The sequence below is a fragment of the Mustela putorius genome, unplaced genomic scaffold (genome assembly GCF_011764305.1).
Source record: "Mustela putorius furo isolate JIRA1106 unplaced genomic scaffold, ASM1176430v1.1 tig00003845_pilon_pilon_pilon, whole genome shotgun sequence".
Lineage (NCBI taxonomy): Eukaryota > Metazoa > Chordata > Mammalia > Carnivora > Mustelidae > Mustela > Mustela putorius.
This window is the reverse complement of record NW_025421998.1, coordinates 47,978,962-48,123,140: the sequence shown is the minus strand read 5'-3', so window position 1 is coordinate 48,123,140 and position 144,179 is coordinate 47,978,962. Positions and strand designations below refer to the sequence as shown.

Here is a 144,179-nt window from a genome sequence, read left to right as displayed (position 1 = left end):
AATGACTATTTGTAGAACAAAGAGAGGAATAAAAAATATAACTTTCCAAAAAAGCTACTACTGCTAATCTATCTTATAAAACTGGTTGTCTGGTTATGTTAAATATAGTGTGAATCTTTTATAAGACATACGTCTCAGTGAATCATTCCTGTAATTTTAAAAAAATTAAAAATCTAAATGGATAGTTATTATTCCAATCTTGTATCCGAATATGCATGCCCAACCAAATGGCTCAGTTTAAAAATAAAAAAAAAATTAAACAGAAAGCACTATTTTGCCATTGGAGATGTAAGAAACACTATATATATAATATATATAAACATGTGTATAACACTATATAACATATATATTATACATATATTCTGTGTGCGTGTGTGTGTGTGTGTGAATTGGGAAATTCTTCATATTGAATTTTCTGGTATATTGTATAATAATACATCATTTTAGATTAAAAAGTTATCTCTGGATGATGAATTATTTTCTTTTTTTTTTTTTTTTTAATTTTTTATTTTTTATAAACATATATTTTTATCCCCAGGTTGCCGGGGGCAGGGGGTTTGGGAGAAGGGGGTGGGATGATGAATTATTTTCTTAAAGAACATGGTCCCCGTGAAGATCAATTATAGATTTTAAGTGTCTAAATCTTGTTCTTTTTTAAGAATTATCTAATGTCATGTGATAAAAGACTTAATTAAGCATTAGGGCACGTGTCCCCACCCCATTCTCTCTCTCACTTGTATGAGGAAATAGGAAATGACAAAGAACACAAAGGATTTCCCTATCATTCTTTCAAACCAAGTTTCCTTAACTTACCATGCCAGTGTGTATTTTGGAAGTTCCTAGAAAGCCCTGTCTCCCATATTCCTTTCAATCTCCAGAATGTGATGTATTTATTTCAAACACTGTGGGAAGATATTCCCTAATGATAACAATATAGATTTGTTAGTCTTTTTTATTAACAAAGACAATATTAACAAAGACAATATTTTTTATTATCAAAGACACTGTTAGAAAAGGATATAATGTTTTTTTAATTCACAATTAAGTTATGTAACTGAGAGCAAAGCGAAAAAGGTCTTAGCAGAAGTCTACAATTCAATTTCTGTTTCTTTTTTTCCAGTAGGTCTAATAAAAGAAAATAATCCAGCGGCTTAACAAAAATTCACATATTTAAATAATGAAATGACATTGTTCTGAATATATGGTATCTTTACTAAGATAAAAGACAAGGTTATGTCTTTCCAGCTATCCAAACAATTCACAAGTGCTCAGTTTTGTTATCCTGTGTTAGCTTCATAACTAAAAGAATTTTTGAAATCTGCTTTCTGAGATTAGCAGTGCCCTCTCCCCTAATTTGAACAAAAATAATTGGAAAGGCACATGTACCAGCTTCCAGTTTATACAAGTTCATTTATTTGAAATCCCCTGAGCTCCTCCAATTAAAAAACAAGTTTTTGAGTTAATATCCTTCAATTGTTAAAAACTTGCGTCACTGTGAGAGCACAGTGAAACGTAAAGGTCCCAGCACGCTGGCAGTTGATTGTGAGGGGATGTGATTGTTCCACATTTAGACTGGAAAGGGTTAGGAACCCTGCTTCCCAATGTGGTTAATGAATGAAAGGAAAATTGGACCCCTGAGCCAGAGTAAATGACCTAAGGGAGTGAAAAATGTTCACAGGTTAACAAGGGCAACTGTTCCTTGCCATAATTCCCAGAGGAGGCAAACGACAAAGGGCCAATGAACTTCTGTCTTTGTATTATTTATTAATCCATTTTCTTCCTAGGAAAAATAACTCCGTGTAACTCTGGAAAGACACTAGCTAGCATTGAACATCTTAAACTCTGTGCTTCTTTCTCCTTGCTCTGACTCACTGGTTAATATATTTTGTCTTAATAATTTATTTTGACATATTCAATTCAAATGTACTAAGAGATTAGTCCATCATTCTACACAATTTTTAATACCGAGGATATGATATGCCTTAACATAACAGGCTATGTTGGAATCAAAGCTACTAACTTGATAGCGACATAGTAACAAATTCTTAGTTATCTAATTGGTAAAGTGGCTGTGGAGATTTTTTTCCCCAAAAAGTGGGAATTACTTCAAAAAGTTTTTAAAAATATTGTTTTCACTGAACTGAAGGGAGTTTTTGTAACCATAGCCAAGCCACCACCCCTAGTCATGTTCACAGATACAAAACCCCTGATTGGCTGTTGATGAGTCATTCCTGGTGAGGAATCTTATCTTAACACCTGCCTTATCTTTAACATCCTTTTCAACTTCTTCTAGAAAAACAATAACCAAAAAGGAAAAAAATATCTGGGACCAGTCCAGTTTTGAAACACCTGCCTTAGAGATAAAGACTGCAATTTTAGGCATTTGTAATGTCTTTACTTTCAGCCTGGAATTTGTCCTGCCTGTGGGGTGCATCCGCTGACTTTCTCAAACATGTGCTTTGCCTGGGAATTACTTCAGTCTAGTAAATTATAAAATGACAAGATCATCTCTGTTACCATGGAAAATTTGCAGATCAGAAAATCTCTGAAGCTCTGGCTTCATAATAAATGCATTTTACGAGTTGAAGAAACATTACAACACCGGCTCTAATGAATCAGCCAGTAATGTTTTATGACATAATTCCAGTCTGATATTGATAATCTTTAACTTGCAGTTAAAAAGGATATCCCAGGTTTATGTGACCACTGTGAACCAAAATAGAACCATTAAAAAAAAAAAGTTACAGACAGGAACTACACAGCTGGAAACCAGAAGCACAGGTTTCACTTGAGCTGTTAAGAAAATTCACAGTTAACTAAATAAAAAATATTTATTCTACCTCATTTATTTTCCCCTTGGTATTCAGATGTGCCCCATATCGGTGCCTGCGAAGAGGTTATTATAAGGGCATAAATTTGTTTTAAAACCATGAGTTAATTTGCTACATAAACAGCATGAATTACTGAGCAATTACATAATTTATGCTGTTATGTTAATTAGTTATATTGATTTTTAAAGAATGTACTTTTCTCCTCATGCATAAATGATCTGACATTAGACAGTCCTTACCTAAGGCTCACTTAGCTAAATTCTCGGCAGCCAGAAACTACCTGGAAGGAAACAGTAAGGAGAGTGTCTCAGCCAAAATTAACCAGCTTCAGAGAGCTTGCCTTGCAAAACCAAGTTAACCAAGTGATGGCAAATGTCATAAAAAAATTTTTTTTAATAAATAACCCTAAATAACTTCACAAGATTCCTTTTATATTTTGCTTTCAGGGAGTCGGCTGACACTACCTTGATGGGAAGGAACGATAGAGAAACGCAAACAAGTCAGAAAAGAGCAGAGGAAAGAATGTGAGAGGCTGTGGCTGGAACTATGATGGTAGCAAGTGTGCTCAAGAGTTCCTTTATAACAACAAACCTCAAGCACTAATGAGCATTGCTGAAGATGTGAGGAAATTGAATCCCTCATTCATCTCTAATGATCTAACATAGTTTAGCCATTTAAATTTTTATTTTATTATTATTATTATTTTTGTTGCTGCAGAAAGATTTACTGTTTCCACTTGGTCCACGGCTTGGAATAGGGCTCCAGGGTGGTTAAGATGCTGCCTTGTGGCTGAAGGGAGAAGCTGAAGCAGAAGCCCTACCACCAGGGGAGACCAAGGAGACCCTCAAAGGCTGCCAGGCTCCAGAGGCTCCTAGTCATGCTCGAAGGTGAGCTTTTCAAAGCAATACTCACCCAGCCTGGGGGCTGCCAGCCTCCAGAGTTAGTCAGGTGGTTACCATCAACTTGTTAGTGGTTCTGTTCATCTAGTTAGTGGTTCTCCAGGAAGTTGCAGAGATGGGCATCTGCCTGGGCAGAACCCAGGGCACGCAGATCCTCAAGGGCCCTGGTCAGGTTCTTCCTCAGGATATGGTGACTTTCACAACATCCCAGGTTTTACCCCATGCATCTTGGGAGGGCTTCTGCACATCCTGGAAGAAGGCACAGCCATGGCTCTGGTTTTACATCTTTAAGAGATGCTTTGCTCTTTCTTGCTTTTCCTTAATTACCTTGGGAAGACGTGACCCATGCCCTCCAGAGACACATGATCATGGTCAAACTAGAAGTGCAGAGAAAGGTAGGTGTAGGAGATGCATGTTGACCAGGTGGTTGACAGTGACTTTCACCTCAGTGGAATAATTCTGATGAGTCTGGGAGGTCATGTTAAATCCAAAATATGGTGTTGGCTGGTCCCAGAGACAAAGGATGACTGAGAAGATGGTTCTGACAAGACAGTTGTTGGAGGTTAGAAGAAGGAACATCTCCTGGTCTATTTCATCCCAACACTGTTAAAGCAAAGACAGATCTCCAGGATCTGTCTAAATGCTAGTTTAGCCATTTTGGAAAAGACTGACAGTTTCTCAAAGGTTTAAAGACAGAATTACCAGAAGACCCATCAATTTCCCCTCTAGGTATATACCTGTTATGAACTGAACAGAAATGAATTTATTGCCACCACAGGCCCAGAAGGGATAGTCCTGAGGAATAAGACTGTGTCCTTCTCAGTTACAGAAAGTGAGGCCAACCTCCTTGGTTTCAGCAGGTTGGATTGTTTCTGACCGAAGTTTTAAGGAGAGGGCCCTTGCCCATGGCTGAGAGGGCATGGTCACCACCTAGAACCAAAGGGATAGGTATGCTTTACTGTGGACTATGACAGTGTGGCCTCACTAGTGGGCCTAGAAGGAGTGACCACCCTGGCAGGCACACAGGACAGAACATCTAGCCAGAGAGGATTATTCTGGAGTCATAACATCTAATGGAATTTGCCTTGTTAGGTTTTAGACTTGTTTGTGGTCTCTCACCTCTTTCGTCTTTATAATGTCTCCCTTTTGGAATAGGAGTATCTAGCCTCCACCTGTCCCTCCTCTGTATTTGGGAAGCATGTAACTTATCTGGTTTTATAGGTTCACAGATAGAGAGGAATTTTGCCTCAGGACTATACCTTGACTTTACTTATACTTGAGTTAGATGATATTTAGATGAGACTTCGGACTTGGTGTTGATGCTGGAGTAGGCTAAGATTTGGGGGGCTGAAGAAATGAGTTAAATGCATTTTGAATGTAAAAAAGGTATGAATTTGGTGGGAGGCTGGCAGAAGCTGGAACGTTATGGACAGAATTGTGCCCCTTCCAACTACATATATTGAAGCCCTAATCCCCAATGTGACTCTATTTGGAGACAAGGACTTTAATAAAGTAATTAGGATTAAATAAGTTCATAAAAATGAACCCCTAAACCAATTAACTGGTGTTTTTATAAAAAAGAGTAATAGACAATAGGAGTGTACGTGCACAAAAGGAAGGCCGTGTGAGGACGGATGAAGAGGCAGCTTTCTCCAAGCCAGGAGAGATGTCGCTGGAAACCAGTCCTGCCAGCCCCTTGATTTTACAATTCTTGCCTCTAGAAATGAGAAAATATGTTGCTGGCCGTTTTAGTGACCCAGTCTGTGGTGTTACGGCATGGCAGCTTGAGAGACTAAATATAGTGCTCAGAGAGTGAAAAAGATACGTCCACACAAAAATTTGCACTTGAATTATATAGAAACATTATTCATAGTAGTCAAAATGTGAAAACAACCAAAATCTCCGTTGACTGCTAAATAGATAAACAAAATGTGGTGTATTCCTACAATGGAATATTGCTTGGCAATAAAAAGAAATGATGCATACTATGGTATAGATGAGCCTGGTAAACACTGAGCTAAACAAAAGTAACTAGTCACAAGACACCACATTTTGTATGGTCCCATTTATATGAAAATCTGGAAAAGGGAAATAGATTAGTTTAGGTGTAGATGTAGTTGCCTACGTCTGGGTGATGAACAAAATGAGTGACTGACTAATGAGTACAGAGATTCTTTTTTAGGATGATGAAATTAATCTAAACTTGGATTGTGATGGTCTCACAAAGTCTGTGAGTATACTGAACATTATCGACTTGTTCGTTTAAACTTGGTGAGATTTAAAAAAATAAAAATAAAAAAAAATTGGTGAGATTTTAAAAATAAAATAAAAATAAAATTGGTGAAATTTTATGTTATGTGAATTTTATTCAATACAGGGTTTTCTTTTAATTTTAATTGATATCCTCCAGGGTCACACTAATTAAGGTTCTGATAGGTCTGGTTCACAGATAGTGTATCTAATAACACTGTTTATTCAGGTATGAATCTGTCTGAAATGGGAACAGCACCTCTGAGTCTTCCTTCTAGTCCTAAAATGTTATGACAAAACTTCTTTTTTTTTTTTTGGTTAGTTCCACTCTTCCCTCTCCACTTTGCCTTCTTTTTGCTTTACCTCTCTTATTGGATAATTTATTCTTAAAAGCACTGGGCGAGGCAGAACAAAGTGAGTGTCTATGTCGTGGGAGACATGAGTCTCATAGAGGAGTGTCAGAGGCCAAGTGAACTAAGGAGTGTGCCTGCACAGCAGGATGTGTTGGAAAGATTGTCCAGTTTCTCCTTCGTTAGCAATTTTTCCATGGTCAGCCTTGTATGAGGTCTAAACAGGGTGAGTGGTCATCCCTATAGAAGGGCTACCCCACACAGAATGTCAGAGTCTGAGGAGGATGAGGAGGAATGCACACAGAGCGACTTTTGATGTGAGGATTCAGAGAAAGAGCCAAGTGAAACATGTGTTCTTGAGGAAGACAGCTTGGTGTGAGGTATCAGAGGCTGAGAAGGGCAAGAAGGATATCCAGGTTAAGTGGGACATTCTATTGTGAACAATTAGATTCCAGAAGGTTAAGGAGGGTGTTTATGGAAAAGGACAGCCAAGCCTGAGTTGTTGGAGCACAAGTAGATTAAACAGGGTCTATGCAAAAAGGTGGGTGGCCCCGAGTGGAGAGTCAGAGCCTGAGCAAGCTAAGTAAGGTGTTAAATGGAAGGGCTGTAAAATGTGGGGTTTTGAAGCCTAAGAAAGTTGACAGGAACATCTATGTGGAGGATGGTGGTAGAGGCATTGGGAGTCAAAAAATCAAAGGTGAGGAGGTGTCTACAAGGATGAAACATTGTTTATATCCAAGGAAAATGATCAAATAAATATATACATTAAAGATAATGGGAGCCGTGTTCTTCAATGTATGAGAAAGGATTTACAAATACTGAAAGGAGAAAAACCAGCATAAACTCTGTTCTGTTACATAGGAATTGGAAGTTTGGGTGTGAACTTATGTTTTTATCTGTATATGGTATGGGTATAATAAAGGGTATGCAAGCATATATACAGATTATTTTGCTTCTTAAATTTTAATGTGCTTAAGAATCAACTGGCATGATTTTTAAAATGAGGTTCTCAGGCATCATTCCTGGAAATTCAGAGAACAGATCATAATCAAATAGATTTTCCTCAGAAATGCAAGGTTGGTTTAACGTTTGAAAATTAACATATTTTCTACATAGAAATAAAGACAAAAAGACTGTGATTATCTTGGTAGACACATAACAAGCATGGAACTGATAAAAATCAATTTCTTTCATAATTAAAAGCAAATAAAATAAAAAGCATTATCACTAACCTGAGTAATGATATTTATAATCACCCTACATTTAGCCTGGCTACAACTTTCTTAGAACTGTACAGCAGCTTGATATTTTTCTTCAGAAATCATCCTTCCTTCCTCTTTTCCTTCAAAGTATCAGATTTGCGTTGCAGTCTGAAAGCTATTCCATCTTCTCTGATTCTTCTCTTTCTTTAGTCACTTCCACCAATAAATCTTTTGCACACCTCATCTCATCTTTATGTTTGATTTTCAGAGGATCTTGATTAGGAGCATTTAATTCCACAAAAACACTGCTTATGAACGTTCATGACCACTGTATTCATGATAGGCTCCTAATGAAAACAACCCTGATTCCTATCAATAGGAGGACAGGCTTTAAGAAAGGTTACATGTATTTACGAATGTGAGGCGCTTAGTGTAATTCTTAGATTTGGTCATTCCAATAGGGTCATACAAATTACCAATTATCATTATGAGTATCATTATTCAGTATTTTTGGCTATTAAAATTTTTAAGTTAATTTTCCTTGAAAGACATGTTCATAACTTTCCTTCATGCTTAAAAACTTAGATAGACTTCAGATTTTGATCATGTCAGATTTGAGCTCCTCATTCTTCTGTTACTGAGAATTTATTTGTAGTCAGAAAGCATATTTTTATGATTTTGATCCTTTTAAATTTGTTGAAAAATTGTAAGATCCTAATATACTATCTATCCTGGAGAATGTTTCACATGCACCAGAAAACAATGTGTACTTTGCTGTTGTTAGTCTGTCAGTAGGTAGCTTTTAAGGTTAGTTGGCTTATATTGTGGTTCATCTTTTTAAAAAATATTCTTTGTAGTTATTCTACCCATTATTAAAAGTAGGTTATTGAAGTATCAAATATTACTGTTGAATTATTTGTCTCTCCCTTTATTTCTGTTAGTTTTTGTTTCATTTATTTAGGGACTTTGTTCTTTTTTTTAATTAAAGATTTTATTTATTTATTTGACATACAGAGATCATAAGTAGGCATAGAGAGAGGCAGAGAGAGAGGAGGAAGCAGGCTCCTGCTGAGCGGAGAGCACAATGCGGGGCTCAATCCCAGGACCCTGGGATCATGACCTGAGCCAAAAGCAGAGACTTTAACCCACTGAGCCACCCAGGTGCCCTGGGACTTTGTTCTTAAGTGGATATATGTTCATAACTGTTTTACCATCTTGGTGAATTGGCTCTTTTCTCAATATAAAATGTTCTTGTCTTTCGTGAAAATTTTTGTCTTAAATATGTTTTGTATAATTGTAGTACAACCACTCAAGCTGCCTATGGTTACTGTTTGAACAGTAAGTAATTTTCCACCATTCTACTTCCAACTACTTCTTTAAATTTAATATATGTATCTTTATACAGCATATAGTTGGATTTTTAAAATCCATTCTGCCAGGAACTGTTTTTTTTTATTGGAGAGTTTAGCCTATTTACATATAAGACAGGTACCAATAAATGTATTTGCACCTGCCATTTTCTTATTTGTTTTCTACATGTCTCATGTTGTTATTTATTTTTTGTTGCTGTTATATCTCTATTCCTCCATATGTGTTCTCTTTTGTGTTATATGTTTTCTAATATACTATCTTAAAAATTTTGTTATTATTATTTTACTATTTTTTATTTATTCTCTGAGTGACTGCTTTAGGGATTACAATTAACAACTATAACAAACTACTTCAGATATATATCTATTTAATTTTAATATTACAAAAGCCTTACTCCAATACAGCTTCATACTTCCCCCAGCACACTACTATGCACTACTATGATCCTATAAATCACCTCTTTATACATTTTGATTCATCAACATAGACTTACACATTTGTCATTTATACTAAATTGAAGAAAAGATTTACAAACAAAATGTGTATATTATAATTCTTTTAAATTTGTGAAATTATACCCATGCGTTTATTTCTTCATATTGAAGTAAGTTATGATCTAGTGCCCTTTCATTTCAGCCTGAAGGACTCTCCTTAATATTTCTTGTAGGGGAGGTTTGATGAAGTCTTAGTTTTAGTATTGAGAATGAATTAATTTCTGTTTCATTTTGGGCATGATTTTGTAAGATATGGCATCTTGGTTAAGTCTTTTTCAGCACTTTGAGAATGCCATCCCATTGCTTTCTGGTCTCCATGTTTTCTGGTGAAAAGTCAGTCATTAATATTATTGAGATTTGCCAAGAGTTGTACTTGAAGTTTGTGGTTTTTTCCCTTGGCACACAGATTCAGGCCAGGTTTCTGCACTTGCTCACTAGTCCTCTACCAAAACTCGCTCTCTCCACCATAAGGAGCATGCACGAGGAAGTGCCACAGGGTGTATGGGTGAGGTGCACAGAACCCTAGAGGTACCCCCAGTCACTTGGGGTGATCTGCAGGTGAGGCGTCCCCAGTGCTTCAAGGGAAGCTTCTCGATGAAGTCCACAATGTAGTTATTAGGATCCACATCCCTTTAATACCTTCCAAGAGTCCTATCTGCCACTCTCTCCGCCTCGTTGCCTTCTCAACAGCCAAGACCAAGGTCTATGTGTCTGTTACTTGACGACAGGTGAGCAAAACTCTTCTCAGATTCCTTGGAATATGCTGTCAGATTCCACAGCTGCAAGAGAGGTACTTATGACTGTGGGTGGATGCCAAATTGTTGTTGTCAAGGTGGGGATACATTGAGTAACATCTTAATCAGACATTTTGCTGACATCATCCCACATCATCCATTTTTCTCTTAAATAAATGCTCCTACTACTGTTGTGTGACTTTGGTCAATTTCCAGAGATCTGAAAAATTTGATTTAGACTATTTCTATTTTTGATGTTTCTAAGAAAGCAAGGATTTTCAGAAGTCCTTCCCTCATGATTCCCAAAGTGCTTCTTCTGTTTTATTATTAATATCATTTATGGTCATCCATCGTCTACACTTCAAAATTTAAAACTTAAAATATTTTTGCAGAAGATCTACGCCAATAAGATAAATAAATTTTAGAAATGTAAACTTGATATAGGTATCCCTTATTACTTAAGCTCTTCACATTTTCAGGTCAGATCTTCTGAATAGAGAACAAAGATCTTATGACATCTAGCTCTAAATTCACTATTTTCATGTCTTTTCATACCTCCATTGTACACCTACATTGTATGCAATGCTTTTTAAACCACTATATACATAGTATGTGATAATTGTTTGCCATCTTTTCCCCCACCACTTTGATGGCTGAGATTACAGAATTCTATGTTTGGAAAAATGCCTGCCCCATAGCATGAACTACTTGAATACATACTTGATGAATACTTGGATGAGAGAGTTAAGAATCATAGACAAGGAAGTTTGGAGAAGGAAGATATTAATAGGGAGATCATGGTTCTAGCTGTTTTTAATCAGAAAAAAAAAAAAACATATTTGGATGGTTTTCCTTTCTTCCTTCTCCAGCAAATGATAAATGGCTTTTTTTTTTTTTCCTTTTTCTTCCTTGGTAAGGAAAATCCCCTTAGCTTAGTAATGTCTCCAAGTGCACTAAGAGTTAATGGTTCAGAGCTCAAAGGAAAAGTCTTGGCATGGGCAGGGATGGGAGGAGAATTATGCAGCCAAAATATTTCTCTTCATTTTTTCCTCCAACTCTGGAAAAGGAGAAAACATAAAACTGAGTATTATATTAAGCATTAAAAGAATAATATTCTCACTCTATGATTAAAAGATAATGGTGATATTGTGATGATGTCAATTATGATAAAATAAGTAAATTATGAGAAGTAATCCTGTTTGTAGGAAGTTATACTGGTTGACATGTCATATCTTTTCCATTTGTAGTTTCCCTACGTTTCTGATTTGTTTCCAACAAAAATCAGTGTTGGTAAGATGAATAAAAACCTAAGCATGGGAAGAAGTTGATGGATAGCTTTGTGTGGCGTGCATGGAAAAATCCTTTTCAGGAAAGAATCCAAATTACTAACTGGAAAAGGGTGGGAAGAATAACTCATGTCAGTAAAAAAAAATTTATGAAAAATCAAAAGGTCAGAACTTTGGATATTTGTAAGTTAAGGTGTATTTTGACTTATCCTGGGGAGATTCAAAAATTACAACTGAACTGAATTACTTCCAGTGAAATTACTTGGCTCGAATAATTTCCTATTTCATTACCTTGCTTGCCATGAGGACAAATGAAATAGACCAGTGCAACTAGTGAGCCAAATTACACAATATTTTTTGGGAGACCTTGAATCATTACAGTGTAAACTATATTGTGTCCATATTTCTCTTTGTGTACAATTATTATAATCAACAATTAACTATTCAAAGTAACCAAAACTTATCTTAAACTCTTTTATACTTTTTCTTTTATATTTAGAAATGTAGTATAATTTGTCATACAAGGAGAGATATTTATGTGTGTCAGAGCAATTCATTAGTTTAAGATCCAGAACTTAAAAAAAAGAAAACTACAGATAATAAAAGCTGGCTTTTCTATCACTTTATTTGTAATACTTATAATTGATTAAAATAATTAATATAATATGCTGGGTAAGTTTTTATCTACCAGTTAGCTTGTATTTAGGAAAACACATGTGTTGAAAACATAAATCTGAAATGTATTACATCCTTTTCTTTTGATATCCCAGTTATTATAAATATAATATATAATTATTATATATGATATGATATATTCTTTTTAGTTCAGTTTATTTACTTTGAATGTCATATACATACAAATATATACATACATACCTTTTCAATTTGCAACTGTAATATATATTATTAAACATAAATGCTCAATGAAGAATGTATGAAGATGCTGAAACATGGGGTAATTATTGGTAGCTCTCTTTTTTTTTAAGATTTTAATTATTTATTTGACACAGAGAGAGAGATCACAAGTAGGCAGAGAGGCAGGCAGAGAGAGAGGGGGAAGCAGGCTCCCTGCTGAGCAAAGAGCCCAATGCAGGGCTTGATGCCCAGACCCTGGGATCATAACCTGAGCCAAAGGCAGAGGCTTTAACCCACTGAGCCACCCAGGTGCCCTTGGTAGCTCTTTAACAAAAATATGCTTTTATTCTTTTTTCTTTGTGTAGATTATCATGCCAAAATAATTTTATACAAACTCCTTATAACCTTTTATTAACTTAAAGTATTAATAACATTTTTCTAAGTCACTAAATTTTTTATATTACTTTTTTGTATTTTAATAATTATACTATTTTTATATTATTCTTTTTTGTTCCAGTACTTAAAATATTCTACGTTGTCCCCAGAGGCAAAATTGCTAACCCTTCTCCATATATATATGAAAAGTATTACTAGTCCCCCTTTATAGTGAGGAAAGTGAGTTACACAGCCCTTAATTTATTTCCAGGTTCGCATAGCTAGCAAGAAGTTAAGCTGAACTTAGAACACAAGAATGTTTGACTTCATGTTCAGCCCACCTCTTTACTTCCCCTTCCTCCACATATTTTTGATCAGGGGTTTAACAATGAGAAGATCCCTTCCCACAAGAAAAGGAAATGACTGTCTCTGACCCCTTAGAGCTTAATGCCTATTGGTCTTCTAATCAAACAATGTACCGTGGTTGACTGAAAATGGAGTTATATTTCTCCTAACACTATATAGAAACATAAAGACAAGGACTGTCAGAAAAGGAAATAGCTGTCTTAGGGAGAATCTTGGCCTGGGGACAGGGCAGGGGGTGACAGCTGTCAACTAAGTTATGGAGCAGAAGAACTCCCCTAGAGAAAGGCTATGGATTTAAAATAAACAAGCAAATCATCATAGAAGGCAAGTAGTGGTGGAAACAGCAGTCAGCATCAGGACATTGTGGCCAGATGTAAGCTAGGAAATGAACTCAAAATTAGATTTAGAAAGACCGTTTTCCTAAGACAGATTAATGTTTGGAATAGGTGGGCGTTTAAATCCTTAGGTTACAAGTAGATTAAAAAGGTACTACTCCAGTTGGTTTTAGTTTTAGAAAGGGGAGCAATCAAAGAAAAGACATATTACTGCCCTAGATGGTGGCTACAGTAGTGGCTAAATTTATAAAAACAACATTAAGACATAGGGGCACGTACCTAGGGTATTGTTAGAATGCAAGCAGAGAGAAGCCCCAAGGTACAGCAGGACTGAGTTAACTTCTCTGGTTTATGTCTCCTTATATCATTACTGACCAACCTCAGAATTGGTTCTGTACCCAGGAAATGCCTGAACATACAGATGTCCCCTGAGTCAGCTATATGAAGGGAAGATGATGTATCCAAATATCAGATAGATCACTACAATAAACAGGAACAACAGAAAAAATAAAAAAGAAAATTAAGATTTTGAGAAACACCCATGGGGCCTTTCTTCCTTTCTTAAATTTCTGAATGACTAATTTGTCCCTGGACACCACGAACATCAATTACTCATTCCAAAACTGCCTAGAACATTTTTTTGAGTTTCTTAAAAACATTTTTCAATCATTAGTCCCAGTTTATATAAGCAGATTTTAGATATAGCTCCTCTGAGCTTTCTTATTTTATGATATACAGGATGCTACATTTTTCAATTGGGTAAATTCCCATTTGCTCTCTATTCAGGCCTTCCAGGATCTTGTTCTGTAACGATGAAGAAAAGCAATCTGACTCCGTAGAGGCTTCATGTACGTTATGGTAAATTACGGCATTCTCATAAATGTTGACTTGGGCTACCCTAGACAAGAAGCAAAAAGAGATATCCCACAGAATGTCAGCAACTGCGGATACAAAATCTCCAGTTAGATCCAAGAGGGAGAGAGTGGCATGTACTACAGCAAAGTGATTTCACTATAGCTGTCATATTCTATAGTATATTATTGCGGTCAAGAGCATAGACTCTCAAAGGTAGGATAACCGAATTTCAACCTCGGCTCTACTATTTACTAGCTGTGTGAGATCTAGCAAAGTTCCTTAACTTCTCTGCATCTCTGCTTATTTATTAGAAAAATGAATATATAACTGAAGGACCTATTTCAAAAGCTATAATGACACTTAAAGGAATGAACATATGTAAAGTGCTTTGAACAGAACATTGCAATAATTATTATTATAATTGTACACTGTATTATATGTTATAAGTATTATGTTATTATTGTTGTTGTTACTTGTGGTTGGTGACATACTACACAGGTTTTGGCAGTAAGTAATCGTAGCATGGCCAAACCAGAAGTGTGCCCATTTTCTGCTCCTGTATCTAGAATTTTACAGAAACTCAACTGAGACTCCTTAAACTCACTGACTAGTTTGTACTGAAAATTACTTACAGGTAGAACTGACATTTTGATTAACCTAATACCAGTTTGATTAATATCAGTCTTGAACAAGAGGGCTCTTACTCTGCCTTCTATAATGTAAATGTTCTCCTAACATACCCTCCTTTGCCACATTATGCGAAGTACGGAGTACATATGCAAAGATATCTCTCATCAAGTTTGATTTAATCAGGGTCAGAATTAGCTTTTGGCTCTTCTCCAGAAATCATATTTGACATCAGTTTTTCTCCTAGTTGTATCATCCTTCCACTCATATTGTTTGAATTTAGGGTGAACCAAACCCCTATGCTGCCCCATTATTTTGTAAGTTTTTGAGTTGATAGACAAGATGAACACCACTTCTTTGCTTCTCTTACTTAGTGAACTACCTATTTTACTTGTATTGCTTCCAGTTAAAAAGTGACCTCATGCTTGCTGACACATGTTCAGTGATTGTACAAGAAATGTTGATATTTTGTCTTTCGTGCATTGTTGGTTTCCTTTTCTCACTCTTTCCCACTTCCACCCTCCAATGTCTTTGAAGCCACTGTCCATTTGACATGAAAAATGTACTTATAGTCTTGTGGCTAATTATTTCAAGGAGAGGTGAAAAAAAATCTTGAATATGGCATGATGAACTCCATCTGCTTCAGCTAAAGCAATTGCACTCTTCAGAATTTCTTTGCAATGACAACTTTTCAGCATTTTCTTTTGCTAAACATTGTATTCTCTTCCTCCAGTGCTGGACTGATCTTTGTCTATCTCTTCAGAGAATTAACCCTATCCCACAGCACATTTTTAAAAATCATAAACTTTTCCTGTGGAATTTTATGGAACTGAAGGTTTTTGCTTGTTTTACCAAATTATTACTACCTGTAACATCATTATTCTCGTCTTTGGCTTCTGGCTGTCTCACTCTCCTTCACAAAGTGGAGTGGTTGACTGTCTCATTCAAGAGTTGAGGTGAAGAGCTATAGCTGGGGCTTGAGGCCAGACTGAGAAGAACTACCTCATATCATTGGTATATATATGATTATTATCTCTGCTACCCTGCTTCATATCAGGAATGTTTCTCCTCTTGCAATCAGACAGGAATATTTGCAGTAAAACTCTTAAAGAGTTTTGCAACTAACCCCAAGGCTCGGACTGGATCCTACATGTGCTACCTGGTATTTATATAATCTTAGATAAGTTATTTAGACTCCTTATCCTCAGATTTCTCATGTTAATGAGGATAATTAATATCAGATTATTCCTGGTATAGTTGTTATAAGGATTGATTGAGATAATTTAGTGTTCCATATAATGCCTGACACATAGAAATATCAATAAACAATAATAATTATTAATTTTGAAAATAAGCCCTCTTCAAAAGTCTTTGTGAAACTAGTAATTTAGATTAAATTTTCTCATATTAGGATATAAATAGAGAACTAGAATTAGTTGATGTCTAGAAGTAAATAGAACTTTAAGAATAAATATATGACTTTCCAACCTTTTTTGCTTACACCCTAAAGTTAAAGCACCTGAGGAAAAAAAGACAAAATAGCAATAATATTATTTAATTTTTACGAGGTCTAAGAATTAAAAATATGTCAACTGCCCAGGTCAGAATGCATTCACTTCTTGGTGATCTGTCCCACTACATTATCATTGCATTTTCTGAATTTTTATACATATTCTATACCTAATAAGTTAGTAGTAAAGTATTATACTCTTGAGTTTTTAAAATAATTGTTCCACATGTTATTTTTACCTGTGTTAGGTAATATAGCCCCAATGGGAGCCTTTGGAAGACAGATGTGTATCTTAAGCTTTAAAACAAGACACCCTTACCTCCTCATCTGGTTTAACTCTAGTGGGACCTAAACACGATATGTGGAGATTATGTAAACTACTATGGCTCATTCTGGTCATTCTTTAGTCTGAGAATATTGATTACATGGTGGACCTGGATCTCTCTTCAGTGGAAGGCTTGTTGCCAGTGTAACTGGGAATGCTATTGGTGAACAGTGTTTAATTGTCAGCCATTGTAGGGATGCCTCAAATATAGAGAATTGCCTTGCCCAAGGTCATGATCCTTGTTAGAGTGGCCTCCCTTCTCTTTGAGGCATCCCTGACCACCCTAACTAAAATTGCAACTTTGTTTCCTGTTTCTTTCTCTCTATAGCATTGCTACATGACATCCTTGATATTTTATTTGTGTGTTGTCTTTCCCCTTTAGTGTGGCAGCTCAAAGAAGGCAACATTCATAGATTATTTTGTATCCCAAGTTCTCAGAAAAGTACGTGGAACATAATACTTGTTCAATAATTGTTTATTAAATAGTTATGAGCTCTAGAGTTAATATGCTACCCTCTGTTGAGAGAGAAGGGTAAAATAGACAATATTCAATAAAATAAACAAAAGTTGTGCTTTTATTTTGAATTTTCTCCAAGTTCAGATTCGGTAATAAATGATGCTTGACTGTAATAATGAAGCTCTAATTTGTTTTCCCCTTGGTTATTGATCCATGAATGTTTACTTAGTCAAAATCCAGGAGAAGAGAAAATATGTGTGGGAGTTATTATAGCTCCTTTTTTATATGGAGCTGTCCAAGACCACTCAGCTATCTCTATCATTTAAAAAAATGTGTCTGCTTTCTGCTTCCTAAATTAGGCTTCAAATCTTTTTATACATATTTAACTCTTCATCATCTCACAATGTGACTTCACACTCAGAACTCCCTTTTTAAATAAAGACCAATTTTTTCAATAGGTTTTTCATTCAAATCCTCCCAAGACGTAGCTTTATAAATTCCCCTCCTTTGTCCCTGCTCTGACTATCAGGCATAGCAAATTATGAGCACATGAGACTCTGCCTCTCTGTGCAATCAGGCTTCTAGGTCATTGATCGCAGAATGTGCCCAGCAAAATGTTCCTTGACTTCAGGGAGTGGGAGTTAGTTTAAAATATTCTTGTAAAAAAATTTTGGGGGGGGTATATTTTACATATAAAATACATCCATTTCAAGTATATGGTGTAATTATTACTAATGTTACTGAGGTGTGTAACCTTCAACAAAAATCCATTTTAGAAGGATTTGTAGTCCTCCAATAAGATCGCTTTTTCCCATTTGTGGTTAATCCCCTTCTTATTTCTAGCTTCAGGCAACCATTTCTGTAAACATTTCTCTAAAATATTTGTCTTTTTCTAGATACTTCCTGAAAATAGAATATACCATCTGTGGTGTCTTGTGTCTGGCTTCTTTCACTCAACATAATGTCTTAAAGTGTATTCATGACATCATATATGTCAATAATTTCTATTACTGAATAATATTTCATTGTATGTATATGCCACATTTTGTCTATCCACCTATTTTGTCTATCCAATGGACGGGCAGTTTTCAACTTTCAGATATGATGAATAAGATAAATATGACCATGTCCTTTTCGGGATATATGTTCTTAGTTCTCTTGTGCAGATATTTAGGAGAGAATTGCTCAATCATATGATAGTTTTATATTTAACTTCTTGAGAAACTGCCAGACACTGTCCAAAGTGTGCCAGTTCCATTCTCACAGTGTGCTTCTCCACATTCCCTCAACATTTGTTATTGTCTTTCTTATTTATTGTAGTCATCCTTGTAGATGTGAAATGATACCTTATTGTGCATTTAATTTGCATTGTTGTAGACGGGGAGATGGGAATAAGCCAAGTTAAACATCAAAGACTCCGCTATTTTTACTGATGTTCAGTATTTTTTTCTAGAATAATCACTATTCAGGTTGTGAGAAGCACTTCGTTAATTTCTAGAGTTCTTAAAGCATTGATTTTGTTGATAATGTGTTGTTTTTGTGGAGATTTACAAAGTTCTTACTCCACGAAACCACAAGACCTGTCTCAAGTCTAAAATACTGTGATGAGTTTTAACCTTATAAAATCTATTGTTATTTAGAGATTTCTTATTTCTCCCCATACATTTTCCTCTTTTCTATTAAACTTCTCAAAATTTAAATTTCTCTTCATTAGAAATTTATTTTTTTAAGATTTTATTTATTTGACAGACAGAGATCACAAGTAGGCAGAGAGGCAGGCAGAGAGAGAGGGGGAAGCAGGCTCCCTGCTGAGCAGAGAGCCTGATAAAGGGCTTGATCCCAGGACCCTGAGATCATGACCTGAGCAGAAGGCAGAGGCTTAACCCACTGAGGCACTCAGGCACCCCCAGAAATTTATTTAATAAAAGTGTTTCCTAGCCAATTGTCTAGCCACTATGTGTTAAATAATGGTTATCTTCTCCACATCCTTACCATCACTTGTTACCAATATTTTTTATGATATAAGTATTTTTCAAGTTTATATTTTTGTTAAAAATGACACATTTATTTAAACATTTTTTTTAAACACAGTAAAGTTAGAAGAGCAAATAATAGCCCACTGAAATGTTGAAATGCCACTCAAGTACTGTTATCTGCATACTGCATGACTTATCTATTTCTCTATTTGCTTGTGTTTCTAAAATTTCATGTGGGTGTAATTTTTACATGATCCCACTGGCCAGTGAACACAGAGGCATTCAATAATCACATGCAAACCTTTTCAACTTTTTTTATGGGGAAAATGCCATGATGATAATGATAATAGTAATAGAAATAGTAACAAAGATTTACACTGTTTCTATATGTAGCAGGTTCTGTCCTAAATATATATTGACTTATTTAATCTTTATATTCACTCTCTGAGGTAGGAACTACCATGATCTCCATTTTGTAGGCAAAGAAACTGAGGTACAGAAGGGTTAAATAACTTGTCTGTTTCACTCAACTAGAAAATACCAGAGCAGGAGTTTTAGCTCCAGAATCTTTATTGTCTAATGCTATTGATTCCTTGATTGCACGAGTTAACTAGGACACAGAGGGGTTGAAAGAGTTGTTCAACCAGTTACTGGTAAAACTGAGAGTTTGGTTCACTCAGATTCTAGAGGTGACAGGGTAACTATTGGTCAACCCACATACCTGAGGGTTTAAGATAGTTCTTACTAGGAAGAGACTATCTGGACTTAAGCTGTGTTCCAGAGATTTTTTTCCCTGCCTACTTGCCTATAGGGGAGGGTGATAGTCAGTTCATATATACCCAGCCAGAAGAACATTGCTGTAGCAACAGGAGTTTCAATTCCAAGATGAGGTATCAAAACATCTCACCTCAGTCGCAATCTGCCTGTGGCAACATCCTAGGCATAGAGGCAGGACCACACCAAGCATACAGAGAGATGCTGGAAAAAGTATCCCTATCAACCACATGCGTGGGCATCTGTGCCTTTCTGAATAAACTGGCAGTCCACTGTGACTGGTATGATACCCTAGAGTCTAGAGACATAGATGGCTCTTGCATCCTACCAAGTCTATGCATGATGGCAGCATACACACTGATTATGTCACTCACAACTATTGGCCGGTTCAGATATACAGAGCTTTCTAGATTACCCTAAGTGACCACCCCAGACAAAACATCCCCTTTCCCTCCTCAAAACTCAAGAAGCCTTCTGGCCATCCTACCAAGTCAGCATACAGAGCTGAAAGAGGCCCAGTTGAGATCTCTCCAAATTTTCTCTTTTATTATTATTCATCTGCATAAAACTTGTATGTCCATTTCTCCATACTATGTCTGGCATAGTTTTTATGTGATCACATTATATATTACCGTTTCAAGAGTTTTATCATTGAGTTTATTTAGTGATAACTATGGAATAAATGTTCTATTTTATTTACCATAATATGCATGACTAAGCAGATTAGACATAATTGACACATGCTTGATAATATCACTATTAGAATGATATATTTTATATATGAGCTAAGTTTGAGGAGACATAAGTGACATTATTTTTTACCCAGTTATATTTCACTGGACTTCCGAATCTGGTAGCAAACTTTACCGGGGGACTTGGTAACAGCAACAGAGTTAAGGAAGTTGTTTCCCTTGGCTCTTCACCCAAAGCACTCTGTAATTGGTACTACCCTACACATCCATGTAGTTCAGTGATGTGGCCATTCCTTCCTCTACACCTGTCTGCAGTGACAATTCTTGACAGACCCTTTATGATGAATTGCATTTTGCCTTCTTGATTATATAGGAGAATCCAATAGAACATAGTTTCGAGTCTTCTGTTGTGATTCCCATCCAGTAACATAATCAAGTCAGATTTTTAGAAAGGATATAGGCCATGTTTTTCTTTATCTGTTGCAAGAACATTAAATAGATCTTCCCAAATATGTCTTCTGTCTTCTATAGATTATTATAATAAATCATTTTGAGATATTTAATTTCCTAAATCTACAAAAATATTATCTCCCTGTGTTACAGAATTGTTAATACACCTTGTGTATTTGGATTTCCTCATCCATGACTGGGGAGATTCCTATCCCAGAGTGAAGATTTACCAACAGATAACTGAGAGAGAAAAAATGATGAATAAATGGGTATCTATTATAGGTGTTTGCTTTTGTGGTTGTTTTAAGATGTAAGAGAAGTGGCAGATGGCAATTCAACGTTAAAGAAGAAGATGTTATAAAAAAGGACAGAAACATTTAAAAATCATAGTGGTCTAAGTTCATTTAAAGCAATGTTTTCCCAAGTGTGGTCTTCAGAACAGCAGTACCATTCAAAAAATTGTTTCATTTCACCTAAGTTATCAAATTTGCAGGCTTAGAATTATTTATAATATTCTTTTATAACCCCTTTAGTATCTGATGGAACTGGTAGTAATGGCCCCTGTTTCGTTTCATATACTAGTAATTTGTATCTTTTGTCTGTCTGTCTCTCTCTCTCTCTCTCTCTCTCTCTCTCGTGTGTGTGTGTGTGTGTGTGTGTGTGTGTGTGTGTGTGGCTGGCTATGTCTATGTATTTTATTGATCTTTTAAAAGAACCAGTTTTTGGCTTCACTGGTTTTATCTAATTTTTTCCTGCTTTTAATTTAATTTGTTTCTGCTCTTGTTTTTCTTATTTCTTATTTTTTGTTTACATGGATTTAATTTGCCCTTTTCTTCTAGTTTCCTAATGTGGAATCTCATGTTTCTGAATTTAAAGCTTTTTTTTTCTTTTTTTAGAGATGTGTAGCTTTATTTATTTATTTTTAATTTTTTATTTCTTATAACATATATTTTTATCCCCAGGGGTACAGGTTTTGATACATGCATTCAATGCCATAAATTTCTTTGTGAATATTGTCATCTCTGGATTGTACAAATTTTGATGTGCTGTATTTTTATTTTTACTTAGTTCAAAATATATTTTAATTTCTCTTGAGATTTCTTATTTGGGTAATGTATTATTTAGTAGTTGTCTAATCTCCAAATATTGGGGGGAATTTCCAGCTATATTCTGTTGTTTATCTTTACTTTCATTCCATTGTGGACTAAGAGCATACTTTCTTTGAATTCTCTTCCTTTAAATTTGTTACGGTGTGTTACCTGGCCAAGAACATGATCTATATGAGTGAATATTCTTTATGAGCTTGAAAAGAATATGCATTCTGATGCTGTTGGATGAAATATTTTATAAGTGTCGATTAGATCCAATTGATTGGTGGTGCTGTTCAGTTCAACTATATGCTTGCTGATTTTCTGCATGCTGGAGCGGTCAGTTTCCAGTAGAGGGTTGTTGAAGTTTATAACAAGTAGTAGATATATCTATTTCTCTGTGATGTTCAGTCAGCTTTTGTCTTGAGTATTTTGACATTCTGTTCTCAGGTGCATAAACTTTAAAGATTGTTATGCCTTCCTGGAAAGTTGATCCTTTTATGCTTACATAATGTCTCCTTTATCCCTGATGATTTTCCTTACTCTAAAGTATGCTTTATGTGGACTAAATATCATTACTCTTTCTTTTGATTAGTACTAGCATGGCATATTTTTCAAAAGCCCCTTGTTTTTAACCTATTTAAAGCTTAAATTCTATGATATTTGTAACCATTTTCTTCCATGGGTCTTGTTCTGATTTTGTTTTGTTTTATCCCTTACTGGTTTTTAACCCTTTTCTGGTTTAGTGCAGCATTTAATATGACTCCATTTTCTCATTTCTCTTAGCATATTGATTGTATTCCTTGAAAAAAAATTTTTAGAGGATGTAGAATGTCAACACACATTTATAAGTAATCAAAGCCCATTTTTGCATTGTGCTATAATGTTCATGGGTGGTGTAGTTTCCTTGTAATAGCACCACCAATTCATCCCTCTCATCTCTAGCAATATCACTGTCATTCATTTCACTTATCCATAAACTACAATCCACAAATATATTGTTGCTATTATTATTTTAAATAAACTGATGTCTGTTAAAGTAATTAAGAATAATTAAAAATAAATGTATTCTGTGGGTATCTGGGTGGCTCAAACAGTTAATTGTCTGACTCTCAATTTTGGCTCAGGTCATGATCTCAAGGTCATGAGATTGAGCTTAAGATTCTCTCCCTTTCTCCCTCTATCCCTCCAACTGAAAAAAAAAATGTGTGTGCGTGTACACGTGTACACGCACACACACACACACATAATCTCCTTATTTTGTTCTCTCCTGCTCTTCTCTTTGTTTGGATCTGAGTTTCTGATCTATACTATTTGTTGTATCTCTGAAGAACTTTTAACATGTCTTACAAAACAGGTCTACTGGCAACAAATTCCCCCAATTTTTATTTGTCTCAGAAAGTTTTTATTTCTTCTTCACTTGTGAATGACAATATTGCTGGTGAAGTAGTTTGCTTTGAGGTCAGACCTTTCTTATAAGGGACTGAATACTATAAGCATATTTCCAGTTGGTTATTCCGACCTCCCTCCGCCCTCCACAACACCCTGCCAGAAACGTGACAGAATTTTCCTCTGATTTTCACCTTGAGAAACTTGTGGACTCCTAGAGATAAAACACAGACTGTATGGCAGCCCCTTTCAGGCTGAGCTCAGGAGTTTTTAATCTCTCAAGGTTGTTCAGGATCTATTCCTGGCCAGCGTTTTCTCATTTGGCATAGTGTAGATTACAGAAATCTGTGAACTGCTATGACACTTTTTCCCCTTCCCTCTATTCAGAGTCAGAAAAGCAAGAATGATACTTTATTCTTCCTTTTGTAAAAATTTAAATTTAATTAATTAACATATAATATGTTACTGGTTTCAGAGGTAGAGGTCAGTGGTTCATCAGTCTTATATAATACCCAGTGCTCATTGCATCACATCCCCTCCTTAATGCCCATCACCCAGTTACTCTGTCCCCCTACCCCCCTCCCTTCCAGCAACCCTCAGTTTGTTTCCTGTAGATTAAGAGTCTCTTGTGGTTTGTCTCCCTCTCTGGTTTTGTCTTGTTTTATTTTTTCTTCTCTTCCTCTATGATCCTCTCTTAACTGAAGTCACTCGGAATTTTAGTCTAACCATTTGAAAACCTAATATATATGCTCTGAAGTGAGAGAAGGACATACAAGTGCCTAAGGAATCTCTGAGAGAGAGAGAGAGAGAGAGAGAGAGAGAGATGACATAGCCATCACTGTGTCCTGCAATAATAAGTGAATATGATCTGTAATCTACACTATGCCAAATGAAAAAGCACTGGCCAGGAATAGATTTAAAATGGACCACTTGCATGTTTGGTATTACCCCAACCGAATGAGTACACTTTCAGAAATCCAAGGATGAAGGAGGAGCCCGAGTTGGGAGGAGGCAAAGGACAAACAAAAACCGCTATCATCAAAGTAACCGAAAGTACAATAGAACATTCCAAGAGAGAACAGTCAAATTTAAACATTTGCTAAGGCAAGATCATAACAGTACTAGGTAAGTAAAAACATTCCTCCCCCCTTCCTCCCTTTTCTTCCTAAAATTTTTACCCTGAATAAGATAGAAATGTGAGTTAGCAAACTGAGGGTGGGGGATAGAGAAGAAAAGAAACCATGGTTGGAAAATAGGAAAAATAAAGCCCATTCCCCTTTTCACTGCAGGCTCCGTACCTGAACAGGTGCAACAAGGGAGAGGTAGAGAGAGCACTGATTCTAAATGAAATTGGGCTTTGGCAATTATATCGGTCTGGACATGTTAAATACTGAAAACACTAGATAAAAACATGAGAACTCTCTTTTCAAGTTACTATTATGAATAAAGCTGCTGTGAATATTTGTGTACAGTTTTTAATATGGACATCTGCTTTTTTCCTTTTGGATAAATGCCTAGTTGTTAAATGGCTGGATCATAACACAAGTGTGTGTTTAACATTCTAAGAAATTTCCACACAGCTTTTTCAAGTGGCTGTACAACTTTTGTATTCCTACCTGCCATGCATGAGAGTCCTTCACTTTCTTACCAATATTTGTTGTTATCTGACCTTTTAATTTTACCCATTCTATAAGTATATAGAGGTATCTCAATGTAGTGTTTTTTTCCTTAATGACTCATGATATCGGGCATCTTTTCATATGCTTATCTGCTATCAGTTAGAATTACAGGTAATAACCCCCCAAAATATAGAATGGAATCATAAAAATACCAACCTGAGGGGCACCTGGATGGCTCAGCAGTTACACATCTGAGTTGGCTCAGGTCATGATCTCAGGGTCCTGGGATCAAACTCTGCCTCAGGCTCCATACTCAGCAGGGAGTTTGCTTGTCCCTCTGCCCCTATCCCTAATTGTTCTCTCTCTCTCCCTCTCTTCCACTGTCTCTCTCTCTCTCAAATAAATAATTAAAATCTTTTTAAAAAAATACTAAACCGGAAAGAAGAAAAAAAAAGGCAAAACAAATAGCAAGGAAGTCATTTAATTAATAATATCAATAATCACATTCAATATAAATGATCTAAACACTCCAATTAAAAGACAGAGATTGTTAGGTTGGATAAATACCAACCATCATGACCTAAAAGAAACCCACTTTAAATATAAAGCCATTAATGGGTAAAAATTAGTGAGAAAGGAGAAGACACCACATTAACATTAGTGAAAAGAATGCTAAACTGGCTATAATAATTTCAGACATAATGGATTTCAAAACTAAATATTAAAAGGGATAAAGATGGTCATTTCATAATGATAAAGGGAATCATTTTGTCCAGCCCTATGATACTAAATGTATATGTGCAAAGTAGCAGAGCTTCAAAAAACATGGGTAATGAACTGATGGTGCTACAAGAAAAAATACAGAGAAACCCACACATGTAGGGTCAGATTGCATCCTTCTCTCAATGACTGATAAAACAAATATGTTGTCCTTAAGGATACTAAAAACATGAACAAAGCTACTAATCAACATGAACTAACTGATAATTATGGAACTCTCCATTTACCACAATTCATTTCACGGACATGCTGCTGCCCCTCGGAATAATTTGTTACTTAAACTGTAACCCCTGGAGGATTTTACTAGTTGCCAAGCACATTTAGATATGGCCTTAAGAAAAACGTATACTGGCAACAGGTCTTTGGGGAGAAGGATGATATACGAATGTGAAGCTGGGCAGCTGGGGATGCCCGAACACCACCCCTTCACAGAAGCTGGGCAGCGGGGATACCTGGCTCGCTCAGGACGGAATCCGCCCCTTCATAGAAGCCAGGCAGCCAGGAACGCCGGATCAGCTCAGGGTGGAATGAAAACCACCTGCTTCCCTTTTATGTTACCGCTCCTTTCTCTTCCCAGAAGCACCCCTTGTTAGTTAGATGAGTCCTTTGAATGTGCTTGTTTAACTATAAACTTTATCCTCCTCATTGCTTGCCTGCAAGACGTGACTAACGTTTGACCTTCATCAATCCTTCTGTTGGCTATTGTTTTCTATCCAATAAAAGTGAGACTGTGGAGTTGCTTGTGGCAGCAGTCCTTTTCGACTGTTGTCCCCTACTCCCAGTCTCCTGCAGCTGACTTGTTTGTGCCTAATTCTTCTCCCGTTGCCGACTGGAAGTGGCACGTACACATTTCTTTTTAATGATATATATATATATATATATATATATATATATATATATATATATTAAGAGGGGGAGAAAGAATGTGCATGTGTGCACAGGAGTTTGGGGAGGGGCAGAGGGAGAAAATCTTTAAGCAGACTCCCTGCTGAGCGTGGAGCCTGATGCAGGGTTCAATCCCACAACCCATGAGATCATACCAAGAATTAGTCACTCAACCAACTGAGCTACCCAAGTGCTCCTCAAGTACACATTTCAAGTACATAATAGCATTACCAAGAAAGGCTATATTCTGAGCCTTTTGGCTCAGGAGAAAAGAAGTCTTAAATTAAAAGTTCTCAAATTAAACAAAGGGTGTTCTTTGACCAAAATGGAATTAAATTAGCAACCAATAACAATGAGATACTGGGAATATCCCTAAGTATTTGGAAAATATAAGACAAATTTTTAAATAATCGATGGGTCAAAGAACACAGGAAAAAATAAATTAGAAAGTATTCTGTACTGAATAAAAATGAAACACAACATATCAAATTTTTTAGGATGTAGTTAAAACTGTACTTAGAAACAAAATTATAAAAAGAAAATTATCAAATTAATACTTTAATTTTCTATGTTAAGAAACACAAAGTCCTAAGAAATGAATCCCAAAAGAGACAGAAGAACTGACATAATAAATGTGAGAGGTCGAAATAAATGGAAATAGAAAAACAATATGAAAAAATAAAAGTGAAAAGTGTTTCCTTGAGAATACCAATAAAACTGATAAACTTCCAACCTGATTGATAAGCAAAATAGACAAAGTTAGGAATGTTATCCCTCTGAACGTCATTCACATTCAAAGGGTAATAAGGAAGGGGCACCTGGATGGCTGGGTTAATCAAGTTTTCGACTCAAATCATAATCTCAGGATCCTGAAATTGAGCCTTACATCAGACTCTGTGCTGGGCATGGAGTCTGCTTAAAATTATCTCTCTCTTGGGTGCCTGGGTGGCTCAGTGGGTTAAAGCCTCTGCCTTCTGCTCAGGTCATGATCCCAGGGTCCAGGGATCAAGTCCCGTATAGGGCTCTCTGCTCAGCAGGGAGCCTGCTTCCCTTCCTCTCTTTCTGCCTGCCTCTCTGCCTACCTGTGATCTCTGTCAAATAAATAAATAAAAAATTTTAAAAATTCTCTCTCTCTGGGGCGCCTGGGTGGGCTCAGTGGGTTAAGCCTCTGCCTTTGGCTCAGATCACCAGGGTCCTGGGATCAAGCCCTACATTAGGCTCTCTGCTCAGCAGGGAGCCTGCTTCCCCACCCCAACCCCCTCTCTGCCTACCTCTCTGCCTACTTGTGATCTCTGTCAAATAAATAAGATCTTAAAAAAAAAAAAAGAAAGAAAAAGATCATCTCTCTTTGTCTCCCTCTACCCCTCTACCTCCAACTCATGCTCTTTCCCAAAAAAAATTTTTTTTAATTTTTTATTTTTTATAAACATATATTTTTATCCCCAGGGGTACAGGTCTGTGAATCACCAGGTTTACACACTTCACAGCACTCATCAAAGCACATACCCTACCCAATGTCCATAACCCCACCCCCCTTCTCCCAACCCCCTCCCCCCAGCAACCCTCAGTTTGTTTTGTGAGATTAAGAGTCACTTATGGTTTGTCTCCCTCCCAATCCCATCTTGTTTCATTTAGATATTGAATTATTAGTTAAAGCCTTCCCCTAAAGAAAAATCCAAGATGAGATAGCTTCACTAGAAAATTCTACAGAACATTAAAGGAGAGAATAATACCAATTCTACCGAAGTCTTCAAGAAATTTGAGGAGAAAGGAATTCCTCCCAACTCTAAGCTCATTATGATCCTGATGCCAAAACCAGATCAAAACATTATAAGAAAACTAAAGATGAATATCCTTTATGAACAAAGATGTAAAAGTTCCTAATAAAACTTTAGCAAATCAAATCTGAAAATAAACCAAATAGGGTTTATCTTGGGGATGCCTGCTCAGTTTAAGATTTGAAAATTAACCAACGTAATTCTCCTTATTCACAGCTTAAAAAGGCAAAACCACATGATCTAAATTAGTGCAGAAAAATTGTTTAGCAAAATACATCATCCATTTCTGATTAAAAAAAAAAAAAAAAAGCTTTCAGCAATCTAAGAATAGAAGTGAACTTCCAATGAGATAATGAGTTGGTTTACTACTAGGGATACCTGAATGTCTGGTTTGTGACTTTCAGACCATATTAAGGCATCAGAGAATATTGCATGTTGTTGTTTTTAAGGTCTGAAACTCTCCTGAAGACCGTAATGGTCAGTTGCTTTAGGGATGTTTGCAACTGGCATAACCACTTTGACAAGACTGCTTGACCAGTTAAGTGGTCAACAAAAGATTCCCAGGGAACTGTCTTGAAGCCAAAATTCCTTGCACAATCAGCTTGTTCAAGATGGAGACATAGGATGGTACATGTGTGGTATATGAATAATGGCCCTGGGGAACTCCCTTGTGGAATGTGCTTCAGACACCTGCTGCTTGCCTGTGGTCTCTTTTTGCTTTTATACCTTATTCTTTGCCTCTAAGTAATAGTTTCATATCCATGTTCTCTGTGAAGTCTAGTTGAATGCTTTCAAATATCCAGAATGGGAAAAATCTCTGAAACCTGGCAAAGGACATTTATGAAAGACTAGTAGCTTATACTTAATAGTGAAAGACTAAATGCTTTACCTTTAAGATTAGGAACAAAGCAAGGTGGCACATTCTCATTATTTCCATCCAACATTAAACTGGATATTCTAGCCTCTGTACTCAGTAGAAAAAGAAATAAAAGGCAATCATATTTGTAGAAAACCCTACAAAATCTACAAAGAGAACTATCAGAACAAGTAAATGAATTTAACAAAAATGCAAGGATACAAGATCAATTTATAAAATTAATTATATTTTTATTAGTGAACAATCGGAAATTAAAATTATGAAAATAATGCCACTTATAATAATGTAAAATAAATGGAATATTTAGGTAGAATTTTGACAGAAGAGATGTGAGTTCTATACACTGAAAATTATAAAACCCACCTGGGATAAGATATCTGAGAAATGGAGAAATATCATACATTCATAATTTGGATAACTCAGCATTGTTCAGACACTGATTCTCTGCAAAGTCTTATTTAGATTCAATGTAATCCCAATCCAAATCTCAGTAGACTTTATTTTTGAAATTAATAATTTGTTTCTAAAATTTATTTAAAATTATAAAACATTTGATTTTCTAAAGATACTTATAAAAACAAATGCAAGAAAAGGCCGGGGGAAGTATTTGCAAGTCCTATACCTAAAAAACAAATTTTTTCTTGACTATATAAAGAATTAATCTAATTCAATAATTAGAAGCTAATGCAGTTTAAACAGGGGTAAAAGATTTTGACAGACTTTCTTGCTTGATTTTTATCTTTTAATGTGGGTGAACCCTGAGTATCCTACATTTCTTTGAGCAACCAGCACTAATCTTAGTTAGCAAGATGTTTTACATATGTCTAAATCTATTGAGAACAATTTAAATGAAATCTGCTGCCGTAAAATTTGAAATTTTTTCTAGTCTTTATGAAAATTATCAATGGAGTAAACTTATGTGAATATTCAGACTACTGAATAACAGCAGTTAAGAAATATTGTAACATTCTTCCTGTTCAATTTTGGTGCCTTTTTTGTTTGATAGTCTAGACATAGCCTGTGTTTCTTAGACATGTTTATAAATGGATTGGAAAGGTGGTCTAAATAAAGGCATTACTGAAATACAAAGCATCTTTTTGTTATACATTGTTGTTATTAAGAAAAGATTCCAAAAGAGGGCTTCTGGCAATGAGTCATATATTCTGACAGATGTTTTCTACAGATGAGAGTTCAGCTCCACCTTTCCCAAAAATGTAAGTTTTAGGAGAGGTCTTTCTTGCAGAGCCCTTGGGAAATAAGTTGTAGTGTGGACTGTGTTTCCTAAAACAACTCCTATCATGTTTGAAATATAATGGCAAAGGTTTTTTCTGGTAAATAAATGATTTTGAAACTTTAAAACTTCCAACATATTTTGCTCCTTGATTTTAAACTACAGCCTTACAAGAGAACTTAAAAATAAAGGAATGAGGGAACACTAAGAAAGCTAATTTTACTTTATGAATATGAAACTGAGTGTGAAGACAAAGATTCTTTGTGTCTTAAAAAATGGAAGAGGCTTAAGAAATTTCCTGATTAAATCTCCTTTTTTTTTTTTTTTTTTTATAGGTAAGGAAACTGAAGCCTGGAGAGGGTAGGTAGGAGTGGAAACCAAGCCATAATGCTACTTCTAACTCAGTGTTCTTCCCATTATACTTTTTGGAATAACAGAAGGAAATAATCTCTGACAACATAATTAAGAGGTCAAATAAATTGCGCAAGGTTATAGAGCTAGTAAGTGGCAACACTGGGATAAGAATCTAGCTATCTGAGAACCCAAAGCCCATTATTTATACCATACAATTATATTCTTTATATATTGTTATAAAACAAATTGAAATGTGTTTTTGTTAAAATATATTTGAGTTTCATGAGAGAAACTTTCTTGTTTGGCTCATCATTGTATTTGGCATATTATATGTGTTCAGTAAATACTGGATATTCATTCATCAATTCACATATATTGATTCTAATGTACATAATGCTTAACCTGATTGCATACAAACTATTCACTTAGAAGACAGTGAACATTTGTGTTGGCTATAATTTTCTGACACCAAGAATTATCTCCTCTGACACTCTCTTAGAGATACCTTCTTTATGAACAAAAATTATGACTGGTGAAAGAAGTATCTAGCTGATCTAATTTACACATAGAAAAAAAAATAAAAGAATGGTATAGAGTCCTATTCATATATGCACAGAGACCTATTCAACTCTATTTACTGATTTCATTGTCCTAGAGGAATGAAGAGAGACTGGGCTGAAAGAAAGATGAGAAAATGAATGAAGGAAATTTTCCCTGTATAAACACATTTACCTTGATTCACTTAGTAATTCAGGATTTGATCCTTAAGCATCTGTCTCCAACTATACTTCTCATTTCCTACTTATTTTTTTAATTCCTCAGTTCTCATTTTTAACAACATGTTCACTGCCATCTGATTATTGCCTATAAACCTAGTCCTAAGCTCCCATTATAATAACTATTATATTTATAATCAATATAAAGTCCTGAAACAATATATTGTAGGGAGAGAGCATAGTGGATATACTTGTTTATACATGTCCCATAAATATGCTAAAAATCAGCTGTGCCTTAAAAATATAACATGTGAAGAACTGTATAAAACAATATGTCTGGCAAGTATAATCTCAATTTTTAAATCTAAACTTCAATTATGTCTGCTAAGTACTTTAAAAATTTCCTTTAACATACTGCAGTGATTAAGAGCAGACAGCATGGCTGACATATTTTTACATGTTTTTAAAGTCTAGCATGTGTGTGTTGTGAGTTTGTTGTAATATGCACATTTGGGTAAATGAAATCTAATTTTCTATGTTTCTTTGCTTAATTATAATCCAAAAAAGAAATCAACTGTGGCTGCTTTAATATATTTTTAATCACTCCAAGAACAATTACTTAAGACATAAAGTTCAAAATATATTCAAACAGAAGAATAAATTTAATCTTAATAAATTATACCAAAGTAAAGATGTCAGCAACTTACTAATAAAGAATAGCTCTTAAATATAATATTTAATAAAAATCTGTGACATAAAACTTAGTAAACAATTTCCAAAATAATTTAGTACAATTAAGCAAATAAAATGACAAAGGAAATGAAGTTGAAAACTAATGTAATAAAGGTAAATAGCCATCAAAAATAAAAAGACCCTCATCTTCATTAATTTAATATAATTAAACTTTTTAAACAAGGCCATTTAATTACACTGAAAAGTTAGTAATGTTCAGTGCTGGCCAGGGTGTGGTAAAAGGGCACTAATAAATATTTGGTGTGAGTAGATGTGGGTTTTGAAGGGTAATCCAGGAATATGTATTGAATTTTTAAAGTAGCCTATTCTTTGCACCAATAATTCAACGCCTAAGAGTTTATACTTCAGTTATACTAATGATAGCACAGATACATACAAATATACACTCCCTGACACTCTGATGCGGAGCAATATTTGTTGCAAACATTACTCGCAGTTTTAGTGTCAGTAAACAATAAAACGAGGGGGAAAAATCATGGTACCTCCATTCAAAGTTTAGTAAAACTATCAAAGAGAATGAGGTATTGACCTTTAAATCCACACATTATAATTTTTAAGTGGGTAAAAAAGTCCTAAACCAATGTGTGCAGTGTGATTCCAATTTGTAAACTAAGAAACCAATCAATGAATATACTAAATGTATCAAAGTGAATATTGTGCCTATGTATAAATACATGGAAGCCAGAAAAACATATTTAGCAAATTCAGTAGTGGTTACTTATGAGGGATGGATTTGACCAAGTCAAATATGAGAGTGACTTTCTTATGTTTAGGAAGAAAAATTGTGAGGTTATTGGTGAAATCCCTTTTTCTGACTCCCAGTTTAAAAAGTAAGAGAAAGGAAAGATGATGGTATACTGGCTATTAATGTACAGATTTATAGCAGTAAATTTCATCTGTTCTATTAAATAAAATCAAGAAATTCTGTATATGTGGGGGAACTAAAGAAAATATACAGCTGGACTACAGCCCAGGTAGAATTAGCCCTACTGGAAACTGCTAGTCTCTGGAAATTAGTTAGATATCTAATGATGATATTTCAACAAGACAGGTTATCAGAGTATAACCTAGTAATTGAAATAAGAGTAAGGGATGAGAAGACACAGTCCCAAAGAACAAGACCAAGGTAAAGTATATATTTGATGTTGAGATTCTGAGCTACATACTCAGAAGGCCAGCCTAGAACAGAGCAGGTAGATAATGCACTTGAATAAGATCAATCTTATATCTTTCCTCACAATTTGATTTTACCTCCAATAATATATGAATTATTTTCTGTCATCAAAAAATGGACACTTCCATTTTCCTGTTGTTCCCACTGGCACCATAATTTTTTAGTCCACTAGTCTTAAAATTTAGAGTAGCCTATAACCTTTTCTCCTCTACCAACTTCTACAAATATTGAAACCATAACTGAAGTCCAATCTTTATTTCATTCTAATTACTAAAAGAGTCTTCTCATCTATCTTTTTTTAAAAAGATTTTATTTACTTATTTGAGAAATCACAGAGAAATCACAAGTAGGCAGAGAGGCAGACAGAGAGAGGAGGAAGCAGGCTCCCTGCTGAGCAGAGCCTGATGTGGGATTCGATTCCAGGACCCTGAGATCATGACCTAAGCTGAAGGCAGAGGCTTAACCTACTGAACCAGCCAGGTGCCCTATCTTTTTTTTTTTTGATCAACCCTCCACAGAAGTCAAGAAAATCTTTTTCACGTTAAATTTTTGTTACAGTCTCTATTAGGCTTCCCAAGAACACCAGCTATGATGAAATGTTTCTCAGAAAGCCACACTCCTTGACTCTCTTTTCTCAGATGGCTTGCATTGCCACAGTCTGAATAATTTTCTACTTCTTTAATTCCAGAAATCGAGACAAGTTTTCCTCTAAGTATAACAAAACCGAGTGGTTAAAATCATCTACCACATTTCACCTATAAGACTTTAGACTTGCGATTTAATCAAGTAAGCCTACATTAACTTATCCATATGATAAGCATGATAATATTTTATGAAATTTTTATAATTCATTATCTTCCATATAATATTTGTTATTGCATTGACACATAAACATTAACAATCATCATTATCATAATTCCTTAAAATGACAACATTTCTTTCTTTTCTTCTTAACCAGTGTATACATGAAGCCTTTTAAAAGTACCCAGAATATATTTTTGTTCAGGGGAAGAATATTCTGATCTATACCATATAAAAAGAAATAACTGACATGAAGTATCAGTAACTTTTAAAATGCCTTCCTGGCCTTTAAGTTCTTCTCGCTTTTCCTGCATCACATATACCTGTGGTTCTTTCCAGAGTCTGGTCTCTTCGGTGAAAATCCTTCCTTGGAAACTTGTCCATCCAAGCGTACACCTCTTTTTAACCAAAAGAAAATCAAAGGACATAGATATGTATCTGTATTTTGGAACTCTATTATTCTTCCTCATTAAGGACAGTGTTATTTTAGTGAACCCAAACTATGTTTCAAATAGATATTGGAGAATCTCCCCCAACTAATTCGAACGGAATGTAGCAAGGACTCCCGGGGCCCAGAGTGTCACCAGGATCTGCCCACAGGTTGCTCCTTCAACTCCAGGCCGTGGAGGCTGTGCTCATCCTACTGAACGTCTTCAAGTGCCAAGGGTTCCGGTGGGGGCTGCAGTGGGCAGCTCCGCAGATGCCTCTGCTTGGTGAGGTTCCTAGGACCCCGATTTACCAACAGTCTGGGCCTGAAGGCTATCCCATCTCCTCAAGGGTGGGTAAGCCCGGCCCTCGCTTCTGCATAGCGTGGTTGGCGCAGGAAGAGTGGGCTTCAGCACCTAATGTGTCGGCCGGCTCACTTCACCCGTTCTGCGGCCTGCGAGCCACGGTAATACTTCTTGTGGGCGATGGAGGTGGACAGACAGCAGCCCCTGCGGTCCCCTTGTTGGGGGGTCTGGACACCTTTGTCTGAATGGAAAGGGGGCGTGGTCAGCAAGGACAGCAGCAGGTTCGGACGCTGGTGAGATGCTGTGGGCTGAGACGGTGCCGGCTGACAGGGGAGTAGACAGGACATGGGCTGCCCTCCGCCAGGCCCAGGGGCCATTCCTTCAGTGCTTTCCTTTGAGGCCATCCCAGGGGCCGCCAAGCCCTGCCCACGACGGTGAGCCGCCCAGGCCAGCTTCCGGCGGGGGGATTCTCCTCCCCCCGCCACCAACCCAGCAGGCAGCGCGCCAGGCGGAAGTGCCCCCTGAGGTGTCCCGGGAGCGTGCCAATCCCGGGGCCGTAGGAGCACTCCACAGCAGCCGAGATGTGGGTGAAGGCGTGCAGAAGCTGCGGCGGGGAGGACCGTGAGAACTTCTTGGGCGCCAGGTAGGCCTCTGGGCTGCTGATGCAGTCGTGGTCGTCGGCCGGGGCAAGCGGGCCGCGTGCGGTCACGGAAGCGAGGCAGGCGCCCCGCGGCGACCTGCCCCCCACGGATTAGCCCGCTTCCGCCTTCCGGCCGGCCGCAAGGACCGGAATCACGCTGGTCATTTTCTCTTCTCTCTTAGTCGCACATTCTAGCCTATGCTCGCTCATTAAGCCAAACCCTTAGTACATTTAATTTGCAACCAGACTCCTCTTTTAACTATCGGTTCACTCATTGCTGAAATTGGCCACCAGCCCTCGGAATACATAGGTTTCAGTGGCCAGCACCCTCTGAATATCACTGGCTCGTTAGCAGCAATCTCCTTTCCCTTAATCGCCGCTAACCCCCAAATTCATGTCTCAAGCGTCACTAACTAGGCAGTCATCAAAAGGCACTAAAGTTCTGTCTCTGGTTATTATTAGTGAAATGCTATGATCTCTTCTATTGTTAGGCGAAGTGTAGCTCCTTCTCTTTTGTTAATACGAAGCAGTACCTTTTTAACATTTAGCATGGATGCAGGACCTATTTCAGAGCAGAGAGTTTAGAGCAATGGGAATTTAGTAAGAACATAACGGGAATTAAAGAAAAATTAGGGGAATCGGTTACCTGTTCTCTACTCATTTTCTTGGACCACGTGCCTCAGCCTCCTGGAGTGGAGAGAGGGTTTTTCAGAATCAGGGCTGAATAGGATTCCAGTATATTCTTTTCAAGACAGAGTCACGCATTGTTGGTAAAGTATACAATGATTTCTTCTCTTCCAGTTGGTCCTCAAAACATAATTGTCTAGCCGCATTTCCAAACTAAAACAGAAGGAAAGAATAGTATTTTCAAATGCATCGTTCTTCCCCCATCTGACAGGTCAGTATGTATTGAGCATGCAGCGTCCCCTGCCCTGGAAGTTGTGTGCAGAAAAGATGTGCAGATCAAATAAAAGGTCAGGCCATTCTGGTATTTCACTTGAAAAAGTGAAAAGTAGAGATGGTCAGATCTAGCCACACATTAGAATCAGATGGGAGGTTTATAACCCTCTGTTGACCAAGATCCACCCCTGACCAATTTAATCAGAATCTTTGGTTATGGGTTCACACATTGGTGGGTTTTTGTTTTTTTTTTTTTTTTTTTTTTTTTAAGTTACCCTGGTGATTCTCATGTGTAGCCAGGTTTGAGAAGCATAGGCTAGTCCTTAGGGAAATAAAAGTTATTAAGAACACATGGGAAGCAGATTCTAGCCAGCTGGCTGTACTTCTCCAACCTTAAAAAAAAAAAAAAAAATTCAGGAAAAACCAAGTATTTTAGAAATCATGGAAAAGAGGGCTAAGTGGGCAGCCTGGTTACTTCATAGGTAGGGCTGTCACTCAGTTGTAGTCCCCAAAGCTGTGTTCTTTACCTCAGGCATGGGGCAGAAGCTACTAAATTCAAACTTCACTGTTCTAGATTACACACTTTGTTTAGATAAAAAGAAAAAAAAAAGAGCATTTTATTCTTACCAGGCTATTTTATGTAGTTAAGTTTTAGTCATAAACTAATGTTATTGATAGTAAGAATTTTTAGGAACTGCTATCAAGATAAGGGGAAGGAACACTGATAATTGTTCTCAGTTATAATGCTGCTTTGCTTTGTTTTGTTTTCGAAGAGTGGACTTAGGTCTCTTAAACTCTCAGTTTCCTTGTTTCTAAAGTTGCTGAGTTGATTTTTTTTTAAATTTTTTCATTCATTCAATTCACTTAGTGAACTTATATTGATCAGCAGTCTCTAGTCCAGTGCTAGGGTAGATAAATGGATTAGGTATGCATTCTGATAGAGGGGTTCAAGAGGTCAGGAAAGATTTCTCTTAAGAGTGTCACTTTAGTATGTACTAAAAAATGAGTGAGGACGTCTAAACCTATGAGTCTGAGGGATAGTGGTGTGTGGGGGAGAGAACAAGAGAGCAAGGAGAGAGAGTGCAAGTGACCTCAAGATCTTTAAAATACCTGTCATCTCTTCAGTGTAGTTGAATTTCAGGTTTGAGATAGAGAAGTAGGGATATGAAGTCTTGTCATGAGGGAGTATTGTTGAGGACCAGTGTGTATTTTTATGCAGTGATGGAGAGGTAAACCCCTTAGAAAGATCAATCTGATAACTGTGGGAAGGATGTATTGAAGAATAGTGAGACTGAGGTTAGGGAGATAGTTAGGGAGGGGAGCCTTACCCAGAGGATAAATTATGGTGGCCTGAATTAAGAGCCTTGCTGTTAATAAAAGTCAAATTCTAAGCTAGATAATGAAGAAATGAACATAGAACCTCCAAAAAATAATACTTACTTAGTGTTTTTTTAATGGCAAATTCAGAGTATAATTAATATATACATATATAAATATTTAGAAATTTGAAGCCAGATTTTCATTATCTTCTCTTAATTGGAGGTGGAAATATTATATTAACTGGAAAGATTAATTAAGTGGAAAGATTATATTAATGTGAGAATGAATAGACCTAGAGGAAGGTTGACTGATAGTACTGGGTTTGAAGATACCCACATATTTTTGAACAGCTCTGTACATCTTTACTTATCTCATCTTTAACATAGCCCTGGGGATTTTCAGAAAAATAGCATGTAATGTCAACTCTGTACTTAAACTGTAAGAATCAAACCCTTGGGAACTATCAAGTTATCAGTCTTTACTACTGAAAACATAACACGGTTTAAGTAGAGCTACTCTAAATGGTTCAGATTACATTTAGGTGATATTTTGAGTGAAATGAAGACAGGGAGATTTTCACCCAAATGACTAGTTTAAGTTACCTACATTTGTGTCCCAGATTGTTTTTTGTGAAGTCAATCGAGGGTATAAAAAGCTTCCTTCCCCAAAAAGGAAAAGACCTTTATATTGCTGAGGTCCACACAAGTACAAACTGAATACTCTTTCCTGCTAAAAGCAAAAAAAAAAAAAAAAAAAAAAATTGGAGCATTATTTGTGGGCCTTTAAACTTCTTTATAAAGTTTTTAAAGAAGTAGTCAACCAAATAGAGCTTTAAGATCCAACAAATATTCTTTTCATTAATTTCATTTGTAAGACATAATTGAGATTATATATGAAGGAAGAAATACCTTGAGGCAAATTACTAATGTGTACAACTTCTTGTTGTTTATTCTTGTAAGAAGATTATCCTTTTTCAATCTTTAGATTCAAGTGCCAAAGCTGATTTGATTACCCATGGGGATGCATTTGTGTTTCATCTTGAAAACATGCTCACCCTTCAGCCTCACAGTTTGGAGTGGTTCTAGAGTTTGCATAGCCTCTTGTGTACTTAAAAAAGAGACATGTTGAGCCATTTCCTTATACCACACACGAAAATAGACTCAAAATGGATGAAGGACCTCAATGTGAGAAAGGAATCCATCAAAATCCTTGAGGAGAACACAGGCAGCAACCTCTTTGACCTCAGCTGCAGCAACATCTTCCTAGGAACATCGCCAAAGGCAAGGGAAGCAAGGGCAAAAATGAACTATTGGGATTTCATCAAGATCAAAAGCTTTTGCACAGCAAAGGAAACAGTTAACAAAACCAAAAGACAACTGACAGAATGGGAGAAGATATTTGCAAACGACATATCAGATAAAGGACTAGTGTCCAAAATCTATAAAGAACTTAGCAAACTCAACACCCAAAGAACAAATGATCCAATCAAGAAATGGGCAGAGGACATGAACAGACATTTCTGCAAAGAAGACATCCAGATGGCCAACAGACACATGAAAAAGTGCTCCATATCACTCGGCATCAGGGAAATACAAATCAAAATCACAATGAAATATCACCTCACACCAGTCAGAATGGCTAAAATCAACAAGTCAGGAAATGACAGATGCTGGCGAGGATGCGGAGAAAGGGGAACCCTCCTCCACTGTTGGTGGGAATGCAAGCTGGTGCAGCCACTCTGGAAAACAGCATGGAGGTTCCTCAAAATGTTGAAAATAGAACTGCCCTATGACCCAGCAATTGCACTACTGGGTATTTACCCTAAAGATACAAACGTAGTGATCCAAAGGGGCACGTGCACCCGAATGTTTATAGCAGCAATGTCCACAACAGCCAAACTATGGAAAGAACCTAGATGTCCATCAACAGATGAATGGATAAAGAAGAAGTGGTATATATACACAATGGAATACTATGCAGCCATCAAAAGAAATGAAATCTTGCCATTTGCGACAACGTGGATGGAACTAGAGCGTATCATGCTTAGCGAAATAAGTCAAGAGGAGAAAGACAACTACCATATGATCTCCCTGATATGAGGAAGTGGTGATGCAACATGGGGGCTTAAGTGGGTACGAGAAGAATAAATGAAACAAGATGGGATTGGGAGGGAGACAAACCATAAGTGACTCTTAATCTCACAAAACAAACTGAGGGTTGCTGGGGGGAGGGGGATTGGGAGAAGGGGGGTGGGGTTATGGACACTGGGGAGGGTATGTGCTTTGGTGAATGCTGTGAAGTGTGTAAACCTGGTGGTTCACAGACCTGTACCCCTGGGGATAAAAATATATGTTTATAAAAAATAAAAAATTAAGTATTAAAAAAAAGAGACATGTTGGGCCCCAGAAGGACATTTATTTCAAAATGCCCAAATAATTTCTCTGCTTCTCTCAGAAGAGGAGGAGAAAAAGGAAGAAGATGACAGAGAAGGAAATGAGAAAGGAGTCAACTGACTATTACTTTTGGGAAGAAAAAGTTATATATACCACATACCCATGACAGATTTTAATGTCTTTTAACTATAGGAAGGACTCCAATTCAAAATGTAGCATAGTGTGCTCCCCATTTCACAGGCTCAAAACCAAATGACTGTATGAAAACATCTTGTGATAATGCTTTAATGATTTAATAATGAGTTTCATTTCACTTATTTTCAAGTATCACAAGAGAAAAAATAAAGACTGACCTTCTAGGCCTTTAAATGTCAAGGTCATATCTATACTAGCACAGAAGATAGGATTTTTCTGGACCTTAGAGAAGGCCAATGATACATAAAATGTTCACTGCATGATGTACCATCAGAGTTAGAAAGACATGGACAGACTCTTGAGCACACTATATTGTCCTGGAAAAAATGTTGGCTGTGATGAAAATAACTGAGTTTTCGAATAGTAAATGATCTAGGAAACTGTATTTTTGTGAGCCATGCAGATTTCTACATTTTCATGGATTATGTGACTATGTACTTTCAACTAATGAAAACCACCTACATTCTTTATCATGAGGCCATAGAAAAAATATAAAATGGTGATTTCAAAATAAAATATTTCATATTAGACACAAGTGCGTATTACATGATTTAAGAAATTATTTTGGATATTTATAGTCAAGAGGCCTTCAGAATCTCTTTTTCATTGCAGTTTAAACTGCACCTGATAGATGGCGCTGACAGGGTGTGAGTCAGTGTCACAGATGAAAACCCTTCCGTTTTTTTCTCAGAATTTCAAAAGCCAGTTTCATATTAGCAGAATCTGTTAGAGGAATGTTCTTAGGTATTAAGCATACTAAGAATCGATTTTCCAGGTAATTCTCAGAAATGTCATTATATTTTGTGAAGTACTTTAGGTGGGCTGTTGTTCCTGGTAACTAGGATACCTAAATCTGGTGTTCCTGATAGACTTTAACTTCTCCAACACTTAAGCATGTTTTCCAGTTTTTCCTTTTTTAAAGTTTTTTTTGTTTTGTATTTTTCCCTAAATCTGGATTTCAGTGGTGAATCATACAGCTGTGGGAAGTAGTCTCTTTAGGAAACATGGCCTTTCTTGCCTGTAAGTCTATTTTGTTCCTAGTATAGCTCTTCCATTACAGAACATCTAAGCCTTTAAAATCATGCAGGGCTAAATATTAATAATAATAAACAAGTCTGTGGTACAGCATTCTTTTTTTATCTCGCCTTTCAGCCACATAAGTGCTTAGGACTATCTTGTTCACTTGCTTGAGAGGCTAATAAATAATTTTAAAGTAGAGAATCTAAAGTTTGTGGCAAAAGCAGGTAATTCAGAGGGGGAAAAAAGATGATGAACAAAACAAGGAAATATATCTTTCAGGTTTAATTTCCTTAGTGGTAGAGTGGTCGAGTCAGTCAACACAAGTTCAAAACATCTGGCCACTGGAAAAATAGGGATTTTCCACATCTGCATATTATGGGTCATTTTATAACAACAACAACAATAACAAAACACTTCTTAGAAGTTTTTTCCAGATACACTGTTAATATAAATTAAGATGTAATTATCTGCAGAAGTTATACCCTGTTGGTTTTTATTCTCTATTTAAAATATCAATTTCAAAATAGTGTACATGTATAATAATGAGTGAAATGTCTTCTTTCAAAGGATTACAAAGTTAATAGGACTCATCTGTCACCTAAGAATGACCATTTTCTAATAAGTATAGCTGAAAAATGTCACAGTCTCTCTAAAAAGTGTAGTTTTTACTTTGGCATTCTGTATTAAAACAAATAAGGAATATTCTTGAATATAATATCTCTAGCTTCTCTTTTTTTCTATAAATATTACACGGTATTTAATATAGGCTGTGTATAAATTGGGCACCCAAGAAGCATTCTAAATTTGAGGCATTAAAATCTATACCATTTTAATGTAAATTTTAGTATTTTTAATTTAAAAAGTAAGAGTTTAACATCTTGACTTTTTAAATTTTAAAATTCAGTTCTGATGGGGCACGTGGGAGGCTCAGAGGGTTAAGCCTCTGCCTTCAGCTCAGATCATGATCTCAGGGTCTGGGATTGAGCCCCGCATTAGGTTCTCTGCTCAGCAGGGATCCTGCTTCCATCTCTCTGCCTTCTTGTGATCTCTCTCTCTCTGTCAAACAAATAAAATCTTCTAAAAAAAATTCAGTTCTGGGAGATTTCTAAGTATTTATTTCTTGCCAAAAATATGAAAATAGAAAAAGGAGTGATGTTTAAAAAAAAGTATTTTTAATATCCAAATTAAGCATGCCATTAGAATATTTTGTCTCTATAGATTAGTTTAATTTCCAGCTGTAACCCTAACACTCGCAATGTATTGTATTGTGTGGAAGTGTGACACAGTTAAATATGTCCTCTTTAGCATCTGCTACATTGAAAAAAATGTTATATGGTGTGAAAAAATGGGTCATATTCACTACAGAGAACTGTATGGAAATTAAAATTCCCTTACAGAGGCAAGAATTTGGGAATCCACATATATATTTACATATGTATTTAGAATATTTAGAGTTCTAGAATACCAGATATGTAAATTATTCCAAGACTGTTTGAGGATTTGTCATCATGGTGATGGTATTTGTAAACCATGAACATTGAGAATATCCTGACTATGTCAGCCTCCGTGTCACAAACCTGAATGTGTTTTCTTGTATAATAATGCACATTTTATAAACTTGTGGATTGAGTCTTTTTAAGATAATTGTCTTTCTAGAAATACTGTTTAAAACTGTAAATATTCTACTTATAGAAAAGAAAACTGGAAGTATCTGAATGAATGAAATTATATGGGAAAATGCAATTGTTTAGAAACTGGTTCTCAAAATAAATATCATTTTCAAGAAAAGAGCCTTACCTTACTTTATGAAAAGAGTTAAGATTGGATGATAGTCAGATTATTACTTAGTAAACGATAGGCTGGTATCATATTGTTAGATATCTCCAATTTGGATGATTATTTTGTAGACAGAAGTCAAAATAAAAGCCTTTTATGCTCCCTTAATGAGTTCAAGAAAATTCTATTCTGTAGTACTAAGTGCAATATTACAGATATAAATATTACATTTTTATTTTTCAATTTTTTAAAAGATTTTACTTATTTCAGAGAGAGAGAGAGCATGTACACATGCACTAGTGGGGGAAGTGGGAGAGGGAGAAGCGGACTCCCTGGTAAATACAGAGCCCAATGTGGGACTTGATTCCAGGACCCTAGGATCATGACAGGAGCCGAAGGCAGATGCTTATTCAAATGAGCCGCCCAGGTGCCCCTATATAAATGTTACATTTTTAAGGTGTTATGTGAAATGCCAAACATTTTTAAACCAAACTCAGTCATATTAAAATATTGTATATTTGGATATGTAAATTTAATGTCAAAACAATTAATTAGAATTTGACAAGAGGTCAGAAATTCAGGTTATTGCTTCCAACTGTGTACTGTGGTTCAACTCTATCATATTATTTTGCCTTAATTCATTCCTTTTCTCTTAAACTCAACCTTTATGAGTGTTTTCAATTAAAATATGCATTGATAAAAATTAAATCTTAGTAGTAGATAACATTAGATATTAGCATTCTATTTCTGTGGTAGTTTAGAGATTCTGAAATATCATGTGGTATTTTTTATTGATGTGAAAATTAAATTTGTATGACAGTAGTAAAATGTTTCAACATTTCCCTGTATCTGAAGCTGGACTCACATATAAATCTTTTGGTATAGTGTCATTTTCAAATACAGACTTGGTTTTCTTCAAATTAGGAAGGCATCTATGAATTTAAAATAAATCTTGTGAAAATTGTACGGGAAGAAAGTCATTTTCAGATCCTGTCATTTTCTATTTACTATTCTTTTGGCAAAAGTCTTTCGTACTCTCCAAGTTTATATTCTACTTTGAGGTGTAGGTGTGTATACATAAAAACACATACTCCCTGCACCTTTATTAGTAAGGAAGTGTGCATGTGTGTGTGTCTGTGTGCGCATGCGTGCCCTAATTCTTAAGAAAAATGAAAGGTTCTCCATTCCTATCCCTAAAAAGATATCTCTAGATGTGAGATATAAGACATATATTAGATACAAGATATGTACCAGTTATAAGATGCAGATATATATTTATTTTCTGTATGTATAAGCATGTGTATCTGTAGAGAGTGCTCCGTGTGTATACGTAAATGTCTAGGTAGAGACAGAATATTTCATTTGTTTTAATAATTAAGATACAAATTATCTGTTTTGAAAGTAAGAAAACCTTACCCCAGTACATCTAGTTGGATAAGTCATAGTAAGTCAGTAGTGGTAATTAAAAGAATTAAAATTCATTCTTTGCCATTTTATGGGAAGCATACATTTTATCTGAGTTGAAAAATGAATAACTCTGACATAGACAATTTAATCCCACCCATACTCAGATAATCACCAATTTAAGAAACCCGTGGTCCTTTACGGAACCTTCTATTCTCCTTTGCTTGCAAATTGCAATACATCCTTATAGTGCTTTAATGAATATCTGTTGAGCAAATGAATAAAAACAATATTGTCGGTGTTGGCTGTATTTCTATCCTGACCCACAGTGCTTTTTTTAAGCTCGGTATTGTGCATAAAGAGTAACATTGCAAAAAAATTAAACAAAAGGAATATTCAGTCAAAATTTTATATTCAGTGACCCTGATAACATCCCAGCCCTGACACTAGAATAAGAACAGCCTGCCTGGTTGCAGTATTTGGCATTCATGAGCTCTGAGCTACTGCTGGTGGCACTACATCTAAGGTAAGGGGTCCGGAGGGGCTGGGGAAGAAGTGGAAATGTGGATTTGGGATAAAGGCTCTATGAGAAGCACACTTCTCTGTCCAGTATCCTTTTTATGTTCCTTTGAGGCATAAATTTGGCTGCAGGATTACCCTCTGTTGGCTTTGCCTGTTCCCACCAGATGCTTTAGTTCTGTCTCCTTCTATGAACAGAGTGAAGTCAGCTGTGTCTTTTGTTTTTTCCCTCTCTCTTGTTTTTGAAGAACACAGAAACCCACTGATGTTTTAAAAAAAAAAATCTTCCTACTTATTAACAAATGGAGAGAAAGGGCTGTGTGGGAAGGGCCCCATTTTTATCTTCTATTCTCTGCATTTTTTCAATTGTCTTACTCATTAAGAATATAGAGATATACAAGCTCATGGAAATAATAATTATAAAGGGTGCAGAAACTTGGGATGAGGTTTCTGTGGAGGGTCTTGTGTTCTCAGAGGCACTCTGAATGGCAGCGAACCTGATCGCTTCTTTTTGTCTCTTGGAACATTACCTCTGGAGCAAGAATGATGGAATGAGATCCATATTCTCATGGGTATGCTATTCTCACCTTTATTCTACCCCTTGTCACTCTCAGTCCTGACATGGTAAATTTTGCCCTTACCCAGAATTAGGAGAAAAAAAATATGTGACCATCCAGAAATTAAATGAAGTGAGAAATGTAACTAGGCAAAAGGAAGCACAATGTAGATATAATAGTTAGTGTGTTTGTGTGTAAGTATATAGATATTCTAGGAAACATCAGAACTTGAGGTGATAAGATAAAAAGCTGTCAAGTATAATAGGGAAGAAAGGTCTGGAAATCCCCTGGAATATTATTTTGGAAGGGGAAAATTTTTTCCAAATCCCTAGTTCTTTATGTTCTTTATGACATTTACCTTTAAAGGGACATATTTAAATGAGATTGATACAAATTGAGAAAGTGTCTCCATTTTTAATTGTGCACTGATTTCTATCAAAATCACCTTTCTTTGTTTTCAGGCACATTAGATCCAAGTATGTTCACAGAAGGTTTCAAAAGTATGTGAACTCCCAAAATAACCCCCAAATTAGAACATAACATGTCAGCATTTAATTAAAATATTAAAATATTCACTGTTTGGTGAATCTGTACATTGGCAGAACCATGATATAAAAGGAGTCAAACATTCTGACTTGAAAAGTTAACGATTTTTCCCATGTGACAAATTTGAGTTTTATTTCTAAAAATACTTACTTTCATCTTCATTTCTCCATACCTTTAGCTCTACTTCTGCCACTAAATTCAAAGTGGCTTTAGTAAAAGAAATTTGTCATATAGTTAATCTCAGAAATGCAGAATCCCTGTATGCATTGAAAGTGTGAGACTTTTCTTCCCCCTGAAATAACTTCTGCGTTATAGTTTAAGGAACACATCCTATATTACCAACTGCCCAGTGCATATCAATGTATCATATCTAAGAAGTAACATCAGTCCCTTCTAATTTTAGAATGACTGCAGTCCAGTTCATTCTCATTGTTACAATTATAATAAATATCATTTTAATGTTATTACTATGATACAATGTAGATGAAAGGAATATTAAGATAACATTATGTGACTTCCAAGTGAAAATTTTTCACAGATTGTCTAATTCTTACTAAAGTTTATACCATACATACACTGTGTGTGTGTGTGTGTGTGTAAAATAAAGGCTGGTTCTCCACCTCAGATTTCTCTCATAGTACAATGGCTCCCCTAAGAGGGTTATAATATTCCATTGACCGCTTTGTGGATTCATTTTCTGTGAGTTATTTCTGGCCAGTGGAAAGCGCACATTAACTTTTGGGTATTATTCAAGCAGACACTCTACGATTTTACCAGAGATTGTTTCTGTAGGAATAAATCTGTATACTATTTGTCTAGTCAAAAACAGAGCATGCTGACATGGAATCACTAGGGGACTGGAAAATGGATCAGGGGTGAAAGAGAAAGGGGGGAAATATGCTTATTTTAATAACATACCTAGGATAGAAAAAAGAAAATACATTCATTTATACCCCCAAACAGGAAAAGTTATTGAAATAATGCATGTGCGTGGAGCTCCATCCACCAAAACTCTAATCAGTAACTTCTCCACATACATATTTAACTCTCTTTTCTATATCACATAAGTTTTTTGTCAGTGATTTTTTTGTTCCTCTCATTTCTGGGTATATTTCATTATTTTAAATACTACCTCGTGCTTGATTTAGGAAGATACATAAATATGCAGTTCTCCAAATCCTGGAAAGAAATTCTCTACCTCCTCGTCTCTTACATGGAAAAAGAGCGTGTGCATGCACATAGGCATGTATGCATCTGGGTGCCCCCACACACACCACACACACATATACTTTCATCACAGCTTTTGACTTTTTGTCCCAAGAATCCAAAGTGAAAAGCATGTTACTTGCTTACAGAGGAAAAGACATTTAATGTATCACAGTATCAGACAATGACTCTTAATCCTTCAAACCACACATCTTTTTATGCTAAATGTGCATTTTTCACATTTAAAGGATAAATGTTTACCTTCTAAGAGAACCTCCTAACCTTAGAATTTTTTTTAGCAGTAATGCCTAAACTGGTTATACAGAGATTGACATATAAATTATTACACTTAGGGGCTGAATGGGCATACTAGATATTTCTTTTGCATGCTTTTCCTTTCAGGATTTCTGTAAACCAGTGGCTTGGGGTTTTATGCCATCCCAGTTACAGACAACATTTAATTTGTTCAGGTATAGGTGTGATTTTATCTAATAATTACTGATACTACCCAAGTTAATAATGAAATTACTAGTCACTATTTGTCCAATAAGATACAATTTTTAAAATGTAATACAGAATGTTTCTTTTAGTTCCTATAAAAGTGTTCTCCTATATATTTGTCTCATGTCTCTATAAAGGACATTCTTTTCATGAACATTGTGGTTATAATTCTTGATTACTTGGCCTTGATAGCTGTTGCTAATGTTAACTTTGCAATGCATTTAAAAAAATAAATGCAAGACCACAATGCTCTAAAGCTAGAACTCAACCACAAAAGGAAGTTTGAAAAGAACCCAAATACATGGAGACTAAACAGCATCCTTCTAAAGAATGAATGGGTCAACCAGGAAATTAAAGAAGAATTGAAAAAAATCATGGAAACAAATGATAATGAAAATACAACGGTTCAAAATCTGTGGGACACAACAAAGGCAGTCCTGAGAGGAAAATATATAGCGGTACAAGCCTTTCTCAAGAAACAAGAAAGGTCTCAGGTACACAACCTAACCCTACACCTAAAGGAGCTGGAGAAAGAACAAGAAAGAAACCCTAAGCCCAGCAGGAGAAGAGAAATCATAAAGATCAGAGCAGAAATCAATGAAATAGAAACCAAAAAAACAATAGAACAAATCAACGAAACTAGGAGCTGGTTCTTTGAAAGAATTAATAAAATTGATAAACCCCTGGCCCGACTTATCAAAAAGAAAAAAAGAAAGGGACCCAAATAAATAAAATCATGAATGAAAGAGGAGAGATCACAACTAACACCAAAGAAATACAAACTATTATAAGAACATACTATGAGCAACTCTACGCCAATAAATTTGACAATCTGGAAGAAATGGATGCATTCCTAGAAACATATAAACTACTACAACTGAACCAGGAAGAAATAGAAAGCCTGAACAGACCCATAAGCAGTAAGGAGATTGAAACAGTCATTAAAAATCTCCAAACAAACAAAAGCCCAGGGCCAGATGGCTTCCCGGGGGAATTCTACCAAACATTCAAAGAAGAACTAATTCCTATTCTCCTGAAACTGTTCCAAAAAATAGAAATGGAAGGAAAACTTCCAAACTCATTTTATGAGGCCAGCATCACCTTGATCCCAAAACCAGACAAGGATCCCACCAAAAAAAAAAAAAAAAAAAAGCTATAGACCAATATCCTTGATGAACACAGATGCGAAAATACTCAACAAAATACTAGCCAATAGGATTCAACAGTACATTAAAAAGATTATTCACCACGACCAAGTGGGATTTATTCCAGTGCAGTGAAACTTTAAAAAGGGTTTATCACAAAAGACACAGGTCACAAAACAAACATTAAAACCTTAATACAACTGAACATCCACGTACAAAAAGATAATGAATCTAGATACAGACCTTACATACTTCACAAATATTAACTCAAAGTGGATCACAGACCTAAATCTAAAATGCAAAACTGGATGATGAGCTTGGGTAGGGGTTGGCTTTTTAGCTACAGCACTAAAGGCAAAATCCAGGAAAGGAAGGTTTGATAAGCTAGACCTCACTAAAATAAAAAAAAAAAAAAACAGAAAACTTCTGCTCTGTGAACAAGTGTTATGAGTATGAGAGGACAAGCCACAGACAGGGAGAAAACATTTGTAAAAGACAAATTTGGTCAAGGATCATTGTCCAGAATATACAAAGAACTCTTAAAACTCACCAATAAGAAAATAGACTAATTAAAAAATGAGCCAGAGACCTAAACAGATACCTGACCAAAGAAGATATAAAAATGGCAAAAAAGCATAGGAAAAGATGAAAAGACACGCTGCATCATAAATCATTAGGGAATTAGAAAACCAGCAATGAGATCCCACTGCACACTTACTGGAATGGCCAAAGTACCAAATGCTGGCAAGAATGCGAAGCAACAGAAACTCTCATTGATCACAAAATGATACAGCCACTTGGGAAGACAGTTTGGCAACTTCCTTCAAAACTAAGCATAGACTGACTATATGGTCTAGCAATCACACTTATTGTACTAAGATGAGAATTTATGTCCACACAGAATCTTGCACACAGATGTTTATAGCATTTTTATTCATAACTGCCAAAACTTGGAAGCAACCAAGATGTCCTTCAGAAAATGAATGGTTGAAGTGTGATACATATAGACAATGGAGTATTATTTTATTCAGTGCTAAAAATAAATGAGCTATCAAGCCATGAAAAGACATGGAGGGGGGCACCTGGGTGGCTCAGTGGGTTAAAGCCTCTGCCTTCAGCTCTGGTCATGATCCCAGTGTCCTGGGATTGAGACCCACATTGGGCTCTCTGCTCAGTGGGGAGCCTGCTTCCTTCTCTCTCTGTCTCTGCCTGCCTCCCTGCTTACTTGTGATCTCTATCTGTCAAATAAACAAATAAATAAAATCTTAAAAAAAAAAAAAACATGGGAGGAACTTTACGTATTACTGAGTCAAAGAAATTCAATCTTAGAAGATTGCATATGGTATAATTCCTTCTGTATGATATTCTATAGAGAAAAGGCAAAACTATGGAAACTGTAAAATCATCAGTGATTTCCAGGGGTTGTGGAGAGGGAGGAATGAACAGGCAGAGCACAGATGAATTTGAGGGCTGTGAAATTGTTCTGTATGATATCAGAATGGTGGATACATGCCGCTGTACATTTGTCAAAACCCACAGAATACGCAACACCAAGAGAGAGCCCTAAGGTAAGCTATGGACTTTGGGTGATGACATGTTAATGTAGGTTCCTTATTGCACCAATCTGATGGAGGATGTTGATAGTGGGAGAGGCTCGTGTATGGAGGTAGGGATTAAGTGGGAACTTTATACTTGCTGCTCAGTTTTCTATGAACCTAAAAAGGAGAGTCTATTTAAAAAAAAGAACAAAACAAAACCATAGTACTGTGTTTTATATAAGAAACCAAGTAAACCTATATATCATTTTTCAAAGGTGATAACCAAGATAGGGCAAATTCTGTTTGATTTGTAATGCTTCATTTCCCTGTCCCTTCCTTTTCATTTTGGAAACTGCTAATCAACAAGGAAAAAAGGCATAAAGGAAAATAAGTGAGTTTGGAGTTTTCAAAATTAGGCAGTTGGCATTTGGCTGAAATTAGCACAAATTTGAAAGTTGAAAGTTTACAGGCCTCAAAACTAAGACAGGAAATGTATCTGCTTTCTAAATGTGGTTGAAGTCCATTTATCTTTTCATAATGATTTTCCATAACAGGTTTTGAATTTTAAAAATTCACCAGTTGATTTATTTGGATTCTTTTCACTTTTTTCTCTTTTTCCCTTTTCTTTCTTTCTCTCTTTTTCTCTCAGAGTAGAGAAAGCTATTTAACATATGGACTCTTCTGTATCAGGGAATATCTAATACTACAACTCAAAACATTAATAACCAATCATAGACTTCCCAAACAGAGTTCAAAGTCCATGAGTATTATAAATGAAACTTGAACAGATGACTAGGCAAACCCCTTCTACCATGAGAAACAATAATAGCAAGTACTCAATACATTTCAGTTAAATTAATATGTGAATGTCCTAGAGGAATTATGAATGGATATTCCCAAAGGATTTCCATAAATTAACCTGAGAATCTTCATTTAACATATAGAGTTTTTTTAACCCATAGGATAAAAAAATGATGAAATTTTATTTTTAATGGTGAATTTTATGATGGTAAAATTTATATTAATAATATTCAACATGCAATACTCTAAGAATGATTCCATTTGTAATTCTTTTAAAAATCCTGCTGCTGAATGAAATGGGAACTGTTATAACCACAGTTTTCCTGCAGCACTGCAATATGAATGGTCTTTTTCTAAGTGGCATTTCTATCACATGGATTGAATTTTAAACTATTTTTTTCAGTGGCCAATCAGACATTATAAAATAGTTATGCTACTGACTTGGTATATGTTCAGTGTCAAGCCACTTTTTCCACTGACAGCTTGAGAAGATTGTAAAACCATTAAAAAATTTAAACTTGTGGCTCAAAGGGACTTTCTACAATTACACTGCTTTTAATTTTCTCATTCTGTTTGGTGAACACCTGTCTTTCCTTGAATACTGAACCAAAGTAAAACTTTCTGGATTCTTCTAGCATTTTATTTTGGAGCTCAGATAAAACAGAAGCTCTTTAACATTTTAAATATTTGTATAAAAAAAAGGGAGAACTATTTACAGTTTGACTTTACATATTCATAAAAATATACATGAGATCCTTTTTAAAAATATGCATTCAGTTATTAACAGTAAAGAAGTATTATTTAAGGAAGATATGACTTTCCCTAGTCATTGAGAATGTTGGAAGCTCTGGAAGAGTAATTTAAGATGTAGGAACCTGATGCTACTGTCAGTATGCTCACTTTTGAGCACTGCATCAGATAAAAATTCCTCTAAAGAAAGACACTGTATTATTTACCTTTGTATACCAACACCTCCTATAGAGTTCAGCACACAGTAGGCAATTAATAGCTATTGAATTGAAATAACCATCCTTTGAAATAGCCTTTTTTTTTAAGATTTTATTTATTTATTTATTTATTTATTTATTTATTTTTAAGATTCCATTTATTTATTCGACAGAGAAAGATCACAAGCAGGCAGAGAGGCAGGCACAGAGAGAGGAAGAAGCAGGCTCCCCGCTGAGCAGAGAGCCCGATGCGGGCCTCGATCCCAGGACCCTGGGATCATGACCCGAGCCGAAAGCAGCGGCTTAACCCACTGAGCCACCCAGGCGCCCTATATTTTATTTATTTATTTGACAGAGATATCACAAGTAGGCGGAGAGGCAGACAGAGAGAAAGAGGAGGAAGCAGGCTCCCTGCTGAGCAGAAAGCCTGATGTGGGGCTTGATCCCTGAACCCTAGGATCATGACCTGAGGTGAAGGCAGAGGCTTTAACCCACTGAGCCACCCAGGCGCCCCTGAAATAGCCTTTTTAAAAATTTTATTTATTTATTTAGTGTTTTTAAAGATCTTATTTATTTGACAGAGAGAGATCAGAAGTAAGCATAGCAGCAGACAGAGAGAAAAGGGGTAGCAGGCTCCCCGCTGAGCAGAAAGCCCGATGTGGGGCTCGATACTAGGACCCTGGGATCATGACCTGAGCCGAAGGCAGAGGCCTAACCCACTGTGCCCCTGAAATAGCCTTTTTCATCATCTAATTTTGAGTACTGACTTTGTATCACTCTTTTCAGGTGCTTAGCATTCAAAGGTGGAAAACAGTCTCATCGTCAAAAACACACGACTTAGTAGAAGAGAAAAATATGTAGTAATAGATGTGGCAGCTGATATGCTAGAAGATTCTCAGCCCAGACTTCACATTGGAATCATGTGAGAAATTAAAAAAGTTCCCTTCATCCCAAACCAATTCAATCTGGATATTTGGGAGTGGTTTCAGGTCATTAGTATTTTGAAGTGCTCTACCAAGTAATCCAGTGTTTAGGAGGTTGAGAAGTACTGTGCTTAAAGTAAGCAAGGTCATAAGAAAGTGTTCCTAATTCAGCCTGGTAGAATAAGGAACTTTTTTTTTTAAGTGGTTTCCTTTAACTTTTTATTTTTTATTATTTTTTTTGAAAATTTTACATTTGTATTTTTAAAAAGAAAAACATTTAAATATTATACAAAATTCAGAACTTTTTTAGAGTTCTTTGCATTTTATATGCACTTCAGTATTTTGTTTGTTTGTTTCTTTTTTTTTAAATTTTTTTTATAAACATATATTTTTATCCCCAGGGGTGCAATGGTGAGTGCTGTGAAGTGTGTAAACCTGGTGATTCACAGAATAAGGAACATTTATTAAGAAAAGCTGGTGCTTAAGCTAACCTTTAAAGAATGCTATTAGTTAAATGGAGACATGGTGAAGGGTATTAGAAAGGTGAAAATATGGCTAATGGAGAGAAAGAGCATGACACATTTAGGAAACAAGAGGTTGTTTGTCATGATTAACATTTAGAGTATATGTAGGCAGATCTGGGGCTATAATATGCAAAAATTAGATATGTTACATGAAGGGAATATATGTTAACTCTTCAATATTCATTATATTCTAGATAGTTATTCCCCATCTATCTGTAAGCCTATAATAGTAATTCATTCCTTCTCTAATAATTGGTTCAGGTGTATTTGGATGTAAACAGGTCAAAATCAGTGAGGAACTTACTCTAGCTCCATGGGAAAGAAAAACAGTTTTTTTCCAACTGGATACATAGTGGGAATTACATTCCACAGTTACTGCCTGAAGTCCCATGCAACTGTGAAAGGAGCCAGATTGAGAATCAGTAGCTGATACAAGGCAGAGTCAAAAACCTGAGAAGCAGAACTGGAACCCTAGGCAGAGCCCACTGTGTCTCTAAACTGATACGTGAAATTTAAAATGCTCTTCTTATTAAGTCACTTTGAGTCTGTTTTTTTTTGTGCCAAGTTCATCCAATTAATTCATCAAGACCAATGATTTTCATTTCAAAGACAAAAAGGAGATAATATGCCAGTTTAGGAAGAGAATTTTTTAAAAGATATTACTTGTTTATTTATTTGACAGAGATCACTTGTAGATAGAGGAGGAGGAGGAAGCAGGCTCCCCGCTGAGCAGAGAGCCCCATGTGGGACTTGATCCCAGGACCCTGAGATCATGACCTGAGCCAAAGGCAGAGGCTTAATCCACTGAGCCACCCAGGTGCACTAAGTAGAGAATTTTTAAAGGGGAGGAAAACAACATTGTTTTACCTTTAAATGAAATGATATTTTTCTGTATATGCCAGGCATTGCACATTTATGCATGTGTGTGCCTCACACATGCATAAAATTTTACAGATTTGGGTTTTATTCTTTTGAAAACAGTACATAGATTGGACTTGATGAGGCATACACTAGAAACAAAAGAACCTAGAAGTTACTTTAGAAACTGCAGTGTAGATGATTTTTCAAGGGAAAGGCAGAGTCCAAACTATTTAGGAGATAGAATTGGTAAGATTTGACAATTACTAAAACTTTGTGGCTAAGAGAAATGGAAAAATCTAGAATAAGCTATTTCCTGGGAATGTGTGACTATGTCTAAGTGAGAATGGACTGAACTGAATGTGCAACACTGTCCGATTGGCCCTGGTTTTTATCATGAACTTAAGTTGGATAAGGCAAATGCTACAGGAATGAAGTTACTCAAATTTTCTCCTTACTCTGTTGCATAAAGTGAGAGTTAACAGTTATACATTGCAATTCAGAAGATTTCATTTAACAAAGAAAATGCATTTTATACAGACTTCATTGGAATTCCGGGAGACTAGACACGACAGTTTTCCTATTGAGCAGGTATTGTAAATAAAAGTGAAATACTTAGTACCTATTTTACTTATGTGAACTCTGGTAGTCTTGTTATATCATGTATTACTCTTAGAACTTTATTTCAGAGGGCGTAAAACTACTATGTATATTTTTCATTAACCCCAGTCCCTCAGATTTCATTTTTTATGCACTTTTTGTTTCAATGGGAATTTTCCTTCCATAGGAATTTTTATTACCTTCAGTTAATGAAGTACAAATAATGTACTTCATTGATATGTATTGCTTCTTATATGTATGTTTCCATAGCTATGATTATATTCTATGTTTACATTATACATAACATACATGGTTAAATACCGACTTATTTAGCATTAACAACACAGAGATGTTATTTTTTATCAGTATTTTCTATTTAGAAATCTGCTGATATTACGGAATGGCATTTTTGACATCCAGTCCAGGTCTTGCACCTATCATGTTACTACATTTTTGAAGTTAATACAATTTAAGTGCCAGAGCTAAAACAGGTATATCTGAAAGAGTGTGCCTAAAAGCCAAATTATTTTTTGTACTATTTTATATGGATTTTCATCTCTTCAAAAGCTAGAAATCAAAGAGTCCTCAAATTCACTAAAGTAACATTTGGAATTTACATTTTTCAATCTAAATTATTTTTCAAGTTAAATTATACTATCACCAACACTAAGGAAGCTTTTAAATCAAATCAGGTATTTTAAAGAACTGTTAAAAATGAGAAGGTATGGGGGCACCTGGGTGGGTCAGTGGGTTAAAGCCTCTGCCTTCGGCTCAGGTCATGATCCCAGGGTCCTGGGATCGAGCCCCACATTGGGCTCTCTGCTCAGCGGGGAGCCTGCTTCCCCCTTCTCTCTCTGCCTGCCTCTGTGCCTACTTGTGATCTCTGTCTGTTAAATAAATAAAATCTTTAAAAAAAAATGAGAAAGTATGGGGAGCCTGGGTGGCTCAGTGTGTTGGGCCTCTGCCTTCGGCTCATGTCATGGTCTTGGGGTCCTGGGATGGAGCTGCACATCAGGCTTTCTGCTTCCCCCCCTCTCTCTGCCAGCCTCTCTGCCTACTTGTGATCTCTCTCTGTCAAATAAATTAATAAAATCCTTAAAAAAAATGAGAAAGTACGCAAATGATGCTTATTGCTTACTTAATGCTTGAGGGTCTACAGTAGGTACAGAACAATGGTTAACAATTATTGAGCACTGACTCTCTGCCCAGAACTGTTCAATTTAAATGAAATTGGTTAAATCCTCACTCCAATAATACTTCTCAGGTAATATTATTTTCACTTTGCAGGTGGGGAAATTGAAGTGTAAAGAGATGGAGTAGTTTGCCCAAGCTAGAATGCAATAAAGCTATGCTACAAATTTACACTCTTAAGGTCTTTGCTCCCAGATATATTAATCTGCTGCTTCCCACAGAAATCTAGGGAGATAAGACAAGCTTAACTGAAACAGTTAAGGTGAAACACTTTCCAGTTCCATAATATCAATCATCAATGCTGTAAATACATAGAAAAAGTAAAAATCAATGAAGGCTTTGCAGAAGGCATGGATTGCAGTTTGAAAATGTTGGGTGTTAGTGTGGTCCTTAACTCCAAATGCTATGTAAACTTGTATGAACTATTAACATCTCATTGATGTGATGATTCAGAAATAACTACTCTATGTTAGAGTTTTGTTTGTTTTTTTGAGAAGCAATAGATAAGATATGTAGAAGACTAAGTAATTGACATAAGACTTAGGTTTCCTGGCAAAAGTAAGTTATCAAAGGGGGTCATTAAGGATTTAGAGAGAAAAAGAGAAGAAAAAAAAGAGGGAGGGGAAAGAGTGAAAAAGAATGGATATATTCCTGTGTCGCCAAGCTGTATCCATCTAGAATGATAGACGCACTCTTGTCTTCAAATGGGGTAAACACAGTAACATTGCAAAAACTCCATTTATGCTGATTGAAGTGTATTGTTATACACAACATGATTATACACAATATTGTTATATTATTGTTATACACAATATGTTATACACAATAGTGATTAAAAGGATATTTATTTTTTTTCTGTTGCAAAGCATGCCAGATATTATCTCCTTAAAGATTAAGAACAAACTTGTTTCTGTGGTATCAAAAGAAAAGGGGGGAAGGATTTACTAGGTCAGAATAAACATTTCTGAGGGAGCAAATAAGAAACCCTTTGATTCAGCAGACTGAGCCTGAATATTCACCATTTGTGCCTGAATACAAGGTCATTTTTGCTATAGAAATTTTTTTTTTTTTTGCTATAGAAGAATACAAAATGAAGATTTTGGCCATTTTGGTTATATGGACTTTAGGGAATATAGGCGATAGTCTTATGTCTATTTATATTATTTAATGTATCAATTTTCAAAAACGTTTAATTATGTAGTATATGAAATAGTATATGGTTTAGGAATGTTGCTTTTTTCCATTTTCTATTTTTTTAAAAGATTTTATTTATTTGACAGAGAGAAATCACAAGTAGGCAGAGAGGCAGGCAGAGAGAGAGGGGGAAGCAGGCTCCCTGCTGAGCAGAGAGCCCAATGCAGGCTCGATCCCAGGACCCCGAGACCATGACCTGAGCCGAAGGCAGAGGCTTAACCCACTGAACCACCCAAGTGCCCCTCCATTTTCTAGTTTTATAGAATACTTTTCATTCACTACATTGGATTGGATAGAACTCATGCCTTCCCAGAACCTCAGAATGTGCCGTTATTTGGATATAAGGTATTTTCAGATGTCAAAATAAGGTCATATTAGAGTGGGCTCTAAGTCCAATATAACTGATGTCCTTTTAAGAAAAAAAAGACACAGCGAGCAAGGCCAGGTAATGATGGAGGCAGGGATAGTGTATCTATAGCCAAAGAACTCCAGGGATTGCTGGCAACCACCAGAGGGGAGGGAGAAACAAAAAAGAATCCTTCTCTGTAGTTTCAGAAGGAGCATGCCTTTGCTATACCTTGATTTTGTACTCTTAGTCTCCAGAACCATGAGAGAATAAATACCTATTGTTTTAAACTGCTCAATTTGGGACACCTGGGTGGCTCAGTGGGTTAAAGCCTCTGCCTTCAGCTCAGGTCATGATCCCATGGTCCTGGGATGGAGCCCCACATCGGGCTCTCTGCTCAGCAGGGAGCCTGCTTCTCCCTCTCTCTGTCTGCTTCTCTGCCTACTTCTGATCTCTCTCTATGTCAAATAAATAAATAAAATTTAAAAAAAAACTGCTCAATTTGTGCTAATTTCTTATGGCAGTCTAGGAATACATTTGTACAAACACATTTATGCTTCACCATTCATGTGCTCTTAGATACTAGAGTACTGTTTTGAGTTTTCCAAGACAGTTTTTTTTTTTACTTTTAATTTTTTATTTTTTATAAACATATATTTTTATCCCCAGGGTACAGGTCTGTGAATCACCAGGTTTACACACTTCACAGCACTCACCAAAGCACATACCCTCCCCAATGTCCATAATCCCACCCCCTTCTCCCAAATCCCCTCCCCCCAGCAACCCTCAGTTTGTTTTGTGAGATTAAGAGTCACTTATGGTTTGTCTCCCTCCCAATCCCATCTTGTTTCATTTATTCTTCTCGTACCCACTTAAGCCCCCATGTTGCATCACCACTTCCTCATATCAGGGAGATCATATGATAGTTGTCTTTCGCTGCTTGACTTATTTCGCTAAGCATGATACACTCTAGTTCCATCCATGTTGTCGCAAATGGCAAGATTTCATTTCTTTTGATGGCTGCATAGTATTCCATTGTGTATATATACCACTTCTTCTTGATCCATTCATCTGTTGATGGACATCTAGGTTCTTTCCATAGTTTGGCTATTGTGGACATTGCTGCTATAAACATTCAGGTACACGTGCCCCTTTGGATCACTACGTTTGTATCTTTAGGGTAAATACCCAGTAGTGCAATTGCTGGGTCATAGGGCAGTTCTATTTTCAACATTTTGAGGAACCTCCATGCTGTTTCCCAGAGTGGCTGCACCAGCTTGCATTCCCACCAACAGTGTAGGAGGGTTCCCCTTTCTCCGCATCCTCGCCAGCATCTGTCATTTCCTGACTTGTTGATTTTAGCCATTCTCACTGGTGTGAGGTGATATCTCATTGTGGTTTTGATTTGTATTTCCCTGATGCCGAGTGATATGGAGCACTTTTTCATGTGTCTGTTGGCCATCTGGAAGTCTTCCAAGACAGTTTTTAAGAGTACATAATCCAGATTACCTTCAACACTGTTTGAGACACAGGACTTTTTAAAACTGTGCTAATTCTTTCACACAAAATTTTGTCTTGTTATATACCATATACCATTTGCAAAATAACAAAACAGTTTATTTTTCCTGCGTGTGTGCTTAATCTCACAACTTAGTTAAATCTTTAAAAGAATTCTTTAAAGAAAAATAAATGAAAGATTTCCTTACAATACCCTAAATTAATTAAACATCTAACCCTGGGAATTCTGAGGTCATTTCCTAGGAAAAAAAAAATTAAAATCTATGTTTAATTACCTTCCTCCTTTTTTTTTTCTTTTTTTAACACTGAATTATGGAGAAAATTGTATAAGCATTAGCATTTATTATTGATTGAAGTTCTTTCTGATTAATATGTCTTTCCAGATAGTGGTTTGTAGTTCAAAATAAAGTAATTGAGAGAGTGACCGATATGAGAGTATGCAGGGATTTAAGGATTCAAAATACGATTTCCTATTTCCTGTGGAATAATGTTAGGAATATGTGCTATCTTATATTTAAACAAACATGAAAGTTGCGTGATGGAACTGGTCAATTTTCAATGAACTCGTTCATGGAAAGATGAAGTTTGATTTACAGTTGACAAAGCATATACAGAGGTATAGTTTTGTATGAAAGAAAGAATCTTAAAAATTAATAACCAGAGGATGTGAGGGCGACTTGGCTGAGACATCTGTCACTTCATTGATCGCCAGGGTTGTTTCGGTTGATCTGGCTGTGTAGGCGGGTGTCCCCTTCCTCCCTCATAGCTCCATGTGCATCCCTCCCAAAGCTGTGCACTCCATAGAAGAGGACGACCTTCCCCAGTAGAGGAGAGGACCATTCCTCAGTCAAGGGTATACAAGTAGCTGTACTCCCCTACTAGAACCTCCAAACAAGCTCTCGAGGTCCATTTGTAGGAGAACGTAGGGTAGTTAAGCTTCCAAGACTGCAGACTCATCCAAATGAAGTACTGTATGTGGCAGTTTGCTTTTATTTAAAAGAAAAAAAATTAATAACCAGAAGTGAAGTATAAAGCACTTTCTTCAAAGCATCTAAAAACTGCATGCTTAGTAACTTCCTGAGGTCTTTTTAAGTAAGAGATAGAGGGGGAAGGGACAGAGGGAAAGGAAGAGATAGAATCTTAAGCAAGCTCCATACCCAGTGTAGAACCCAATGTGGGGCTTGATCTTACAACACTGAGATCATGACCTGAGCCAAAATCAAGAGTCAGATGCTTAACAGACTAAGCCACCTGAGTGCCCCAAATTCCTGAGGTGTTGATGAGAGTTACTTTGTTAATTTTCTTTACCAAGTTCTTATAGGTCAGAATCTTGATGTCCCTATTTTGATTAAACTGTTACATCTTATAAAATTAGTAATTGTAGTATTTATTATTTATTATAGTATTGATTGTAGACCTCATTACAAATACTTAAGAAGAATGTTGTATTTCAATCACAAGCATCCTAAAGTGGTAAGGTTGAGAGGGAAATATACCTGGAAAAGAGAAACTAAGGCCTCTAAATAATATTCCTTATTATTAATATATCCTTATTTTTCTTTAATACCAAAGTGATACTTTTTTAAAACTCTGCAGTCTCATCCCATTGTATAGAAAAGATATGGTAACTTTTAATATATGTTTTATAAGTGGCACACTTCTCTTTACTCATTTAAAGTGAACTCATCACCTAGTCACCTTCTCTGACTTCCAAAAATATTCTTGTTTCCATAATTTTTACCTTTTCCAACTAATTCTCAATTATCCACTCAATAAATGTATGTGCAAAGTGATGGCAACATAATCAGTTTTTTTCTTTAATTTCTTAGAAGTTTATTCTTTCTTGTGGTACATGTACACAATGGAATATTATCCAGCCATCAGAAATTATGAATATTGACCATTTGCATTGGCATGGATGGAACTAGAGGAGATTATATTAAATAAGTCAGTCAGAGAAAGACAGTTATCATGTAGTTTCACTCATATGTGGAACATAAGCAATAGCACAAAGGGCCATAGGGAAACCCAAAGAGGGAGAAATGAGACAGGGAGACAAACCATGAGGAAACCCCAGAAATAATCTAGGGGTTTTAGAGAGGAGGAGGATGGGGAGGAATAACAGGGTGATGGGTATTGAGGAGGGCATGTACTGTGATGAGCACTGGGTGTTACACTTAACTAATGAGTCACTGAACACTACATCAAAAACTAGTTATGGGGGTGCCTGGGTGGCTCAGTGGGTTAAAGCCTCTGCCTTCGGCTTGGCTTGATCCCAGGGTTCTGGGATCGAGCCCCGCATCGGGCTCTCTGCTCAGCGGGGAGCCTGCTTCCCCTTCTCTCTCTGCCTGCCTCTCTGGCTACTTGTGATCTCTGTCTGTCAAATAAATAAATAAATCTTTAAAAAAAAAAACTAATTATGTACTATACAGTGGTTAACTGAACATAATTTTTAAAAGTTGCTTCTTTCTTAGGAAAAAGCAAACAAAAACACTTCCACTATCTTTGCTTCTCCTTTAGAAAACTGCACTTTTTTTTTTTTCTGGCTCGTATACAGATTTTTGAAAAATACTGCATCCATTTCATTTTTTCTCATTGCATTCTAGATCCCCTGCTACTCTGATGAAGCCTTCTCTGTGCTGCTAAATATTTTTGCCATATCTTTCTCTTAGTTTTTTTTTTTTTTTCCCAAGTATTATCTTCCACAATAGCTCTATTCTGCTTGAAACTATTTATCACCCATTTATGGAATTTTTCTCTTCTCTTGGCTTTCAGGATAATATACTTGTTTGCCACTTACTTCTCTAGTAATTAATCTGATAAGCCTTTCAAGCCTTCTTTATGGTTTTTAGTCCTTTTCTAAGAATGAGACTACCACAAGGCTGAATTATTATTTGTATATTGTTGCCTTTTATATTACCTTAGAAAGCTCAGGCATAATTATAGTTTCAGTGATCACTTGGCAAGCAAGCCTGACTTTTATCCTTACTTCTAATGGAAGCTCCAGTACATCTAATAAGGGGATCTTTTCAATAATCAACCATTAGCTTTTTTTTTTTTAAAGATTTTATTTATTTATCAGAGAGAGAGGGGGAGAGAGCGAGCACAGGCAGACAGAATGGCAGGCAGAAGAGGTAGAGGGAGAAGCAGGCTCCCTGCTGAGCAAGGAGCCTGATGTGGGACTCGATCCCAGGACGCTGGGATCATGACCTGAGCCGAAGGCAGCTGCTTAACCAACTGAGCCACCCAGACGTCCCTCAACCATTAGCTTTTGTTGCATGCATTTAGCACATTTTTTTTTAAGATTTTATTTATTTATTTGACAGAGAGAGATCACAAGTAGGTAGAGAGGCAGGCAGAGAAAGAGGAGGAAGCAGGCTCCCTGCTGAGCAGAGAGCCTGATGTGGGGCTCCATCCCAAGACCCTGAGATCATGACCTGAGCCGAAGGCAGCGGCTTAACCCACTGAGCCACCCAGGCGCCCCTGTTGCATGCATTTAATGTAAAACTTGCCACCTTCTCTAGATGGAATGCTTCCGATTCTGTCAACTTTGACATTCTCCTGGTCCCAGAAGGATGGACACCATACTATGAATAACAATTTCTTTGATACTAAAATATAATCAGTTGAAAAGTCCTGTCTGTCTAACTTGCCACCCCAAATAATGTATAGACATTCCCTCTAAATTTATGCTACTTCATTTTCTTACAAGGGGGCCTTTGCAAGTTTCCCTAATGCATAAAGCCTTTTTTCTTTACATTCACAAATTATAGGAGAATAGGTTTTTATATATCCTTATATTATTCCCTGTCTGCTTCATCTGTATAAACCTCATCTTATTAAAAATACAGCATGTTTTCTCAGGACAGAAATATTTCTATACTTTTTAAACATTACCTTTATGACTGAGCACATCTGTGGAGTTATATGGAATTTTATTATATCCTTCTTACTTAAATAGTTTGTTAATTTCCTAGCTAAACTCAAAAAGTATTTAATAATTAAAACTGGAATGTTTTGATACAGAATGAACAATTGTTTATATTTATTTAAAATAATAAGATCCAGGGCGCCTGGGTGGCTCAGTGGGTTAAGCCGCTGCCTTCAGCTCAGGTCATGATCTCAGGGTCCTGGGATCGAGTCCCGCATCGGGCTCTCTGCTCAGCAGGGAGCCTGCTTCCTCCTCTCTCTCTGTCTGCCTCTCTGCCTGCTTGTCATCTCTCTCTGTCAAATAAATAAATAAATAAAAATCTTTAAAAAAAAAAAAAAATAAAAATAAAATAATAAGATCCAGTGGGAAAAGGTGAAGCAGAAGAATATATCAGTAACAATATTTAAAAAAAAAAAAAAACCAAGTTGGTTTTCATTTATTTCCAACAAAAGTTGGTAACCAAATCTCGCAAATGTAAGAATCTGTGTGTCCTTTAGTGACTATTGAAGCAAGTATTGATCCCTGTTTTGAAATGTATAGAAATATATTTTTATTTCAGGTTTATTTTTTCTTCTTTTTTTAAGTTATTATTTAAATTCTAGTTAACATACAGTATAGGGATTCAGTACTTCTGTACGGTGTTGTCATTTTTTAACCTGAGTTTTTTACTATAGAATCAAATTATTATAATAACTTGATGGTTTTCATTTGCACTAAACATGGTAATAGAATATATATGCTTTATATGTACATTATCTCTCAGATGAACTAGTAGTACTTGTGTTCATAAATGTAAAAAATGGTTCTCATTTTATTTCAGTTAACAATTTCTTCTCAGTATTGACATTTGCATTAAAAGTGTAATTTGCTATTTTGGCATATAGTTTATATTGCTTTGCATATTATGTAATTGTCAAAATCTGTGATGCTAAGAACACAATAATTGTGGACATTTGTAGTAAATATATGCTCTTAAAATGAAAATATCACTAGTCAAATCTGAAGTTCCTGAAAAAGAAAAATTATTCTTAATAAGAAACACTTATAAAATCTTGTACCAGGAGTACCTGGGTGGCTCAGTCAGTTAAGTGTCCAGCTCCTAATTTCTGTTTAGGTCATCATATCAGGGTTATAAGATGGAGCTCTCCATTGGCCTCTGAGCTGGTCATGGAGATTAAGGTTCTTCTTAAGATTATTAAGATTCTTTTTCTTCTCCCTTTGCCCACCCACCTCCCAACTTGCTCACTCACTCTCTGAAAAAAATAAATAAAATCTTGTAGCAAATACTGTATAGATCTTTTATGTGCTCAATCTCATTTAATCCTAACTACAGTGGTTCTATTTACAGAAAAGAAACTAAGGTTCAAAGAAGTTAAGTTACTTCTCCAAGGTCATTTGATAGTAAAAAGTGGAGCAGAAACTCCATCCTTGTTTTGTCTGATTCTACAGCCCACATAGAACATGTCACACTTGTTTAAATATTCAGTGAAGACCTATTATCAACATAATGTTAATTTTTAAAAATAAGCAAGTGGATTATATTCATATCCTTGACACCTCCTTTAGAAATACCAAGTTGATGGCAGATCTTAGTGTGCAAATATATTGCAGTGAACTTTGGACACAGGCCACATCTGACCTATTAAAATGGAAATATATGGGCTATTTTAGAGCCACATATTCCCATCATTGTGTCATGTGTATTTAAAAACAAAACAAACAAAAACTATTACGATAGGGGCCCTGGGTGGCTCAGTGGATTAAGCCGCTGCCTTTGGCTCAGGTCATGATCTCAGGGTCCTGGGATTGAGCCCTACATCGGGCTCTCTGCTCAGCAGGGAGTCTGTTTCCCCCTCTCTCTCTGCCTGATTCTCTACTTGTGATCTCTCTTTCTGTCAAATAAATAAATAAAATCTTTAAAAAAAAAACCCAAAAAACAAAAAAACTATTACCATAGCTGCACTTTGTCATATATAATAAATTTTTTGAATGGGAGCTAAATAAGTCAAAATAAAAAGAGATAAACTACTGACATTTATCAGATAAATAAAATGATGTGGTTTTTTTTCTCCATCTGGCACACAGTTTGTAGTTATGGAATCTTGAACCTCTTCTACTTAAAGTCACAGTTTTTCCCACAAACCTTTCTATTTTGTCATTTTATAATAAATAAAATATATAACCACAAGATATCATGGAAAACACTCTTCTTAGTATACAGGTTAATGATGTTTGTAAGAAAATGCTTCCTTATATATGATTTGTTTGAACATGAATTAAAATATTCTTTTAATTAAATTATTCTTTTATTTTGTACAAATACAAAATTTGTACAAAATTTGTTTTGTTTTTTTTCTTTTTTCTTTTTTTTCCTTTTTTTGTACAAATACAAAATAAAAGAATAATCTTTTAAAGATTTAAGGGGACAATAAAATATTAACATTTCATACATACATTTTGATATGAATTAGGGCAGTCCACTTTTCTCAGTCTTCAGATTAGATCTTTCAAGATGTAAATGTGTTAGGGGGCGCCTGGGTGGTGCCCTCTTGAAGCGTCCTACTCTTGGTTTCTGCTCAAGTGATCTCAGAGTCATGAGGTCAGGCTCTGCAGTCAGCTTGAGTCAGCTTGAGTTTCTCTCTCTGTCTCCCTATGCTGCTCCCCACCTGCTCTTTTTCTCTTTCTTTCTCTCAAGTAAATAGAAAATCTTTAAAAACAAACAAACAAAAAAACAAACTAAACATGTATTAACTGAGACCATCTAGAAATTCTGAGTCAAATTATTAACAGCAGAATTAACTTTGTAATTGAATTATATATAAAACAAAATTTTCTTTAAAATTTTCAACTGGGAAAATCGCATTTTAAAATGAGTATTTTTTTTTCTTTTCTTTTAAAGATTTATTCATTCTAGAGAGAGAGAGACAGCACAAATAGGGAGAGGGGCTGAAGAAGAGGGAGAGAGAGAATCCTCAAATGGATCCCCCGCTGAGCACAGAGCCTGGTGCTGGCTCAATCCCAAGGCTCTGAGATCATGACCAGAGCCAAAATTAAGAGTTGGAAGCTTAACTGACTGAGCCACCCAGGCGCCCCCCAAAAATGAGCATTTAAAATTTTTAAAAAATGTGTGTGCAATAAGAGCATTGGGGTAGAAGACAGTCAATTTGGGGCATTTGTATCAATGCTAATCAAGTGATCTGTTGCAAGGGCTTCAGTAATTATACTTTCATTATTATTTTATTATAAAAATTCCTTTTATATACACATCAGATAGCTTTTTTGGTTTTATACATGCGCCCTTATTTATGAGCTTGATGATGGTGTCAGTAGTAAGTGATGTCACAATTTGGGGGGCATTGCAGGGCCACGTGAAAGTCCTCAGCAAAGGCAAGGAGTTATGTTGCTTTGACAGCCACTATGGCCTGGCTGGATACAGGCCTGATGGGATTTGGAGGAAAATTCATGATGAATAATTAACACTTCAGTTGGTAAATTTCTTGTTTTTCTATCTGTATAGTCAAGGTTGGAGAACTATAGTGGATCTGTTACCTTAAATTCCTAAAAAAATTTTTCCATCAAAATATAACCGTGCCCACTTTTAAAAATACATGTTATACCTCAGTCGGGAATTTTGGAAAGTAAAGAACTGTGCTAATATTTTCAAGAGACATTCATCTGGATTTTGTGAATTCCTATATTTACGAAAGTCATTCATATCCATAGTTCCTCCTTCCACAGCTAACAATATATGTCCCTAGAAGTGAGAGAAACCTCTTTAGTTCCTTAATGACACTTAATGAGCTTGAAATGGATAATGAAATAATAGCAAACATCAGTGTTGCTTTGAAATATATAAGATTTGTTAGCTATCTGAGATTTAAATTTTCTAACAGTCCATTAACAAATTACTAATTTAATTTAGAACTTTATGGGTTATTCCTAAATTGTCAATCATTCATAAGTTGTCAATAGTCTTTTTGTATCCTTCTTTAAACAAAGAGACTAGAACTAGATGAGCTCTAAAGTCTCTTCTAGCTTTAAGTTTTGTTTTTAATTTTATGTTTCAGTGCATTTCCACCATGGTTTAATCTCTGATAATGCCAAGGATATTTTGATTTTAAAGATACCAATAGTAGTATCTAAGTCATGTACTACAGAGAGAGGAGGATGAGGAAGAAGGTGAGCAAGACAGAGGATGTTTCTTTACTGCCAGTGGATGTTAAACTGTGTTTTCTTGTTTGACATGCTCAGTATCAAGGAAGGAAAGAAAACTTTGGTTATATGTTATAAATTTGAATGTGCTATTTTGCATTGTTAACATACTTCCCAAAATGATATTAACCAAGAGAAAAGGTAACACTTTGAACTCTGAAAATCTCAAGACATTGAAACTCTGTAAACTCCTGCTTTAACACTATAGCAACTCATGCTTCTTGAACTATAGAAAGTGTCATGTGATACCCTGAACTTTTTCTTGTCATACCTTAATATGAGAACATCTTCTGTTCTGACCTTCACTAAAGATTAAACCTTGCCATAACCCCCAGCACCACCACCCCTGCCGCAAAAAAAAAAAAAAGAAAAAAATCCATCCGCCCAATCTACTTTCACACATGGGAGAAGAATCAGTTTCAAATTTACTATAACTCAAACCATTAAGGTTTTTATTTGTCCAAGACAACACCTTAGTTTATACTCCAGATACTGCTAAGCCTTCAGCGGAAACTGAGCCCGAGGGGTAATGTACTCCATATGCTTCATCATACTGCATAGGCAGACAATTGGATCTTTCACATTTGAGTTGGTTCAGATAAGTTGCAAATTGGAGGTAGCACAATAATAAAAGTTACAGAGCAATGGATGTTACTTAGAGAAGAACAGTAGTTTCTAAGGCAGAGATAGAGCAAAGATAATCTGTGCATTTGACATAAGCTACTAGCCAATCAATAATTATGGTATGATTATGTCTATACGTAATGGAATTATTTAACAAATATATGGTTTATTCAAACCACAAAGGCTTTTTCTATTTCATAGGACATGTTTTAATTGTATAGAAATAAAAATGTCATTTTCTTGATTATAAAATTGATACACATTCATTACTCAAAATTACAACACAGATTAAGGACCAACTGGAGATAACATTAAGCTGTTGTCATCCTGAGTATATCTTGATGTCACATATGTGGATATCTGTAATATACATAAGAAATATATAATATAGATAACAAGATATATGATGTGATTATATTTGGATCATCTTTCACATATGTTTGTAATCTGTTTTCTTCTTGCATTGTATCATAACTGATTTTCTATACTTTTATTTTAGAACATGATTTTTAATAGTTGTAATGTATTTATCATAATTTTCCATAAAGAATTTAATCAGTTTTTATTATTTGATATATATTTTCAATATAATAAATATTTGAGACTTGGTTACACATGAACTTTTCGATATATCTGATTATATATACAAATTTTGAATTAACTTTGAATACATTCATCTGGAAGTGTAGAATCAATAATTAACCTTTTATGTATTGGTAGTTTCATCTTGGCTGTCTGTTTTAAGTATACTCTTACCAGTAGTGTATGAGATGTATTATTTCTCTAAATTCTTGTCACCATAGCCAATTTGTTTTTTAAATTTTGTCATTTTGGTAGATGGAAGATGCTGTCTTCTTTAACGTGTGTTTTCATTTTAAGTAAGCATGTAGTACTTTATATTTCTTGATCATACATATTTCTTCCTCGATAATTCAGCACTGTGTGTCTTTTCTCCTTTTCTTATCTGATAATCTTTTTCTAGCACTGAATTCTATAGGGATTAGATCCTTTTAATTTTAGTTATTTGTTTGTTTGTTTAGTCTTTACCTAAATTTTAGTTAACAGATGGTGTAATATTGGTTTCAGGAGTATAGTTTAGTGATTTATCACTTATATGTAACACCCAGTACTCATCACAACAAGAACCTTTTCAGATTCTGTTAAATAGCCTTGTGCTGTTCAAACCTTATGGAGATGTTTCTCACAGCTATTTTTTTTTTCTAATTTGGATTCTTGATAAATACAGGATTATAACACTCTAGTATCCTACACTAAAAATATTTCTACACTTACAGTTTTTGGCAATCTATCCTTACATTTTTTTTTTAATTAGAAAAATCTGAAGGAATTGATAATTAGACACTGGAAGACTGAAATAAAAGAAAGTAATGTGGCTCAAATATTTGCCTCAGGAATTGGCCTCTCAAATGAATTAATTGGCCAAGGAAACACAAATATGGCATTTCAGCACCATTTTATTGGACTGATTGTATATATTAAAGATGAGTGGCTTTTTACTTTGTGTCCCTAGAATCCTTTATTTCTTTGTAGGTGCCACACACATATACCTGTGGTAGGTGAAGAGAAAACACTAGACAGGTGGTACCAGGTCTCCTTTACCTGTATTTGTTATAATTGCTGTGCTTTCAATTGTCACTTTACAGAGCTGTATTTCCGTAAATGAGTTTCCTTTTTTTAAAAGAGAATTTATCTGATAATTAAGATTTACTGCTCTAGAAAGTTTTCAGATCTTTATGTGAAATTATCTTGTTATATACATCACCACAAAATCTTTCAGGATCTAGGAAAAGATTCAGTTCTGAAAAAAATGGATTTGGGTCAACATAGTAAGAGCTAGCATTCATAGATATCTACAATGGCTATCTCAGATTATTCAGGTATAGATGATATTGGTGATATAGGAGTATCTGGACATCACCCATATAACAATTAGCTTTTAGCATAATTTACATATACCAAATATTTGAATCAAGCATAAGTTAAGTACATAGATATTACATTTTAAGTTCTAGGTATTACTTTTTTAAGGGATATTGTTTCATTGCTATTATGTCTTTTTGTTTGGAGGTAAGGAAATTACATATTTCAACAGAATTTGGAGTAGGCTTAATTCAGTTGTTACTATACTACTAAAAATGTCTTATTAAAGAAGTGTTCATTACCTCTGAAACAAATGTTAGATCCAGTAAAGCCTAAAATAAAAGGTGCCAAATAAATTCATTCCAAGGTACTATAATTAAGCAGTGTCATGTAGCCTTTTTCTTATTAATAGTTCTTTTGGCCATAATGAAGAGTCTTTGTCACTCATTCCAGTACAAGTTTTATATGATGAAAAGGGTTTTTTTAAACCGTATTTTGAAGGAAATAGAAAAATCAGGTGATAAATGTACAGCCTGAATATATGATCATTATTTACAAAATGTTGAGATAATTAAGGTGCAGTTATCATTAGCATATTTTAATCTGACAAACACTTATGGAATTTTGTTCTAGGATAAGATGTCATGAGATATTATTAGAGTGTTAATTGGGGGAAAATGGAATGAATGTCTAGATAAAAGTAATACTTCCAAGTTTTCTTACAGGGACTCCTTTTTAGACAGTACAAGATCTTCAAGACTGATGATAATGAAAATTGTCAAAATAATATGTCTTTTATAGTTATACTTAATAGACAGGTTGATTTGCATGTTTATATCATTTGTCAGTGTGAAACTATAGAAACAAATATCTTTATTTAGAGATGAGGAAACCTAGGTACAAAAAAGTTAATCTTACCATGATCAAAATGCTATTAAGTGACAAAAACAAAACATAACTCAGGGTATCATCTTCAGAGTCTGTGCTGTGAACTATTACATAATGGACAGTATTGATTGAAAATAACAATATCTGATAGTGAATGAATTTCATTTACACAGAGATTTGTGTCACAGTATGACTGTAGATATTTGAAGGCAAATTCCCCCAAAGAATTTGAACCTTTCTCCTTACATATGGCATGAATGTTCTGATTCCAATGAAAATTAGGAATAGATTGCTGCTCTAGAGCAAAAATTAAAGCAAAAAATAAAAAAAGCAAAACTGACGTGGGGCTGAGCATTTATCAGTTTTTCTTTGCAGTTATAGTACAGATACACTTTTCTGATAGCTTCATGGGTACTAGAGCCTAATGATAAAGTGAAACATGCAGACGTAAGTGCCCTGTTGAGTATAATTATTGAGTGTTTGTGCCAGATATTTTGCTGGAAAGCACCAACATAAGATGCCAAGAAGACTCCAGGGATATATTGTTTAGTGGTGTGAATTGGGCCTATTAGGGACAAATTGAAGTTTGCTGACTCTTGATGCGGCAGAAACGTTTACTGCTCGCAAAATAGTCATGTGCTTTAGAATATGTAGCAGGCCCCTTATAAGTGTATCAGGCTTGGTTCTGGCCTACAGGCTATTGACATGTATCACATCTCCATCAAAGTATGTAAGACCATGGGTATAACCCTCCACATCTCTTTTCCCTTGCCGTGATATTTTGGAGAAACATGCTGAGATTACTAATTCACAAAATTACTTTCTAAATGGAGAGCCAACTGTCTTGTTTCAGAATTTGTAGGAATAAGAACTAAACTCTTGTTAAGGTTTAAGATAGAGAGGTTAACCCATTGTGACCACATCATCTAGTCCATCATGGATAATACACTTGGCTCTTCTTCCTTTGTAAAGATTATTGCTAAATTAACTCTTTCAAGCTTATCAACAGTTAGTTAATAATGATGCTCCTGATGCACAAAGGAATAGCTGAGGGTCTCCAAATAGGATGTTTTGCCACTTCAGGAATTTCCTGTGTTTCCTTGAGATTTTGTTTGGGAGGTTTCTATGTGTGGTACCACATTGTGAAACTCCTAATCAGGGGGTCAAGAGGATCAACTTACAGAGATATTTCAGATCCTACATCATTTTGATATATAGATATATAATTTGGTACCTATTTGCAAGGGGCTGGGGTATGAGAGAAAAATTTTAGTGGCATCTTCTAGATCAATGCTATCCAAGAGAAATACAGTGCAAGTCACATATGTAATTTTAAATGTTCTAGTGGCTATATTTAAGAACTAGAAAATTAACTTCAGTAACGTACTTTATTTAGTCCAGTGTACCCAATAGTTAATTGCAATCAGTATAAAAGCCTGTTAATTTCAAGTCTTTGAAATCATGTGAATTAATTTCATGTGAAGTCTTTTAAAGCATAACTTAATTTGGTTAAGTTACATTTCAAATGCTCAACACCCACATAATGATGTATTCAACACTGTAGCTCTAGATGCATCTAAAATTTATTCCATGTTTTGTTAGGCATCTTTTAGGTACACTCACAATATTGTCATATTTGTTCATTTTAATATTCTTTTACATTAGTAAATAAGTGAATGCACTCATAGAGTTAGAAGGTGACAGAACTAAGGTTAAAACCAGTTCTCCCTCCTGCCTCTGGAGCTAGAGCAGTGTGCAGGACAAGTAGGGTAACATGGGGAGTCCTGTGTAATCCAAGTAAGAAGGATGAGGGTGGGTTCTTCTAACTTGAGCAACTGATTTGGCAGTGATGCTGTTTATACAGAGGCTGACATGAGCTTTCTAATCTGAAGTGGGATTTAGCAGTTTTCGATCACTGGAAATGCCTGTACAGTGCAAGTAATCTTACCCACTTTTTTGTTTTAACCATATCTATATTACGTTTGGTCACAAATGCCGGATGATCATGGCATCTGCTAACTATTTTTTTTAATGAGTCTAAATAAAGAACTACATATGGATTGCCAAGTCTTTAACATTACAGAAAGAGGAACACCAACATCTAGTTCAACAACCTCAGATATACAGAATGTAACATTTACTAGATTTTGTGTGCTTCTTTATGTCTTTCAAAAAGATACTCATTCAACTTTGTCACCACACATAAAACAGTGGAGATTTTTACAGTTTGTGTTTGTCTTTGGGCTTGAAAGAACAATTCCAGGTGTTGCCACCTGGGCTTCTGCTTTGGCAAAATCTATCAGATGATGATATGCTACGTACTTTGGAAAATCTGATCTTAAAAATCAAAGGGACTCAGGTTTTTACTCTGATCAAATCATATTTTCACTTGAACAGTATAGGATACAAGATTTGCCTAAGAACAAAACTTGGAGGTATCCAGGCAATTTATAAACTATGGACAGGTAATGATGGTCCACAGATGAGAACTGCTATGGAAAAAAAAAAAAATGTAACAATTATCCTGCAAACTCATAATTGTGCCATTTTTATTTCTCTGCATTTACTACATCAGGGAAATAGTAAAGTTGTTTTCAATAAGTAGAGGTGTGACTGTATTTGATTATGGGTGAAATTGATTTAAATTGACTTTGCTGTGTCTCCACAGAAACATTAACCTCACTGTAACCAGCACACATCATCATCTGCTGCTGTAGATGACTACAGATGCTCTAAATTAGAGAGAAGAACTGTCAGGTGTCCCATTACTGTGTAGCCTACTTTCAAGATCAGTAGTAGGTTTTACTGTATTTTATCATAAAGTGTTCCAAGATTGTTTTGACTTTTTTAGTCATAGCTCTGTTTCCGTATTCATTATTTATCCCTCTAGAATCCATCGTTAGAAATATGGAGTTGGACCAAGGTGGTTCCTGCCTCTCTGAGATTATTAGGCAAGGGTCCTGCAAAATGAATAGGCCAAGTAGGAGGGAAGAATCTTCTGCAGTCACTGTGTTGAAGAAGTTGCATCTAGTATTTTATACATTCTTACCTAATACAGAGAAAGCTTCACTTTGATCATAGATCTCCTTAGTTGGTGGAAACTACTGTTAGCTGGTGGTATAAATAATTGCCTTGGGACACCTGGGTGGCTCAGTTGGTTGGACGGCTGCCTTCGGCTCAGGTCATGATCCCGGAGTCCGGGGATCGAGTCCCGCATCGGGCTCCCAGCTGCATGGGGAGTCTGCTTCTTCCTCTGACCTTTTCCTCGCTCATGCTCTCTCTCACTGTCTCTCTCTCTCAAATAAATAAATAAAATCTTAAAAAAAATAATAATTGCCTTATGCTGGGCCCTTGGGCTCAGAACTAATATTCCTTCTGAGTTCCGGTTAGTGTTTGGTTCTGTTGCAATCCCTTGTATTTTGAAGTGCTCAAAAGATGCAGTTGGCCCAATAGTTTTTTTTTCTTTTTTCTCAGCCACTGAAACCTTTTAAAAACTAGTTTTTTTTTTCCCCATATTCTGTTACACCAACTTTACAGAAATCATTCTCTGAAAATAAATAGAATTTAGAAAAACAATTGACTACAGTGAGTTTCAGGTTACAGATTTGTAAGACAAGAAGGCAGTGATTCAGAATTTCAGACACTCAGCTTGCACATGTCCAGGCATTGACCCCACCTTACCTAACTTTCACATTATGCAATGTGATTACTTGAAACTATTTCTCAGAATAACAGTATTTTGCTAGTATTTCTTTTATCAAAAACATATACGGCATATATGTATATAAGTATATATATATATTAAGTATATATATATATATTTAAACATAAACCTACATGATTACTTTTTTAAAAATTCTACTTAAACTAAAACTTGTACCTGGGATCCTTTTACCATTATCATAAGTGTATGTGGCTTGTGAATTACATATTTGTATTATCAAATACAGAATTATTTTTCACATATTTCAGCTTGTCTTATTTCTCTTTTCATCTACTAAACACCTTCTTCTGGTTTTCGATTGGCCTATTTTAGTGCTTCTGTCATTTTAATTCCTTAGTCAAGTGAAACATAAGCAGATAGTTGTCATTTAACCATTTTCAATGTCACTTTGATCCATTTTTATGTGGCCATCTCCTTGTATAAAGATATTCTATATTCTCAAAATCCTTTATAAATCTGAGCTTATCAAATTACTAATATTAAACCCTTAAAATATTTTATTATAAGAGAGCATGTGTTTTGTCTTAACTTTCTACTTTGTTTGGTACACAAATACACATTTTTCCTTTATTCCTACAAACAAAAGTGTTGATATCAAAGGCAGCTGGTGTTTCTTTGCTGAGTCAGAATCATATAAAACTAGAGTGTGCCATTAAATATTTTGGGAGAGCTATACCAACACAGCTAAAACACAGAGATTTTTTAGTGATTCAAATCATAAACCCAAGCTCAAAACGAAAGAACCACTTTAAAAATAAAATATGCTACAAATTGATGAAGCATGAAAAATAAAAACACATAAGAATAACCTACCATAGTGCCAGAATTACATTAGTCATGTTAAACTCTTCAAGTTGGAAAATTTAAAACAGAAGACTAAGGTTTTACCTATAAGTTTCGATTGAATTTTTTTCCCTCCGAGTTTTATGAACTTGTTCTAAACTCGGTCCACTTAAAAGTATAACGTTGCTTTTTATGGCATAGGAGAAATAAATGGTTTATTTCCCTTAACTTGTAGATAGAAATTTAATGCTTATGAATTTGATGGTATAGAATATATAATGTAATATATAGCATTTCATTATGGAACTGTCTTACATTAGGGTGCCTATGCTTCTTACAGGTAGATATGTCAGGGGGGCAGTTTGAGATGCATACATGTATCAACAAAAAGGTGAATGCAAATGAAAATGTAGAAACTGAATGTAATTATTTCCCATGTGCATTATAAGGAAAGTGTTGAAAATTCTGATTTTGAAACAGGTGGACAAAAGGAGGTTCATTTAGAAATTTTTGAAACTTGAGAAGGTAGTCATGTCATTGTCTCTTAATTTTAACACTCCCCACATACACACAAAAGGATAATTAGAATTTCGTAAAATGTATGTGTTAAGGAATTGGAGTAATGAAAGATTGCATGTCTTTTGAACTTTTTGTTAAATTTTATAAATTTAATCAGTCAAAATCTGTATTTCATGCTAGATTTCTGAACATTATTTACTATGTGATACTTGAAGAAAATCACCAATTTCTGAAAGAAATCATAAAACTATATGTAAGAAGAGACAGAAGTTAGGAAAACAGTATATTGGGTATTACTTTACACTTTTTTTAAGTAATGTGTAGGTATTCATTTAGTAATGTAGAAACATAATTAAACTTTATTGTGAAAGCACCAATTAGTGTTATGTGAAAATAGCAACTTATTTTAAAATTCAGTAACAGTATACAGAATCACCAAATAACATTTACTGGCCATAGCAAAATTGCTCTTGAATTATTACCATGCATAATTCCTGGAGAAAGTCAGTTCCTTAGTTTTAAAATATGGATTGCATCATAAATCACATAAATTACCATTGGCTATTTAGCATTTTTTAATAAATTTCCAAATTTTTTAATTTCAGAGTATCAATTGAGGGACATAATTTATTTCTTGGAGAAATGTAGCAGAAAAATATTTTTTTGCACAACAAAACTTTGAGAGACAAATCCCAATTTTGGCTTAATTTTCCATACTTAAATTCGTATATCATGAGTATATGCTACCAAGATAAGTTTGTCTGACTGATAAAATACAAGACAAAGTTCATAATATCTTTAGCTTAAAGATCATATTTAATTTTAAATATTTTTCCCATCATATCTCATGTCACAAATGTACAGAGGAATAGCAGCATCATGATTCTTAAAATTTAAAGAAATTCTTTAGGTTGGTTAATTTAGGCCCTTTAAAATAAAATAATCTTAATTTTTAAAAAATCTCTGCTTTTACTATTGAATATCATTTTGCTAAACAAGAGGAATAATAGATGTACACATTTATCAAATTTAATGAGCCTAACACATACTTAAAATAATTTTATGTTTTCTAGAAAAGACTAGCAGCTTACATTATTCATATATTCAGGCTCGTGTTATAATGCACTGTTTGGTATCAAAACCCTGCATGAAATACTGGTATTAATAGAATGTTTTTCAGGAAAATAGAAGTATATTAAAAACATAGGATAAACACCATTTATAGTTTAAAATGAAAGCTATTAAAAAGTCTGTAATTTTGTAATTTTTACTATGTTTCATAATAAAATTAGCCATTAAGTGTAAAAAGGCATCTCTCACATATTGGGATATTAGATGTGGACACTCAAGTAGCTATTATAGGGAATGTTAGGGCTTTTTCTTGTTAGGACATCTTAAATTCTTTTCCTATGGCCTAGAAAATAAAATTTAGTATTTTTTTCTTATTTCAAATATCCTAAGAAATGAAAATTTTGAAAAAAATTTTGAAAAGAAAACTTATATTTTGAATAATATATATTTGGAAATTCAAAGAAAATGAAGTAATATTTAATTCTGGAATGCATCAAGACCATTTTTGTTTCTTCCTTGAATTGCACTTTTTCAGATAGCGTTTTTCATGTATTATGCATTCTATTAAAAATCTAGACTTCATCATTTTTATTGATATTGTGTATTTTGGGTCTTCAATTAAAAGACCTTTTCTGCTAGCTTTGCTTTAGTTGTGTACTTTTCAAAGAGATTCCTTCTTTTTTTAATCTTTTCTATCTTTTCTTTCCCTGTCTTTTAGCCTCATAGTTCTAGGAGGCTGACTGAGACAGGTTGTAGAGAAATTTCTGGACATGTTGTTAACATCTGACACAGTAAGTGAGAAAAAAACCAGCACAATCACAGGGCAAGTTTAAGGAGAACTGACAGCTCCTGGAGATGAAAAGTTTGTGTTTGCTAGTTGCTAGTTACCTGGTTAAATTCAAATCCATTCATTTCTCAGTTACTTGCTCCCTCTAAACCACTGTAATGCAAACCAAAAGGGAACCTTTATGGATGTTTTGTTGATCTCTGTAGATCGAGTGTATCTTTTGTTAGCCTTGTCTGACATTTTCCACAATGCTTTTAGTAGACAGCATTATATTATGTAAATATTTCTGGTTACTGTTTATGGAGATGGTTGCCTAAATTTCTCTTTGGATAAAGCCTTTAATGCATTCACCCATAATCCCTATAGAGGAGTTACTCAAGTTTGGGAAGTTTAGTGTTGCTCTTTGTACTTCAACTTTTAATATCAGAGCACATATTGAAACCATAAACACAATGAAAATTCAAAAAATATTCCGACCATATTAGAAGAATATACCCCCTCCTTTTTTTATCCTTAAAGAGCCAAGGGCGTGGGGAGTGGCAGGAAGAAACTTTCTTAAGATCTAAGCCCTGGACGCCATCCTGGGAGTGCTTAAAACCCTTAGAAACGTGCAACCTGAAGAACACCCCCTTTCGAAGTCTAAAACAATATTAGATTCCCAAAACGTATCGGCAAAGAAAGTCTTACCGTCAAACGCTTGCAGCAGGTTCCAGCTCAGACCCAGACTGAAAAGCTGAGCAGCTGGTGAACAAAAGTTTTAGCTTTTTTTTTTTTTTTTTAACGAAGTCTGCAAAACTAATTTCCCTCAAAATAGGGCTCAATTTCCGTTAAAGAAAGCAGCGCTTACAAATCTCAGAATTCCTGATCACCCCCACCCCATCCCACCTCAAAGCAATGGAAAACAATTCAAACTTTCACACGAATGTAAAGGTTTATTGAGAGGCCACTCTCCTGCAGTAGGGCTTAATAGACAGGGGAGATAGGCTGAAACCTGAGGGACTGGTTGAGGCAAAGGTTCTGCCTTGGGGAACACTTCTCAAAGATTAATCAATACTTTTTCCTAATTCAAACCAGATGGCTGGCCCAGTTTGCTGTCCTCATTAATCCCATTAACAACTTCAAAGACCTGGTCCCCAACCTCTGGACTCGTGAGACAATGAAAATAACGGGGTTACACTGCTGGTGGCATGTTTGGGGTCCTGGGCAGCATAGGTGAGAGACCGTTTTTCTGATACCACATGTCCCAGGCAAGACTTGACTGTTCCTGTAGTTCATTACATGCAGCTTGCTTGCCGTGTGTAAAGGACTCTGCCCCTAGCAGTGTCACCCCTCAAGCAAGTGGCAGTATTAAAACCCAGCCGCTGTTCATACTGATTCACCGGTGGCAAGTTTTCTAACTCATTTTGTATGATGCAAGAGTGTAACCAGGGAGATCTGAAGCAGCACCCATGTTTAGTGAACTTTGGGGGATACTGAAGTGTTAATATTTCCCAGTAAATGGAACCGTGGCGGTAGGCAGAGAGGCAGAAGAGGTGCCATTAGCTGATTTAATTTTGAGCTGAAGAGAGGGTGAATTTCTGAAGGGAGATGAGGGGACATGGGCTAGCTCCTGAGGTTTGGAAAGACTAGAAATGTGCTTGCAGTGTACACATCACATGTGACCAGAAGGATATCGCTTTGGGTTTTCCTGACCGAAAAGTCTTGGGTTGACAAATGGCTAGTTTGACGTGGACCAGGCGAGCAAGGGAAAGGACATTGTGCAAAGCAGGAAGGGCACATTTAGAAAGCCAGAGGAGCCCATCTGACACCACAGGTGAGGATGCCAGCCTCTCTGGACATCTGCAACTGTCGCCGCCCCCAGGCTTTTGTCCCACCCACCCCACCAGGTCTGTCCCTTTTGGGCGCAGAGAATGGCCCTTTCCTACCCGCGGGCACTTCCCAGAAACCTCGGATGCCAGGTCCGAGCCCGTTAGCAGCTCACCCCGAGAAAACAGCTGCAAAAAGCTAGACGCGCCACTGAGCCCAGGGCACGAGTTGATGTGGAGTTTGAAAAACTTGTCTGAGCGCGCGCCAAACTCTGATCTTTTTTAACCTTAATCCTACTTCCCCTTTCGTGCTCCTCAAAAGCTAGGCGAAACCCTAGCTTTCCTGCAGGTGACAGTGCCCAAGTGGCACTGACAAGACAACTTTCTTAAGAGAAGTGAGCGGGTCGGACACTGGGTGCGGGGTTGGGGCTGGCGTGCACGGAGGAGCACAGTGGCCGACGGGGCCCGGAGAGGAGAGTCGCTGTCCGCCCGGGCGCGGGTTGAAGCGCCAGGCGCGCCGCTTGCAGCCTCGGCTGCTGGCGAGGGCGGGCGGGCGTGGACGCCCAGCGTACGTCCAGCCCGAGATAGGAAGTGGAACTGGGAGCGCGTGGCGCAGACTGAGCGGGAGTTTTGGAGGGAGTTTGCATGTGGTCAGCTCCGGGCTGCTAAGCCAGCCCCCAGCTCACATTACACTCTATTTATAACCTCTCAGAGCCGTTTCCCCCTGAAAGCCGTTCTCTGGGACCACCTTCTTTTGGCTTTAACCTCTCCTACTCTTGACATCTGAGTAGCTCGAAGGGAAGCTTCTCCAGGTCCGAGTGTTTATACGTAAAGGAGACTGGCCGCTAGGGCTCAGGACCGGGATTATCCAGGCTCTGCAGAAACGGCGGCTATTTAGGAGGGGGAAAACACGATTTCCAGTGAAAAGTGACAGAGGTTGGTAGCGTTTGGAACCACCGTGAAGTCTTCTGCCTGGAACCCGAGACTTGCATGCTATGGAACACCCGCTCTTTGGCTGCCTGCGCAGCCCTCACGCCACCGCGCAAGGCTTGCACCCGTTTTCCCAGTCCTCTCTCGCCCTCCATGGAAGATCTGACCATATGTCCTACCCTGAGCTCTCCACTTCTTCCTCGTCTTGCATAATCGCGGGATACCCCAACGAGGAGGGCATGTTTGCCAGCCAGCATCACAGGGGGCACCACCATCACCACCATCACCATCACCACCACCACCAGCAGCAGCAGCACCAAGCTCTGCAAACCAACTGGCACCTTCCGCAGATGTCCTCCCCCCCGAGTGCGGCTCGTCACAGCCTCTGCCTCCAGCCGGATTCGGGAGGGCCCCCGGAGCTGGGGAGCAGCCCGCCGGTCCTGTGTTCCAATTCTTCCAGTTTGGGCTCCAGCACCCCGACCGGGGCCGCGTGCGCGCCAGGGGACTACGGCCGCCAGACGCTGTCACCCGCAGAGGCGGAGAAGAGAAGTGGCGGCAAAAGAAAAAGCGATAGCTCAGGTAAGGGCGCACCGGGTACCGTCGGCGAAAGGGGGCGGGGAGATGATGGAGAAGATTCTCGCACTGTAGTGAGGCAGCAGGGAATACGGTATATGTCTTGCTGTCTCTGGCTCCCCGCCGCCAAATTCCGTGGGGCTGCTTTGGTCCTGTTATTTGGGGGCACGTGTTTCTCCAAGGGCAACACTGTAGCCAACAGCGCTAAGCTCTCCAAGGTTCAAACTAGTTTACCAGAGGGTTAAGAAAAAAGGACAAGTGACAGTATGTGAAATCGATTGCGAAGCGTGACCTTCCATCTGAGCGGTGAGGAGGGGAGTGCACCCTGGGATGCAGCGTCCGCTGGGCGTGCGTGCGGGTGCCGCTCCTTGACTTTTCCCTTGCAAGTTCCCCACTCGGAGTGGCTCGATTTTTCCCATCGTTAACTGGATTTCCAAATTATTGCACAATGTTTGGAACTTGCAGTGGAACTTGGCAGAGCGTATGAGGGGAAAAAAAAAGTTTTACGTTTTTTAAAAAAAATTATTATTCTGATTTCAGAGTTCTTTAAATAGGACCCTATTCCAAATGGTAAAAATTTCCCTTTCTTGGGGAGGAAGACAATCTAGGAATTCGGAGGATTTTCAGGAATGTATCAAAGAATGGTAAATAAATACATGTTCAGACTCTTGAAGAAAAACGATTTTTTTTAAGAAAAACGATTTTTAATAGTAGTTGTATTCGTGTGGTGCTAATCTAAACAGAGAATCTGAGTTTCAGAAGTGGAAAGTAAAATATCCTTCGAGTCAGTTTTATTGAAGGCAATATTTGGAAACAAGCAGCAGCCGGCGTAGTGCTGGTTCTCTACGTGCTAGAGGCTGGTATGCGAGGGTGCACGCAGGAGGCGCTGATCTTCGTGGGGATAACTTGAGTAGCCACGCAAAAGGGAACCTTACCAAACGCAGATGCTTGAGAGCCCAGAGTGCCAAGTAAACTGTAGCAATCCCGAGAAACTAGTTTTTCGGGGAGCTCCTTAAAGCCCTAATCAATCTGTATCATCATGACATTGTTAAAAGAAACTACAATTAAGAGAGTTGTGCGTTTGTTTTCTGTAGCTATAGCGTATCCTGCGTTCCGTCTTTTAGGAAAGTGTCATTTTTACAATACAGTATTTACGTATTTTTCTTCCTTTGCGGAATTGGTTTAGCAGTCCTAGAAGGTAACTACAGAGATTGATGTGAAGGATTGAAAAATGTTTGTTGTTCACAATGCTTTAGGTAAGAGCCCACATAAATGGCAATGATTGAGCTTCACTGATTTCATGTACCTTTGCAGCAGTGGTATCAGTTGTTCTTTAGCGTTAGTATGAGATGGATTCCTCTATCACAAATTTAAAATCTACTTTTACTTTCCAAGGTCAGGGGTGAACTTTTAATGCTCCATCACAAATTAGTTAATATCTAATGAAGTTGCCAGCAGTATCATTCATTTTTAATGGTTTTTACTAACCATACATGAAACTCTCTTAAGACAGAGTTGAAAGGTTAATCGTAGCCAAAAGTTTTCCATCTTAATTTCTTAAAAAAAAAAAAAAACACTTTTAAAAATACAATTTTCATTTCCTGAGCTCAGCATTTGATATCAATGTAACTTTTATGGAAGCAGATCCCAGTTCAGGTTGGTCAGTCCATTTTTGCAATCAACAGAGGCTCTTACTGTTCATTTTACTTTTTGCAGTGAAAAACCTGTGATGGACTATTCTTTTTGCTTCTGAACGGAATCAGTGTCCCTAAGCTTCTTAGGGTAAACCGAATTTTCATATAGGCACATATTATTTTGGTTCAGGGGAAACAAAAAAAGTGGGATCCAAGAACTGCTTCCCTTAAATTATTTTGATAGCAAGTTTCTTAAGGAAACTGGTTATTCTAATAGTACTATCGTTTGGTGGGAAATAACCATAAAACAAAGTAAGTTTATATTTACATGATGAAACTAATTAGAATACTGGGACATCAGCTACATATAGTCTTAATCCATTAGATCTTGAGTGGGAAATACAATTAGCCATCACCAAGGATAGAATCACTGGGGAGTTAGATTGAGTGTTTTCTATTCATGATGGGATATTTTGAAAGAACTTTTTGACTAACTAAAAGGAAATATCACAATGGGTTCCGGTTAAATATATGTGTACTCTTAAATATAATTTGGCAATCTCACTATTTGAGTTAATATTGTTAGATCTTTACATAGATTTAGATTCAAGATATCTTTCTCTTGTGATGTTTCAGTTGGTCTTCCATACGAATGTTTACACTTACTTCATTTCATAGTATTATAAGGGCAACCTGATCTAGCGGGAACTAAAGCAATGTAGAAAAGCATATAATTCTGGCATATTATTAACACATGAATCTCTCCTTGCTTACTGCACTGTTTTAATATTTCAATATTTCCAAAAAATTACATTAATTTCTGAACTCTCAAAAGTTTAAAATTGTATTTGACGGAAGTCATATCATGCTTAGTAGAGTTTACTTATATTTTGTTAGGAAGTTTATAATTACTATGTACTTATGATTGAAAGTAAATATAGTACATAAATCCCAGATAAAGTCAGAACCAGAATTCTTTATCGTTACATATAATACTCAGATTATCTGTGTATGTGTACGTGTGCATGGCCCTGTGAAATTCAAAGAATTTTAAGCAACAGAAAATATTGAAAAATGTCCCAAATTTTTATCCATGGTAATGATGCTAAAGCTACAATGTGTAACATTTTCTAGTATGCCTTTACATGTATTTCTCCTCCCAAACACACACATATGCAAATCAAGAAGCCTAAGGGTCTAGAAACAAATATTTATGGACTTTGGGCTTCCATTATAGTTTATTGACAATTGAAAATAGCCAAGTTTAATGGAAAAGCACACTGTTATTTTTATACGTGTTAAACATTTTTGGAACTTTGAACCTGCTATGCTTTCCAGCATTATTAGCAAAGCCAACATCTGCGACATCTTCAAAGGAACTCTTAAAAATCAAAACTTTACAACTGCACTTAAAGCAATCTATACAAAGCAGGTGATTCTGAAAAAAATGTCTGTAAATAGTGTGAATTACTTGGCTTCAATTACATGTGATTGTTCTTCAAGCAAAGTAGTAATAGGTGTAAACTGTCCAGATTTAGCTAAAATAACCAAAACAGATTAGTCAATCTAACTTTAGTTTTTATGCAGGTAAAATACAGTATAAACATGTGAATATTTCTTATTCAAATTAGTTTAATGAATGTAAGTGTACACTTTATAAAAAAATCAAAATTACATTAAAAAGGAAGGAAGTGGTTCGGGAATGTGGATTTTACAAGGTTTTGAATAATATTAGATTCTTATAAAATTACAAATATTTATGGCTACAATATCATAAAATACTTGTTGTCAATTATATTTGTCTATATGCTTGGCTATGCAGAATGACAAACAAGTATTACCATAATAAGCTGGAACTTAAATACAGAGGAATTTCTTCTCCACTGTAACTCTAATATTACATTGTAATTTTTTCTAGGTATTTCAATCATGTTTTCTGAAAGGAAAAAAATACTTTATTATTCATCTCTGTGTTACTGGATTAGGACTTTTCAGCATTTGCTTTAGAATTTAAAAAAAGAGTACTGGATCTTGATAATTATAGAGGACTACTGAACAAATTAAATATCTCAAATCTATGGAATAAAAAAAATGACAGTTAAGTCTTTTTCTTGGAGTGGTAGATCAATTTTAGGTGTGAACATTTTTAAATGGTGACCTGACATAAAAAAAAATTCTAAGTACCATTGACCTACATGAGTGTTTTCAAATGATTACACTCAAAAAAGTCAAGAGCAGCAGTCTTTTTAGAATTAAGGCGCTTTATTGTTGAAAGTTAGCAATGAATGGAAGGAAGAATGCAAATAAAAACAGAATTAGTTTTTAAGATCTTTGTAAATGTCTTTATTTATAGTTCCTCTGGAAAGGAAAAGCATTAAATACAAGGCATGGCTCGGCTAAAACTTTCATTTTGGTGGAAAACCCCGTAATAAATATTTAAAATTTTAAGCTTACTTTATAGTAGCTATCAATGGAAACCATTATGTTGACACCCCATAAGCTGATCTCTACTAATAAACTGAAAAAAACGTTTTAAGTATTACCCTGTTTTTCCTCTGTGCGATGTGAAAACATCGATCCTTCATCACAACATTGGTATTTATAATAACATAGTGTTTATTATAAGACCTCTAATAAGTTAATTTTAAACAAAAATGAAATCACAAATGTGGATAAACTTTTTCATCAGATTCAGAGATATTTGGGAAACTAATTCCATATTTAATAGAAAAATTAACTTTTTTTCATTTGAGAAATAATTTGTGGATGAACTAATAGCTGAATAATGTAAAATTCACCACATATAAATCTATTTCATATATGTGGCCTGGTATTGGTGCCAATTTTATTCATTTGCTATAGTTAAGATACACACACACACACACACACACACACACACATATATATATATATATATATATATATATATATACTGGGCAATTTTATTAACTATATTAAAAATGGCAGCCAGAAACAAAGATGTGAAGACTTTTTAGATTTTCATTTCAAATGGGAAAGACCAATATAATAAAATAATATATCCTGGCTTTTAGGAATTTTTCATTTAAGTAGTTTATTTATAAAATTTCAGACCATGGCTCTTTTCTAAGCATTCTATAATGATTATAAACATCTATAAATGATATATGCTAAGGATGGGAAATTATTAGAAGACAAAATATTTTCAGCAATTCCTTACTTAATATTTGTTGAATTAATAGTTGTAGGTGATTTATCTCTCTCAATTTTTTGTATTTTTGTTATAATGTTTTTTATGATAATAAGACATTTTCTGGGAATGTATATTAGCACATGAAGTGAGACTATCAGGAGTAGCATTTTTTCCACCTTGATTGAAATCATAAAATAAGAAGGGTTAATTCTTGAGTGCCCAGTTAAATTACATTTCCTGCATTATGGTACTGGTGACTGATTCTAGAGGTTAAAATAAAAATAAAACTTTAAAAGGATGAAATACAAACCAGGACCAAAGTCCACAAGTTAGAAATTGAGGTAGGTATGATGTATTTCCTCTTTAATGTATTTACGAAATAAAACACCTTTTATTGTCACAGCTTATTTTTCTGGATTATGTGTTTTAGTCATTAAGGTGCCTTAGTTATCAATGACAGTCTTTCTTTCTGTAAAGAAAATGAAGCACTAACAACTTTCCTATTTTTGTTATGATGCTCTTACAATTGTTTGTTGGAACAGCTGTATTAAACTGAAACCTCTCAGTAGGGATGGAGGAACACAGTCAAGAGAAGTTACTTGTAACACTCTATCATAGTCATCGGTGAGGTTCAAAATCCAACTGGCGAAAACCTTGCAGAGTATTTTATTGCTCGCATGGAGTAAAACGTACAACGGTAAAGGTCATTTAGGTCTCAGCCTTCAATTTGCCATTACCAATGTTGAAGCAGAATTAATTTAAATCTAATGTCCTTTTCTCTGATGGTTTTCATTTACATTATAAAAGTGTAGGGCATTTATTTGCCCATAAGAAATTGTGTTAGTATTTTAAGATACAAAATAACCAGTAAATTTCAGATACAGTTTTTATATTTCAGAATAAGCATTTCTATTTAAAACCTTTTGGCATACTTATTACTAAATTAATAGAAGATTACTAGTAAGAGTATACATTCATATGTGGTTGAATGGGTCAATTATTAATTTTCCCTGTGTTTGGAATTTTAAATATGCAGTAAAAAAGTCTCCAGTTATTCACGAAACTTTCATTTATAATGTTACATTTTCCACAGCAATATAATACTTTTTAATTTACATGTTACTCTCTGTAAATTGTGTACTGTGTGTTGTGATCCTGGTTCTTGTAGGATTCTGAAAATATTCTAGGATACCTTTTTTGATCTTTTACATGTGCACATGAACAAGACTCATCAGGTGAAATCTGTACTATATGCATACATTCTTGGAAAAAGTTTGTGTGAAAGAGGAAAATACTTTCAGTAATAATCAGTTCTCTCTATCCTATATTAAAAATGAACAAATCAGATCTTTAACCTACATGATATTATTGCTATGCTTCTTTAAAAAGTTAGCATCTCCTAAAAGTTTAATGATTCTAAAATATTTGTGTATTTTGGTGACTCAGTTCTTACATCCTTGGATTTACTGTAAATATAACTTAAGTTTACAAGATAGTAAGTCATAGTGGTAAAAACATTAGGGTTTTGTTGAAAGATTTCAATTAAAAATTATTGCTCTTCAGAATTTTATAGAATCAACTCATATTTGAATATTTCAAATGTATTTAAGTGTTCTCTGTTTTCATAAGCTTTCTTTCTAAGAAATTTCAGGTATGTTTCTTGAATTTTGGATAAACTAGATTGGCTGAAATTGTGAATATAAGTTTATTCTTCATAGTTTTCAGTTCCTACTACGTTTCAGTAGAAAGGTTAGTGGTGAGAAGAAAACAAGGAGGGAGATAAATTATCTAGGACATGGCAGCTATTCTTAAAGCATCCTTTAAAATAATCTTCTTCTATAAAGATACATTCAGATACACATACGCAATAATAGATAGACTTCCAGTCTCTTGATAAAAGATCATCTGAAGTAGACCATTCACATCAGAGACCTCAATATAACGTTACATGTTCCGGTGAGAAAATAAAATATTAGGTTTGAAGCATATACAGCTGTGTAGAGAGTCCACCAGGCTGAGGCTGGTAATCAGTGATAGTCATTAAAGTCAAATCTGCCAACTCCCCTGCAGTTTTTGTTTTCTTTTGTTTTTCTCTTCCACTCGCTCATTATTCTTCACACACTTCGAGAGATCCCATAATGCTCTAAGAGAAGAAAAACCCTCAGCTATTTTACATGACTATGGGCAAGAAAATGATTAAGATGAAGTCATCTCTCTCTCAGGCTCTGCGGAAACGTAGAGGAGGGTCCAGCTTAGGCGGGTGGATGCCAGTAGAATTTTAAAGGCCTGGAATTTTGCTCTTAAAACTTTGCCAGAAATGACACCCAAACAAAACTTATTTTTGCAAAGTGATAGTTATTTGCAAATGTAGTGGTGAAATGTATTCAGTGTCTGTAGAGGCGGCTTCTTATATTGTCTGGACTGCATAGTAAACTCGTAGATGATCATTCTTAGCATCCTGAAAAACTAGCAAAATAAACTGAAGTGTATTCTTATGAGTCAAAAAAAAAAAAAGTACAATGGGCAATGGCTCTTATCAAATGAACAGTGAACACCAAGCAAATTTCACAAATTGATTTTATTTTGAGAGCTAAAACATGGAGTTCAGGAAAATAGAATTGTGTCATCAGAAAGTTAGTGGGAAGTAAACAGATAAAATGTAGCTTTGATTTTGTAGGATGCCAATAATTTAACAAATGGCTTTCACATTTTGAAAACCATGTAAAGAGAGCTCTACAGTTAACTGGGTAGATTGAAATTAAGTGACATCTCTCCTTATTTAATATTTTTCAAATGTAAAATGAGCTCTCAGCATGTTTACTGCCTTTAACAATTAAAATCTGCCCAACTACAAGGCTACATTCACTTTGGGATTTTTTTAAAATTTGAAACACAAACAGATCTGGATGCATTAAAGTAGAGAGCATCTAGAAGTAAGCTTTTGAGACAGATTGAAATGACAGGAAAGCCAGAGGTTAGGAGTCCAAATCTGGGGTCCTGCTGCTGCTCACATTTCCAGGATTATCATCTTTTGGATGCTCACCATCAGAATTCAGGGAATTACATACATCTTTTCTTCTAGAACTGTTCTTTGCTCTTAGAAGTTGGCCTCTACCAAATTCATTCTTGAATACTCAGATATTTGGGAAAATAAAAAGTAACAGAAACACTGTGTGTGTGTGTAATTGTTTAGCTTGCTTAGCCATTAGTTGATAAATCCTAAAGGATCTATCTTATTAATTAGTCATCCTATCAGACAAGGAAATAGTTGTCACACTCAAAGGGATAACTGAAGATAGAGTTTGATGATGACCATTTGAGGGTGAGCAGTATGTAGGGGAGAAACAGGAAATGGTCAGTCATCCAGGGTCTGCCTACATTTGGAAAACATTAGCTCCTCTAAACCTGAGGCGGCAAATAAAGGGAGCTATTACAAGAATCCAGAATCTAACAAGAGCAGCCGGACAGAAGCCTTCTGGCAAAGTGGGGATCTCAGGTGGAGGATTGCAGCTGATATCAAATAGCATCCAGTAAACTATCTCCGTGCCATCCAGTCTCCTTTTGTTACCTCCCATTGGCCAAATATAATCAGAAGACAGTGAAGAGACCACACTAGTCTTGGTAATTAAATCCATGGAGGTCAAAAAGGAATGCTGGCTACAGGAGAGAAAGACTAATAATAAATCTGAACCCAATGTCTTGCTAGCTGTGAATCAACTTCCCTGTTTCTTAGTTTTCTAAACATCAAAGCAAGTTAATAAGCATAAAGCCCTTAGAACAGCATCTGTGTCAGTAAGTGTTGTTATTTTTATCATGTACCAGTGTAGGTGCAATTATGTCATGGGCGTGCCCATCTGAAAACAATCTCTGTCTTACGTTGCCTGTTTATTTGTATGTTACCGCTAATATTGCTGTGGGAAGTATTGCTTGCCTAAAAGCTTGCTGAAGATTTAAAATAATGTGCCACTGCCACTAGAATTGTTAAGTCCCATGCTGTTTTCCTGAAATGTAGAGTGAGTTTGAGACCAAGTAGTGTAGGATACTCAAGTCTCTTTCACTTAATCACCCTTAAGATTCCCATTCCATAGTGTCTTTAGCTTGGGCATCTCCTAACCTCCTTTCTCAGGTGTCTCCTGCCACTTTTCCATCAAACACTTCCTTTCAAGAGGAAAAAAGGAGCATTTAGTCAAAAGGGAACGGAACTTAAACCAAGGGGATTTGAATGTTACAGTGAAATTTCAGGTCTCTGTTTTCAGATGTTAACTAGGAGAATATACGTATGACATTTTTTTCTGCCATGTTATGAAGTTTATTGCGGAGAGAATATATGTATTATATCTCCTTGTTATTTTTGGTGGTTTCATTTGGAGACCTTTAGGAATGGTAAATATGCAGATACCACTAAAAGCTAAGACTGTATTATATCCTTCATAAAATGCGTAGAAACAGTTTTATTGGATACTTTTGTTTTTTATAGAAAGAGGCAATATTTTTACTTATTTGCATATTTATTTATATTTAATACATTTTTGAGAACTAAAGACTACTCACCTGAGTAACAAGTCCTCGATGACTGGCTGATTTCACTCTGGTAAGCTTAATTACCTCTCCTACACCCACAGTTCAGTGTGAGGAATTCCAGACAAGTACTTTAGGGAAATTTTATTATATTTGATGGTCTGAGGCAGTTGCTTTTGAATAAGTAGTAGAATCAAATACTGTATTGAGATTCTAAATGCCAGAGTTAACACTTCAAAATTCCTAGATTCAAAGCAATTAAATCCTTAAAATTAGAGAATTTCAAATCACTAGTGATTAGTTCTCTGCTGGATAATGAAAGGGCTGGGAGGGAGCAGGGAGAGAGGTAGAGGAAGAAGAACAGAATATTAAATGTTCCATGCTACACTGCAGTGATAAGAAAGAGCAAATGGCATTGTCTAGTTCATTATTCTTTGGTATCAAGGTAGGCTTGATTGGTCGATTTTCTTAATGAGTTGTGATCTTTAATATTTAAATGGATCATTAGAATCTGAATTATCAAGGCACTAAAAGACTCCCAAGGCATCACCCAGTTCAATGAATGTATTTCCTAGATGAGAGAATGTGCCCAGGGAAATTAAGTAACGTCTGTCCATTCAGCCAAGTAGTGGAAGCTGAACTTCCATATCCTGACTTCAGCCTAGTGCCCTTAAAAGGAAAATCTCATAAAATATTTTGAAACCTTAAGTTTTTAGTCTCCCCAATAAAAATAAATTTCAGCCTCATTTAAAATGTTGGCTACTGCTTTTGAGTGAATAAAATGAATTTGACAAAGTGCTTCTCTTGGGTGTAAACTGCCTCTCTCTAAATCTGGTTTTATAGTTACCTCAGTTGCTTTTCATTCTTGTTTTATGATTATAAACACTGTTATACTTTCTTAGCTTTGGTTTTCTAATGACATAGTTCTTGTTATCAATTACCAATTTTCCTGTATATCTTTAACACCTCCTACAATAAACCATAGCATTTTAAAGTTCAGTATTTGGTACGGTGCAGATGGACTTTGCTGTATTATATCTCTAAATAATAGATATTTATATAACAGAATCATATTTTGGATAGCCGTTTATGAATTGAAGAATCTGTTTTCTGTTTTAAAATTTTTAATTTAACTCAAGTGAATTTTGCTAAGTTGAGCTTTACTTAACAAGTATTTGCTCTTTTGTGTTCAAAGTAATGAATAGCTACAAGTAGACACCAAGCAACTCTCCCTTAAATCATTAACTTTATCTCCATTCTTAGAAAAGTATTCATCTTAGTTTTGATTTGAATGCAGTCTTCTTGCGTAGAAGATACTCAGAAATATTAGTGGTTGGCCATTTAGCTCTGGCTAACGAGTTGTATCTTTCTTGTTTCTTGTCCTTTACTGCCCACACCCATCTTCCCCACAATCTCTAAATACCAGACCCATCTGCTCCTCCCCCAATCATTGAACCACACAACCTTTGGATCACTCTGACACTAACCTTTCGAGACGATTCCAGAATCTTGAGTTTTTACTGGACCCTTAAAACACAAAATCAAGCATCAAAAATATAGTTGGTTCATTGAAGAAGTTTTATTTTCCTTTTTTTCTCTAAACACAACACCATTTTCAAAATAATAAAACATGATCCCTCTTTTATGTAGTTAATTTTAATTTATATTCAGAATGCTTTCACATTAATCACCTCAATTGATAATTTCTCCTTTTCTACTAGACTTATATTCAGGACTCAGTTGTGCAGCCTCTTCCTACACAGCTTGGCCCAAATCCATTCTATTTCACATTCTTCTGTATTTTTTTTTTCTTCTCTATTTGTACTTTGATGTCTCTTGCACTTAGTTTAGTTTTCTTTCTTGGACTCCTGATACAGCTCTCTTCTGAGTATCTTTTTTTTTTTTTTAATCTCCTTTTTAATCTCTCTCTCTTTTTTTAAATCTCTTTTTGTGTTTCCCTAATGAAATCCTGTATTCAGCATATAGTAATATTTGATTCTCACTCCACTTCTTGGAACTCTACATCAAACTGAAATTATTTCATTCTTATAGTATGAATGTTTAATTATAGGCTTTGATGCATAAGGCACATGGTGTGGCTAATATCCATCAAAGATGGACTACTAGATTTAACTTGTAGTGTTTCTTGTGTGCAACCAAATTTTGCTTACTATCATATGTACATAACATATAATTAGATCTAACATATGATAATATGTCTTAGAATCTCAGATGTATTATATATATAACCACATAGATATTTAAAGTAGTGCTTTTCTGACAAAGTGATCTTTTTTTTTAAGTCTTTGGAGCACAATGCCCAGTATTTGGGTTAGTTTAAGACAGTGTTCTCGTACTCCTTATGGGGGGACCTAAATATTTATATATCATCATAGCTGCATTCAAGAAGTTTTCCACAAGATTTTCTGTATCTCCCATTAGTTAAGAACTCCTCATGATATGCAACGTATTACTTACTGTCTAACTTCCTTTGGTAAGAATTTCGGGCTGTATATTAAGCGGCTTCCCGCTGAAGTCTCCCAACACATTCATTACAGCCTCTATTGATCAGCTGGGGCAGTTTTGTTGTTATTGGTTTTTCTTTTATTTTAACCAATATTTCTTCAGTAAACTTATTTATGCCTACCCTCTTAAAAAAAACCTTTATATTTTGAGAAAATTATAAATTCACATGCCTTTTATAAGAAATAATATAGAGATCTCATTTACCCTTTACCCATTTTTCCCCCAGTGGTAATATCTTGCATAGTAATAAGACACTGCCTTAACCAGAAAACTGATACTGGTACATCCACTAATCTTATTCACATTTCACTAGTTTTACTTGCACTTATGTGTGTGTGTATTCATCTCTTTGCTGTCTGCCAGGTATATTTTGTATTTTGATCCCATAGCCTGCAATAGCTTTTATCAGTACATATTCATTGTTTTCATTAAAAGCTGGCTTATGACACCCTCTCAGGTCACTACTGCTTTGTGCTAATCACTGCATTTCCCTTACCACATTAATGTCTATATATTGCATAATAAAACACTTAAATTTTGCCTTGAGGTTCTCTTTGGTATTCTATTTCACATCTCCTGTCTTGAATTTGAATCGCAGGCACTCCCTAAGGAAAAGTCAGTGTCCTCTTTGTCTTTTAGTGTGATATACAGGATCAGTTTAGGTATGCAGACAGAAGTCTTTGGTAAATCCTATTTGTGGCATAGACAATGCTTCACTAATGACGAATGAATTATCTGTATTAGGGGTTTTTTGGAATTCTTGGTTCCAGGCCTTCAGTAGTAGGGCGAATTTGGAAGATTCTTGGGCAGTCCATAGGAGAGTTTAGTGAATATAAAGCCTAAGTAATGATCTGTTTGTTTCTGATTGACTTGTATGGATGCTTTCTAAGATCAAATACCTGTAAGTGTGTGGTATAGAGTTACCACTCGTGAATAAATCAAGACAAAAAAATATGCATTTATTAAAAACTTTATCATAAATCAATAAAAACATCCTGCATTTTAAAAGTTAAAGTGTCTGTATTTTCAGCAGTCCAGTGATTGTTAAACCTAGCTTCCAGTTAATTAATGTATAGGAATGCCTCATTCCGTTATTTTTGGGTGAAACATGAGATTCTACATGATGTTATGCCATACATTGTTGAGCTTCTGCATATAACAGTCAACCAAGTAAGTCTATTTAACATGTCTGTCCAAGAAAGCCCTAAACTTGAAATCACTGGGCAGTTGGAAAAAATATGGAATATTAACTGGTCTGCATTGTTGTGTTTGGTAGTGGCACAAATAGTTGGTGATGTGGGAAAGAAAAAAGGGTTATTTTCATATGCCTTTTTATGAGGACATTGTTGCAATGATGCTGATTCAATCCACAATGCCTTGGATCCTACTTTGAACGTGATCGGCTAACCATATTCAAACAGGGCTACCCGATGAGAAAATGTGGATCAACACTGACAAGTGGCCTGGTTCTTAAGGAAAAAGCAATGATAGTGAGGGGCCGGCAAGTTAAATAACTCATCTCCTTTGCAGTTCTGAGCTTAGTCAAATATCATATAAACTAATGAAGGGAAGGTTTGCAATAAGCCTCCCTGTGGAGTGAGTTTGCTTTTATTTCTGTAAAAGAGTTCAAATTAATCCATATTGTGATTCACTTTGATGATTTTTTAAAAATTATGTTATCCATGACTCTGCTATTGATTCTGTTTCAACAATTCCTTCATTTCATAAAGAAAAATAACTTGCAATGTCTCCTTGCTTCTGATCTTTTTTATCAACATGGAATCATAAGATTACATTATTCAGAACAGTAACTCAACACTGACATTACACTGGGATGACTGGGGCAATCTTAAAAAATACTGTTGCTTCATAGATCGTGATTAAGTTAATCTAGAGTAGAGCTGGAATTTTTTAAATTTTAAGAGAAAATGACAACATTTAAAGAATAGAGAAAATCATATAACAAACACTCATTTGTCCACTTGTTCAGTATTTATCAACACATGGCAACACGTCTCATTTATACCATCCCACTCCTCCTTTGCCTTGTTTTAATTATTACTACTTTTTAAAGATTTTATTTATTTATTTGAGAGAGAGTGAGAGAGAGAGAGAGAGCACACGAGTGGAGTGAGGGGCAGAGGGAGAAGCAGACTCCCCACTGAGCAGGGAACTGGATGCAGGGCTTCATTCCGGAGTCCTGGGATCATGACCTGAGCCGAAGACAGATGCCTAACTGACTGAGCCACCCAGGCACCCTTAATAATTTTGAAACGAATCTCAGATATCTTATTTCATCTGGACATTGGTATTTTTAAAAAGTCCCAAGTGATTCTGGATTGAGATTGGGAATTACTGGCTTAGAATATTGTTATTAGGTTGAAAAGTTCTAAGAAGCTTGACTTTATAAGTTCTTTATAAGTTCTAAGAAGCTTGGACTCTATATTCTAAATCTTACCCTTTTCTGCACATGGAGAGCAATGTTAGACCTGGTTGCTCATAAAAATTATAGATTTACTAAAAATGGCCATTTGTGTGACTATATCACCAATAATCATAATATTTTTCTATGCTGTGTAGTGTGGTAATCACTAACCACATATGGCTATTTAAATTTTAATTAATTAAAATTATATAAAATTTCAAAGTCAGTTCTCAGTATCACTAAGCGCATTCTACATACTTAGCAGCCATATGTGACTGCATATTAACTAGTACAGATACAGAACATTTCCATTTGTTAGAAAGTTCAGCTGAACAGGGCATTTAGACATAAAGACAAACTTCCTTATCTTACTCTTCAGCTACTGAAAGAATCATCAAGGATGGGAATCTCCTCAAGTGGAAAAAGAGATTATGCAAATTTAGTACCACACTAAGCTAAATGCAGTTAAAAGTTTAACTGTCAAAAAAAAAAAAGTTTAACTGTCCAGTTGAAGCATATCTAAAAGTAAAATGTAAAGAGCATTACTTTGTTCAAAGACTTTTTGGATAATTGCTTGCTTGCTTAGCCAACTGTTTACTAAAATAAAATATATTCACGATTTTAAGGAGGCCAAAATGTATCATAAAATAATTATTAATTAAACATAATGAATAAGCCTGGGATTTGGCAGTTACCAACGTAAAAGCAAAGTCAGAGATATTACATGGTTGAGTTTTAAATACAGAACTCAAATAAAATAAGACACAATATAACAATGGATGTAAATATTAAAAAAACAACAATTTTGGAAGAGGGAAGGCAAACAAAGCATATCAAAAATGTAAGGTCAACTAGGGAGATTCTTCTAGGCCTCTTGAGGAATAGGGAGGAGAACATTTTTCTGGGAAAGGGTGGGGAACATGCCAGGAATTAGGCTAGATTTTCCAGGGGGAAAGTATGAAAACTTAATAGAATAAGACGGTGGCAGTTAATGACAAAGAATTGTTAACTTTTAAAGCCTCGCGGAAGACTTGGTCTTTTACAGTCCCTGGTGTGGTTTCCAGAATTTCAAGTCAGGTAGCTGACGGAAGAGCCCATTCAAGGAGATTTTTAACATTTTAAGGAAAAAATGAGGATGAAACATTCCCTTTGGCATTAGAAAGGAACAAATGCAATGAAGAGTGGAGTATAGGGAGTATCACGTCTGTACTACGAAACATCTGGGCATGTTTGGCTGGGGCCATACTTTACACAACTAAGTTGCCACAACTGCATAGTTTTTAATATGTGGGAAGTGGGAGGAGTAGTCATTAGTGGATTCATTTTTAATAGGATTAATTGGTAATTGATGATTGAACTGTTAGCGATTTTTACAAGAAAAGGCAATACTAACACTACATGTTAAGCAAAGATATCACTGAATATTTCATGTTAGAATTTATGAGTGGAGAGAGTACATTCAAGTATGAAAATGTAGAAAAATGTTAATGATTCCATACAGCACTCACCAAACCATACAGGCTATCTTAAGAACACAAAAAACAAGTCTACACATTACACCTCTGGGACAAGTATATGCAAATGTCCAGGCAGCTCTCATTGTTTTTAAGGTATTTTGGAACAGAATCAGGACTGATCAACTATAATTTGCAATAAAGTACTATTGTCAGTGTGGCAGAGGAGTAGTGAACCCATGTTAATAGTTTTCAATGAGTGAAATTTGTATGTTTGCTTTTATTTTGAAAATTGGTGCATAAATACATGGGCATGGTAATCTATATTACTTTTTTATTTTATATGAATTACTTTTTATATTTTAGATGAATAAATCTTAGTTTTTCCCACTTAAAAAAAAGTGTCCTTTTTCATGGACACAGTAAACAGAGATGAGAGGGGTTTTTTGGTGTTTTTTTTTTTTATAGAAACCACTTAGAAGAAATAGTCTCCATATGCAAAGCATTAGTATAAAAATAATCATCACTAATTAAAATATGTTAATTACATGCAATTAAGTGGTTAAATACGTGTTAGTATACAGTAGAAATAGTTGACTTCCAAACAGAATGATTTTTACCTTGAAAACTCAGAATGTGAGAAAGCCAAACTAAACTAGTAAGAAATTTAAATATGTTATTCAAAGTGGATGGAAAAAAGTGGATCCATAATTTAACTATGTCCTTAAGAGGTGCTGAACTGAGGTGGGAAGAGCTATTTAACACGAATTACAAGCAGAAATATTATTAGGAGATTTTCTTCATGAGGAGGTTGTGTTCTTCTCAGGTCCGATATAAATATTTTCTTATATTTTCTCTGCTTTTCCTAATATTGGGGGGAAAAAAGCCCTCCTCATTTTAGACTTTCTAGTAGAATTTCACTTGACTTTGAATCACCTATTAACTCTCGGAAGGAGCATTAGTATTTTAAATCAAATTGAATTCCTTAAAAATAAGTAGCTCTGAGACAAATTAATTAGATAAATGGTTATGAGTGTCAGATTGTAGCCCATCCTCCCTTTGGCCCCAGACACACGCACCAATGCCATAGGTGTCCCAGTAGGATCCTAATTCACAAACTCATACTTATTACGTCACTAAATGCCTGCTATGTGCCAGGGTGTGGTTCTGTGTAGTGGGTACACATAGATGAATAGAACACCTGGAGGTTTCTGGAAGGGTCCAGAGCATGATCGTGAAGGCAAAGTTGGAAGCAACTGGATGCCACACTATGATGAGTATACAATAAAGTAGCAAAGGTGATGAAAATATCCAGAGAGATCCGGGAAGATTTTAGAAAATGTATGGCACCTGCCTCAGTTCCTCTCACTTCATCCTTTTTCCTTTGGAAGTTATGAATGCATGAAAATCTATGGTCCATTCTTGTTCGTATCCTCACTTTTAAGATTTAAGCTTTTCTTTGTCTTCTGCACCAAGGTTTGTGGGCAGTAATTGATCATAGACAGCTAAACTTTGCAATTCAAAAATATTATTTCCAGGTTGTCATTTGATAAAATCAGAGTGAAAGGTAAGAGATTTTGCTAGGTAGTTAAGTATCTATGCTGCATCATTTTGGGCATGAAATCAATGTCATCTTGATAAGGCAAGGCATAATTAAGCCCATGAAAGACTCTGCAGAATACATTTGCCAATGTAACTCTGATATTCTTATCTATCCCATATTTCAAGGGCTGACTATAGTTGTACATTGTGAAACAAGTGAAATGATTTTTAGTCTTTCCTAGTTTCCCTTCTTTAGTCTTCTTGGCATTTCTCTCCATCTTTATCTTGAGAGTTATTAGGGCTTTCCTGCAGACCATATTCAAGTACCTTCAAAGAATGTTAGAATTGGAAAGGATTCTAGATTCATCAAAACCATTTCTTTAATCTTAAAGATGAAAAAATTGAGGCTCAGACAGTGGTATCCTTAAAATAATGTATGCAGTGCTAGAACTAATAAGTTCCAGTTTAGTTTCTTTCTCTTAGTTCTACAATTTGAAATTCTCATTCCATTTATTTATTAAGATGTCAGATCATTGAAATTTTCCTTTTGAGGATTGTGGAACTGATTATTTTATACAACAGGAGTTATAATAGCATGTAAATTTACTCTTTTAGCCTGGCAGTGTTTTTGTTTGTTTGTTTGTTTTTGGTTCCTTTTTTTTAGATTTATTTATTTATTTATTTGACAGACAGAGATCACAAGTAGGCAGAGAGGCAGGCTTCCCACTGAGCAGAGAGCCCCACGTGGGGCTCGATCCCAGGACCTGGGATCACGACCTGAGCTGAAGGCAGAGGCTTTAACCCACTGAGCCACCCAGGTGCCCCTAGACTGGCAGTGTTATGGTTGAGTTAATCACTCTCCATGTGTTGTATGACATTTATTTCCTGGTAGAATTGGTCATTCATTGAGAAGCAATAACTTGGGTAGTTTTGGAGTTGATGTCTGGTTTTTCAAATTTACTCTAAAATTTTACAAAATATTCTTGAAAATTAACCAATACTTTATCATTACATCTGTAATATTGTTATACTTGCAGTTATTTAATGATCTGAGTTTGAGGGTTTTTCTCTGTTGCAAGTACTCTTTCTGAATCCCAGGCATCTTACTTGAATCCTTGTAATTCATGACTCATTGTTTTAATATTCTTTCGGTGATTTTCCAAAAGATTTTCAGTGTCACCTATTCATCAGGGTGTCTTTTTTTCTTTTAATTTAGGATAATAATTTGTTTTCTTTGCCCATTTTCTCTTTTCTGAGTTATTGTGGAAATGTATATGGAGGAGCTCATATTAATTCACAAATTTGACTGTATTGAATCTTGCAGGTTTGACTTGGCAAATACATGACATTGTCTTGAACATTTAGAGTGTGGTTAGAAAGGAGCCTGAACTGTAAGAAAAGGTTTTTGTGTGTGTGATGTCCACTTAACTAATAAATCTGTCATCACTGACTGGTCTCCATTTCCTCTGAAATAAACAAATCACTATTAAGTCCTTTGAAGCAAGAGACTGCCAGGAAACACGAAAGTCACTTTTGCTTCATCCTCCAAGATAAAGTATTTAATAAGTGGAAATGAGATGCAACAGAAGGAGCCGTGGGGTCTTCACACCTGCTCGAAAGTCCAACAGATATTCACAGAGCAGGAATTCAAACAAACCTCAAACCTTGACATTCAGCACAAGTGCAGATACAAAGCCAAGAATGAACTTTTGTAGGGCCCTTGGAAACTTCCTTAGTAAAAAGCCTGAACTGTGGGAACATAGGAAATTTGAAGAGGAAAGGCTAGAAATCTGAAGGTCTACGGTCCTCAACTGAATTGGACCTACAGTTGTTTTATCTTTAGATTATTTCATCTTCTACTTTAAATCAAATGGCCATTGATCCGTAAATAACTTTTATTAGAAAGTCAGGGATTTGGTAAAGGAGCAAACCTTGTTTGCTTGCTTTTTTAATCTCTGAATTCCAGACATACATTTTATTTTTATTTATCTCAACCAAAATGAAGAGTTCTTTTAAAGTAAATTCTCATTCATTCTAACTATTGATTCACTAGGGAAATATAATTTCACATGAGGGGCAGAAGTAAAAACAGAAGACAAATGCCAAAACTCCTAGAAAGACCAAAAAACAAAGAACATACAAAGGAAATAAATAGTCATTAAAAGAATAACTGAACGTATATCCCAAAATTAAATTTAAAAGGGGGGATAATTTGCTATTTTTTTCTAAATTTTGCCTGCATCCTTTATTTTTGATTAAGGAATTTGTCTTAACAACAGAGCCAATCCTCTCAACCTGTGTCTTTTCTTTGTAGTTATTAGCTCTTGGAGCACATGTAACTGTGGTTATTACTTGTTTCAATAATCATAATATTAAAAACAAATCGAAAAAACAACTAACCCAAACTAAAGTTTTCATTTGAACTAAAAATTTTCTTTATCTCAAGTTTTGATAAACTTCTTAACTCGGTGTATGTGTATATTTTTTTTTCTTTTTTTTTTCTTCCCTTCTAATACATGATGTTGAAAGGCCTGGGAGTATAATTTGGGAGACCAAAACTGCAAGTTGTTTTGTGTTTTCTAGTAGCTCAGTGACTGGAATGTTGCTGTTATACCTTCTTACTGCCTTCCTTATACTAGTCTGTCCTTATTTTAAGGATGCCTGCACTGTGCAATTATTTATAATAGTTCTGCCTTCCAAAAGCACATTTTTTGTTGTTTTAAAAATAAATTTAGTGCTATGCCATTCAGACATTTTCAGTATTATTTTCTTAGCAACATTCAAATTTGCAATATAGTATTATTGATTCTAGTCATCACGCTGTATATTGCATCCCCATGACTTACTTATTTTATAGTTGGAAGCCTGTACCTCTTGATCACCTTCACTTGTTTTGCCCACCCCACACTGCTCCCACCCCCTGGCAACTAGCAAACTATTCTTTGTATCTATGAGTTGTATTTTGTTTTGTTTGTTCATTTGACTTGTTTTTTTAGATTCTAGATACAAGTGAAATCATGTGGTATTTATTTTTCTCTGAGTTATTTAACTTCAGGTAATACCCTCAAGGTCCATCCTTGTTGTCACAGATGGCAAGATTTCATTCCTTTTTATGGCTGAATAGTATTCCATTGTATATGGGTACACTGTATGTACCACGTCTTATCCTTCCATTCAATCCTTTATAGACACCTAGATTGTTTCCGCATCTTGGCTCTTGTAAATAATGCTACAGTGAACATGGGGGTGCACATATTGTTCCGAATTAGTGTTTTTGTTTTCTTTGGATAAATACCCAGAAGTGGAATTACTGAATCAAATGGTATTCCTACTTTTAGTTTTTATGAAGAACCCCTATAATTTTTTCCATAATTGCTGTATCAGTTTACATTTCCAGCAGTGCACAAGGGTTTTCTTTTCTCCACAACTTTGCCAGCTTTTATTACATTTTCTTCTTGATAATAGCTATCCCAACAGGCATGAGGTAGGATCTCTTTGTGATTTTGATTTGCATCTCCCTGCTGATTAGTGATCATCATTACTTGGGAATGTAATGTTCAGCATGGTGACTATATTCAATAGCATTTTATTTCAAATAGGAAGTTTCTAAGAAAAATCTTGAAAGTTCTCGTCACAAGTGAAAAAAAGTGTAGCTTTGTATAGTTACAGATGGTAGCAACTTATTGTGATGATCATTTTGTAGTGTATACAAAGGTCGAGTCATTATGTGGAACTCCTGAAACTAATATAGTTATGTCATTTATGCTTCAATAAAATATTTTTAAAATATGGGTTACTGTAGAAATTTCTCTCATTTGACAGTAACAGATTTGGCCACAGTACGAAAGTTCTTATCTCATTCTGCCTTCCTGAAAATTAAATCGTTCCATTCTCCACCTTTTCTTCAATAGATATGTAATTATTTTGGTTTTTAGAGATTCCTGATACTTTTAAACAAAATGCAGTTTGTGGCTGTGAAAAAGTATGTTCTGTGTGGCCCTAGTCATTTGGAGCTACAATGGGAAAGTTGATTTTCTGTCCATAGGTATATCTTTGACTATATACAGACGTGGGAATGACCACTATGTTAGTATATTTGTGGATTGAGTAATGTACATCTCTGAGTTATTTGATAAAAAGGTCCAGAGGACTTTTAATTCTAGGACTTCCTTTGCTATCACATTGATAATCCAGAACATGAAGAATACATTGTCTTTGAGTTTATTGATTTCTAATTATGGGAAATGTTCATTGATTTAATAGAATGTGTTTAAAAAAAATTTTTTTTAAGATTTTATATATTTGTTTGACAGAGAGAGACACAGCAAAAGAGGGAACACAAGCAGGGGGAGTGGGAGAGGGAGAAGCAGGCTTCCCACCAAGCAAGGAGCCCAATGTGGGGCTCCATCCCAGAAGCCTGGGATCAGGACCTGAGCTGAAGGCAGATGCTTAATGACTGAGCCACCCAGGCACCCCTGTTTTTAAATTTTTATATGCACTACATGCAATCATAAATCTTTTGGAATGGCTTCATTCTTTATGAATATCAAGATGAAATACAAATACATTACCAAAAATATCAGTCACTGCTCTGTGTGAATATTAAAAAGGATTGGAAACTTTTGAAGGAATGGGGGATTGCTCCATTTTTCCAAGCCAAACATATCAAAATTTGGCTTATAAGACTATGGAAACTAAAAGTCTGCATATTCCTATAGGGGATTAATACATTACTTAACCTTGAAAAATATTATTGCCTGGCAGCTTACAAGGTATGTTTAATTTTCTCAGCCCTATCTTTATTCCTTTATTTTGAATCCATTTCATTCAAAAGTTCTGATCTGCAGGCACCTGGGTGGCTCAGTCAATTAACATCTGCCTGTGGCTCAGATCATGATCCCAGGATCCTGGGATTGAGCCCTGCATGGGCTCCCTGCTCCACAGGGAGCCTGCTTCTCCCTCTCCCTGCTGCTCCCCCTGTTTGTGCTCTCTTTCTTTGTGTCAAGTGAATAAATAAAATCTTAAAAGAAAAAAAATTCTGTTCTACCAGTAGTAAAAACCTCATTAGAATATTGTACAGCTGATAATCTCCTCATTCTGTAGGAGCCATTTGATATATACACCTCTTTGTTGATTATAAATATAGTCAATTTGAGATTTTTTTCCTAACTATACTGAATTGTTTTTAGCTTAGGAAAATGGAGAACTAAAAAAACACTAAAACCCAAATACTTCCCTAAAGAAAAAATTTTGTAGCATTAAGATGGTGTGTTCTTTGAAGACCTCAAAACTGCTAAATATAGAGCAACTGATTTGCTCTATAGTTATATAGAGTTTATTTTATTGTTTTCTCCAACGTAATCCAGAAGGCAAATAGCAGTAGCAGTATTGATTTTCTGTTCCAGATTCCCTTCGTCAACATGCAAAAAGAGAATACACTATAATGTGGGGGAGCAGGGGTCTTGTCCTTTTTAATTCCAACGTGGAAGGATGGCCTTGCCTAAAATAAAAATGAAATAGTCACCTTTGCATAGCTCTAACTATGAAATTATTTTCATCTTACCTATTTAACTGGACTCTTTCCATTTCATAATGTTATCTCATGTGATTAAATAGAACTGTGATGGTGGGAGAACCTGTGTCTGTTACCTCAGCCAGTCATTATCGGTTCCGGACATTTGTCAGTTAGCTTAAGTCGTCAGAGTGGTGCTGATCCTGCCAAAATGATAGGCTTAGGTTTTGTGACATTAGCATCTTTCAGAGAGTGACTTTCCTTCGTGGCTACACAGAGCACTCTCCTAATCACTGCCAGGCGTATAATAAATACATTCTGTGTTACACAGGGAACTGTGTGTGTTTGCCCAGCCATAAATGGAAAACCCATTTAAGAATGCCAGTTTGAAATGGTTGATCATATTTTTAAGATGATTGATTCATCTCCCCCACTCCTTCAGTCTTTCAATCATTTATAATGTGCATATTGAGTGCCTCTCATTGGCAAAGTGCTGTACTTTTTTCAAAATGTGTGGTTGATTCAAAAAGCAGAAAGTGTCTCAAAGCTCAGGCCCCATATATTATGTAGGTGCCCATTTAACCAAATCCATTTAATGAATGGTAATGCATTCATCAATTAAGAAGAAAATTGAAATAATTTGAATATTCCCCTCTCAAACCATGCTTATTATCTTAAACCTAAGATCTCAGTTATAGATCATGACAAGTTGGATAAGGAAAGAAGAAAGCCACTTACAAATAGTAGAATTATTCATGTATTTTGTCACCAAAAACTACCGATTTTCCATTCTGAATCACTTTTTCATATAACCCCATTCCGTAATCTCTTCGTTTAGAATATAGTCTTTCAACTGTATAATTACAAGAGTTTCTCCCCAGTTTATCCCAATGCTTCTTCCTTCTTAATTTATTTATTTTTTTAAATGCGGGTGTGATGGTCGATTTAAACATCTTTCCTTGACCACTGACTATGCGTCAAGCTTAGTGTTGGAACTCAAAGGCAGCCTCAGTTGTTCTTGAACCAGGAGACATTTGGTAATATCTAGAGACGAATTATTTTCATGTGTGGAATGCTATTGGCAACTAGTGGTTAGGAGCCAAGGATTCTGTTAAATAACTTCCAGTGTACATGACAGTCCCCAGAAGAAAGGATTATTGGATCTAAAATGTCAGTTGTGCCTGAATTCAGAAAGTCTTGTGGGGAGGTATAAGTGGAAAGGTTCTAAAGAATAAGGTCAGGTTTCGGCTCTTCAGGCACACCTATCTAATCCTACCCTGATTAAAATCGTCAAATTAATATGTTCCATGTTGTTTATAGCCCACACTCTCTTGCCAGTTTTTTTCTCCAAATCTCCAGCCTTTTGCATGTGCTGGCCTTCAGTCCAAGAAAAGTATTGCTTTCCAAAGGCAAGGCAAGGGCATTCTGTACCCTTGGATTTGTAAGACTTTGTTCTTGCTTTTCTTTTTGTCTGGAAAGCCCTTCTTTCTGTATCTACAGAAATGCGTTCTTTAAATCTCACTGCAGATGTCACTTTCTCCTTGAAGCCATCCTTAAGTCACCCTAGCAAAGGTAGTCACTGAAACAAAAAAGAAAATATATTCACTGTCTTCCTCGCGTAAGTCTTGTAGCTTATCATACAACCTTTTATTTTTGAATGAGTCATTTTGCATTAAAATTAGTTATTAATCCTTATCTCCTAAACTTGATTGAGCAGGGATTGAGTCTTAAGCTCCGAGTACCTATGACAATATCTGGCAAAAATTTTTTGTTCAAATGTTTGATAAAAGAATGAAATAAGTACCTGAATAGTTGTAGGAGAATGAAGGATCTACATTACATCAACTTTAAAAATAAATGTATTTGATCTACTCTGCTCTCAAGTGTTTAGGCATTAGGCATCCTTTAACATAAAACAGACATAAAAATGAAATTTGCATTCTCTGTACACACATGAGACTGTAAGATCATTTCCTTTTCTCCTACTAATAATCCCTATACTTGTAAATAAACATATAGAGATTGCTTGCTTGCAAAAAAGGACACACTTATATTTTAAAATAACATTGCACAGTATATAAATAAGTTGATACATTAAAGTAGTATTGGGGGTTTCTGCTTCCAGAAAGCTAGAATAAATCGTTCTGGAGAACTTTTCTCAATTCTTTTCACTAAGTACAACTGAAAACACTGGATATTGTATATAAAATGAACCTAAGAAGATTCTGAAAGGTAGACAGGAAAGCAGAATGGTTAGTGATTTTGAGACCCAAGAATGACGTGGTGGTGAATCACCTGCATTTACTTTTGTTTTCTATGTCCCAGACTTGGAGCTGAAGAAGCCAGCCACCTCAAAACACCCAACAAACACAAACATAAAAAGTTCCAATAGAAGTCTGCTATCTTTAGGCAAAGGTCCAGGAAAGGGGTAAGCTTCACAGAGCAAGATACCTGAACACAACAAGATACTTGAACACAGGAATAACTGCTCTACTCAAGCAAAACAACCTCTACCCTGTGCAAGACCCTGTTAAGAGGGACAGCCATTAAAGAGGAAGGAACTATCCATGAATCTCAGCAACTTAGATGGATCTCCAAAGCATTATGGTCCGTGAGAAGAGCCAATCCCAAAGGTTATATACCATATTATTCCATTTACAGAACATTCTTGAAAGGACAAAAATGATAAAAATAGAAAACAGCGTAGTGGCTGCGAAGAATTAACGAAGCAGTGGGGTCCAGAGAGAATTAGGTGTGGCTATAAAAGAGTAGCATGAGGCTTCTTTATGGTGATGGAAATGTTCTGTATCCTGTCTGTTTCATGGCCAATATCCTGATTGTGCTCTAGTTTAGCTAGATGACTACTGGGAAAACTGAGTAAAGGGTCCCAGGAACCTCCTTGTGTTATTTATGGATTGCATGTGAATCAAGAATTATTTCAAAAAGGGTCATTTAATTAAAAAATATGATGGCTTAGTAGTTCTGTAGGATGTCTTTACAGCTACTCTACTATCATAAAGTTTATTTAACTCTTTCTATGGGCCATGATACTATTCATACTCATAGTAGATATTTTCTCTTCCCATGTGGAGATGTTAGTGCTGCTTTCAAATAGGAACAACTTCTTTTGGCTGAGAATAGAAGATCAGCTTACCTGACTGATGTTTACAAAAGATGTCACAACACATGTTGTATGCTTTTATGTTATATATATTTTGTTAAAAATATTATAAATTAATTAATTGAGAGTATTGAGGAAACCTGAGTAATTACATAGTAGTTTTACACTTTGTGGCAGCGTTCTAAAGAGACAACCTAAGAATATCATACTTCACCTAACATCATTTCTTTTGAGCAGAATACTAATTTAAAAATACCTGTATTTGAAACAAATTTTCAGAAAAGTCAAAAGAAAATGAATTTATTGCTGAGATGCCCGTAAGTTCGAAGCAGTTGACACCTAATATCATTATATTCACTAATAATATCATACTGTAACAGCTGGTATTTTGTAAGCTGTTTTGATCCCTTGTTGGTAGAATCTGAGGCTTAGAAGAAGATGAGTTAAGCACTGGATAAGTTCTAGATTATTCATTCTTCCCAAGATATGCTTGCTGATGTCCAGTGGTCATATGTTGGAGGAGTGAAATTGTGAAGTAATCATGTAGGACTATTCATGATGTGGTAACCTATGTAATTAAAGACCTGGAGAATTTTGAAATCATGTATGAATTTGAAGTTTTTAGAGTGGGAAGTTACAAGATGTTAACTGTTGTTCACAGTGGTCTTTTCTCTTTATTTTGCATTTCTTTCAGTAAAATGTCTTTTGATACGGGTTCAAAATGGAGTACTTGGACGAGATTGTCCTGTGCAGTGATTAAGAACACAGACTTTGATGATTCCTCAGGATTAAAGCCTAGCTAGCTGTGTGCTTTCTGGCCATGTGACCTTGTATGTGTTACTAATTCTCTCTGTGTCTCAGTTTCCTTATTCCTGAAATGAAAGATTACTTAAGCCATTAAATGTAGGTGCTTACAATACAGCTTGGCACATAATAAGAAATACTTAGGGGTTAACCATTATTATTATTATGCCAACATTAAGAATCCTGTAGAAATATTATATTCTTAAAGTACGTCCTTTTTTTTTTTTCAGTGATTAGAAATGATACTCCATTGGAACTTCACCAGAGACAATAGCTTATCATCTTTGACCATCAAGATTATGCTAGAATTTATTGATTGGTTTTTGTTCAGTGCCTACTGGTGGTGATATATTAAATGATTCCTGCCTTTAAATACTCTGGATAGAAGCATGAAGATTTTCATAGCAGCCGAGAGGGAGCATGTATCACACTTTATTTATAGATACCAAAATTAAGCTTTCAAAATCAATCTTTTACTCCCTGTTTAAAACCATCAATGGCAGACGTGATCCACAACTAATGAATCACTAAATTCTTTCCCTGAAACTAATAATACACTCTATGCTAAGTTGAATTCAAACTAAAAAAATAAATAAATAAAAATAAAACCATCAGTGGTTTTCTGTTATCAAGAGAAAACACCCAGTATGGAAATCAAAGGCTCTCATGGGCTTACCCGGGCCTCCTCTCCCATCTTTTCCCACATGCTAGTTCCTAGCACTTTGAGGTACTCAGTTTTCCGGGTATATTCCAGGGGCTCTGTAAAGTTCTCTGTTCACTTTGGCCTTAATGCAGTTCCCACTTTGTGTTTTAGGAAAACTCTTCTCCATGTCCAAATTCTGGCTTGCATTTGCCTTGTGTGGATTTCATCATAACTAAAATCAGGCAGATTCACTGCTTCGCTTCTTAAACCACAGTCCTTCATTGTCTTGTCATTTTTCCCCCAATCTATTTTATTTTGTATTTCATAATTTCTAAGTACAGAAGAGTACAAAGAAGAGAATAATTGGAATCCATTGCGGTTTTTTGGTCTCTATCTCTTCCCCTTTTTTTTCTTCTCCTCCTCTTCTTCCTCCTCCTCTTTCTTCTCCATCTTCCCGCCTCTTTCCCTCTCCCCCTCCCTTTCTCTCTCCCTTGTCAATGCTGTGTGCTCCTCATGGGCAGGGATAATTTCTTACTCCTCTTTTTGTCCCCTCAATATCCTGCACAGTTTTGGCACATAGGAAGTGCTCAGTAAATCTTTTATGAATAATTGCATTTGCAGGAGAAGGAATTGGTTTGAGATATTCTTGAGATACCATCATGAGACCAGCATCATTTAGACCTATCATAGCTTCCTTGATGTAATAGGAGCATACTTTTTAAAACTAGCATAAGAGCAATCTCAGAAGTACCTAGAAAGCAGGCAAACAATTGTGGATGGGGCTAAGTGATTATTGTAGCAATCTTAGCACAAGAGGCTGAACTTGACTCTGGTATTGTTTCCTATCTCAAAGGAAAAGGACACAGAACATTGTGACTAATAGGTTGTGGGGGATGGAGACAAGTAGAAAGAATCAAAGTCCTTTGAAGATTAACTTGTGCCACAGATAGGTTGGAGAAGGGAGCTAGTTTAGTTTGGGGAATTTAACTCAAAATGGTTGGCTGCAGGGGCTGGCAGGACAAATTTTAGGAAAAATTTAGGAATGCCCAGTAGGCGGTTGGAAGGGTGGGGCAGGCAGGAGCTCTTCACCACTTCTTTGTAGTTGATTTTCAAAATCTTTGATCTTTAGCTACAAACTTTGAGAGGGTAGGATGAGTCGTTTTGTAAAATATACAGGCCCATCCCACCCCTTAATCTCTATTGTGTGTTCTAAATTTGGAGGCCTTCCATTTTACTTTTCTATCTGCTATCAGGCTCTCTGTTAAACTAGAGCCCTGCCCTGAGAACACTTTTTTGCTGCTCAACAATTTACTAATTCATTCCCTCCGTTGGTCTTTCAAGGCATCATATGGCTTCAGCCTATCTTTCAGGGATGATCCCGATCAGCTCTTCCTTATTAACCCTCTTCTGTACCCATTACTCAGTCTCTAACCTTAGTGTCCGTATGACCTGGAAAGCCTTCTAATGCTCTCTCTCGTAGCTGCTCTGCCTTTTCTTTTTTTTTTTTTTTTAAATATTTTATTTATTTGTTTGATAGTGAGAAAGAGAGAGAGCACATACACAAGTAGGGGGAGCAGCAGGCAGAGGGAGAAGCAGGCCTTCTGCTGAGCAGGGAGCCTGATGCGGGGTTTGATCCCAGGACCCTGGAATCATGACCTGAGCCAAAGGCAGACACTTAACGACTGAGCCACCCAGGCGCCCCTGCTCTGCCTTTTCTTTCAGAACCATCATAAATGTAATCTCTTCATGAAACATTTCATGACCCCTCAATTTCATGCAGTTTTGTTTTTGTTTTTGTTTTTGTTTTAATTCTTCTTCGATTTTCCATAGGTGTTTCTCTTTTCTGGCACCAAGCTGTTCTTTGGTATTTTGAGCTATTGTTGAGATTTAAAAAAAAAAATCTTTCTGGTATATGTACCACTTGTGTGCACATGCACACACACAAGCACACACACATACAAATACACAATTTTTATAAGCTCCTTAATGAGTTTCATGTATGACTTATCAATATGTTTTACATAGTCAATAAACATTTGTGGGGTGGAATTCATATGGTAATCGCCACCTTGAAAATTGTGAACGGTTTAGTTATGGAAATTCTTTAGAGAAACATGGCCCTTGAAGAATTCTCCATTTTGAGAGGGAAGGGTAGGGAGAGCAGAGATGGGGCAGCCCAGAGATGGTGACTTGCTTTGGTTATTCAGGAAGTTGTGGGAGGGCCTCCCTGGAACCCAGGTCAACTATGGCTTAGCCAGTGAACAACTTAATTTCATGTAAATCAGCTATATTAATCATTTACAGAGTGAGACATTTCTGCTCCTATTTTATAGCTGTACCGGCAAGTGGGTGCCAGAGGAAAAGGGAATTCCCTGGGTAACTAGACTCCAGCCTCAAAGCTCTTTACTTCCTCTGTATGATTAATTATGTTGCAGGGTTCTCAACAAAGGACCCTTGATTCAGATCCCCAAGCACTAGGGTATTAATGCTGCAGCACTTTCGCTGCATCCTAGCTCAGTTAAATTTTTTCTCAAAGCTGGTTCCTATTTCTGGCAGTAACTCTTCAGTTCTGGAACTTCAGTTCCAGCCAAAATAAACTATTGTCTCAGGTCTGTATTTTTCCTGAAGCTCCATGGCATTTTTATGGAATGTGGAGACAGTTTTATGTAAGACTTTAATGGTAACAATAAAGGACCCAGATCCCCTTCTCTGGCTCGCTATCCTTTCCTCTGTATCCCGGCAGTGATCATACAGCTTCCAACAAGAGAGCCATGTTAAAACTTCCAGATGAAACCTGTCATTTATTTACTGTGTGATGTGAGCCTCACTTTCCTTTCTTTCCCTCCCATCCACAACAGCATAAAATCATTCTTTATGTGTAGCTATATTTTTGAAGAAAAAGAAGGCATTCTCCTATATCATGATTGCATGTTCAAAACTGTCTTGTTGCTCAGTGAAATGATGCTAATAAGGTCTTATCTTTTAAAGTAGCTCTACTTTATCTGTGAGCATCTATTATTCATACTGCTGATAATAAATCAGAGAAGCCAATATAACATTAAATCTTAAAGACTTTTAAAATAAAAAAAAAAGACAAAGCTTGCTTATTCTTGATACTTATTTTCCAATGTGTAGTAATGTAATTTTAAAAGTACATGTCATAAGGATAAATTTGAATGCTGTGGGAATGTCACTAGCCCAATAGGGTCAACATGTTAATATTTAGCATTTTGAAGGCCAGATTTTCCCACTTCAATGAGTGAATAAAGGCAATTCTTTTGAGATTATTATGTTTCCATTATCTGAGTTTGTCTGATGAGCTCTTCAAAACAGGGTTTGTAAATTGAGGAGTTTAAAGTAAATTAGAGTTCTGAAGTGATATCTTTGTTAGAGGATGAGCTAATGCATACATGGTAATCCTAGAAAAGGTGAAGTTAATTAATCTTTAAATATCTTATTGTTTTAGTAAATGATTATCTTTTTAAAAGTGAGAGATTATGTTCCAGCAATTTAAGGAAATGTACAATAACAAACTTTTGTGACTTCTTGTTGTTGGTGGTTATTACAAATAATTAAAAGTCTCCATTTTGCAGAACTGCCACTAGAACATAAAACCATCCACAGCAGCTTTAGTTTCATGTTCCATAAAATTGAGCTTCCTGTCTTTACATTTTAGAACCTAGATCATGATCCTTGAGATTTTGCTATTTTAATGCATACAATTACTAAGGAAAGGAAATGGTGTAATATGAGAAGACAAAGAAATCGAGCCATCAAAGTAGACTTTTGCATAACAAACTTGTTGAACTTAGCTATAGAATTTACTAAAACATATCTTTGAGCCATATGTCTGGAAATGTCTTACCATTTTAATGTGGGAAGCACAGAGACCTCACTGAGATATTGTTATAGTGGGCTCATGAGGCAAACCTGGATTATTGGTTAAAAGGAGCATTCACAGTGTTCTTCCTACACTCATTTTATGCATGTTTAAGTATCATAGGTTTGTGGGAATTGCATGGTGATTTCTTCCTCTCAACAGAAATCTCATTTGATATTTTTAGAGCATAATCACAATCAGAAGACTTTACTTAAGCTATTAAAAACTTTCTTCTCACAGAACCATTGAAATACCTAAATTAAGGAATTTTTCCAATATTTGAGTCTTATTTATAAATGTTAGGTAAAGTATAAGCTTTAGTTATGGCTTGTTTAACATATAACACATTTATTTTTGTATTTGTTTCTTGGTGAGTATCCACATGTGTATAAACACAGAATATGGGACTAAATTGCATTTAGTGTGGCAAATATATTTTGACATATGAACAACATTCTCTATAGTACCATGAGGATAATGAGCTAGCAATAAAGAGAAAACACTCATTTAAATAAATTATTACCATAGGAAAGGTTAACACGGATTCACTAAATCATTATTCTTTCATACTTTGGATATTAATCTTATGTCAGTGTGATTTATTTAAGTGAAAAATACTAGAGCTCTTCTCAAATTGGTGATTAAATATAATTAGGAATTATAGAGCTTTCTCTTTTCATTATGAACATCTTCTCACGTACCACGGAGTACTTTTAATAAGACATTGCTTGACAGCCAGCTAAGCACGTGATGGAGATCTGTTTGTAATATAGTAAGCATTTAAAACCTAATCACTTAAATACAGTATTTCTAGTAGCCCAGATCTTTAATAGCATGGATTTTACTGTTTCATATACTTTATCAAGCTGAATTTCAAAACTTTTCTATGTCGCAAAGATAGCATCTTCTTCAGTTGAGAAATGGTATATTCCAGAGTGGAAAGAGGTAAATGAGTAGGTATGTGAGAGAGATGGTAATACAAAGCCAATGTCACTTCATCCGAGGTCTGGAGAGGAAAAGAAAAATGCAATTATATTGTGAAAACATATCTCGAAGTGCTTTAGAAACTTTATTTCTGGTAAAACTGTTCATTTATGGGGACATCTGTGAAGCACTTTCATGTGTATTATCTTACTTACTCATTTAAGAAATCTTCGAGGCTGGCAGTAAACTGAGGATAAACGGATTACAACTGTTAGGTGGTTAGATAGAGACAGTCCCTGAGGTTTTGTGCCACGCCTGTTGCCATTTTCATTTCCACAGCTATCCCCAGAAAGCTTAGTGTTTTAGTATAGATTAATTAACATTTATCGTGGAGTTTCTAACATGGAGCTTAATTATAAACACATACTTTTTCATTTACAATGTTTCATATAGGTACCCTTTATAGAAGATTCCCTGATGTAATTCAGTGTAAGCTTAAAAATAGGAAACCTTCCCCTTTAGTCCTGCCACACGTACAGACACACATGCACTCCCTTAAAATGCGTGTGACACAAAACTACTCATATACATTCCTTAGAATACAAGGTTTATGTCTGTTTCCGTGTAATTTTCCTTCTGTTTATATTTGTAAGCCAACTTCTTCTGAGAGACCAGGTGCTTTGTATTTTTTACTTACTTTGTGTGGTACTTAAAATAGCACGATAGTCCAGAGACCATCTGAGAAATGCTGTTTGCTTTGCTGACAGTCCTGACAATTCGGGTGTTCTCTTGTCTTTTTCCAAATAATTTTTTACATTTTTCTTTGTTTTAAGTTGTAAGTGCCTTAAGTGATTTCAATGTAGAAAAATTTTCAAGAGAAAATAAGTCCAATTTCCATCTTAAAAGGAAAATATTATTGCAGTTGTGGGAAGTTTGGAGTTTCTTTTCACTGGTATGAGACCATGTCTATACTTTTAGTTTCCAGTATTTGAACATTGAAGGGTGGTCCCTTTCTTCTTGATGTATTTTATATTGTGCTTTAGGTTTGGCACAGTTAGTATTTCATTTAAACAACAAAGCACTTAGATGTGGTGATTATTGCTGGATACCCCAATAATCTATGATTGGCCGTGGTTTACTCTGTGTTGCACGAGATTAAAAATAAATCTTCATCAATTATTTAAAGCAACTCCTGGCCTTTCTTTGCCGACAATGGCATGAGCATAGTCTCTGTGATTTACCCATGTTGGTGAATTGATTATCAGATCAACACAACAATAAGGGTTATTAATGAATTGTAGAAAATTGTTAGTTTTGTAGATGAACTTCAGAATACTGCTGTAAATAGTATTGTCTAGTCTTTGAGATTATTTCCAAATTAGCTAAGCATATGCTCTTAGCCCGATTGATCTTTCTTTTCTTTTATTACTATAAACATTGTTATTCATGATTTTATGCTAGTTTCTGAATACCAGGATTTAGTTTGTGAAGTAGTAAGGTGTTACTGTTCTGCTGGGGTCATTTAAGTAGGGACTCTTGGAAGTCAGTTGTTAAAATTTTGGGGAAGTTTGAGAACCAGTTGATACCACCTTAACTCAGTGGCTTGAAACTCACTAAGGTGAGAGTGTTTACATTATGGGAAGTGGCAACTTACACAAACCAGAGCACTTTTCCCTTCCTACCAATAGCAACTGGGTATAATTCATTTCAGATCATTCAAAAAGAAGATTCAAATATTGCACAAGTGATTGAAAATTTTAAAATATACAAATTTTTTTTACAAATGTTTTAAATATGTACCAGAAATGTGCATGAATTTGACTACATGCCTATGTGACCGATAGTGATTGAAGAAAATAAAATATTTTAAATGTTTTGAGTATAAGTATGTATGTGTATATACTTACATACATACAAACATACACTTTTATTTGGCTTACTTTGAAAATAAAAGATAGTGCCATTTAATTAGACTCAGAAAAAAGTGTATACTTTAATTTTGAATCCACTTTTTAGTACTAAAGCTATAAAAAGAAAATATGAAAGAAATAAAATCATACAGACTTGCAAAACCCATTTATTTTTTTAAAAGAAACATAATTAAACCTTGCTGATTGGCCAAAGAAATTATGAGCACAGCTGGGTTTTTTAAAATATGTATTGGTAGAAAGAGCTAAAAAAAATATAATAACCTCCTTTTTAAAATCAATTTCATTTTTACAAACACATCAAGATGTATTTCACTAAAGGCTAGGTGTGAAAAGCCAGTTAAGTGATTCATATAAAATTAAACGTCTAATGTGATTTAGTAAAAATTTCAGTTAATTAAGTCTGATTCGGGATCTATCTTTAGTTTAATAATTTTATTAATAATAGTCATATATTATTGCATTGGTTCTACATCTTAGATATACACACACTCTAAATTCCCTAATTTTCCTTTTAGCAACAATCCCATGTGGATTCTGTAAATGGGGAATCTGAATTTCAAAAGACAGGCTCAGAAGACCACACAGTTAGTAAGTAGCAACAGTAGATTTCTAACTCAGGTTGGCTGGCTTCAAAGGTCCTGCTACTTTCCCCCCAAGTCATTCTTCCTTTCCAAATATGTAAAAAATTGAAGCAGCATGTAAAGTTATAAACTTACACAGCTTTAATTATAATCACAATTCTGTTTAATCAATGCAAAACTTTAAAAAATGTGTACTAAGATCTTTTCCATTGATTGAAAATTATTACAAGATAAGCAGATGATATGCTATCTGTGTGTGTGTGTGCACATGCATGTGTGTATGCATTGGAAAATTACATTTAGGAGCAAATTGTACATGTCTTCTGTACAACACAGGTGTCGACTCACAGGTGTTAAGAACAACAAAAATGTTGATACTTCAAGCCCCTTTCCACTGTGCAGTAGAAGACTAAATGCTATTTAACATCTAAACTTCATAAGCTTTTGAAACATTTCAAAAGTTATAGGCTGTGATCTATGACGTGTGAAAAAAATCATTAAATTGTGAGTTTTGGTGGAGTGCCTCAAACTGATGTAAAATTACAAGCCGTGAATTGTCTGCCAAACCTAGATGAAAGCCTCACTCTCTCATTAAGTTAACTTCATACCATTTGTATACTGTCTTGGTAGAGATTAGAAATAGGTGTAGAAGTTTTTTCACATGTAGTATATTATGATAATTTTTACTTTTAAACTTCAGTAAAAGTTACCTTCCTAGTGTAATTCTTTTAGTGTACATTCAGGTTAGCTTCTAAAATTTTATGGATGTACAGATAATAACTGCACTTCTTGAGTTTCTATATCAAATGTATAATTGTATGTTAAGACTTTTAAAAATGTCTTTTAGAAGTTTCCTGTATAGCGATTCTTAAGACTTTATAGAATGTTTCATACCATATGTGGGATTAAAGGAAGGCTTCATGGGGCGCCTGGGTGGCTCAGTGGGTTAAGCCTCTGCCTTCGGCTCAGGTCATGATCCCAGGGTCCTGGGATTGAGCCCCGCATCGGGCTCTCTGCTCAGCGGGGAGCCTGCTTCTTACCCTCTCTCTCTGCCTATGTCTCTGCCTACTTGTGCTCTCTGTATGTCAAATAAATAAGTAAAATCTTTGAAAGAAAGAAAGAAAGAAAGAAAGAAAGAAAGAAAGAAAGAAAGAAAGAAAGAGACAGACAGGCTTCATGGGTAGATGGTTAGAATCTGTTATATATGCAAATATATATGTGTGTATCTTTCTATAATTGCCCCCCCAAATGTAGTAATTGCGATATTATTCACTCTTTCCCACAAACTGGTCTGACAGAAACACAGGTTCTACATCTCCAAACATTGAATTTTAATAAACAGCTGTGGTGATCTTATACCCCAAATAACTACTTAAAATTATTTGTGGATTTATCTTTAGCAGCTTTTATTCCCACCTTGATTGTAAGCTACTTTAGGATAAGTATTATGTTGAGTTGAATGGTTTGATAGCACATGACACAATAAATTATTCATGTATGTATGTAGCACACCACACCTACAGAGTATAGGCCGTGGATACCTGGCTCCGAGATAGATTATAGCACAAGCTGGTATGGAAATGACACTTTCTGATTGAGCCCGGCACAGTTCAACAATATTGTCAGTTCCCAATACGCCTTTCTCCATAGACAGGCAGGTTCTGGACCTGAGTATCATTCCTACCTTTCTTTGTCCGAGAAATAGAACTCTGGAATCGGTCTCTCTGAACTCAAGCTCTTCTTTCATCTCCCAGAATAGTATTTATGAGCTAAATGAAGGCCTCATCTTTTCCTCTCTTATTCATAATCGTTTAGACTCTTGCAACCATTCAGGCTTCACTGGTCTCTGCCACCAGCCGCCTTCGCTTGCATATCCTTTATGGCACAGGCCAGCGGTTCTTAACATTTTATCGTCAGAAATCCTTCTTAGTTATCGTTTGATCCCTGTACTCAGATCTCCTGTTTTAGACTTTTTCCAAGTAAGTTTCACTGCAGTTTTTCCCAACTCAAAATATATATAAGGAGTAAGTAGTAGTAATAATGATGAGGAGAAAAGGGGTAATATGATTTGTACATTTTGAGATCTGTCAGCACGTTTGTCATTTTCATAATATGCTGAAACATGTTTACATCACACTTACTCTTTATTATTTAGGTAAATTATCAAATCACACAAGAAGCTGATTTAATCACAGAGAAGTGATTGGTCGGTTATATATATATTTATGTGATAGAAAGCAAGTGTTCCCTAGTCAGTGTGAACAGAATTCTATTTGTGGAAGGGATTTAGGTAGTGTTCCATAAAGGTAAATCCTAAATTCTTACGCTTCTTCCAGTTGGGAAAATCCCTTTACAAAAATAATCACAAATTGACTTTAATGCAAATGAGTCACCCCAGACTGCTTGCTTTCTTGCTGGCAAAGCTGGCATAAATAAATAGATCACAAAACATTTAACTCTACCAACAGTAATTAGCAGAAAACTAACTGCTGCTCGGTGCCTGGGCCAGAATCCTAGTTTGGTTGGGATTTTATGATTGTTTTTATTTTATTTTATTACTTTAATATATTATTGTTTTTATAGTTTCTTTCCTCCTATGAAATTAAGGCAAAATCAATTTATAAATTATTTGCCATTAATCTTCTAATATGATTATTTCTGAGGTTAAAAATAAGTAATTTACTTCTCAAACCTTCTATGTGAGGAAAATTTTTAGTAGACAATAGTTCCAAGCAAACAAGTAAGTGCACAGTATTTAAGAGAGTATGCTTATTTGTTTAGTAAATAAGCCTGACCCGATTTTTTTTTTAAACCCAGTTAATAGTGTTTGCCTAACATTTTGTATGCTCTAACATCAAAGCAGAATGTGATTCCTACCTACCTAAACTATCTAAATCAATGTAAATGGCTGTCAGGATTCTTTAAAGGAAAAGGATTACACACACACACACACACACACACACACCCTGACTCTAGTTTATTGGACTGCCAGTTTTAATTAAGTTTTATCAAATTTTTAAATAAAAACTTTCAGAGAAAACAAACATCCATACATTGATCCCACAGGACTTATAAACTGTCATTTCAACAGTTTCACTGGAAAATCATAAATAAACCTTAAGCTTAATTTTATTTGCACACTAATCAAAAGTGACACATATTTTTAGGGATTCATTAATTTTAAGTGTAAAATAGAAGTTTGCTAGTTACTGTGTAAATTCTGAATTTCTTAGGTTTTAGGTTGAGTTCCGTTTGCAGAATGAAAGTATCCTATAGTTTGATGCTTTACTCATTTATTTATTTGAGAGGATAGAGCAGGGAGTGGGGGACAGGCAGAGGGAAAGGAGAGAGAAACCCAAGCTGACTCTGCCCAGCATGGGTCCCAACTAGGAGCTCCATCTCAGGACGCTGAGGTCATGACCTGAGGAGAAACCAAGAGTCAGACACTTAACTAACTGAGCCACCCAGAGCCCCCAGTCTCCTCAGTTTTAAATTTTATAATAGTGGCACTGATTTGGTGCTTTTCTATCTGAACATATTTGGCGATAACATTATAGATATAAAAATGTAAGTAATATTCCTTGTCCCCATCTGCTATTAATTGGTATATGTGCTTTGAAAAGTTAATATAAAACAATTTTGCTGTGATGCTTTCTCTTTTGTTTATGGTGAAGGTTATTTAAATTCTGATAACAGAACAAAATCCCTTAGGATTATCACTAGAATCATAATCCACAACCAGAGCATGAAAATCAAAGTTCCAGCAGAGATTCAGAACTAGGTGCTTAATATTGGGAATATGAAGATGAATAAAGCTCATTTTTAAATCTTAAGTTATCTGGAGTCTAGAGTTCAGAGAAGTAAAGCAGACATGGAGATGAATAATAAGCTCCATACTTTATTATAAGAGTTACTGCTCTGGGGCGTCTCGGTGGCTCAGTGGGTTAAGCCTCTGCCCTCAGCTCAGGTCATGATCCCAGGTCCTGGGATCGAGCCCCACATGGGCTCTCTGCTCTGCAGGGAGCCTGCTTCCTCCTCTCTCTCTCTGCCTGCTTCTCTGCCTACTTGTGATCTCTGTCTGTAAAATAAATAAAATCTTAAAAAAAAAAAAAGAGTTACTGCTCTAAAAATATATTAGAGTCACTATGGTGATTTGACAAAAAAGGCTCAGAACCATGGCATAAATGCGAGCCTTCACACTCTTAGGAAATGCAGACTTGTCTTCTAAAAGAAAAATAAAACAAAACAAAAAACCTTTTGGAAGCCCTCCTGTGCCATGTCCAAGCAATTTACCAAGCTGCTAGCAGAACTGATACTGAATTTTTGGGTGCCTCACTGCAAAAGCTGTGTGGTGTTTCCTGAAGTCTTAAGAGATCCTTTTTGCCCTTTTGACAGTCAATTAGAAAAGTCACAATTCTTCTGACACTCCCAAGTTACTTATTGTCCTTACTTTCTGAAAAAAGTTTCTTTCCCTCCTTATTCTCCCAGGGACACAGAAACACCATATAATCCCAAACCACTTCCTGATGTAAGAGCTGAATAGGAGGCAAAAGAGGGGTGGGTATTGCCTATGGAAGTTTGCATCCCCTTCATGCCCTTGTCAGTTGCTTCTGCATGTATTGGGATGTAAATGTGAATGCCAGGATTATCTTTGTATTTGCCTCCAACTGCTGAATAGAAGAGAACTGTAGTATGCATCAAACATTTATATTCCAGTTAAGAAAATAAAGGATCTGTATAGTAACAGAATGTGGTAAACACTGGAAGAAAGGAACAAAGATCATTTGATGAGATCTCAGAGGAAGGGTACATTCTTTAAACTAATAGGATCAGGAAAATGTAACAGAATGCTGTGTGTCAAAAGCTCTTCACTGGGGTTCCACTGGAGTGCAAATGGTGATTATTGTGAAATCCTTTGCTAGCAGGCACAATTCAAACATGTACATGTATGTGTGCCTTCTTTTGATAGGCAGATGGTCATGATATTTCTGTAGTTTATGTTTTCTTTCTGGGATATAGCAAGAGGCATAAAGTCAATTTGGGGCATCTGTAACCAGTTTTAAATCCTAGAAGTATGCAGCAAGGTTGAAGACGTTTACATTTACCCAGAAAACATATGCTGGGTTTGTTTTTGTGTTAAATACTTTGAACTTGGTAGTGAGAACTAAAACTATGCTAAATTTGACTCAAGTAAGTTGCACTGTATTCCCATTTTGTGTGTCTTCGCCTCTTTTTAAATTTTTAACAAAATACTATTTTATTAAATGTATTTGGAATTGCACAATATTAATTTCATCAGAATATGTTAGTTCTTTGTGTATTTTACTTTGTATTTATGGCACAGAGGAAGAACTATTAGGTTGACATTCTCTCAGTATTAGAAAGAGCTACACAGTAAATAAATAATAAGAAGGGCAAGGTAATGGGGCATTTTGGTGGCTCAGTCAGTTGAGCAGCACCTTTGGCTCAGTCACGATCTCAGGGTCCTGGGATCCAGGCTGGCATTGGCATTGGCACAGGCAGGGGCATCAGGCTCTCTGCTGAGCCTGCTCCCTGTGGGAGCCTGCTTCTCCCTCTCCCTCTGCAGCTCCCCCTGCTTGCGATCTCCTGCTCTCTGTCTCAAATAAATAAATAAAATCTAAAAAAAAAAAAAAGGGCAAGGTAATAAAATTAAAGTCAGTTGTTAATATGTCATTCTTTAAGAACAAAGGAACTCCACTAAGAAGAGGCTGTAAAAATGGTAAAATGGAGTCATGTAAAATGAAAATGGCTTGTAAAAAAGGTAAAAATGGATTCATATATTGATGGCACAGAAAATAGGGAATTGAAATGAATGATTGACTAATAATCAAAGAGGCAATGAGCAAGAAAGCTCTACAGAATAATTTTTGCGTATTGAATACAGCTATTACCATTACTGTTACTATTACTAAACTAAAAAATGGCCTTTGAAATTTGGCTTTGCTTTATAAGTAAAGGGAAACCATTCTTTTTTTTTTTGGACAGACAGAGATCACAAGTAGTCAGAGAGGCAGGCACAGAGAGAGAGGAGGAGGCAGGTTCCCCGCCAAGCAGAGAGCCCAAAGTGGGACTCGATCCCAGGACCCTGGGATCATGACCTGAGCCAAAGGCAAAGGCTTTGACCCACTAAGCTACCCAGGCGCCCCAAGGAAAACTATTGTTATAGCTGTATGTTTTTCACATCAAAGGTGCAAGATACAGTGGATGTTTTCAGTGCCTTTTCCTATTCCAGATTGACATAGTGGTTTTCACTCCCGTTTTTCCTGTAATATCTCAGTATATAACTGACTTACTCATTAGTAATGGTAGCTCACTAGTGCTATGGTTCTCAAATCGGGAGAGGGGATCATGGATTGGCAAGAGGATTTACGAATCCCTGGGAGAAGATTGTTTATTCTTGAAAAAAAAAAAAAATCTGGAGACGCTGAAATTCCTACTCATTAAGAAACTGGAGTACCAAGTTGGAAGAATTTCCCATAAGATAGGCTATTTCCCACTTAAATGTGAAAATACTAGCATCATTATGATTATTCTATAAATTTCCCTGCCTCTGTTCACAATCCTTATGTTCACATAAAGATAATTATTAGCTTCCTATACCAACTATTTGTGCAGCTTTGTTAATAATAAAAGAATATCTATCATTTCGATTAGATTACAAAACATTGATACAAGAAGTTGCAAAGGATGAAGATAGAAAATGGCTTAGTATTCATGCTTCCTTCAGAATATGGAATAAATATTCATTGTAGTCTAAGCTATAGAGACATTCCTTTACATTTTGATGTTTTACAGACATAGGTAAATTATGTTCTTCATTTAAACAAGTCAGTAAGCTTACCTAGGGTAGCCAAAAAATATACTCAATCATACTTTAATATTTCTCTTTTGCTAAAAAGCATTGTATACCACTTACATTACTTGTCTTCACTGAAACATTATTATCTTTTGGCATCCTCTTGCACTAGGGGAAATAAAAAGTCACATGTGGAGAAGTTCTAAATGCTAGACAGAAATGATCCTTGGAGGGCAATTTTTATCCTCCACGGAAGTATTGCAGACTTCTTCCATTAGCATAGTCCCAGGGAGCAAAAGGTTAGGGAACTGGGACTGCCAACTGTACCTGAACACATAAGTCAACATTTCCTCCAAGCGGCGAGGGAGTGTGAGAGTGCACCCGCATGTGCATTAAAGTATCTGAGACGAGAAACAACAATTGTAATATTTTACATTGGAATATACTGTACAGATGGTGACATTTTGTTTGTGGTTGTACAGAAGAAAGTAAGGCAGTTTCCAGATTCCCCCCTCAACACCTACCATTTGGCATAGGATATGGGAGGTTGAAGAAAACGGAGGGATTTTTGCCTCAGTTGAAACAGCTGGAAAACAGATGGAAGCTGGTGTGTAATTTGCCAAAAGCCTTGTCCAAGTCTCCCACCCATTTTCCACCAAAGAAAAACTAGTCAGGTGACAGCATTGGAGGCCTTAGGGTCAGCAAATGATGGGCTTCAGGACATGCTGGGGAAAAAAAGAGAAAAATCTAAAAATCCAAGATCATAGGAAATACAAGTCCAGAAATGTGGTTCCAAGGAGCATGTTTTCAATAGGTAAGAAATAGTGGCAGCAACATGGGTGAAAACCACAGCAGAATCACAGTTACACGGATGAAAGTGTACACAAAATTAATTAACATTGGTGCTACCTCAACTGGGTTCACTTTCTCTCAGGTGATGAATTCAGGAAGCACACACCCACTCTTGGTCAAGTTAGGTACAATGTAATTATTCCATGTGCAATTATGGTAAGTGTAAGTGTGTGCAGTTCACATCCCTTTAGTCCCTGCGAGCTACTTTGGTTTGCAATTCAGGCATTCAATAAATTGTTTTTGGATTTAGATGTTGAATTATAGCCAGAGTTTTGTTTAAACTCAGTCACTGGATATATAAACCTCCTGTTGTATATTTCTGGTTACGATGGGCATGTATATAGACCCACTCCAAGGAACCTTCTTACAAGCATTGGCCCAAGTTTTGTGCACTTGTGTATTTTTGTGTGTGTGTGTGTGGGAACATACTGATTTTGAAATACTTTTGAATACTACAAAAGTTAAAGTATTTCAAAAATAAATATAAAGCAACAGGCTTTCCTCAATGTGAATTTGTTCATTCATGCTTATATAAGGAACTGTGTTAATCATGAATCATTCAAATTAAATTGCTCATGAGAAAAAATGCTCTGGCTTTGCTGTCAGTTTCCAGAGTTGCTTTACAGAAAGGAAAGGAGTATTGTCCCCATATAAAGAATAATCAGCTGCAGATTTCAGACTGAGCATGACTCCAAATTGGCAATAATACTTTTGATTCATGTGAGAATATAGATCCTGTGAGAGGTACTTATCTGAGTAATCTAGGCTGTGACTGAGTTTGCAGTCTGCCAGGACAGCCAATGGAAACATTAAATTAAAAAAAATTCAGTCATCAACAAGTTTCGCTCACACAGAATAGCTAAATGCTGTGAAGATGTAGAGGTTGGCAAATCCGTAGCTTAAAAGAGTCAGAGGGAGGTTCCACTTTGAGACGGGGAAGTTGGCATTGTGTGAGCACAGCCCGTCTGAGAGCTCACACATCATCTATCACGGAATTTATCCTGTCCTAGTGGCATAGTATCCAGTAAAGCCCGTGTGTGTCATGTCACAAACCACTCTTGCCCTGAATCAAGCCCTGCTTGCTCCGCCGAGGTGGGGCGTCAGTCAGCGCAGGGCTAAGTGACAAGCCCAGAAATGTGGTCAGTGAAATCTGAGGAATTTGCAACGGTGCCACTGCATCAGTGAATCCCCCTATGATCCCTCAGAGGAAAAGTAATGGCCTGTGTGCCAAAATTTTGATGTGAACTTTTTGTAGCTGCTGCTGCGGCTAGGCCTACACAACTTTACATCCGGCCAACAGAGATTTAGGAAGAGTCAGAACAGACTGTTTACATTAGAGTGCCTTGTCTGGTGGATTCCCATTATAGAGGACCCTCTTGACTTCAGTTAGACTTTCCCCACCAGACAGAAAAGAACACTAATGTGTGTGTATGTGTGTGTGTGTATACACTAAATAATATGTTTACCTAGCATATTTAAGCATCATTGGATGAAGAAACCAATGCTCCCCAAAAAGGTCCTTCCTAAAATATACCGTATCACATTTGTCAATTTAAAAAAATTAAAATGTCATTCTTTGGAACCTTTATTTTAAGAGATGGGGGAGGGGCAGAGGAAGAAAAAGAGAATCTCAAGCAGGCTCCATGCCCAGTACAGGCTCGATCTCATGACCCTGAGATCATGACCGGAGGCAGAATCAGGAGTCAGATGCTTAACTGACTGACCCACCCAGGTGTCCCACACTTTGTAATCTTTGATTACCCTTCATTTTTCCTATCACTACTCTCATTTGGGCTCATAGAAGACTTCATTGTACTCTTACCTTCTAAAGATGTCACAGTTTGTGTGCACGTACTCTAAAATAGAGAATTGAAGTAATATTTAAGAGAGCACAACTAGATCAACCTTCATCATGCTGCTATTTCCCTGAAGATAAATTTGATCTGAACTCCTAGAGCTGGTATGATTACCTGTTACTTGTTTATGTGGAGTTTGTTTTCATTATAGGCACACATTCTGTTCTTCAGTATGTTAGAATGTCTTATAACCTACATCTCAGGGATATGATAAGGATACATGAAATATTATATGTTAATTATGCCTTAAAAAGCATAGGAAGAAAGATGGAACAATATGCTCCAAATTATTATGATTTCTAAATGGCATTATAAGATTTGACATTTGGATACCTTTTGTTAGGTGTTGTTCATCTTTTTAAGAAGATTTATTTACTTATTTTAGAGAAAGAGAATGTACACGCAGGTGGGGTGGGGGCGCAGAGGGAAAGAGAGAGAGAACCCTCAAGCAGACTTTGCACTCAGCACAGAGCTGGATGCCAGGCTCAATCCCAGGATCCTGAGATCACTACCTGAGCCAAATTCAAGTGTCTTCAGTTTAACTGACTCAGCCACCCAGGCACCCGAGTGTTGTGCATCTTATTTTTTTTTCACATATAATGAAAAAACATTTTAAAACTTTCCATAGATTGAGTTATACGAACACAATTTCATTTATAGATTCCACACTGGAATGTGTATTGTACAAAGTAAAAGAATAGTATTGCTATTGCCCTCAAAGAGACCAAACTTAAATAGAAATTAAAAGGTCAGCAAATATATATACACTCTTATGTATGCTTTGTCTGAGCTTGAACTGACACTTGTGGTTCAGTTGCCAAACATTCGAATTGCTTAAATATTCATATACTATGTCAATGCCTTTTTTTTTTTTTAGGAGTTAAAAAGTTCAATCATACTTAGATTCCAAGTGTACATGTTAAACAACTTATTAAACACAATTTTGTATCTAAAATTGTTTTCCAGAGATGGTTCATTTATTTATCTTTTTATCATATTAAGAGCAGTTTTTTTTCCATATTTTGAAAAAATAGTTGACTCTGCCACTTGGGCTGTGAGTGACAGGAGAGCAGATCGAAAAAATAAGAAATGCATCTTACCCTGTTGTGTTTTACTGTCTTTGCCATCTATTTTTCCAATATCTAACAGTGTCTAAAAAAAGTAGTTACTCAGTATGTGTGCCTGGTATGAATGATGGGATTGAAGGCATTTGAATGAATGAAGTAAATCTAATTGTCTCACTTTCTTTTTTTTTTCTTTTTTCCAGACTCCCAGGAAGGAAATTACAAGTCAGAAGTCAATAGCAAACCCAGGAAGGAAAGGACAGCTTTTACCAAAGAGCAAATCAGAGAACTTGAAGCAGAATTTGCCCATCATAATTATCTGACCAGACTGAGGAGATATGAGATAGCAGTAAATCTGGATCTCACTGAAAGACAGGTAAAGTTGGACATTATTGTGATATGGTATTTTTAATTACACTGAGTCAACAGTCTTCTCTCACCATTTTTGAAATATTTGGACCTGTGACTCTTAAATACCACTGAGAAAACAGGTGTTCTATTTCATGATGAAGTTTTGGCCCAGCAAAATGATACAATTAAGGATAAGATAGCAGTGTTTTAAAGAAAACGACATTTATTCAGTTTAAGGAATCATTCTTTATTCTGTAATTATGTCCTTCCTATATATTTTGGTTTAAAAATATTATTTCTTGTATATAATGATGGCATGTAGTGAGCAATTTTGTTTGATTGTATTTTAAAATCTCCTTATTTTAGTGTACTAGAAAGCTGGCAACCCCATGTTAGTTTCCTCTTGCTCCAAGACAGGGTTTGCTATGTTACTATAACACATTAACCCCCAGACCTCAATGACATAATAAAAAAGCTCACTGTTTGCTCAGTCTCCATACTAACTTTACAAGTCCAGCATTATAAGCAATCACTCACGGACCCAATCTGACTCTCTGGCATCTCGACATGTGGTGTCCTTGGTAACCACGGGAGGTAAGAAAGAGTTGGAGGTTCATGCATTGACCTTTAAATGTTTTCACCTGGAAATGACCCATGTCACTTCCATTTATACTCTAAGGTCCGGAAGTCATCAGTGGTGCCACTTAAGTTCAGGGCGGCTGGGAAATCATGGGAGTAAGGGAACATAGATCATTGGTAAATATTTCCCAAATATTTTTGAAATTATCTTGGTCTCAAAAATTAAAAATTCTGACGTTGATTCATTTAGAGAACACTTTGAAATTAATGATCTGTGGACCCCAGTTGATAAAACCTAAAAAATGCTTTTCTAATTAATTATATTTTAGGTCCTTTCTTGGATTTTATTTGCTCCAGTAGTGCTCCCAGTGCGTTCTTTTTATGGATTCTGATTTGCCCTGGGAGAATCTAGCCAACTGATGGTTAACAGTTGCTAATCTTTAGAAAAACATTCCTGAAAGGCAAATCCAAACATCTTTATGGACAGTGCAGTTATGATTGGCACTCCTAGGACTAGAGTCTCATTTCCTCTTTCACTGTATGCACCTCCTCCAGGGATCCCATCGGCACCAAAGAAATACCAACAGGGTGTGGACAAACGAATACTGTCTTAGGAGATCAAATTATTTTATCCAATTTCTTAAATCATCTGCTTCCCTCTGTTGATTTCTCAATTTCAGCTTTTGGAAGGATATTTCTGGGTAGTGGGAATGTATCGAGAAACACTTTAATGTGGTTTTATTTATTGGCAGTTTAAGTTTTATTAAATGTTATGACTAGTGCCTAAGTTGTGAAGCACAACATTTTCCTTCCCTTTACTTCACATACGAAGTTCCCTCCATAAGGGTACAACATTTGGCTTGCTGGAAATGTTGGAGAATCTAAAGTCTGCATTATTGGACACCTGTTTTATTTTCATTAAAAAAAAAAAAAAACTGGGAGCAGATTAAAAAAAGAAGGGAGGAGAGGCATTACACATTAATGTTCTTATGTATAAACTGTGAATTCTAAGAAATGCAATCATGTTTTATATGATACATAAAGGAAACAAACTAGGATTTGCTTCCAACTTACGGAAATAATGGTTTACAGTACTGCACTCTTAGTCAAGAGAAAAGTGAAGATTCTGTGCTTGCTGTTCGGGGGTGGCTTTGGTTACCTGTGATTATCTGATTATAAGGCAGAGATTTCACTTTTGGTTTAAAATAATTTATTTTTAGAAGCAATTCTGTAAATTTGGTCTGGAAATTTATTAGGTATTTTGGATGTGTCTTTATCTTCTGGAGTTGCCATTTATGGAAAAGAATGATGTGCAGTTTTAAGCAAAATTATATATACATGTGCACGTGCGTGCGCGCGCACACACACACACCCACCCACCAATTTTAATCTTTGTTTTTTGTTTTTTTAAGGTCCTTTTTCAGTTTTGTATCAGTTAGCCTTTGCTATGTAACAAACCATTTGGAAATCTTAGTGGTTTCAACCAATAACCAATGTTCAGTTTGCTCACAATTTTGTGGGTCAGGGATTTTGACTGGGCTCATTGGATAGTTAGACTGCTGGCCTTACCTAAATGCCTCATACACAGAGCTGCAGTCACTGGTGGGTTTGAAGAGCCGGCTGGTCTAGACAGCCTCAGCTGGGACACTTGTCTCTGTTGTGTGTGGTTTCATCTTCTTCTAATAGGCTCTCTGGGACTTTTCAAATGGGGGTAGAAGCATTACCAAAAATAGAAGAAAAACTCCGGTGTACAAGGGCTTTCAAAGACTCTGCTTACCACATATTTACTACTGTGCCTCATTGTCTAAAGCAAGGCATATGACCAAGCACATTGTCAACATACCAGGGGACCATCTAAAGGAATGGGTACAAACAAGGAAAGTAACATTTTCAGAGGCCATGACTGAAACACTCTAACTATAGGATCATAGGGGAAAAAACAAAAACACCTTTTGATATGTAATTGGATTTTCAAAGAATTGAAATTTTGTATTGTGCAGAACATTTTTTTATCCTGTAAATCTTTATTTCCAGTTTTGCAAGTTCATATGAAAAGGAGATGTATGCCTGTGGAATCCAAATTCCCAATCAAAATAAAGTCTTTAGAGGGCCACTATGTGTTAGTAAGAAGAAACTGAATTATTTTGATAGAAGTTTGAACAAAACAACTAGATATTTCAATTGAAATGTTTTCTTAGGCCAGTAAAAATCTCCTTAAGGCACAAAATGGAAATTAAAACTACCTTCCCTTGCTTCTACTCAGGTTTATATGTCATAATCGATATGAAAGAATTTCTGGCATAAACTATGAAACACAATTGTCAAAAAGGGGGGCGCTGGGAATCTTAGCCTTTCGCGATATAGTGAGTTATTTTGTAACACAAATATTTGTTGAGCTAGATGCTAGAAATAAAATCTCCTTAAAATAAGTTAGACGAGTCTCTGCTAGAACATGAAAGAAGGAAAAGATTGAACAAGTACTACCAATTGTGATGAGTGTTGAATGTGACAAGAGAGGAATGACAAGTTTGTACGGGAAAATGTTCCCGATTATGCCAGATTTCATTTTACTCCTAGACTTCTGCGTGCACTCAGTATCTTAAAGTGAGAATCCGAAGGCTTTATTTATGTTTTCTGGGATGAATTTTACTATGCTAAATTTATCAGAAAAATACCGTATGCTGTCAGTCATCAATTTTATTATTCTTAAAAGTCTGAAAGCAGATTCCTCCAACATGCCAGAGCTCTTGTCCCAGTAAGACATTTTCAGTTTGTTTTCTCAAGCTTGGGCTTTTGAAGTTATAAATGTGGAGTTAAAAACTGAACCCATTTAATTCATCTTCTTTTAATTGTGACACAGCAATTCCATTCCTTTGATTTTGCATTAGTGCTATACCTGCTTATCTATGTAATCTAGATCCCAACCCTATGTATTCTTAAATAACACCCCTTTTATAGGATTTCCAGATGTAAAATATTCTAATTATAGACATGTACTTTTATTATATCCATTCTGCAAGAATTTATCTTGCCATACTTTAAAATAACCTGAGACTTACATCTAACTCCATATTGTACAGTGTTTTCCTTAACTTTAATAGGATTTTCAATCTCCCAAAATATTTTTTTCTTGATTTTGTAAAAGCTTTTCAAGACTCAAATGCTAAGGTAGAACTTGTATATGTATAATGTAGAGAGAAAAAAAAATCAGTATTAAATAATCTATAACAATTTATGGCAGAACTGTTTTACAGAAATAACTTTCTCCTAAATGAAAATATGATTTGTAATCAGAAGTAGTCTTTAGATGTACTTTCATCTAGGAATTTTATATAATTGCCTATGAAATGTGCTTGTGTATAACTGATATGCTATTTGTATTTACCCCTACTTTGTTTGTATCACTAATCAACATACTTGCTGCATTTTAAAAAAAAGATTTTATTTATTTATTTGACACAGAGAGAGAGAGAGATCACAAGTAGCAGGCAGAGAGAGAGGAGGAAATAGGCTCTCTGGTGAGCAGAGAGCCCAATGTGGGACTTGATTCCAGAACCCTGAGACCATGACCTGAGCTGAAGGCAGAAGCTTAACCCACTGAGCCACTCAGGTGCCCTACTTGCTGCATTTTATTATAGACCCCATACATGTCATTATAAAGACTTACTATGAAAAACAGATTTACTAAGATGATTAGATTTCCTTTAAGGAAAAAAGTAAAATATATTAAATCCTTAAATACCACTCAGGACGTGGATTTTCAAATCCCTACCTGAAGAACAGTTTCTGCAATTTTACAAAGAAGTCAGATTCTTAAATGCTTGTGTCTCCGGTCAGGGAAGGTTATAATCTCACTTGAACTCCATCTGGTCAAAGAAGAAGAAGAAGAAAAAGAGGCTCATTCTGCAAAGTAATTCCACATTAGCACATTGGTATTAAAGAAAATTATTTTATGTTAAATAAAAATGGAGATACCAGGGGCGCCTGGGTGGCTCAGTGGGTTAGACCGCTGCCTTCGGCTCGGGTCATGATCTCGGGGTCCTGGGATCGAGTCCCGCATCGGGCTTTCTGCTCGGCAGGGAGCCTGCTTCCCTCTCTCTCTCTCTCTCTGCCTGCCTTTCCATCTACTTGTGATTTCTCTCTGTCGGATGGATGCATAGGATCTTTGGAAAAAAAAAAAAAATGGAGATACCAGAACACAGTTTTGCTTCAAATATTTTTAATTATATACTGCTGTTGTGTGGAAGTTACCACTCTGGTATCTCCCAGCTTCTAACTTAGAGTTTCCATTTTACAATATACTCTTATATACCCTTCTCAATCAACAACTAATAAGCCTCAATTGGCAGAGCCACTTGGAATATTATGAAGAGCCCATCGGTCCAAAGACCCTCCTGTCCCAAGGTATTTTTACATTTGACATGCTTATTCTGGCCTTTTCATCTGTCCAGACACACTTGGAGAAAGCTGCTTCCAATTTTTTAATACCTCACTATGGGAAGAAGAGAGAAGGCAACTGCATGAAACTATAACAGGAGTGACAAAAATGGACATTTTTATACAGTTAAAGCTGCCAAATATAGAAAGAATGGGAGATCCTTTCCTTTCACAAAGCTAATAAATATGCAGTGTTGCAGATTTGTAGACTAGCAAAGGTTACTGGAATAAACAGACCAAATGCACGATACCTCTGCCAAGATAAGTGGAAAATCCCACCTACTTGGATCATATTCCATTATTAGAAATGAGAGGGATTATGCTTTGTTTGTTACTTCTAAATCATTAAATGGCTCAGTGCCAAGTACTTTCAAAATAGGCATCCAGTTTTTTTGGATCACTATGAAGAATTTTCCATGTGCCAAATTAACAGTGGTTTTGTTGTTTGCTCATCAATTTACATAATCCCTGTCCTTTGAAAGTTTATTTCTATAAATTCATATGAATGCTTTTAGTTATTTAGCTAATAAATTATTCTCCATGGCCAGACATATTGTCTGTTTAATTCAAGACTCCCTGCGAAGCCAATGATGTTAGAATATTTCCTTATTTCTTTAGAATACTATTCTAACAATAAGATGTTTCAATAAGATGGAGTAACTATAAGATGTTTCTTTGTTTAAATCATGGTGTGTCTGCTATTTTAAAAGATTAAACATGAGGGATGCCTGGGTGGCTCGGTTGGTTGGGCATTGATTTTTGGTTTGGGCAAAGGTCCTGATCTCAGGGTAGTGGGTTCGGGCCCCTCCTGGCCTTGAGCTCTGTGTTCACTGGGGAGCCTGCTTGAGATTCTCTCGCTCTCCCTCTGCCCCTACCCCTGCTCGTTCTCTCTTTCTCTCAAATAGATGAATAAAATCTTTAAAAAAAGTAAAATGTAAAAAAAAAATAGATTAAACATGAGTTAATCTATGAGTTAACATGAGTTAACCCCTAGTAGAAAAATGGTGGTTAACATAAGGTGGAGGAGTTGATGATGGAATATGGTGGAATCTTCATTTGTAATGAAAGAGGTATTGCCTGAGTACTGCTGTTTTTGTTTTTGTTTTTGTTTTAGGAATGCATATAAACAATGTATAATCTTTACTTTTTAAAATATTTATTTATTTATTTATTTATTTATTTTAGAGATAGAGTGAGAACAGGGGCAAAGGGAGAGGGAGAGAGAAAGAGAAAGCATACTCACCACTCAGCACGGAGCCTGACTTGGGGATCGATCCCACAACGTCGAGACCACCACCCCAGGCAAAATCAACAGTCGGAGCCTTAACCAACTGAGCCATCCAGGCACCCTGGCACAATGTGCAATCTAAAAGGCAGATTCAGAACTATCTTACATACTACAAAAAAAAAACCAAAGACTCGGAAATAAGAAGAGTAATGTAAGACAATCAATTATAAAGCAAGATCTATAAAGAAAGTTCAATGATTTAAACCTGTCTTAAATCAAGCTTTATAAATGTTACCTGTATAATGTAGAAGGCTGAGAAATAATCATTGACTGATCTCTAATAATTTATAAATATAAATATCTAATCATATATCTAAACATATATAAAAAACATAAACATAAATATCTAAACAATAATGTAGAAAAAATTCTCAGAAAAATAAGGCCCTAATCTTATTGAAACAGTCTTGAGCATATATAACAAATCAATTTTTTAAATATTAGATGGATCGCGATACCAATGTACAGATATGTCTCTATATGTATGTATATTCATACACACACATATATATGCATGTATATATACATATAGATATATATTTATATTGCTATCTTTCTATATTATATATATTTACACACAACTATAAAATGGTCTTTATTTTAAAAACTTTATTAAAATTTGCTCTACACATTCTTGCTGTGAACATTCATCACTCTGGTATAATGATAAAGATAATCTTTTTAATCTCTGAATTGCCACATTTTATTTCCCAATTTCTTCAATAAAGAAATAAATATATTAATTTATACTTAATCAGTAAATCATCAACATTCTGAAACATAATATGCATTGCATCGCAGGATCACCATCTTATTTTATTTTATTTCTTAAAATATTTTATTTATTTATTTGTTAGAGAGAGAGCACAACCAGGAGAGCTGGCAGGCAGAGGAAGAATCAGGCTCAGGCTGCGTCATTGAGTCCTGATGCAGGACTCAATCCTAGGACCCAGGGTCATGACCTGAGCCAAAGGTAGATACTTAACCAATTGAGTCACCCAGGTGTCCCTAGGATCACCATTTTAAAGAGTAATGCTAAAGAAAGAAATTTCTGCTATGAAAGATTATTCCTTTTCCACACTGTCCTTGCATACATGTTTTTTTTTTTTTGTCATTTAAAGAATTCTAAAACTAAGAAGCTTCCAGAAATTTTGAGGAGCCAGCTTTGTGTTAGACACCTTCAGTTCTAAAGACCTGTTCTATTATTTACATAAATCTATGCATCAGCATATTTATATATTCTATGACATCCATAAAATGATAAATACAGACCTAAGAGATCTACCTGTAAAAGACTTTCTGCCAATTGGTTGTCATAGTCACATCACTCTTCATGAAAACCTCAGAAATGCATTCAATTTGGTATAGATTTTTAGCTTCAAATCTATTATTTCTCATTTTTAATGATGGACATTTTTTCTAAGATTTTATTTATTTTATTTAAGAGAGAGTGAGTGTGAGAGAGAGAAAGAACCCAACTGGGGGTAGGGACGCCCGGAGAGGGAGAAGCAGACTCTCCACTGAGCACTGACCTGACCCAAAGGCAGATGCTTAACGGACTGAGCCACCCAGGTGCCCCTGGACAGTTATTTTTTTTAAATTCTGAAATTTTTCCAGATATTTAAGTTATAGACTATTTTTTGTAGTCAGTGCATTTGAATATGATAGTAATAATTACTATTCTACTTTTTTTTTTAAAGATTTTATTTATTTATTTGACAGAGAGAAATCACAAGTAGTGGGAGAGGCAGGCAGAAAGAGAGAGAGGGAAGCAGGCTCCCCACTGAGCAGAGAGCCCGATGCGGGACTCGATCCCAGGATCCTGAGATCATGCCCTGAGCCGAAGGCAGTGGCTTAACCCACTGAGCCACCCAGGCACCCCACTATTCTACTTTTTAAAAATAATCTTAGGATGTGATCCCTAAGTCCCTAAATAAATGAAATGATGAGTGTGGTGAAGGCTTGCATATATTACAGTAATGAACTTAAGCTTGTCTGGGAATAATCAGAATATTAATCTCATTAGTTTGAACCATAGAAATTTGCCTTTTTCTACTGTGCTGATAAAAATAGTGTGTTCCGGAGTGCCTGGGTGGCTCAGTTGGTTGAGTGACTGCCTTTGGCTCAGGTCATGGTCCCGGAGTCCTGGGATCGAGTCCAGCATTGGGCTCCCAGTTCCATGTGGAGTCTGCTTCTCCCTCTGACCTTCTCCCCTCTCATGCTCTCTCTCACTCTCTCTCTTAAATAAATAAATAAAATCTTTTTAAAAGTTATAAAAAAGAAAGAAAAAGTGTGTTCCTATGTTTCAACCACATATTTATATTTGATGGATTTCACTTAATTAGATCATGACTGGAAGAGTCTATTAGTCAAAATGGTATATATTGACTGTGATATGCTGCTAACTCTTGTTAAACTTCATCCCAGAGATTAGGAAAATGTTGTGAACAGAGGCCATCATTCTAGTTGATCTCAGGGGTGTGAACAAAATAAGTATGGGTAGCGGCTCAGAACACACAATTTTATGTATTAGAGATTTGCTAGTCAGGAATTTTGTAACACAATAAAGGATAAAGTTTCCTAATTTAGTTTTGTTATTTCCTCACAAATTTACTGAAGTCATATGTTCACACCATGCTTAGGTAAACAGTATTTCACTTAAAATAACTAAAAGGCATGCATAATTTTTAATTTTGTAAAAAATAGGATTAGGAATAATGAATTTCCCTGTAAATATTATTGAAGTAGGCTATTCGAGTTGAATTTCCTCAACTATGACAGAAAGAGGTATTGTCATTAGCATCTTACTACTGTACTAACGTACTCTACTACATTTCTAAAAAGTCAGTTAAAAGGAATCACTCCTCTGAGAATTTTGCCCATCATGTAAATGACTACTTCTTTGGTTGCATTTTTGGAAAGGAGAAATGTGCCATTGGCTTGTAATAACTCCCATAACATACAATTTATTATGGATAATTTCATTTATTGCCTCAAAAAAGGGTTTTTTGAATATATAACTTGCCTACTACTCCCAGTAGCTAATGTGTATTCACTTTGTTTAAAAATATGCAAGATAGTAAATATTTTATGATGACATTGGTGAGCCTAATTCTCAAGCATTCTAAATAGGGGGGAAAAAAAGAGGCTTCAAAACTGAAAATTACAGAGGTGAGGAAATGATTCATCGGTCTTAAACATTGTGCTAAAATAGGGGATACTCCTGAAAGGCAGCCCTCTAAACGAGAACTCAGGCTGTAGTCATGGAATGTGTCCTAGCACCCTTCTTCCTTCTACACACCCACACTGTACCATCCAACTACAAGTTGTAAGGCATTAGAAACAGCCCAGTCCACTGGTTGCTCCCGTGTACTCCTTGAAACAGCTGAGGAATTCCTTCTCTTAATCAGATATAAATCCATTCAGGCAGGAGGAGTATTTCTTTTCGCATTTTACATCCTTACCTTATGGAGCATTCTTGGTTCTAATTCTTCAGTTCAACCGCTGACTTTGCCACTGAATTACTTGGGTAAGTCTTTCTAAGGTCTGTTTACCTTGGCTTACTAGATCAGCTGCTGTGACCAAATTTAATCTCAGGGCATGTGATTAGATCTGAAAAATTGTACTTATAAAATTATTCTCTTCATGTTTTCATGTGGTAAAGATGTGAATAAATATTTGTTAGATAATGTCTACAGTATTTCAAGTGCCCAGATACAAATGAAAACAGTATTAAATCTACAAATTCCAGATGTTTAGAAACCTCTAGATATGTCACTGAAATATTCAGTGTTCATCCAGATGTTTGGTGTTAACGTTTGTTTCTTCAAAAGACAGACATTTATGGTGTTATATAAATATGGGTTACGGCCTTATGTAGTCCAACATCCTATCAATCTATTTGCTTCTGGCCGTCTTAGGAAATTGTGTGGCAGTTGCAGGTGCATATTTCACTTGTGTTCTCCTGTGATATACTGTGAGCCCTAAAAGGACAGGTATTTACCAACTTTTATATAGAAGGCTGTAATGTGAATGACTAAATAAATTAAATAAAAGTAAAATGAATGTTTAGCCAATGGCAGCTATGATTCTCGCAGGACAAGATATGATTTCTAAATTCTGAAATGTGTCATTTAGACAAATGAATCACAGCAAAAATCTCTTGGCTGCTTTCTTCAGTAAAAACAGTCAAGATGTGAATAAATGATTTTCTGTTTATTTAAATAGTAGTTTGATCATCCAGGAAATGTATCCTAAGGGATAGCAAGTGAGACTTCTTAATAAGCAAATGTTCTGAGAAGTTAGGTGTATAACCGAGCACTTTAAATATTCACTACTATAATACAGCAGGCTATTATATGTTTGTTACTTTTTAATATGAATATTTTTTGAAAGCTGTCTGTGTGCATAGATATTAGGGGTCTATAAGGTTTGGTTCATATTGCTTTAATTTAATAAATAATAGTATTTTTTCATGACTCAGATTCTTTGGATAAAGAATTTATTTTTATCTGAGTCGTTAATCATACTGTGTACCAAAACAAAATGCACTTTATATGGAATCTTGCCTTACATCCAAGCTTGAAAAAGGAAGTATTTGAAAAAAGAAAAACAAAAACCTCATTTATCTAGCACTTTCCAGAGAAATTGTACACTAGAAGATAAAATTGGCTTTAGGACTCCCACAATGATGAAAGTTCACAGAGTTTATTTATTATGTGCCCAGATGGACAGATTTGTTTTAATTATATGCAAAATGTTTGATAGCCCAATTTCTTAGAACCTATGGTATGGCTCTAGGTTGTTAGGATAAAAAATTCTCATGTCAATGATATCAAGAGCCCGAGATTCCCAGAGGAAAGAAACAATTTGCTATAATAATTATGTGGCAGCGTAGCCGTGTGGAATAGTGACCATGGTGGTAGAGTTCTTTACTATATCATGGACCATTGGGTGAATCTCTTAATAATGGATTAGCAATGATACCAACTAGAATGACAGTTTAAGGATATTCTATAAAATATGAAGCTAATCTTTATATCAAAGGTTTCATATACAGTCAATAAACTATTACTTATATGTCTCTTTTATTGACTCTGAATGTCTTGAGGGCAGGGACTTTGTCTTATTTATCTGTACATTTCTCCCTCTAACCTCTTCCTTTTTTTTTTTTTTAGTTTTTAAAAAATTTTTTAAATTAATTAATTAATTTATTTTAATGAACATATAATGTATTTTTATCTCCAGGGCTACAGGTCTGTGAATCACCAGGTTTACACACTTCTCAGCACTCACCATAGCACGTACCCTCCCCAATGTCCATAAGCCCAGCCCCCTCCAAACCCCCTCTCCCCAGCAACCCTCAGTTTGTTCTGTGAGATTAAGAGTCACGTATGGTTTGTCTCCCTCCCAATCCCATCTTCCGTTTTTGATCTAACACAGTAGCTGTTGCTAGACATTCACTGATGCCAACTGAATAAATGGAGCTTGAAATTCACTAAGGAAATGTGAGATTAATTTTGCTCTGTCTAGTTTATAAATGCAGATTATTAAACTGATAAGAATGGATACTACACTCGATCTTAACCAAAGGCCAAGAAGCGATTATATAAAATGTACATGTAAAGTTTAATGAAAATAAAGAGCATATCTATTTTTTAAAAAATGAAGTGTCAGGCATTTGAATGATTATACTTAGCTAACTGGAAACAAAATAAAACAGAAACTTTTTTTTTTCAATTCAACCAATGAAGCTGGATTATAAAGTGATACAAAATTAAATCAAAATATTTATTTATAAAATTTTAGTATTAATATTTTAGTGGAGATATTGCTTTATAATCTGGGATTACTTTTATAAATTTTATTTTTAATATTGTTATCATAGTGGAAAAACATATGTTTTCTCATTTCAATTCCCCTCAATATTTTATAGAATATTTGAAAATAAATCCAGATACATTAACTTTTGCTATTTTGCATTCTTCCTTTCCATTTTCATAAGATGGACCCATCATGTATTTGTTGCTATATTTTTCTGTTATTAATTTCATGGACTTCTAGTATCAAATATGTAATTTAATCTCTAAAGAAAAATAGTATATAATTACTGTATAATTATCAAATGCTTTCACATACATTTACATGTATGTGTCTTTATGTATTCATACATCCATACATGTATGTATGCACATATATCTACCATTGAAAACTATGAAAGAGTTTTATCAGTCTGTTTCAAAAAAAGTAAAATGGCAAATTTTCACATGGTTACAGAAAACAACACAAAATAGCCTATATGACTTCTAAAATCAATACCATATTCTTACATTTTTCTCATTTAGAATTACACATAACAGGTTTTATACTGTTATTATAGAACTACTGTACCCCTTCTCCCAGAAAAGGAAATAAGTATAGATTTTAAAAGAAATCTATTCCTCCCATTTTCTGCCAAGATTATTTTGAATGAATGTTTCAGCTCTTGGTGACAATGATGATGATGTGTTTCTTCCATCTGGAATTGTCCGCGGAGAAAATGTCCCTATGGGGAATCTTGAAAGCCTCATTATTCCAATATTACAAATATGAAAATTGGAGTAGAGAGAGAAGTATAATTTTCTCAAATTCACGCAGAAACTTAGAAGTGAAGCCAGGAGTAGAACCCAACTCATGTGGAAAAGATCTAATGCAACATGCGATGTCAAGCTTGCAAAGGTAATTAAATTGAGTAGTATAATTACCTAAATTATAGTACAGGAAATAGTGTCATATTTATGAACCTAATTATATCGAGTAGGAGAATTACATGAATGATAGTAATCATATGGATGGAGTTCACATACTTTATATGTTTTACTTTTCTATTCTAAATACTTAAAAAGTAAGAATTTGAAATAAAACAGGAACAACAACAACAAAAGCCCAGTCTGAAGCCAAACCAACCCCAGGTTTAAATTCTGGCATCCCGTATTCCCCTCTGTGTCATCTTAGACAAGTTATTTAACCTTTGAGTCTCAACTTCCTCATCTATAAAATCGGAATAATGTTAAAGATCTGCAAAAAATTGTGACTATTAGAATATATAGTTTATATATAGAATATACATTCTCTCTCTATATATATTTAGAATATATAATATAGTTGCCTAGCTTTAAATGGGTATATAATAAAAGGTAACTACTGATCGTTTGGTTATTAAGTAACAGTAACACATGAACACCCATCAGCAAGTTTTTGTTGTTGTTTTTAAGGTTGATTTTTTTTTTTTTTAGTAATCTCTACACCCAATATGGGGCTTGATCAGTAACAACTCTTACACACGGGACTCCACGTGTTTATGTGGGGTGTAAATTGATGCAACTTTGGACAACAGGTTTTCCATATTACCATGTTATTATGTTGAATGTTCATATATTCTGTGACCCATTGATACAATCCCTGAATGATACACTCAGAGAAGTTCTGTCTTATATTTATCAGAACACAAATGTGAGAATGTTTATAGCAGTATCATTTATAAAATGGGGGGGGGGAGAAGATAATTCAAGTGCCCATGGAAAGCAGAATGGATAAACTGTGGTATATTCACACAATGGAATAGTATACAATCATAAAAAATGAATGATTGAAGTCTCTTGAATCAACATGGGTAGGTCAAGAAGCCTGTAGTTAGAAACATCCTGTTTTGATAAATGTGTAAAAGACAAGCAAAATTAAACAGTACTTGTTATTCACAAACTGTTGTTTATTTTGGTTGTTTGTTTTATATAAAGGCTTAGAGATGATAAGCACAAAATTCAGGCATGTGGTAACTTTGATTGGAGTAGACAGATCAATGTAATGGAAAACCACTTAGCTTAATGAGAAATGCAACATGAACATAAAATTCTTCCAAAACAAGAAGATGAAATGATGCCAATATTATTCTGGTTCTGAAAATAAGTGGTCATTTAATGCATATTTATTTAGATTTTTTATTTTATGACATATACTTTAATGTATTAGGCAAATTCAGTTGAATTTTAGAAGGACTCTTATGTCTACAAAGCTTATATGAAATATATATATGGTTTGAAATATATAGTTTTTTTTTAAAGATTTACTTTATTTATTTGACAGAGAAAGAGATCACAAGTGGGCAGAGTGGCAGGCAGAGAAAGAAAGGGAAGCAGGCTCCCTGCTAAGCAGGGATCCTGATGTGGAGCTTAATCCCAGGATCCTGAGATCATTACCTGAGCTGAAGGCAGAGGCTTAATCCACTGAGCCATCCAGGTGCCCCGCAAAATATATAGTTTCTAAGATGAACTCACAATGAGATGAAATGGTCACATAAAGCTTTGTGAATGCAGTGGCACAGAATGGTCCTTTGAGATGTAGCTTTCCCAATAGCTCTCTGAGTGCACTTGAAATTGGTTCAGGAATTGACAGCTAAATGTCAAGTCAAAAAACTTGGAAGAAAAAAATGTTTGACTGGGATCATTATTAAAATGTTAGCTGATAGTCATAGAAACTCTTTATAAAGCCAAGTACCTTTGAGCAATCCTAAATGATGGTTTTCTGCCTTTTTTTTTTTTTTTTGCCATTTGTTCTTCTTATACAGCATGTTGTAAAATACAAAGTAGATTATTTTGTATGCATCTTCTCAAAGCTTAGATCACCATCATAAATATGTTATGTGGTTAAATTCAGTGCTGGTTTTCCATATTCACTCCTTCACAGTGTCCTTATCTAAGTGTGTGACGGGCTATTTTTACGTTGACGACCCAAAAGAAGGAAAAAATGCCATTTTGTTGTCTTTCTTTTTTTCTTTCTTTCATTTGTTCCTTTTCTTCGTTAAAGGTCAAAGTCTGGTTCCAGAACAGGCGAATGAAATGGAAGAGAGTAAAAGGAGGACAGCAGGGAGCTGCTGCTCGAGAAAAGGAACTGGTGAATGTGAAAAAAGGAACACTTCTCCCTTCAGAGCTCTCGGGGATCGGTGCAGCCACCCTCCAGCAGACAGGGGACTCTCTAGTAAATGAAGACAGCCACGACAGTGACCACAGCTCAGAGCACGCACACTTATGATACACAGAGAGGATCAGCTCCCTTCTCAGGAAAGAAATGTTGTGATGGCAAGCCTTACTCAGACATCGTTTACACAGACAGATGACGATGACAGTGATGTTTTAATATTATTAAAGTCAGGCATCTCCAGTCTTTTTTTTCATTTTCTGATCTATAGAGGGTTTACACTAAGTGCCGCTTATGAAAGATGTTTCCTCAGTGAAGATGGAGATGAACTTGCTTTGACTATTCCAGATATGTTGGTCGTGTGTGTGACAGTAAACAGGTATGTTTGCTTTTGCTTGCACTGAAAATTAAATTGCTATCAAGAGCAAACTATGAGACATTTTAATTCAAGAAGCCTCCAAAGTGAAGATGCAGAAGATGAACTTGCTTTAAACGTTCCAGATGTACGAGGTCACGCGTATGACAGTGGGCAGGTATTTGCTTTCGCTTGCACTGACAATTAAATTGCTATCAAGAATAAACCATGAAACATTTTATCCTGAATAGCCACAGTGCCTGAAATCACTCTTAAGTGGATAAAAAATGTATTTTAACTCTGTATATATTACCCTTAAGTCATTTTCCTGTCTTCACTAAGTTTAGCGATGCATTCATATTAGCTGATGAAAACAGGCACTCACGATGACAACCAGAACCAGCTTCCTGTCTGTTTATACACTTTGTCATCCCAGAAACAATCAGCACGTGCTTACTTGTGTTCAAGTAGAGGAAAATACATTAGTGTCTGATAGGACATATTCTTGTACCACAGACAAAACAAACCTTATGTTGCATTTTCTATCAACTGCTGCTAATACATTATTATAAAACTTAACCTAGCTCCTCAATTCTTCCTATCTTATAGCTTGACAAAAAATTTAGGATCATAGGCAAATCAGTTAACTTACAGAAAGAGCTTTGTTTGACAGACTTTGTCTGATTTTATTTCTTTAAAATGCTAGCTGTTATATGATTTAATTAATAAGGAAAAGGTTTCTCCTTGATTGGTGATGGCATTAGACAAGTTGCAAAGCAAAATTGATTCCTCAAGTTGGTAGAAGATAAAATTCTGAATGTCTTCAAATGAGATTCAGTAAAAACATTATTTTTTTCATATATGATGTATTCATGCAGAACAACAATCTTTGTATTTTGTAAAAAAAAATGTTTAATAAATGATTCTTTGTAAATAATTTTGGTCTCCCTACTGTGATTTCCTAAATTTTTACAGGTTTTAATGTAAATACTCAAAGTCCTAAATTCATCTGCACTTGTGTACATCCAGATGATCATAATAAATGAATCACCTACATTTTTTTCTCTGGTTTCTGTATTTTTTAACTGTGAAAAAAAATAAATCATTGGATAATCAAAGAACGTTTAAGAATACATATGTATTGGGGCACCTGTGTGGCTCAGTGGGTTAAAGCCTCTGCCTTCAGCTCAGGTCATGATCCCAGGGTCCTGGGATTGAGCCCCACATCGGACTCTCTGCTCAGCAGGGAGCCTGCTTCCACCTCTCTCTCTCTGCCTGCCTCTGCCTACTTGTGATCTCTGCCTGTCAAATAAATAAATAAATAAATCTAAAAAAAAAAAAGAATACATATGTATTAAATTGCTTACCTGATGTGAAGAATATGCCAAATAGACTTTTGTGTGTATTTTATGAAATTGAAGATAAAAGTGGAAAAAAGGTACTATTATTTGTCACAATGAGATTAAAAATAACAGTTACAC

The 144,179-nt window shown here is 35.7% G+C and overlaps 1 protein-coding gene and 1 pseudogene across 1 annotated transcript; one reads left to right on the top strand and one right to left on the bottom strand.

Annotated features, from left to right (window-relative positions):
- The first annotated feature begins 80,529 nt into the window (after positions 1 to 80,529).
- Positions 80,530 to 143,754, top strand: MEOX2 (mesenchyme homeobox 2). Its single transcript, XM_004743404.3, has 3 exons — positions 80,530 to 81,486; positions 126,940 to 127,112; positions 142,233 to 143,754. Exons 1-3 carry the CDS (start codon positions 80,973 to 80,975, stop codon positions 142,455 to 142,457), a joined length of 912 nt encoding a protein of 303 aa, XP_004743461.1. The 5' UTR covers positions 80,530 to 80,972; the 3' UTR covers positions 142,458 to 143,754.
- LOC123387138 lies at positions 138,880 to 138,996 on the bottom strand (annotated as a pseudogene).
- Positions 143,755 to 144,179: the final 425 nt, after the last annotated feature.

Excerpts from the sequence above, each read along its gene's own strand:
- MEOX2 (XM_004743404.3), top strand. The coding sequence starts at position 80,973 with ATGGAACACCCGCTCTTTGGCTGCCTGCGCAGCCCTCACGCCACCGCG. Across the intron at positions 81,487-126,939 it reads AAGAAAAAGCGATAGCTCAG|ACTCCCAGGAAGGAAATTAC; the intron begins GTAAGGGCGCAC and ends TCTTTTTTCCAG. Across the intron at positions 127,113-142,232 it reads TGGATCTCACTGAAAGACAG|GTCAAAGTCTGGTTCCAGAA; the intron begins GTAAAGTTGGAC and ends TCTTCGTTAAAG.